Source organism: Nyctereutes procyonoides, unplaced genomic scaffold, assembly GCF_905146905.1.
Source record: "Nyctereutes procyonoides isolate TBG_1078 unplaced genomic scaffold, NYPRO_anot_genome, whole genome shotgun sequence".
Taxonomy (NCBI): Eukaryota; Metazoa; Chordata; class Mammalia; order Carnivora; family Canidae; genus Nyctereutes; species Nyctereutes procyonoides.
In genome coordinates this window covers 36,982,215-37,126,393 of record NW_026575142.1, presented here as the reverse complement: position 1 = coordinate 37,126,393, position 144,179 = coordinate 36,982,215, and positions in this window count along the sequence as shown.

Here is a 144,179-nt window from a genome sequence, read left to right as displayed (position 1 = left end):
GCTCAACCACTGAGCCACCAGGCGTCCCTGGGTTTAGTAGACTTTAAACATTACATTCAATGGACTTTAAAGACATGGACAAAGAAGCTGGGAAGGAGCTAGAATGGGGAATGGGTGTACCAGACACCTGCTGTGAAGATACTTGCTGCTGTTTAATATTCCTCTATAATCTCTTGGTAGGCATTGGTCATTGTGTACCGGAAGTTCAGTATTACGTTCGTTACCAGGCCGGTTCTGGATGACACCGTGCAATGAACTGTGCTTCATTGACTTTGAAGAATCCAGGCAGGCTTTGAGCTCACCCACTTGGTGGAGGGACCCTTTGGCTTCTCTGGGGGTAGACTATACCCAGGAGTCCGGAGGTAAAAATAGTTCCCGGTTCTGTCACTAATTAGTTGTGTGATCTTAGGAAAGCCACTCCCTGGTGCTCTGTCTCAGTTTTTCCATCTCTACAGGGGACAGCATATGCCCATTTTCCCATTTTTCTCAAATCAGCAATTATCAGATGAATTTTAACTCTGGGTGGACATGTGAAAAGAAGAGCCTGGCTGTGGAAGGTGGAGATGGGAGACAAGGACAGGGTCCCAAGGTAGCTCACCCAACAGATAATATGAGAGGTGGAGGAGGCTGAAGATGGGCAGGAGGCAGGTGGAGGCCAAGCAATGCCTGGAACAGAAATAACAAGGTGTATAAGAATAAGTGAGCTGCTGTCTCTCTCTCCGCTGCCCCCAGTTCCTGGACACTACACCCCCGCTGAACTGAGGATGAGACAGCAGGTGGATACAACAAGGAGTAGCTGCTGCCTGAATGGGTGGAAATGTCTCAGCCATTTGAGGTTCAGGGGACAACCAATTCCAGACCAATTATCTGCAAGGAATTCTATTGTACAAAATAAACCATTAAATGACAACTTACTATATACAAGACTTTTATAAACTTCACCATTTATTTTCTTATTTTCAAAGATTTTATTTATTCATGAGAGACACAGAGAGGCAGAGACACAGGCAGAGGGAGAAGCAGGCTTCCTGCAGGGAGCTTCATGTGGGACTCGATCCCAGGACTCTGGGAGCCCTGAGCTGAAGGCAGATGCTCAACCACTGAGGCCCCCAGGTGTCCCTAAACTTCGTCATTTAAACTAAACACACATGACTACATGTCAGAGAACTGAGTAAAACAAATGAAGGTGGATTTCAGTTAGACCAGAAAGTCTTTGTTGTACAAGGAGCCGGCAAGAGTTTTCTTACCTTGACGAGCCTGTGAAGTTGTCCCCCGCTCATCCTGGGGACAAGTGGGTTTTTCTGCCCCACCCTGTGGTTTCTTCATAAAGGGGCAGTTATTGCCAGCAGAGAAGAATAGAGAAGAAGATTCCCACTAGAATGTTCTCAACTGTTAGGCATTATATTACTGCTATGTTTCCTGGTTTGGAAGCTCATTTTATTACCATGCCTTTTCCTTATTCCTCTTTTTTTCTAAAACTATGACTTTTTTTAATTGAAGTTTGATTTGCCAACATATAGTATAACAGCCATTGCTCATCCCATCAAGTGCCCATCACCCAGTCACCTCATCCCTCCGCCCTCAATAGATGTTCCCTTTTTTCTATCTTTTTTTTCTATACTTTATCCTCATTGATTCACTAAACATCAAGTGAGGGCTTGTGATTTGTCTGCCCCAGTGCGAGGCTATGCAATTGCAAAGGTAAATGAAGGCTTCCTCTGGGAGGGTGGTCACCACTAACTGAGGGAAGCACTAAGTGTTTTTCACATCTCTGGGGCCACATGGTGACCGCCGCAGGCAGACGGTGCTGGGCAAAACCATGGGGGTCCCCCAGGTAAGTCTGCAGCGGTCAGGAACACCGCCCTGAGTTCTACCTTGATGTACCTTAAGGCTGGGGGAGCTTGTCCAGGTGTAGAGAGGACAGTGACTGGGAAGAGGGAGCAACAGCCGGAATGCAAAGAAAGGAAGGAGACTAGAAATCCTTCGATTTCTAGTTCTCTCTCTCTCTCTCTCTCTCTCCCTGAAACCCCTCTATCCCTGCTTTTTTTAATTTATTTTTTATTAGTGTTCAATTTGCCAACATATAGAATAACACCCAGTGCTCATCCCGTCAAGTGCCCCCCTCAGTGCCCGTCATCCATTCACCCCCACCCCCCCGGCCACCTCCCCTACACTCTGAAGAGTTTTGATCAGGAATGGATGCTGTATTTTGTGAAATGCTTTCTCTGCATCTATTGAGAGGATCATACGGTTCTTGTTTTTTCTCTTGCTGATATGATGAATCACATTGTTTGTTTTACAAGTGTTGAACCAGCCTTGTGTCCCGGGGATAAATCCCACTTGGTCATGGAGAATAATGTTCTTAATGTATTGTTGGATCCTATTGGCTAGTATCTTGTTGAGAATTTTTGCATCCATGTTCATCAAGGATATTGGTCAATAATTCTCCTTTTTGGTGGGGTCTTTGTCTGGTTTTGGAATTAAGGTGATGCTGGCCTCATGGAACGAATTTGGAAGGACTCCATCTCTTTCTATCTTTCCAAACAGCTTTAGTAGAATAGGTATGATTTCTTCTTTAAACGTTTGATAGAATTCCCCTGGGAAGCCATCTGGCCCTGGACTCTTGTGTCTTGGGAGGTTTTTGATGACTGCTTCAATTTCCTCCCTGGTTATTGGCCTGTTCAGGTTTTCTATTTCTTCCTGTTCCAGTTTTGGTAGTTTGTGGTTTTCCAGGAATGCGTCCATTTCTTCTAGATTGCCTAATTTATTGGTGTATAGCTGCTCATAATATATTTTTAAAATCTTTTGTATTTCCTTGGTGTTGGTAGTGATCTCTCCTTTCTAATTCATGATTTTATTAATTTGAGTCTTTTCTCTCTTCTTTTTAATAAGGTTGGCTAATGGTTTATCTATCTTATTAATTCTTTCAAAGACCCAACTCCTGGTTTTGTTGATCTGTTCCACAGTTCTTCTGGTCTCGATTTCATTGAGTTCTGCTCGAATCTTTTCTTCTGCTGGGTGTAGGTCTATTTTCTGTTTTTTCTCTAGCTCCTTTAGGTGTAAGGTTAGCTTTTGCATTTGAGTTCTTTCCAGTTTTTGAATGGATGCTTTTATTGCGATGTATTTTCCCTCAGGACTGCTTTGCTGCATCCCAAAGATTTTGAACGGTTCTATCTTCATTCTCATTAGTTTCCATGAATCTTTTTAATTCTTCTCTAATTCCCTCGTTGACCCTTTCATCTTTTAGCAGGATGGTCCTTAACCTCCACATGTTTGAAATCCTTCCAAACTTCTTGTTGTGATTTAGTTCTAATTTCAAAGCATTATGGTCTGAAAATACGCAGGGGATGATCCCAATCTTTTGGTATCAATTAAGACCTGATTTGTGACCCAGTATGTGGTCTATTTAGAGAACGTTCCATGTGCACTTGAGAAGAATGTGTATTCAGTTGCGTTTGGATGTAAAGTTCTGTAAATATCTGTGAAATCCATCTGGTCCAGTGTATCATTTAAAGCTCTTGTTTCTTTGGAGATGTTGTGCTTAGAATACCTGTCGATTGTAGAAAGCACTACATTGAAGTCACCCAGCATAAGTGTATTATTATCTAAGTATGTCTTAACTTTGGTTATTAATTGATTGATATACTTGGCAGCTCCCACATTTGGGGCATATATATTGATGATTGTTAAGTCCTTTTGTTGGATAGATCCTTTAAGTATGATATAGTGTCCCTCTTCGTCTCTCACTACTGTCTTCGGGGTAAATTTTAGTTTATCTGATATAAGGATGGCTACCCCTGCTTTCTTTTGAGGACCATTTGAATGGTACATGGTTCTCCAACCTTTTATTTTCAGGCTGTAGGTGTCCTTATGTCTAAAATGAGTCTCTTGTGAACAGCAAATAGATGGGTCTTGCCTTTTTATCCAGTCTGAAACCCTGAGCCTTTTGATGGGGTCATTAAGCCCATTCACGTTCAGAGTTACTATTGAAAGATATGAGTTTAGTGTCATCATGATACCTATTCAGTCCCTGTTTTTATGGATTGTTCCATTGGACTTCCTCTTTCTTTTACAGAGTCCCCCTTAATATTTCTTGGAGATTTGGTTTGGTGGTCACATCTTCTTTCAGTTTCTGCCTATCTTGGAAGCTCTTTTATTCTGAATGAGAGCCTTGCTGGATAAAGTATTCTTGGCTGCATGTTCTTCTCACTTAGGACCGTGAATATATCCTGCCAGCCCTTTTTGGCCTTCCAGGTCTCTGTGGAGAGGTCTGCTGTTACCCTAATACTCCTCCCCATAAAAGTCAGGGATTTCTTGTCTCTTGCTGCTCTAAGGATCTTCTCTTTATCTTTGGAATTTGCAAGCTTCACTATTAAATGTTGAGGAGTTGAGCGGTTTTTATTGATTTTAGCAGGGGAAGCTCTCTATTTCCTGGATCTGAATGCCTGTTTCCCTTCCAGATTAGGAATGTTTTCATCTATGATTTGTTCAAATACATATTCTGGCCCTCTGTCCCTTTCGGTGCCCTCGGGAACCCCAATTAAATGTAGATTTTTCTTCCTGAGGCTGTCACTTATTTCCCTTAACCAATCCTCATGATCTTTTAATTGTTTTTCTGTTTTTTCCTCAGTTTCCCTCTTTGCCATCCACTTGTCTTCTATGTCACTCACTTGTTCTTCCACCTCGTTAACCCTCGTTGTTAGCACCTCTAGTTTGGATTGCATCTCATTCAATTGATTTTTAATTTCTGCCTGATTAAATCTAAATTCTGCAGTCATGAAGTCTCTTGAATCCTTTATGCTTTTTTCTAGAGCCACCAGTATCTTTATAATAGTGCTTCTGAATTGGCTTTCTGATATTGAATTGTAATCCAAATTTTGTAACTCTGTGGGAGAGAGGATTGTTCCTGATTCTTACTTTTGAGGTGAGGTTTTCCTTCTAGTCATTTTGCTCAGTGCAGAGTGGCCAAAAACAAGTTGTATTGGGAAAAGGAGAAAAAGAGAGAAGAGAAAGAAGAAAAGAAAAAGAAAAAGAAAAGAAGGAAAAAAAGAGAAGAAAAGAAAAAAAGGTGGGGGGGGGGAGCAAACAGAAACCAAAAAAACAAAAAACAAGGGGGAGTATCCTCTGATTCTGTATACTGTAAATCCCTCGACTTCCCTGGAACTGTCCAGTGTTGGTTGGTCAATAATTTGCTTTTCCCCTGTCCGTCTAGCTGGTCTTCTGGGGGAGGGGCCTGCTGTGCTGATTCTCAGGTGTTAGCACTTGGGGGAGCTGCTCTGCCCCTGCCTGGTGCAGGGCTCAGTGGGGGTTGTTTACCCCGTGAGGCCCCAGAAGGAATAGCCCTAGTGGCGGGGCCAGCTCTGCAGCCCTGAGTCAGCTCCCGCAGTAGCTCCGGAGCTCTGTGTCTGCAGGGCCTGGAGGCTCCGGGGCGGGGCCGCTGATCTGCTCAGCTCGGGGCAGGAGCGTCCTCGCTGTCCTGGGCCCTCCTGGCCTCTGCCTGTCCCGGGGGGAGGCCGGATCCTGGGCTGTGTCCCGGCGCCCTGTGCTCCGGGGCCTGCGCTGGTGGATTCGCGCTCCCGCCCCGCAGCCCCCTCCGTGGAGCCGCCGCCCGAGCCCCTCCGAGCTGCTCGGGTCCCGCCGTGCGCGCTGCAGCCCTTAGGGAGCTCGGCGCACTCTCCCGGGGCGCAGGTGTCTGTTAGTGTCCCAGGGAGCCCGAGGGCATCCCCGCCCTCCCGGGTCCTGCTCCAACTCCCTGCGAGCCCCTTTCCGCCGCCCGGGAAGGTTGGTGCAGCTCCTGCTTCTCCGGGACGGGGCTCTCCTGTCCTGGGGACACTCGCCCGGCCTCAGCCCGGCTCCTCGCGGGGCCCCTCCCCCTCGGAGGCCTTTTGTTTCTTTATTTCTTTTCCCCCGTCTTCCTACCTTGATGGAAGCGCGGACTCTTCTCACTGTAGCGTTCCAGCTGGTCTCTCTTTACATCTCAGGCCGAATTTGTAGTGTTCAGGATGATTTGAAAGTTATCTTGGTAAGTTGGGGACAGGTGACTTGGGGACCCTACTCTTCCGCCATCTTGCCCTGCCTACCTGCTTTTTTTTTCTTAAAGTCACTTTATCCTAATTACCACTTTCACCAAAAAATGATTACATCATTATAAGTGATTACAAGCATACCGATATTTTTAGTGTGACTGAAATGCTTGAATTTACTTCCTTATATCTCAAAAATCTTGGATCTGGCTCAGCTTATTTTGATATTTGGCTTTCATGAGGCCCCAGCTAGAAAAATACCTAAAACATAAGTGTAGATCCAAATGGGAGAAGGGCATTGCTAAGATGTACTTCTTTACATCACAATTAGACCAAGACCTGTGTTGAAATTTGGCCAGCACGTCTTCATGTTCCATTATGCATCACTTTTGCTAACTTCCTTTTGCTTTTAGCATCACACGTGGAACCTGGAAAAGCTACAACTTCTGGAGGAAAGAACCAGCACCCCGGCAGAACAAACACAGTCAGGATCAACTTCCCACAGGAACCTGCCATCTCCAGTGTTTCTCAGCCTCTTCTGCTCAAAACACCCTCTGGTGGACTCCCGCGGTGGTACATCTGGTCCTTTGGGGACCTCGTGGACCAGCTGATTGGGTCGCCCTGGGGATTGCTCTCCTGATGTCCACCCCCACTGTGTGCAGACAAGGCAGCTGCAGGGGTTAAACACACACCATGCAAACTGCAAAACCAGGCCACCTGCGTTGACCAGGGAAATGCGAAGCTGAGGGAAGCAGACAGAGTAGATGCGGGACCCCCAGAAAAGAGGAGCAGACACAGGAGAACAGAGGGGAGAGCAGATCTTGCTCTTGTGTTGGTGTGTTCACTTAGGGAACATTATGGAACATGGACTGTGAATTCCTTCAGTATCTACTATTTTACAGAAAAGAAAGGAAATAGAGAAGAAAGAAAAGGGAAAAAAAAAAGTAGAAGGAGAGATCAAAGAGCTGACCAGTGTCCAGAACGGTGCCGGGTGCTTTTGTGTCCGCTATGTTTTTAATTAATCACAACAACCTTCAGAGAAAAGTGTTATAATGCTGTATATAGTTTATAGCCAAGGAAACAGAACCAGCAGAACAAAACAGAATTGCTAGTCTCTGAAATTCTGATTTCTTATTTTGAAATACTTTTGGCAGCAATCATCAATCCATATGTTAAAAACATGTGAAAGGACAATTGTGATTTCCACTATATAAGTGACTGATATTCCCATAAACACATTATAATAAAAAATCCACACAGGCTCAGAAACAAGAAGCAGATAGTAGTACTGTTCAAACTTGTTGAACGCTTGTTCCTAAAATGTTGAAAAACTCCTAGAAGACAAAGATGTTTAATTTATGCTGATGGGCTTATTTGCCTTTGTATACAATACAGGATCAGATATTAGTTTATGCTTTTAAACTGTAGATTGTTTGGATTTTTAAAAGCATTTTATATAGAAATTACAAAATTAAATTTTCTGGAGAGCCTAGAAACCACTGCGCTCCCAGTCTAAATATCATTGTTTTCTATTACTTCTTTACTTACATGCTTTAGGCAGTCATCACTTAATACTGAAAATGTATGAAAAAGGACAATTCTGATTTTCACCACATGAAAGATCAGTATTAAGATTTTCATAGCATAATTAAAACTCCACGTGGGCTCAGAAACACAGGCATCAGTAACATCATTCTTTAATTCACTGAACTTTTGTTCCTAAAATGATGAGACCATCCTCAAAGATAAAAATGTTTAATTTATTCCAATGAGCTTATCTTGCCTTTGCATAGAGCATGAAATCTGAATATTACCTGATCTATTTAAATTATAGATTTAGATTGTTAGAGTATTTCGTATAAGTTGGGTTTTCCACACGCGCATGCACACATGTATACTCATATGCACACAGAATTATAAATTGCTGGGCAAGTATGGTGCTTAGCCTAAATTTTTGAGGTAATTAAAGGAACAATCATAGAAGAGAGAGGACACACTTAACTCCAAACCCGTCTTGGTCCTGCCTTCCTAGAAGCCCCTGAGCTCAAGCTTAGGAGCTGTGCTTTTAGGGTGATGGCCGTGGTGCATATGCTTTTTGGGGTTATGACCCTGGTGCATGTCACAAGAGCACGGAAGCTGTCTGTGGACACTTGCTGTGAGGGAAATAGTGAGCTGCTGTAGAATCTGACACTGAATGTCATAGGAAACAATGAGTTGACTTGATCTGCTGTTCCTGTAAAGGTAGATCCCATGGAAGTCCTTCATCAAAATGGCAGTGGGGCAGCTTGCCCTATTGAGAATAAATTGGCTGAAGCCTGTGCTCTTTGACTGAAACCACACAGCAGAGGCAGAGCCCTGAGACCTGGGATGTGGCTGGCCTGGCCGAGTTCCCGACCTTTCCCAGATCTTCTCTGAAGGGGCCTCTTCTGAAGAAAACATGATGGATCCAATCTCTCCAACTGGGTTTGCTCTGAGGAGGTGTTTCTGGGAAGGACCGCCTATACCTGCCCTGCCTTGTGAGGCAGGCACTAGCCCCTGCATCAGTGAGTCCTGTGTGATCTGGGTCTCAGGGCATCCTTACTCTACACTAGCCTGCCGGATAACTGACCACAGCCAGAGGTGCCTACTAAGGAATGGGTAGCTGCTGAGAAATGTGCTTGAGCTCCTCTTCTTACCCATCTTTTTGGGTCTGCAGTCAGTCCCCTCACTAGTCCAAGTTGATCTGAAACTAACAGACACATACCAGCCCCTTAGGCACATTTCCATGGAGCATTACGTGTAGATCCTACCGCTTGACTCAACCTTAGCTTGATTTCCAGTGAACACAGCATATGGTAGGCACTTGGGGGGGAGGAGCTAAGGCGTGAGGGGGTAGCGTTAAATGGGCCGTATGTTGCAAGTGGCTCCTTTCATATTGTTAACTTGCAAAAGCAAATAAAAAACCCTCTGAGATTGCCCTTATTTAAATTATATGTTATTTTAAATGAAAGAAAATGAAATTTGTGCAGTTTCCTCTCTAATGACAGTTGCACGTGGGAAACATGCAATTCTGCTTAACATCTTCCTTCTTTAAAGATATTTTTCATAATCAGAAGCCATAAATTATAACCTCGGGGATGTCAGATACATCTTGATTCTTACAAAGTGTGTGGCTCATGAAGAGGAGACATTTAGTTTATCCCAAGGCAGGGGTTTAAGAATGCACCGTGGGGAGAATGATGGGGAGTGGCATCCTTCATTTGAAGGAAACACTCTTGTGATCTAAAAATGTCACTGGCATTAAATTTGTAAGGGCCCTGGGCAACCCTCAGAGCACAGTTATCTTCATGGAGCTCAGGTACCACATGGGGTCTCTCTGTGCCTCTGAGATCCTGGGTTGGTTTCCGTTACTGTGAGGTTCATGACTCTTCCAAATACCCCAGAGTTGTCTTGTGCAGTGCTTGATAAAGAAGGATTCCCATCCCTGGTGGGATTCCAGAGGGTCTGTTTAGGAGGGAAGCTGGGAAATGTTAGCCTGGCTATTTGTGAATTTATTTATATTTCAATCCTTTTGGAGATTAGAAACAAAATTGGTGACATATGAATTTTGCATCAAAGTTGCTACTCTGGAATTATACCATGAACATCAACAGGTGGAGTAGTTGCTATGTATTGGTTGATTTTTTAAAGCCAAGACAGTAAGAATGTTAGTTATATAGCTATTGCTAATATGGCCAAGGAAATGTGGACAAGTGGTCAGTTGGTGACAATTTATTGAAATGATCTCATCTCTACATTCCGAGGCAATCTGAGGCTACACATGAATCTGTGTCCCTATAGCTTCTTAGACCAAAGCAATCTTTCCGTAATGTGACCATCTTGAACTGCTGTCATACTGGGCTCCAGAGATCTTCATTCTCTCCATGAGATCACAGGTGACTTCTGTTAATACAATAGAAAAACTGTCTAAAAACACCATCTAGCAATTCAATGAATCAAAACCCCTTTATTACAAATTCCACAGCCATTCTCTCCAGAACGCATTTCTGGTACATTGTTTAAGGAAATGAATAAAACAGCACAAAGCCTTGTTTTAAACCAACACTGTAAATCCATTTCACTTCCCATGTCAGATGCTATGCAAGGTGTTGCAAATCACTGTCATTTAGATAAAATGTAATAAGAAGGCATTGCCATATTTGTCTGAACTCTTTCTTATGCAGTGACACGAGTTTTAAATCCCTCCTCCATGAAGCCATAAAGTTCCTTAGAATAATTCACTCAGCATTTCTAGCAATTCTACTGGCTTTCAAAGCGCAGGTGCATGAAGGCCTCCTTTTAGATGAATTACCCTCTGTGTTAGGTGCTGTTTAGGAGTTAGGGAGCATGCATGTCTACTGAGCAAATAAACTGCTGGGGGTCCCCCATTCTCTAGTGCTTCTCACCAGAGAGGTCAGGACTGTGCCCTGTACCACACGGAGCAAGAACACTATGAACACACACCGTCTGGAGAGAGCTCCCCAAAGGGAAGTGAGGTGCCAGAGGAAGTCTCTGAGATGTCATACATAGCACAGCATGATGATTCAGTGGACTCTTGAGTCTCCCATCCTGGCGGGAAAGGAACTGAGGCAGCACAGGCCTCTCTGGAGGGGCAGTGGAGGAGAACACCTGCTCTCTGCAGAGAGAAGACCATGAGAGAAAGGGAAGAAGGTGGATCTGATTGGGTCATCTTTTCACTTTTTAAAAGTTACTTGCACTCCCCCACAAAAAAATAATTTATGAAGGTGATGGAGAGGAAGCAGGAATCTTACTCTGAATTTTCCCTTTACATGAAAGTAAGTGCAGGGCAGCCTGGGTGGCTCAGTGGTTTAGTGCTGCCTTCAGCCCATGGTGTGATCCTGGAGACCTGGGATCAAGTCCCACATTGGGCTCCCTGCATGGAGCCTGCTTCTCCCTCTGCCTGTGTCTTTGCCTCTCTCTCTCTCTCTCTCTCTCTCTCTCTCTCCCTCTCCCTCTCTGTGTGTGTGTCTCATGAATAAATAAATAAAATCTTAAAAAAAGAAAAAAAGAAAGTAAGTGCCAAAGGTGGATAATAAATATTCATCCCCTTCCATACATGCCCACCACTCCCCCGCCAAAGTGTTGAAACTAGTATTAAACCCTGGGGTGACTCAGGTCTGGCTCTTCGTGTGGGTGAAGGGACAGTCAACCAAAGCAACCGTACTCCCCTCTCCCAAGCCCACTGCCCTAACATCGGCCCTGCTTCTTGACGGCACTCTTTTAGGTATTCCATTGGAAACACGGTGGGCAGCGTGGAACTGTCCCTCCCGACGTCCTGACGCGGGCCTGAGAAATACAATAACTAGAATGACTTCAGGGCTACTCCGATCCAAAACTAAGAATCACTTCTCATTCCACTTGCTATTCCAAATGCCACGTTCAAAATTGTCCCTCGGGGGTTCTGCCAAGATATCCACTTACAATATTAAGAAACCACAACAACAAAGTATGAAGACATTTCCATGATGAAATTCTAACCTTCAATATGAAGCCCCTCCCATTATTATGACTTCCAGAGAGACACTGGAGTTTAAAAATTAAATCCCCTTAGAAAAGAATTTCTTTAGACTAAATTTCAAGTGTTTTGCTCTTGCAAGTTCCAAGTCCAAAGAACTAAATTCCAATTTCTTATTCTCCTCAGTCTGACATCCAGGCACTCTGCTACCCTTGTGAAAGTTAAGGAATTTGTAGTGGTGGCAGCCTGAATTGTTAAGTTTTATTTGAGATGTGGCTTCGCCATGAGGAATATTTGTTTCTGTTCCCCCTGCCACTCGCCATCCAAATGAGGCACCAATAATTTACAACTTAGAGCCTCACTAATGATCTGTGTTCTCCATTGCACCCAGGATTCAGCTGGGTTTTGCATTTTCAGAGGCATGTATGTTGTTCTTTATAACAATTCCTTAAAGCTCAGTATGTGGAAAAATTATTTCTCCTCTCTAAGTGCACTCTTGCCTCAGTTGTAAGGAAGGGAAGGCCTGCTCACTGAAGTCTACTTGACTCACCAATGTGTGTTGTGGTTCCTCATGCAAGAGCGAGTGAAGATAATGTGACTCCCATTGCCCCTGTCATTTCAGCCAAGCTGTAGCAACCTGCCCCCATGAGTTCCCTCCACAGGAAGTCACAAACCTCCCTAAAAGCTGTGCTTTTGCTAAGGGTCCAATGGTGCCTTCTTAAGGTCTGATTGATCGTATTTTTGATAAGGATAAATAAATAAATAGCCCTCTCATCTTTTGGGTTACTTCAGGTTCTCTAAGAAGTAGATTCCAAGATGCGATGAGATACACAAAGGATTTATTGGGAAAAACTTCAGTGAGGGTAAAATGCATTCAGAGTCACAGCAATGTGATCCGAGCCCTTTGAAATAGAGGCTGTCATCTAGGAGTAGAATTTCAAGGGAGAAGAGTACATGATTCAAAGTTTGGCTCTTCAACTTCACCATTTAAGATGAAGAGGACTCTAAAGGGTAAGTGGGAGCATCCTCCTTAAAAAAATCCTAGAGACAAGAGGGAGTGATGTCACAGAAGCCAAGAGAAAAAGATCTTCAGCAGGGTCAGTTGCAGTGAGATAGAAACCAAAAAGCGACATTGTAGAGCAACATGGAGGCTGTCTTGGAAAAAGTGGTTTTTAAGATGTAGGAAGGCCATAAACCAGATTGGTCATCTGAGGAGAAAATGGAAGATGCAGAAGTACAAGGAACATTCTTAGATAACTATTTAGAGAAACTTGGCCATAAGTGGTTACAGCAAAGTGTCTGCAAAGGGATGAATGGACAAGGGAGGTGTGGGGCTTTGTTTCATTTTGTTTGTAGAAGACAACACCAGAACACATTTACAAGCTATGAGGAATAATCTGGAAAGGCGTGGGGGATGATGATACAGGACAAAGAAGATAACAAGAGGAGCAATGCAATGTCAAGAAGAGATGGGACCTGGGGCATCTGGGTGGTTTCATTGGTTTTAGGTGTCTGACTCTTAATTTTGGCTCAGGCCATGATCTCAGGGTTGTGAGATTGATTTCCGTGCGGGGCTCCATTCTGGGCATGGAGCCTACTTAAGATTCTCTCTCTTCCTCTTTCTACCCCTCTTCTGCCCCCCTTCTCTCTTCCTCTCTAATGAGAAAAGAAGAAGAAGAAGAAGAAGAAGAAGAAGAAGAAGAAGAAGAAAGAAAGAAAGGAAGAAGAAGAAGAAAGAAGAAGGAAGAGAAAGAAAGAAAGAAAGAAAAAGAGAAGAAGAAGAAGAAGAAGAAGAAGAAGAAGAAGAAGAAGAAGAAGAAGAAGAAGAAAGATGGGACCTGCAGCACATCTGGAAGGATTGGGTTCTGATGAAAGAAGAAATAGTTAATCAGTTATTATGGGAGGAGAGAAGAAGAGGGTCGCAAATGTGGACAGGATTACGGGTTGGGAGGGAAAAATAAGAGGTCTCTCATCTGGTGACCTCTATTCATTCTCTGCATTATGAGGCAAGGCTATCCACCAAGGCTATGAGGAAGGAAAATTTATGAGATGACCACCTATGAGATGGAAAACCCAAGGGGAGTAGATGAAGGTAGATGTACAAGGTAATTGTGTCCACATGAAATCTGACATGAAGACATTAAAAGGATACACTGAGGACAGGTTGTATGTTTTTCTCTAGGAACATTCAGCTGCTTTGGCCAAGGCTTCAGATATCAGATTGAAGTGTCCACTCAGGCTGGAGGATTCTAGTACCAGGCAGGCAAAGAGTGGGATGGGTTGACAGAAGGTGAAGGATTTTAGTGATGATCCTAAATTGTATAATGAAGGGGGGGGGCAAAGGGAGAGTGAGAAAATGAAAAGTTGAGGATGGGCAAGATGGCGGAAGAGTAGGGTCCCCAAATCACCTGTCCCCAAAAAATTACCTAGATAACCTTCAAATCATCCTGAAAATCTACGAATTCGGCCTGAGATGTAAAGAGAGACCAGCTGGAATGCTACAGTGAGAAGAGTCCGCGCTTCTATCAAGGTAGGAAGACGCGGAAAAAGAAATAAAGAAACAAAAGGCCTCCGAGGGGGAGGGGCCCCGCGAGGAGCCGGGCTGAGGCTGGGGCGAGTGTCCCCAGGACAGGAGAGCCCCGTCCCGGAGGAGCAGGAGCTGCACCAACCTTCCCGGGCGGAAAGGCGCCCGCAGGGAGTTAGAGCAGGACCCAGGAGGGCAGGGATGCCCTCGGGCTCCCTGGGACACTAACAGACACCTGCGCCCCTGGAGAGTGCGCCGAGCTCCCTAAGGGCTGCAGCGCGCACCGCGGGACCGGAGCAGCTCGGAGGGGCTCGGGCGGCGGCGGCTCCGCGGAGGGGGCTGCGGGGCGGGAGCACGAATCCACCAGCGCAGGCCCCGGAGCACAGGGCGCCGGGACACAGCCCAGGATCCGGCCTCCCCCGGACAGGCAGAGGCCGGGAGGGTCCAGGACAGCGAGGACGCTCCTGCCCCGAGCTGAGCAGATCAGCGGCCCCGCCCCGGAGCCTCCAGGCCCTGCAGACGTAGAACCGAGAGCCCCGAGCCCCGTAGTTCCTGCGGAGGCTGAATCCAGGCTTCCAGAGTTGCCATAGCAACTGGGGCTGTTCCTCCTGGGGCCTCACGGGGTAAACAACCCCCGCTGAGCCCTGCAGCAGGCAGGGGCAGAGCAGCTCCCCCAAGTGCTAACACCTGAGAATCAGCACAGCAGGCCCCTCCCCCAGAAGACCAGCTGGACGGACCAGTTCCAGGGGAAATCAATGACTGAAGTCATTCAGTCTGTAGTCTACAGATTCAGAAGATAATCCCCCGTGTATTTTTTTCTTTTTTCTTTTCTTTTTGATTTCTGATTGCTTCCCCCCCTTTTTTTTCACCTTTCTTTCTTTTTCTTTCTCTTTTTCTTCTTTTTTCCTTTTTTTTCTTTTTCTTTTTTCTCTTTCTCTTTTCTTTCCTTCTCTTTCTCTCCTTTTCCCAATACAACTTGTTTTTGGCCACTCTGCACTGAGCAAAATGACTAGAAGGAAAACCTCACCTCAAAAGAAAGAATCAGAAACAGCCCTCTCTCCCACAGAGTTACAAAACATGGATTACAATTCAATGTCAGAAAGCCAATTCAGAAGCACTATTATACAGCTACTGGTGGCTCTAGAAAAAAGCATTAAGGACTCACGAGACTTCATGACTGCAGAATTTAGATCCAATCAGGCAGAAATTAAAAATCAATTGAATGAGATGCAATCCAAACTAGAATTCCTAACAACGAGGGTTAATGAGGTGGAAGAACGAGTGAGTGACATAGAAGACAAGTTAATGGCAAAGAGTTAAACTGAGGAAAAAAGAGACAGACAATTAAAAGACCATGAAGACAGATTAAGGGAAATAAATGACAGCCTAAGGAAGAAAAACCTACGTTTAATTGGGGTTCCCAAGGGTGCCGAAAGGGACAGAGGGCCAGAATATGTATTTGAACAAATCCTAGCTGAAAACTTTCCCAATCTGGAAGGGAAACAGGCATTCAGATCCAGGAAATAGAGAGATCCCCCCCCCCAAAATCAATAAAAACCGTTCAACACCTCGACATCGAATAGTGAAGCTTGCAAATTCCAAAGATAAAGAGAAGATCCTTAAAGCAGCACGAGACAAGAAGTCCCTGACTTTCATGTGGAGGAATATTAGGGTAACAGCAGACCTCTCCACAGAGACGTGGCAGGCCAGAAAGGGCTGGCAGGATATATTCAGGGTCCTAAATGAGAAGAACATGCAACCAAGAATACTTTATCCAGCAAGGCTCTCATTCAAAATGGAAGGAGAGATGAAGAGCTTCCAAGACAGGCAGGAACTGAAAGAACATGTGACCTCCAAACCAGCTCTGCAAGAAATTTTAAGAGGGACTCTTAAAATTCCCCTTTAAGAAGAAGTTCAGTGGAACAATCCACAAAAACAAGGACTAAATAGATATAATGATGACACTAAACTCATATCTGTCAATAGTAACTCTGAATGTGAACGGGCTTAATGACCCTATCAAAAGGCGCATGGTTTCAGACTGGATAAAAAAGCAGGACCCATCTATTTGCTGTCTACAAGAGACTCATTTTAGACAGAAGGACACCTACAACCTGAAAATAAAAGGTTGGAGAACCATTTACCATTCAAATGGTTCTCAAAAGAAAGCAGGGGTAGCCATCCTTATATCAGATAAACTAAAATTTACCCCGAAGACAGTAGTGAGAGACGAAGAGGGACACTATATCATACTTAAAGGATCTATCCAGCAAGAGGACTTAACAATCCTCAATATATATGCCCCGAATGTGGGAGCTGCCAAATACTTAAACGAATTATTAACCAAAGTGAAGAAATACTTAGATAATAATACACTTATACTTGGTGACTTCAATCTAGCTCTTTCTACCCTCGATAGGTCTTCTAAGCACAACATCTCCAAAGAAACGAGAGCTTTAAATGATACACTGGACCAGATAGATTTCACAGATATCTATAGAACTTTACATCCAAACTCAACTGAATACACATTCTTCTCAAGTGCACATGGAACTTTCTCCAGAATAGACCACGTACTGGGTCACAAATCGGGTCTGAACCAATACCAAAAGATTGGGATTGTCCCCTGCATATTCTCAGACCATAACGCCTTGAAATTAGAACTCAAACACAAGAAGAAGTTTGGAAGGACATCAAACACGTGGAGGTTAAGGACCACCCTGCTAAAAGATAAAAGGGTCAACCAGGAAATAAGGAAGAATTAAACTGATTCATGGAAACTAATGAGAATGAAGATACAACCGTTCAAAATCTTAGGGATGCAGCAAAAGCAGTCCTGAGCGGGAAATACATCGCAATACAAGCATCCATTCAAAAACTGGAAAGAAATACAAAAGCTAACCTTACACATAAAGGAGCTAGAGAAGAAGCAGCAAATCGACCCGACGCCCAGCAGAAGAAGAGAGTTAATTAAAATTCGAGCAGAAGTCAACGAAACTGAGACCAGAAGAACTGTGGAACAGATCAATAGAACCAGGAGTTGGTTCTTTGAAAGAATTAATAAGATAGATAAACCATTAGCCAACCTTATTAAAAAGAAGAGAGAAAAGACTCAAATTAATAAAATCATGAATGAGAAAGGAGAGATCACTACCAACACCAAGGAAATACAAAAGATTTTAAAAACGTATTATGCTTTAAAAAAAAAAATAGGGATCCCTGGGTGGCGCTGTGGTTTGGCGCCTGCCTTTGGCCCAGGGCACGATCCTGGCGACCCGGGATCGAATCCCACATCAGGCTCCCGGTGCATGGAGCCTGCTTCTCCCTCTGCCTGTGTCTCTGCCTCTCTCTCTTTCTCTCTGTGATTATCATAAATAAATAAATTTAAAAAAATCTTTAAAAAAAACGTATTATGAGCAGCTGTACGCCAATAAATTAGGCAATCTAGAAGAAATGGACGCATTCCTGGAAAGCCACAAACTACCAAAACTGGAACAGGAAGAAATAGCCACAAACTACCAAAACTGGAACAGGAAGAAATAGAAAACCTGAACAGGCCAATAACCAGGGAGGAAATTGAAGCAGTCATCAAAAACCTCCCAAGACACAAGAGTCCAGGGCCAGATGGCTTCCCAGGAGAATTCTATCAAACGTTTAAAGAAGAAACCATACCTATTCTACTAAAGCTGTTTGGAAAGATAGAAAGAGATGGAGTACTTCCAAATTCATTCTATGAGGCCAGCATCACCTTAATTCCAAAACCAGACAAAGACCCCACCAAAAAGGAGAATTACAGACCAATATCCCTGATGAACATGGATGCAAAAATTCTCAACAAGATACTAGCCAATAGGATCCAACAACACATTAAGAAAATTATTCACCATGACCAAGTAGGATTTATCCCCGGGACACAAGGCTGGTTCAACACTCGTAAAACAATCAATGTGATTCATCATATCAGCAAGAGAAAAACCAAGAACCATATGATCCTCTCATTAGCTGCAGAGAAAGCATTTGACAAAATACAGCATCCATTCCTGATCAAAACTCTTCAGAGTGTAGGGATAGAGGGAACTTTCCTCGACATCTTAAAAGCCATCTACGAAAAGACCACAGCAAATATCATTCTCAATGGGGAAGCACTGGAAGCCTTTCCCCTAAGATCAGGAACAAGACAGGGATGTCCACTCTCACCACTGCTATTCAACGTAGTATTGGAAGTCCCAGCCTCAGCAATCAGACAACAAAAAGATATTAAAGGCATTCGAATTGGCAAAGAAGAAGTCAAACTCTCCCTCTTTGCCGATGACATGATACTGTACATAGAAAACCCAAAAGCCTCCACCCCAAGATTGCTAGAACTCATACAGCAATTTGGTAGCGTGGCAGGATACAAAATCAATGCCCAGAAATCAATGGCATTCCTATACACTAACAATGAGACTGAAGAAAGAGAAATTAAGGTGTCAATCCCATTTACAATTGCACCCAAAAGCATAAGATACCTAGGAATAAACCTAACCAAAGAGGTAAAGGATCCATACCCTAAAAACTATAGAACACTTCTGAAAGAAATTGAGGAAGACACAAAGAGATGGAAAAATATTCCATGCTCATGGATTGGCAGAATTAATATTGTGAAAATGTCAATGTTACCCAGGGCAATTTACACGTTTAATGCAATCCCTATCAAAATACCATAGACTTTCTTCAGAGACTTAGAACAAATTATTTTAAGATTTGTGTGGAATCAGAAAAGACCCCGAATAGCCAGGGGAATTTTAAAAAAGAAAGCCATATCTGGGGGCATCACAATGCCAGATTTCAGGTTGTACTACAAAGCTGTGGTCATCAAGACAGTGTGGTACTGGCACAAAAACAGACACGTAGATCAATGGAACAGAATAGAGAACCCAGATGTGGACCCTGAACTTTATGGTCAACTAATATTCGACAAAGGAGGAAAGATGATCCACTGGAACAAAGACAATCTCTTCAATAAATAGTGCTGGGAAAATTGGACATCCACATGCAGAAGAATGAAACCAGACCACTCTCTTGCACCATACACAAAGATAAACTCAAAATGGATGAAAGATCTAAATGTGAGACAAGATTCCATCAAAATCCTAGAGGAGAACACAGGCAACACCATTTTTGGACTTGGCCACAGTAACTTCTTGCAAGATACATCCACGAAAGCAAAAGAAACAAAAGCAAAAATGAACTATTGGGACTTCATCAAGATAAGAAGCTTTTGCACAGCAAAGGATACAGTCAACAAAACTCAAAGACAACCTACAGAATGGGAGAAGATATTTGCAAATAACATATCAGAAAAAGGGCTAGTTTCCAAAATCTATAAAGAACTTATTAAATTCAACAGCAAAGAAACAAACAATCCAATCATGAAATGGACAAAAGACAGGAAGAGAAATCTCACAGAGGAAGACATAGACATGGCCAACATGCACGTGAGAAAATGCTCTGCATCACTTGCCATCAGGGAAATACAAATCAAAACCACAATGAGATACCACCTCACACCAGTGAGAATGGGGAAAATTAACAAGGTAGGAAACAACAAATGTCGGAGAGGATGCGGAGAAAAGGGAACCCTCTTACACTGTTGGTGGGAATGTGAACTGGTGCAGCCACTCTGGAAAACTGTGTGGAGGTTCCTCAAAGAATTAAAAATAGACCTGCCCTATGACCCAGAAATTGCACTATTAGGGATTTACCCCAAAGATTCAGATGCAATGAAACGCCGGGACACCTGCACCCTGATGTTTCTAGCAGCCATGTCCACAATAGCCAAACTGTGGAAGGAGCCTCAGTGCCCATCGAAAGATGAATGGATAAAGAAGATGTGGTCTATGTATACAATGGAATATTCCTCAGCCATTAGAAACGACAAATACCCACCATTTGCTTCAACGTGGATGGAACTGGAGGGTATTATGCTGAGTGAAGTAAGTCAATCGGAGAAGGACAAACAGTGTATGTTCTCATTCATTTGGGGAATATGAATAATAGTGAAAGGGAATATAAGGGAAGGGAGAAGAAATGTGTGGGAAATATCAGAAAGGGAGACAGAACATAAAGACTTCTAACTCTGGGAAATGAACTAGGGGTTGTAGCGGGGGAGGAGGAAGGGGGGTGGGGGTGAATGGGTGACGGGCACTGAGGGGGACACTTGACGGGATGAGCACTGGGTGTTATTCTGTATGTTGGTAAATTGAACACCAATAAAAATTAATTTATTAAAAAAAAAGAAAAAGAAAATGAAAAGTTTAGGTGAACTAAAAATTACATTAAGCCTCAGAATTTTGGCAATGGAATACCATTCCATTGGCTGAATCTCTTGGTGGTTAGCAACTCATGGTTGGGGACTGAAACGTCAGAATTGATTATTTTCTTATGTAGGACCCTGAGACAGAGTGGCCAAAGTGTGCTGTAGGAAAGGTCATGGAAGAAGAAGGGGTGTGGAGCTTCAAAGTCAAGGTGTGAACAGTACATCCATGTGGATCATGGATGTGTGGGTGTTGGAATCCAAGGGTCATGCAGGGATGTAAGTAGAAGGTACGATGTGGATGTAGGAATATAGAAGAAGCCAATGACCCAGAAGCTAAAATAGTCAATGAATGAAGGAAGTGACTTAGGATGACAATGTTGGCAGTGACGAGGAGGAAGCAGGGTTGATTAATGGTATTACTCTCACCGGGAGCAGGGCTTGTGAAAGCTGGAGATGAGTGATGGTCTGGGTACCACGTGGGGAAGCAAGGAAAAGCCTAATGCTTTTCCTGGCCCTCAGATGTGGTGGGTGTGAGGGAAAAACAATCCTCTGTCTTAGTCTATCACTCTGCTCTAACAAACTACCACAGACTGGATAGCTTATAAACAACATAAATTATTTTTCACTGCTCTGGAGGCCGGAAAGCCAAGATCAAGATCCCAGCACCATCAGGGGAGGCCTGCTGCTGAGTCACAGACTTCAGGTTGTGCCCTCACATGGCAGAAGGGGCTAGGTCTCCAGGACCACTTTTATGAGGGCACTAAGCCCATACCCTCATGTCCTAGGCACCTCCCAAAGGTCCCAAGTCCCAGTACTGTCACCTTAGGCTTGTCAACCTATGAATTTGGTGGGACACAAAGTGCAGACCACAGAACCCCTCATTTGAGAAGTGGGTCACGAGTGGGCAATGAGATTTCAGAGTGAGGAACTGGGAGGTTGACAAGATATGTCAAGAAGTGTCAAGGTGGGCAGGAATGTGGTACCTTGGATGGAGAGTCTAGAACAGAGAAAAAAAACAAAATGTAAAAACCAAAGAAGTCTGTAATACATTTGGACTTGAGTTAGTAAGATCAGTATTGGTCCAGTAATTTAAATAAATACACATACTAATATAAGCTGTTGATCATGGGAGAACTGATGTGATATGTATATGGGAACTGTACACTCTCTGTGCAACTTTTGTGAAACTGTAACTTTCCTGTAAACCTAAAATCATTTTAAAATTGAAAGTTGAATTACCAGTGTATATCCTATGGAAACATTCAGTATTATTTTAGTATACATAACTTGTAACAGACAGACCAAGCTTAGCACACAATCAAGTTCAATCGAGTCAGGAGCACTGCTATACAATCAACAACGTTTTGAACTTTCTTTCATTTTTCTTTTTTTTTAGATTCATGAGAGACAGAGAGAGAGAGAGAGAGAGGCAGAGACATATAGAGAGAAGCAGGCTCCTCACAGGGAGCCCAATGTAGGATTGATCCCCGGATGAGATCACACCCTGAGCCGAAGGCAGACACTCAATCTCTGAGTCACCATGCATCCCAACATTTTGAACTTTCTAAGTCTTACTTTTGCACAGAGGATTGCATGTACTTCCTTCCCTCGCTGACTTCTCTCAGCTGAGGCCTTAGAAATTGACAGAGGGCCCAGGAAGGGAGGCATTTTCAACCATTCCTCTTGGCACAAAAGATTTAAAAAATCCTTTAAAAAGGCCAACCAGTCATATGTTGTTGATGGCAATGTGGGTAGATAGATGATAGATTAGATAGAAGATAGATAGATAGATAGATGATAGATAGATACATAGATACATAGATAGATACATAGAGACATAGACACATAGCTCTACTTTGATGGCTAGTAATCTGGAAATAGATACCAAAGTCGCAAATGCACATAGCCTTTGATTAAATCATTTCTACTCTGAGATTATTCTGCAGAGATTCTTACATACAATGAAGTGGCATATGTACGTTATTATCCTCTGCAGCACTCTTTAAAATGGCAAAATGTTTGAAACAACACAAATGTCCATCAACAAAGGATTTAGAGAGGTCAACTCAGCGTGCAGTGGAATACCATGAACTATATAAAAAAAAATTCACTCTAAGTGCATGTGTATGTGTGTGTGTGTATGTGTGTATATCATGAACAGATCACGTCAAATGAATGTAAACTAAGTAATGAGCAAGTTCCCTACAAGAGGAGATAAGACAAAAAAAAAGGAATTATGTGGAAAAAAAGAACCATTAAAATGGTCATATTTTATTTTATTTTATTTTTTTAAATGGTCATATTTTAAAACAAAATGCATGCGTTTCAGTTCTAGATATATAAGGTAGTATGAAAAATTCTTCTTTAAACAGTACTCCTAGTTGGATTAATTTAAAGAAGCATGGCAAATATATTTGGACTCCCTATGGTGCCATCTCCATACTTATTTTCCACTTTCTCTTCTTTCTGTTATGCAGAATGGCTTTAGTCCTTTGTTCCCTACCTTCATTGTTAAGAAATGAAACATCTTTGTCAACTATTGGTGAGGATCTCATTAAGCCAACTCTGAGTGGAAAAGCAATATGATGTGTCAGTGGCTTTAAATTCCTTATACAGATTAACGAAGTGATTCAGAAAATAGTGAAAAAATTCAATTCTGTGAATGCTAGAATCTCTGAAATGAGTAATTATATATTAAAAAAATAGAGGGTTTGAACATAACTCTAATGATACTGGCAGAATTTGCAATAACCCTGGAGAGATCATGATGAGAATTTTCTATAAGAAGATAGTGAAAAGGGGAAAAACATGAAAACTATTAAAGCATGAGCCCTTATGTATCCTCAGAAGATAAACAGATATATAAAAAGAAACTGCCTTTAGCCAGTTCCTGTGATGTGTATGTTGGTAGGACATGAATGATTGTCTTTATAATACTTTCCACTAGTTTTCATACTTGTTTTCTCAAAAGAATAAGCTTTTAAGACTAGCTGTTACCCCCAAAATGAATAGGAATGCTATAAAAATAAACTAGGAGGAAGAAAAGTAAGCCAGTAAATTATACTTGGGGATAATGAAAGGAAGCTGTCACCTAGAGGAAGTCAGGTCATAAGAAATGTCTTTGTGAAGTCAAACAGAAGGAGGCTGAGGTGGGTTAAAATAGAAAACAAATTGCAAGTGTCAGCATGGCTTTGACTGAGCTCTTGCTGTGGTGTGTACATAAGGAATATGTACATGCTGGGTGTCCCAGCTGTGTTGGAAGCTGAGCTGTACCCTGGGATGTGCTGGGGGTGGTGGCATCCCTGCCCGACCAAGGAAACTTGTAATTGCAATGCACAGAAGCTCTGGCTCAGAGGGCTAGGAGAGACTTCCTTTAGGACTTAACACTTGAGAGGCTTTGAAAAAGTGTGGAACATAGTGATTAAGAAGAGCAGACAAGGAAAGCCCTTCCTAAGCAGAAGCACAGTGTGTGTTGAGGCTGCTGAAAAGAGCAAGTCTGGAGGGGTAGGGAAGCTCCCAGCTTCGATGTAACAGGAAATGAGTGTTCAACAAGTAGGCGGGGGAGAGAGTTGTGTTAATAGTAATAAAAGCAGGATCTTATTCACATCATCAAAAAGTCAATAGAGTTGGATAAGAGCCACTCACAGATAGAAGACATGGTAAGGAATGGAAGTAAGGCTGTGTTCATGAAAATAGGGAGGAAAAGATCATTTTGAGCAGCATGAAGGAGGAAAAATTAGCAGCAATTAGAGACTGATCTGATTTGGGAGGTGAAAGAAGTCTGGGAGTCAGAGATGATGGGTGGGTCCCTAGGCTGGGTAACACGATGGCACCATATACAAAGTGGGGGCAATGCAGGGGTCACCACATGTGGGTGGTGAAGATGGAGGTGGTCATTATGTGGGTGTAGTACAGCGACCATGGGAATGAAAGATGCAGGATAGGGGGTGTGGGTTTAGTTTTAGACATATCTAGTGTCAACCTAGTATGGGCCATTCATGTAGAAACTAGAAATAATCTGGAAGATACTTCAATCCATAGCCAAGAGGGTGGTAGTTTGAAGGAGGGGCTACGAGATCATGCACTAAAAGTACAAGGAGTGGGAAGAGAAAGGGATCTAGGATGGAACCTCAGGAACCCCAATATTAAAGGTGAAGGAATTGGGAAGAGGGCTCAGAAAAACAAAAGGAAGACCAAGAAAAAGAGGTGTCAAAGGACTAATGTATTGAGGAGAGGTAGGTCATTACAGTCACATCCTGCTGTGGGTTCATGTGAAACAAGTCATGGAATCCAGGCGTGCTCAACAAGCCAGAGGTCACTGGGGATCTGAGAACGAAACGCAGCTCATGGAGACTCTGTAGGAGTGATGAGGAGGCTGAGGCAGCAGGAGATCACAAGCCACCTGAAAACTGGAACAAATGCCTTGGGCAATGGGCAGGATTGAGAAGCAGGACTAAAGGGAAATTTTCTGCGATGGGGAAACATAAGGATCTATGATTAGGCTGAAGTAGACCAGTAAGTAGAGACAAGAGGTTGGAGATCCATGTAGAGTAGAGACAGTTCCTGAAGAGGTGGAAGGAGAAGGCATCAGAGCACATTTGGAGGTCTGTTCTTGGCTGGAGGAGAGGCCCTTCTGCTAAGCAAGAGGAAAGGAGTGAGCAGAGCAGATGCTGGTAAGTGTGGAGTTGATGGGGGGTGGGGGTGGGGAGGGGACAGGAAAGCTAGTTTCTGGGAAGCTCTGATTTATCCCTCTATTTTTTTTTGTGAAATTGTAGGTGAGGGAACTTTCTGGAACAGATGAGAGGTAAAGTATAATACGAGGAATCACAAGAGACTACTTTGGAACCATTTTTAATGGGAAACCCTAGAGGCAGGCCACCAGGACACTACAGGATTGTCAGGTGGCAGTGAAGCTGGAGACTGTGATCTTTAGGGGCCCTGATCTGCAAGTTCATGTGATACTCTCCAATGGACCTCAGGCTCTGAGAGGAGATTTGGAGAGATTGGCTGCTCAGAGTTGGGGTTTCCTGTTGGCAGGGTGGGGATGACACCGAAAATCTGTGGAAGTCAGGAAGTTGTGGTAGTGGCTGACAGGGTAAGGCATGTGATAGAGAGGGATTGGGGAGGCAAAAAAAGATAGAAGGAGACTGAAGAAAGAGAGGAAAAAGACAGGGTCTTGGGCATTTCAATAAATTTAGAAATAAATTGGTGGAGAAAGGGGTTGGGAAGCTAGAAATATTTTAAAAATGTGGCTAAAAATTAATGGAGTTAAAAAATCCCCTGGATATGTTTTCAAGAGTTCCAATGCAGCAGTAGGAATTCAAACTCTGTCCACAATCCTGGAGAGTGAGCAGCAAGTGACGTCCCCTAGCCTGGCGGGCACAGGCCGGCCCATGGACTCTTGCTGGACCTCAATCATATCCCCCTCCCAAGACTAAGAATCATGGATCTTGGCTAGTCAGTGACAGGTTAGGTAGGGCTGTCAGCAGTACAGCAAGCAAAGGATGATCAAGGGGAAAGTTCTGGGGTGCAGGGGCTCATGGATAAATAGAAACAAGAGTCCCCATGGCCCCAGTGGCAGGTAGATGAAGCGCTAATGCTTCCTTATTCTAGCTCCAGCCTTCATGAGGCCTGACAGAGTTAGGTCTGTCAAGAAGCTTTAGTTTCAGGTTCCCTCACATGCACAGCTGCCCCTGAGCCCCCAGCAATGTGTTCATGCAGCAACATGTTTAAGTAAGATCCATCAGTGAAGATATGGTGACTGCAATTAGTTGGAATACCAGTTGCTTTCTACCTGTTTTTTTTTTTTTCTATCCCAGTTCACTGCATGCCTGATTGTTGTAGATATTTATGGAATCAGCTTTAGGGCATTTGAGTGTAGAGTAGGGGTTACATTTTGTTTGGCTGTGTTGAGACATATTTACAGGATTTTTGTTGTGCCTGTGTACAGTGAAGTTATCAGAAGGCATTGCTGTGTATAAAAGGACCCAAGAAAATGTTTACTCAAAGCCATGACATGAAAGTGCAGGGCCAAGGGCCATTTGGCTATATGACTCCAAGACCAGAAGCGTGTGAGTATTAGGGAGGAAAGGAAACTTCAGCCATTCAGAACCAATATACTGTGAACTTTATGTATAGATGTGCTTATTTGTGTATATTTAGTGTCCACTTATTTATCACAATTTATGTATTCTGTTTTAATCCTGAAGGTAAGGGTTTGAGGAAAGGTTGATTAAGACAAGGAAATCTGAGTATAAATTAAGAACTGAGAAGGTATTGGGATGCCTGGGTGGCTCATTGGTCGAGTGTCTGCCTTCAGCTCAGGTCGTGATCCTGGGGTCCTGGGATCGAGTCCCATGTTGGGCTCCCTGCAGGGAGCCTGGTTCTCCCTCTGCCTGTGTCTCTGCCTCTCTGTTCATGTGTCTCTCATGAATAAATAAATAAAATCTTAACAAAAGAACTGAGAAGATATAAATGTTAAGGGGGCAACTAAGTAAGCCAACAGGAAAATAGAGTTTCCCATTGCTGATACACTGTCAGGATTTTCTTTAAAACAGAAGAACTTAAACTTCTGGACACCTGCATAGAGACGTCTCACTTTTTGTCCCTGGCTTTAAAGTTTATTATTCAGGAAATACCCTCAAACTATCTCTGTCCCTAAATATTTATCTTGATGTAATATGCCTCTGATAGGCATACCACACATCACACATCACACACACACAACACACACACACATACACACACTAAACCTTGGGATCTGTAAATCAAGAGGCTAACCTTGACTCTATAAACATTGGGATATATACACAGGAATGTCATGGGTGGCGCTCCTTGGTGGTGTCCGAAAGGAACATGGAGTTCTGAAAACAATGTCATCTTGCTGTGCTTCTTGGATGAAGGTATATTTGTTATTTGTATAACATTGGGTCAAATTAATCTCTTCAATGATTTTGTGTAGATTTCTGGTGAACCTCGATTTCATAAAGACATTATAAGAAACTCATTTGGGTTTTCTTTTTCAAGTTTACCCCCAATTTCTAGTTTACCAAAGGAAGCCATGGATCCCATGGAAAATGTTCATAATTATGACACAAAGCATCAGTTGTACACACCTTAGAGCGCCTAAGGGATCTAAGCAGGCATGAAGTTCTCAGGTAGGCCAAGTTGAAGAGGCCATCAGAGACCAAGACCTAGTGGAGTAAACACAAGCCCTTTGATGAGATTCTGCTTTGGAATCTATAAGAAGGAGCAACTTATTATAAAGTATTACTTCTACAGTCATGGTTCACGTGGAATCCTGATCCATCATCCAAATCAGGAACTCATCAGGAGAGGCAGTGGCTGTCTGATAAGGATAGGGACTTTTTTTAGCAATCATTTCTGCCAGTGGTTTACCTTTCCTCATTGGCTTAAATCCACCAGCCAGCCATCTCAAATTTTCCAAGAAGAGAATGTAGTACCTCAATTGATGTATGTGGGTTTCTTTATATGCAGGCACAGATAGTTCTGTATAGTGATGACACATAAGAGAGTTTTTCAACATGAGTATATTTCTTTACATGTAATTTTTTTTGTGTTCTCAAAAATCTCTAGGCTTTCTTGGTTTCCTATAGCAATGGTATCATGACATTTGTTTCTGTAACACTGTTGGGTACAAACGGAATCAAGTGGTCCAGTCACCCCGTTGGAAACTACAGTTCAATGTGTTAAATGGTAATATTCTCTTTCAGGCAGAAGTAATGTGTGTCCATAGCAACGCTATGAAAGAAAGATCTATGTTACTGAAAGGATTTTTCTTGCTGTAATTGAGAAAAGGCACTAATACATAAAACACTTAGTTGTCTCTGTCCCACTCTTGGAGCTGGAACTTAGAGTCAATAGGACAAATCCAGTGAAGTATGAGAGACATAATTCAGTTCCTAATAAACGTCATATTCATCATTCTTTGGCTTGTTTAGGTATGAAGCAACCCACTCACAGAGCAACACTAGGCAGGACACCCAGACTGTCTAGCAGTGAACACTCTTGATGATGAATGCAACTTTACCACGAGCGTGATGACAACCATGTTCAATTAAATTAGAATCTCAGGCCAACCATTTCCATCAATAATTAATATGCTGTTGGGTGAATAAGCGAGCTTCGTTCTAATCAATATTACATCATAAGGCAGTAATTGCTGAGCATCTCAATACAATTTTGAAGATCCAAAATGGATTGTAATATTTTATTTCCCAAAGCACTTAGGTCAGCATTCTGTTGAAAGATGAATTGGTTTTCATAAATGCTGAGTGATTTGCTGAGGACACAGAGGAAAAAAATGACAAAATTGGGAATACAACTCCAGTCTCCTGGAATGTAGTTCTCTGTGCTTGGTCCTCAGAGCATTCATTACTACTGACTCTATCAGCTTAGGTCAGGCTGTGGAAGGTGGACAACTGTAGCAATGATTCTCAGATGGGGTGCCTGGAGCAGCATAATCAACATCACCTGAGAATTGGTTAGAAATGCTAACTCAGGAGTCTTTCCCCTAGACCCACTGACCAGGAAACTCTGGAGTTGGAGCCCCAAACCTCTGTCTTAACAGGTATTACTGGTATTTGTGATACATGCTAACCCTTGAGAACCAATGACACAGTAAATAATAAAACACCAGATGAAAAGGATGCTAAAGTTGTGTCTAGCCAAATTCCCTGTCATCACTCAGAAAGACTGACATTTCCAGATGATGATCATAAGAACCCAGGCTAGAGCTCACATTCTAGAAGGGAAGGTGGACAAACATATAATCCTAGATTTTGCAAAGCAGAAATATGAGGTGTCATGGGCTCCATAAGATCATAAGGAAACTAAATTGTGGGTTAATCAAAGGGTTGACATTTGGTTGAGACAGAAGAAATGAGCAGGTGTAAGGCAGGGGAAGAGTGGAATGACACAGGTAAAGAGCAGTTGTGAAGGAACTAGTTGCTGGGAGGAAATTCTGGGAGCTTTAAGAAACAGAATAAGAAAGGCAAGTGGGGATTCATGAGCAAGATGTGAGCAGTGAGAGATGAAGTTGATGCATTGATACCAGGTTAGCAGGGGGAGGTTAGACCCTAAGATTTCTGTTCCTGAGAATGTCAATAATTAATAAAGAGGGAAATTGGTTAGTGGTTTTGTTTGCTTGGTTTGCTTTTTGATGTGATTTTGGTTCCTGCATAGAATATATGCAGTGGAACAAGGATGGCATGGAGAGGACAGTTAGGGGACAATGACATGAATCTGGGTGATACTGGTTTGAATCAGCCGATGGTGGTTTGAGAGGGTTTAACACATCTGAAAAACACAGGAAGTAAAATCAATAGGACTCAATGATTAATGGGATTTGTGAGAAGAAGAAGATGGAACTGTAAAGAGCAATTCTGGATTTTCTGGCTTTAGACACCAGATAGATGGTGGTTCCATTGATCTTTGGAACCATGTGATTGTAGAGACTTTGTTCAGTGAGGTACAAACACAGAACAGGTTTTGTTCAAAGAATCACTACCAACTTTTCCCTTCTGACATCTGATTCTCATCTCAGCATGCATTTTAGACATTAGAGAGAAGAAAATTCTCAATCAATAGTGGAATAATGTCTTAGTACTTACTTATAAACATGAGCTTTATTCTACATCATGTCCAATTATTAAATATTTTGTTTTGGTTGAATACTTCATTACATTTTAGGACCATTGCTCTCTCTTACTACCTTCTGCACAATGAGACCTGGGATGATATCCACTCATGTGTCTACTTGCATCTAGGTGGGACAGGAGTTCTCCCTTATATTGATGATTGATTCCAATTCTAGAGCAAGTGCAGCTAATTAAACTAGCAACGTATTCATGATCACATGGGGTTGTACAATAAGGAAGTCTGACCTGGCCTCCCTCTTGGTTTAAGTGGTCCCCTCTTTGTTTCTGACCTTGTTTTTCTGATTTCAAAGTATAGTGGAAGCCCAGAAGGGAGCTGTAGCTTGCCATCTCCCAGCCCTCATCAGCTACAAAAACCTTACCCAATATTTGGTCATGAGACCCCACATTCACCTAGAGTAGGCATTCTGGAGCAGCTTGCCTTTCCTTCATCTGAAGTTTATATTCACATAAATAGAAATGTCTTCACAGAATAGGCTATGAATTACAATACACCTATAATAAGAGAGGGATTTATTTTTGGGAAAATTGTGAAGCCATGAGCCAGGGTATCACCTACCATCACTTCATTCATGAGAGTTAAACATTCGAAAGTTTTAGATGATAGATGCCCTCTCCTCCTGGAGAGCTGAGTCCTTAAACTTCCTTGTAGACACAAGAGATATAAGAATTAACCAGCTTCCCTAATTAAAGGAATTAAATTAAATTAATTAAAGAAGACAGAGATATTTTAAATGAAATGTGGGCTAGAAAGAATACTTGAGACTTGCCAAGAATTCTTGCTCCTGTTTTGAAAGGGAACAAAGGAAGACTATATCCTACATAATATCAAAATGTAGTCTAAAATTACAGTAACTCAGGAACAAAAGACTGAAACAGTGGAACAGAAGAACCAATAAAATATGTTTAAAATTACATAAAAAGATAGCATTTCAAATTGGCAGTGAAAGTATGAATGTTGTTAGGAAAAACCTACCAATCTTGTAAACAAAAAGATATATACCTGCTACACATCAAGAACCAAAATAAATGTATATGGATTAATAATTGAAATAAAAACAACAAATGCAAAGGAAGAGAATATCGAAGTTTACTTTGTAGTCAGTTAGAATTATTTTATTAACACATAAACTCTAAAACTCCAAATGAAATAAAGGTGGATTAATATATGTATATTATACATATACATGTACTATACACACACACACAAATATTTAGTATAAGGAAATATGGACTGCCAAATTTGGTTTAAGAAAGTTATGCTTACGCAAACTTTAGAAGCCATGCAAAAATTATTGATGAATATGACCTCCTATAAAAATCCTTCCCGTGATGAAGTATACCATAAAACAATCAAAAGAAAAGAAAAATGGTGAACTGTAATATAAAAAAATGGTGAACTATAATATACAAAAAGTTCTTAGGAATAAATAAGAAAAGATAACAATAGAAAAAAGACAAAGTTCATGTGATGGTTAATATGCAAAATTAGGAAAATGTAAATTCAACAAATGTCATGTGATTTTCCTTTCAGTTTGGCAGAAACCACTAATATCCAGTGTGCTGTTGAGGGTGTGGTGCACATGGCAATCTTGGGTTCATTTGTGGGATTCCAAGTTGGTATAGATTTTTTAACAAGGTAACCTGTCAGTATCTATTAAATATAAATGCATATACCTCCCAGGGAAATTCACATGTGTGCAAAAAGGACACATGCAAGGATAGGCAAGGAAACTTTAACTAGGAACAGCAAAATAATTATTGCAAGCAGCCTGACTGTTCATCAATGAGGGACTATTAAAATGAATAGTGGCTGTAGTTAAAAGAAAAAAGATAAATCCATATATTTTGATATTAAAATAATCCCAAGAGATAATTTCAATAATAAATGCATGGCAAGAAAAAATGTGCACTGTCATTCCATTAATGTTATGAGCAAGCCAACTATATATTTATATATATGTACGCATGTGTGCACAAGGTCTGTATAGACACATATCTGGAAAGCACTCATCAAGCTTAAAACCATAACTTTCCCAGGAGAAAATAATTAGTGGGCATTGGGGAAAGGGGGAATTTTGCATTTTAGTGTATGCTTTCCATATTATAGTAACTTGAAAATGAATGAGAAAAATAGAGAAAAGCTTATGCACAGCAAACAAAACCATCAAAAAAATGAAAAGGCAAACTCCTGAATGGGAGAAAATATTTGCAAATCATGTATCTGGTAAGAGGTTAATTTCCAACAGATACAAAGGACCCACACAACTCAACATCAAAAATAAACAAAAACCAGTCAGACAATTCAATTAAAATATGGGCAGAATATCTAAAGAGACATTTTTCTTTTTTAAAAAAATTATTTATTTGAGAGAGCATCAGTGGGGAACAGGGGAGGGGACAAGCAGACTTCCCACTGAGCAGGATACCCCCACACACACCCCGGGGCTTGATCCCAGGACCCCAGGATCATGACCTGAACCAAAGGTAGATGCTTAACCGACTGAACCACCCAGGAGCCCCTGAACAAACATTTTTCTAAAGAAGACATCCAGATGGCCAACAGGTATGTGAAAAACTGCTCAACATCACTCATCATCAGGGAACTGCAAGCCAAGATGTATTGCAATGAGATCTCACCTCACACCTGTTAGAATAGCTATTATCAAAAAGACAAGAAATAACAAGTGATGGCAAGGATGTGGAGAAAAGGGAACCCCTGTGCACTGTGGGTGGGAATGTAAATTGGTGCAGCTGCTGTGGAAAACAGTATGGAGCTTCCTCAAAAAATTGAAAAATAGAATTACCATATGATGCAGTAATTCCACTCCTGGATATTTATCTAAAGAAAATGAAAACACTAACTTAAAAATATATATGACCCAGATGTTCATTGCAGCATTATTTACAATAGTCAGGATATGAAAACACTAATATTCATAAATGGACAAAGAAAATGTGATAAGTGCCTCTCTCTCTGGAATATTATTCAGCCATAAAAAATAATGAAATCTTGCTATTTGTGAAAATATGAAGGACCTCAATGGCAACATGCTAAGTGAAAAGAAAACAGCTTATAAGTGGAGAACAGGTTGTTGGATGCCATGTGTTAGGGGGCAAAGGTGGGTGAAATGGACTAAGGAAGATCAAAAGGTACAAACTTCCAGTTATAAAACGAATAAGTCATGGGCATGTCACGTATGGCATGGTGACTACAGTTAATAATAATATATTGCATATCAGAAGTCTCTAAAACAGATCTTGAAAGTTCTGATTATCATAAGAAAAAAATTTGAAACTAGGTGTGATGACTGGTGTTAATGATCATTTTGCAACACATACAAACACTGAATCATTATGTTGTGTGCCTGAAACTAATAAACTGTCATATGTCAATTACCCTTCAATTTTTAAAAAAGAAAAATAGATAAGCCTCAGTTGTATTAAGATGGTTATCTTCTTGTCTCGAGAAAATGAGTATCATTCTCCATTTCTCCTGATTCCTACCAATTCTGTAACCCAAGGACTTCCATCAGCATCCTCCCAGAGATTATCTGAGAGATCTATGATAACTAACTAAAAATAACTCCTCTGAAGTATTCATTCGTCCACCTTTACGAGATTCTATTAATCTTTCATTCTCTAAATAAACAGAGAATGACAGATTATAACTAAACCATTATAATCTGTTTCCACTATATTTCCCAGCTGTGTTAGAGAAATAATAGAGAATTTAAAAGGATTTTTAGATTTCTGTATGAAGCATTCTTTTCTTTTTATTTTTTTTTATTGGAGTTCAATTTGCCAACATATAGCAAAACACCCAGTGCTCATCCCGCCAAGTGCCCCCCTCAGTGCTCATCACCCAGTCACCCCAACACCCCGCCCACTTCCCTTTCCACTACCCCTTGTTCGTTTCCCAGAGTTAGGTGTCTCTTATGTTTTGAAGCATTCTTAAAGAAACCTGTACCACCTCTACCCACTAACTGATGAGCATGAGGAAGGAGAGTTTGGGAGAGTTGATTCCTAGAGTCAGGAACTACATTGTGTTCAAATAGATGATTGAGTCTAGTGCATTTTACTTTGCATCTATGTATTAGATGAAAATCACTACTTCTTATTAAAATATCTGACTTTTTATCTGAAGCTGCTGATGATACTAATATTAAACAAGCATCATCAATATTTTGGAATGCTTTCCTACTTTTGGAGCCAACACATTAACAACAGTTTTTATTTTTTCTTCATGTAAAAGAAAACCTGAAATCAACATCGAATGAACTAATTTAGAGAATTAATCATGTGACTTAAGTACAAAGTCATAACAGGAAGAGTGGTGTGTAAACCCAGCCACCACAGCTAGACATACATGATTTCGGACACAGTCTTCTTTAAAACACAGACACTCAAGTAGCAGATTTGTGAATACGGTCACAAATTTCTCTGTTTCATATGGTCAGGAATATCACTACAAGCTCCCTTGGTGGATGAAAATATGTTTTGTGCAAGTTACATGGTTGCTGTCTGTTTCCTTAAGATACAGAAATTCAATATTGAAGATCAACTTGAGCATGCACTTTTAACTTTTAAGCTTTTTAATAATAGAGGAGTTCATTGCAAAATAGAAAAGGAGTGTTATGCTATCAAAGAATAAAAATGAGTAAATCCTAAATCCATTGTAGCAAGACTGTTAAAATTACTGCCCACTATCTTTTGAGTGTATTTAGTGAGGTTGAGTTAGTTTCTCAGAGTCTGGGCTCCTTGAGCACTGGACAGAGAGAATCCAAGGCTTACAAAATAGAGGGTCGGCTTAGGTAGTTTTCTAAATAACCAATCCAAGCCATAAAAGGCACCACACCATTCTCACAACCAGGATGGGACTGCAGAATAGGAGTCTTTTGCAATCTGCAGAATGGTGTGAGGCTCTGGAGGGCAAAGACTGAAGCTAACATTCATACATTTATTCATCTATTATCTATCTATCTATCTATCATCTATCTATCTATCATCTATCTATCTATCATCTATCTATCTAGTCAGTATTCTCTACTATGGATGACAAATAGCAAGAATGTATCCCCACTGATGTTCCCCATTCAGAATGGAATGGTTTCACCACTGCCAACAAGAAGAGACTTTTGTTTTAGGGGGGACAGGGATAATGACTGAAAGGGGAGACTTCCCTGCCTTGATTGGAATGGAAATAGAGTATTCCAATGATCTTAAAAATAATTTTCAACATAACAACCTAATCACATAGCTTGAGTGAATTTCTCTGGAGTATATATAAATTTTAGACAAAAAAAAATAAAAGGATGTCATTGAAAAGTCATTTGTAAAAGGTTCTGCATCAGTATGATCAGCCACATGTGTACTGTTGTATCATCATGTTGGATTTTATCCTCAAAGAGCACTGGAAGTCCAGTTACTCTCTGAATCTAATTCTATCCAAGTGGGACCTTGTGCCCGCATAACAGTGTGTAAGAGGGAGCTCTGACTGAAGGCTGCCTCAGCGTTGTGTTCACATTTTCTATCCCCAAGCAATCACCAAAATCCAAAGTTCTGATTCGAGTCTTTGCCACTTTATCCTCAAGGTAGATGTAGAAAGTGAGGCTAGAATTCAAAGACTTCATTCAATTTTTTTCCCTAAAGAGACTGATAAGTACTTCTAATATGAAAAGAAACCCATATGAGGTCAAGCCTAGAGCACAATTTAAAATATTTTTTGAGGCCTTAAACCTCATGAAAAGACTCATGTTCTTTTTCATGTTTTAGCTAGGTGTGTGTGTGGCATATTTATTTGCCAAAAACTCCTAAGAGTATATAATATTCCATTAGTTCATCTAAAAAAATCTTCAAAACCAGCAATAGTTTATAACTCAGGAACTTTCTCAATAGTTTGGACTTGCTAAAAGTTGATCAGGATTAAAAAATGTGACTATGTGATAGTTAGCCTTGTTGAAATTGGTGGAATTAAGGTGGAGATAATTCTCTACAAGAGAAAAAATTCAGAAACTTTCCTGTGTCGCCAAAGATGCATTTGGTGGCAATTAATCAAAATCTCTTTTTTCCATTCAAAGCCAGTATCTACTAATTATTGCATTTTCTATGTTTCAAAGTGGTTTTGAATGATTTACATATACTGTCTTGTTTATTTTCACAATAATAAATTAGATATTGTTTTCCACTTTCTATAAGTGGGGAATTTGAGCTTTAGGAGGATAAATATCTCACCTGAGTTTATACTTCTGGTAGATGGTCTACAACACCATGTTGTCCTTGGTCCTACTCTTAGTTTTTTGTTTTGGTTCATTTTGAAATCAGTAACTCCAAAAAGTGGAATTGTCATAATACCACAGGAAAAAAAAAAGGCAGAGTTCCAGAGCTAATAATTGAACATATGAACTTAGTTTTAGTAACAAAACAAAACAAAACAAAAAACAGCCGTCAGACTTTTGGGGATCTAATGTCAATAGCAAGGCCATTCCTCATAGAGCTAGACAAAAATTTCATTTTTATAGTTAAACCATTCCATTTTGGCCTGAAAAAATTAAACCATTCAAGTAAAGTAAGCCTCCTTATTCTAATTCCAATGCAATAGATACATTTCTTATTTTCATGTATGCCTGCCCACATAAGAAATTTTTTAAAAATCTAATAAATTTTAAATATTTGAACCTGTATTTTATCAATGAGCAGGATTTTGTTTTCCAAGCAGTCTACTGAGAGAGAGAACATGCTGAGAGATTATGAAGACATAACTTCCAGCCCACACGAGGGTTGTGATGCAGTGAAGACATGAAGAGCCATTCTGCTGTCCACTGAGGATGTGTTTGTTTGCTGGGCATGAATAAGTCCCTCAGCCTGCTGCCCTTGGGTACTAGTGAAGACAGAAGGTCAACCCACTGGCTTTCCTCCAAGTGACACATTTGATCACTAAATGCTCCTAGGATTACTATTATAGTATGTACACCAGGACTAATATCTACAGTGTTAGGACAGGTCCCATACAATTGAGTCTTTCAGGGTTGGGAGGCACATGGAGACTGAACCTTGCCCATTTACAGACAGGGAAGCTGAAGCTTGTAGAGGTGAAAGTACTTATTTCAGGGACAATATTCTTTCCCAGATTCAGGAACAGAGGCTTCTGTGCTTGGGCAGAGCTCTTTTAACCATTCCATGTGACTCTCCAAATAGTTATCCTTTAAGGGCCATTCCTCACTCCTTATGTTCTCATGTGCTTTTCACTTTGGGACAAAGATTATCGGGATCATTATTAATCAAGGATAAGCCTGTGCATGTGCACGTTTTGTAATCCCAACTGATGATGATTTGGTTTCATGTAAGACAAAGACTGAATTTTCCTCTTCTTTAATTTTCCCAGGCTCTTAGTGGTGTCAGGACTGCCTTGCCCATGCTGGGCCCTTTCTACTTACTGAATGATAATTAATGTCATCTTCATGATTAATATATGGTGATATTGTCTTATTCACTCAATATGTAAAAGCTTTGGGAAAGTCTACTATGAGCCTTGATTTCTTCATATTTAAAATGAGGCTGGCACAACCACTTTGTAGTGCCTCCAAGAGACCTACAGATGATATGTGGGAAGCACCAGACTCCCTTCTAGCACATGGGAGGTAATTAATAAACAGAAGCAACCTTTATCACACTACCCTGGTGATGATTTTGTAATCATCATTGTATCTTCCAACAATATATTTTCTGTTCTCTATGGAATTTCACACACAGATCGAAATATAATCGATATTTAATAATGGAGCTTAATAAATGCATGTTAGTTGATTAATTAATTGTCAAGGAATAGAGGCAGAAAAGAAAAATCACCAGCAGAGCTTCTGGCAAAAGCTGTACTCTCTAATCCATCTACTAAACCGCTGTCCATCCCAGATTGACAGTCCTAGCTTCTTGGCACATGATTGATTAGAGACTTCTGTGCCCAAGGGCTGTCCAAAAGCAATCACAGAATCTCACACCCCTGAGATTACTTCAGCTCTCAGACTCCAAAGACATGAAAAAACCCTGAATAGATACATTTCAATTATCATGCAAAACAATCTGAGACCACATTAAAACTATACCCACACTCAATCTAGTGGGGGGTATACAGACCTGGAATTAGTGATTCATAGGACACCCAGGGAGTGGGAGGAGTGTTCATGCATACTAGTGGTACAGAATGGCATCTTCCGAGAAGTCACCTGCCCTTGTGCCACAGTTTGGGGGCAGGTCCAGAGGTGGGTATTCTATGGTAGCTGGTGGTTGAATTTGGCTCTTCTATTTTTTGTTTCACGCAGTTTCCATCTTAGAGCAAATAAATGCAGGTGGAGAACTTCCCACCTTCTGTTAAGGAGTGATAAATGATGTTTACCGTCCGATTTAAGAAAATAAGAAAATAATCTTTTCTGACTGTCACTCTTTAAAATATTCTCCAACCTGCTTTCCCTCCTTGACCCCTAAAAAGTTGTTTTTATTGAAATATATATTATATTATTGTATGTTTTGTTTGATAAGGTTTTCATTCTACCTTTAAGGTCTTAGAAAGGTGGGCGATGTATTATAGATATTATTGCTTTGATGCTTTCTTCATATTACCATAAGAAAAACATATTAACTTTTTTATTGTAGGTGGAAAAATATAAACATCTCTATTTAGAGAGTGGTTATGTCCCAAATATGTTAATCATGAGAATATTTGATCTTTTAGTTTCATATCTAGAGAACATACAAAAAGTCTGAAACTCCGTGAACAACTTCCTGATATTTCAAACAGCTTAAACATGAAAACTTCCTCGGCAAAAGGCAATGGTTCAAGACTACTCCTTCTGGCTGGGGACTCTCAGTCATGTTTCTCTTTATGGGACAAAGGAGGCATGAAATTTAATTAGCATGGATGTTGATGAGAGTGCTGGCAGGTGGTGGAGTCAACAGTCAGCCTGGAGGGCACAGAGAGCAGAGAGCGGGCCCCTTGAGCTCACCTGGCCAGGCTTCAGAGCTTGCCCACCTTGAGCACGTGCCTGGGAGACAGACACGAGGATGGAGGGAATGTGGAATGTCACAGCCTAGGGAGGGCCTCCATGGAAGCAGCCTAAGCTAAATGCAGCTAGTAAATTTGCATCCAAATAATTTACTTTCGTGACTGGAAAATCCAAGACCAAAAGATGGAGGTGGAGGAGGGTGGGGCAGTGCCCCAAACTTCTGCTCAAAGTCAGGCAGAGCTGCTCCAGGGCGGAGGACTCCGTGGGTCTCTATGGAAAATGGCAGTGCCACTAGCTTACCCCAAAGTACTCAGGCTTAAAGAAAGTACCTAATGCCTTTTTTAAGGTGTGGAGAGAAACCAGAGTGACAGTTTAATCACGTACAATCCGGTTAAAGTGGCTGGAAAGGAGGACTCATTTTGTAAGGAATATGGCCGCCAATCCATAGGAGCCTGAGAGACAGCTATCTGTCCAGACAACCAGTAGCAATGCCCTAGAATCGGAGCACCCTTTCCCTGGACAAAACTGGGTAAATTCACAAATTCTTCAACACTGTCTTTCTTGTTCCCTGGAATCTATTATTTTTTTCCCCATTCTCATTTTTTGACAATGAAATAGTTATCCCTATGTACTGTGGCATTAAGAACATTACAGTTAAAAAAAAAAAAAAGAACATTACAGTTGTTTTCTGGCTTCGTTTTGTTTTCCTCATCATCTTGTCTTTCTCACTGCAGATGCTCCAGCCCTGTCAGCAGCCCAATGAGAATCATGTCCTTGGGAAAACACCTTCTACCACCATTGACTGCCCTCACTGAGTAGAGATTTCCACTTGTTTCAGCTTTATACTTCACATAGAAGTCTGCAAACTCCAGGAGCATCTCTGAAAACCCCATCTACTCAAACTTTTTCATGAAACTGTATTTTTGCTCTCACAATGGCGTTATAGAGCATCAACAAGTAAACCATCATTGTGGTATCATAGCCAACACAGATCTTCACTTCATCAAACCGTTATGCTACGACTCACCTTTCTTAGGATTGTTAATGTCGCTTTTTGCTTTCTGCCCACTTGTGACTCTGTCACCTGTCTTACATTTAAATGAGGCAAGAATTAATTTTGAAATACAAAATGCACTATCTACCATCACACAGAGGTCAACCAGATCCTTTCTACTTCACTCTAACCATGAATTAGCTCTTAAATCAGCCCAAGAAAGGTTTCTGGTATGTATGTGTATATATATATATATATATGATATATATATCTCCATCCCACACCCTCAATCTTAAAAAAACAACAACTAAGCACTCAAAGCTCAAAATAAACTTACTCGAGATACAATTCAATCAATACTCTTTTAAACACCTGAGATTTCACCTGTTACCACACAGTAAGATTCCAACTGTTCTTAGAAAAATAGGGGAGTGGCTGTCGTATCTCATGCTATATGGCTATAAGAGATGACTGAAATTTGATGAGGAAATGATGTGAAATACTTCATTTAGATAAGTTATGGATTGAGAGTATGAAGAGGGCATGGCCATTTCCTAGTTAAAATTGAAAATGAATAATCAGGGGCAAAGAGCAGAGTGACAGTTGTGTCTGTGGAGGGTGTATGAACAGACTGCCAAGTATATCTGAAGGAAAGTACTAACCTCGGGCTCACTTGGGGGAGAATGTGGGTGGGCATTTCATGAGAAACCCACTCAACTGGACTTGTCTTCGAGGGAACAGACTGGCCCTGTGAGAGAGTTGGTGGCCCTAAAGGTCTCAGTTTGCCTTGCTGGCAGCACCTGGCTTCCTCTCTACCTAAACCATCTCCTTTCCATGCTGACAAACACTGAGGACTTCTGCTTCTCTGGGGAAAACCCCACCCTTACCCACCCTTCCTATCATTGACCCCAGGTGACACTCTGGAAATTCTACATGGGAGGGGCTTAGAGACAACAGTGTAGACATGAAGGGAATAGTTTGGATTTGTCATCTTGAAATAGTTTTGGTGCTGCCTCCCAACACTGTAGGTTTATTTGACTAGGCATGTCTAGATTGGGAGGCAGTCTCTTCATCCAGCTAAATACCACAAGAAATAGTTTCTGATGAAAGTCAAATGTACTGGTTTGTTGCAACAAGGGAAACAGCAGCCCTTGGAGGACATTGGTGCTTCTCAATAAGAGGGCTTGTGAAAGGCTTTGGGTTTGCATATGTCACTTGGGAGACATAATTAAGGAACCATAATTTTGCTCTGGATGAGTGAGGTCAGAAGGCAGAGGTGATCTTGTGACTGGGTCTCTCAATGTGTCCTATTCAGGAGGGGGGGAAGCAGGAGCCATCATTCAGGGTAGCTGGGAAAGGGTGATGTTTGGTCATTTTCTATGGTTTGGGCAGCATTCTTGCTTTTCATGTGTGTTTGTTTTTATGTATGTTCAGACACGACCGCAGAAGGGTCTTGTCTTTTTGCTGTATCATAGTCACGCACTTAGTGCAATGCCAGTGTTTTGTGAAATTGTTTATATTCAACAGGAGAGCCTCCTGGCTTCACTGATGGAAACTAGCTCCAAGATGCTTTTTAGTTACTCAGGTTTATAGTGATTATGGGGGGAATGAAGTGTCCCCAAACCACCCTGGAGAACTCTGCTTTTTGGCTTCCAAACAACTTGTACACAACATCACACAGCATTCTTCTTCATCTCCCTCAAATAATAATAATGTCAACAACACCAATAATAGTAGCGGTGGGTGGTAGAAGGAGGAGAGGGAGAGAAGAATAAGAAGACTAGCATTGGCATTAATTCACACACTGGGAGGTGCCAGAGGAGCCATCTCCATACACGGTTTTCTGGGCTCTCCTAAGCATCTCCTTTGCTGCTCAGCCATCAGCAAAGTCCTTCACAGGTGAACAGCTGAAGGTACCAGGTTCTAAGGTCACAGATACCTGGACTCATGATATTAGGCTCCTGTAGACAGGAGGGAATTAGGCAGAAAGTGGTGTTGAAGGACGTTTCCCTCAGTATCTTTTCTCACAAAGGAGGGCATCCTTATCGATTTCAAATACCCGAGAACCAGCCCTAGAGATGGCACCTGGAGAGCCCTTGCCCCCTTTCTGCAAAGTTCATATTTACATTAGAAATGAGGCTCCACTCAGCCCAGACGCACAGATTGATAGCTGCATTCTCTGGGAGGGAAAATGTATGCCAGCACAAGTAAATAAAATGGTGACAGTTTCAAGAAGCAGCATGGTGCATAGCCGGCTGGAGGAAGCTTACAAATCATTAAATTTGTTTACCCTAAAAAATATGTAATTAATTCACAGTAATTGATCTGAAAAGGAACATTAGTTAGAATTTATTTATGATATTCAGCTTAAAATCATTTCCCAAAAGAGAAAAATTGTATTTGAAATGATCAAGTACCAGGGGCTAGGCAAACCTATAATTTTGTATCTTGAAAACCCAATCTCATGCTTCCATGTCTCTTACTGTTTTTCTTTCTGTCTCCGCAGCCCCAGCTCTCCCTGAACGATGTGGATTTGGGGCAGTTGTCTCTACGTGCCTTTTGTGACACCATTCGGTGCCCCTAATGTGTCCACTTGTCTCTGAGTGAAATATGGGAGGAGTCTGACCCCAACATCTCTGGGTGTTCTGCTGTTGCACCTGTTGGAACCTGGAACTCTACATGATGATAGTAATGATAATAATGCCCTTCAGTGCATTTCCTTCCAATCTCAATACAAGCTTGACAGCTGGTGCTTGATCACCAGGCTAACCTTTGTTGCTCTCACATTTCTCGTTCCCAAGGTGGCCAGGGGTTCTGGTCTATTCAAGGTTGTCAGGTGTGTGAGTCCTACTCTCCTTTCTCACCTCTCCAATGCATGCGCCCCATGCTCCCAGCACATGTAATGTCCACCACCTCTTAACAAGGTGATGCTCTTGGTGGCTCTTTGCTCTGTATACGCTATTTTAGCAGTCTGGGGGCCTTTGCTGTTGCTCCTTACAACACCCTAATAACTCCCAAGGACCCAGGTTGAGTTCCACCCACTCTGTGAAATATTCCCCAAGGCTCATCTTTTGTCTCATGGCACCACTAACAGTCCCTATGAGACCATTAGGCTGTGATTGATTATTTACTCATCCCTGTGTCTCTGCTAATCCGTATACAAGGTCTACATGGCCTGTGGGAAGACACACAGTGTTTAATATTTTACCTGAAATAGGTTCTGCCCATGACCATATATAGCAAAGATTTTTTTGGATATTTTCCATCTCTTCTTGCCATAATTTGTTAAGCATCTCCCTACCTGCCAACCCAAAATTTCAACAGTTCTTGTTTATCTATTTCATTTTGTTTTTATGATATCTTGTCATTTCTTCTCAGATTTCAGAGAAGCCTTCATATTTTTCTCTTTCTGCAAACTACAATATTTTAGAAGAGAATCAGGAAACAAGAGACCCACAAATCCAAAGTTGAGCCCCCAAAGCAAGTATAAAGAGACATTCAAAGTTTGAAATGGGAAAGATTTCGATATAGTCTCGTGTGTTAGCTCACAGAGTTTATTTCTTACCAAAAGTAACATTGGGTGAGACAGAAGCCCCATGAGAGCTGAATAGGTGAAAAGATGTTCTGCTGAATTTCTGTCTTCAGTGTCCCCATCCTCTTCCTTTAATCCTTACTTTTAGAAAAGAGGGGGGTATATCAGATCCCAAGTTCTTGTGAATGATCAGAGATTGGTTACAAATATTAGAAAACAGAGAAATAAAATCTCCTTTCTGTAACCCACATGATTATCATTTCCAAACTTCTAGAAGAGGGTTTCTTGACTTTGGCACTATTGACATTTGGGCTGGATCAGTCTCTGTTGTGAGTTTGTCCTGTGAATTACAGGATATTTAGTAGCATCACTGGCCACCATCCTGTAGATGCCAGTAGCACTCAGGTTGTGACAACCAAGGGTCCCATGGGGTGCAAAAGCACCCTTGACTGAGAACTTCTATTCCAGAACACATTCCTAAATTCTATGGTAAGGTTACTTGGTCTCTGTAGAAACTCTCAGGGGTGCCAAGGCATATATTAAATTATCTAGTGAAACACAGTGACATTTGTCTGCCACCATAGGACCTGCTACTCTGAGGTAATTCACAATTTTAACATTAAATTGTTATATTACTTTTGATGACAGCCCACACTTCTGAATCTGGATTTGGGGAATAGGTATAGTGAAAAGCAAGCAATGGGTAAAAATCAATATGGAACAGAAAATTAGAATGGCAGTATCCAATATAATTCCAAGCATTGAGGATTTGTTCAGTGCCCAATAGGTGCTAATTCACCAGGACTCAAATGCCTACTGAGTTGTTTAGATTTAACTACACAATTAACTGAATTGTAGGCATTTCTTTCAGCCTGGGAGTCCCACTGAACAAGTAGCCAATGGTGCTACATATACCATGAACCTCTGTCCCAGGCCAACAGATATGGCTATGCCTAATATAGAGTAAGTAATCATTGTGTGCACATATATCCTATCAAATTATGGTTGTTTTAAAACACTGAACACAATTGTTTTCATGAGAAATATCCAAGGGAACTTGGATATAAGCAGATACCATGATTCACTTTACTAATTCACATGAAAATGAGTTGACAAAACTTAGAATTATAATGGAGTCTGAGTATGTCTTGATGGTGTTTTCAAAACTACTATAACTGAAAATCTCTTTTATCTTCACTAAATAACATGCACATGATACTATAGAGACCTTGGCCCATAACCTCCCCTACACCCAAAACACACACTTAATATTTGGTTTGGGATTCAATAAGATATTTGTACGGTATTTAGAAGCAACCTTCCTTTGAAAGGTAGATCATTGAGGCATGAATTATCAAAGGAAAACTATTGTTGGCTTCAGGGAAAAGATAATGGAAAGAAGATACCAAGAATGATGAGAAAAGAGAGAAGACCCTACAACTAAGAGGGGGCAAGTTATATTATAGGTACATGTTAAATTTAAAAAGAGGACGTTTATCTTTCGATGGGCACCGAGGCTCCTTCCACAGTTTGGCTATTGTGGACATGGCTGCTAGAAACATCAGGGTGCAGGTGCCCCGGCGTTTCATTGCATCTGAATCTTCGGGGTAAATCCCTAACAGTGCAATTGCTGGGTCGTAGGGCAGGTCTATTTTTAATTCTTTGAGGAACCTCCACACAGTTTTCCAGAGTGGCTGCACCAGTTCACATTCCCACCAACAGTGTAAGAGGGTTCCCTTTTCTCCACATCCTCTCCAACATTTGTTGTTTCCTGCCTTATTAATTTTCCCCATTCTCACTGGTGTGAGGTGGTATCTCATTGTGGTTTTGATTTGTATTTCCCTGATGGCAAGTGATGCAGAGCATTTTCTCATGTGCATGTTGGCCATGTCTATGTCTTCCTCTGTGAGATTTCTCTTCATGTCTTTTGCCCATTTCATGATTGGATTGTTTGTTTCTTTGGTGTTGAGTTTAATAAGATGAATGGATAAAGAAGATGTGGTCTATGTATACAATGGAATATTACTCAGCCATTAGAAACAACAAATACCCACCATTTGCTTCAACGTGGATGGAACTGGAGGGTATTATGCTGAGTGAAGTAAGTCAATCAGAGAAGGACAAACAGTGTATGTTCTCACTCATTTGGGGAATATGAATAATAGTGAAGGGGAATATAAGGGAAGGGAGAAGAAATGTGTGGGAGATATCAGAAAGGGACACAGAACATAAAGACTTCTAACTCTGGGAAATGAACTAGGGGTGGTGGAAGGGGAGGAGGGCGGGGGGTGGGGGTGAATGGGTGACGGGCACGGAGGGGGACACTTGACGGGATGAGCACTGGGTGTTATTCTGTATGTTGGTAAATTGAACACCAATAAAAATTAATTTATAAAAAAAAATAAAAAATAAAAAGAGGACATTTAATTGCAGTTAGAAAAGACAATGATGGATTGACATAACAATGGTGGGTTGGAAGAGAGAAGGATATGAGAGGCATGTTAGAAAAATGTTCACAGGCATCAGGGAAGAAAAAATTAGAAAGAAGCTGAATATAGTTGGAGAATAAGTTTCTATATCTTTGCTGAGCTGAATTCAATGCAATGCAGCCTTATCAGCAAGGAAACCGATGTGGAATAAGTCAAATAAATGCATGAAATCCAACTAGCCAGCTGTGAAAGATCATGTTTCCAAAGATGGCAGAAACATACTTCCATTCGCACATGCTCTTTTGTCATGCTATCTTGACACTCTTCATGTAGAGATAAAGGTGAATTCCCCTCCCCTTGAATCTGGTTTATCTGTGGTCAATTTGAATAGCATGAGGTGATGTAAATAATATTCTGGGACTTCTGAGCTCAGAAGTTAAATAGACCTAGAAGCTTCTACTTTTGTACCCTAGGGAAACCTGGACTGTGTACGAACCTGACTAATCCAAGGTGGCTATACTGTGAGAAGGCCAACATAGTCATGTGTAGACACCATGTGGGGTAGAATGGAGGGCCAGACCCACAACCCTAGCTGAGTATCCAGCCAAGAGTCAGGAATATGCCATAGAAGTGAGGCCATTTTGGAAATAGAACTTCTAACTCTAGTTGGGACACCCAGTTGATGCTATGTGGGGCAGAGTTGAAATGCCCCTAATTCTTGAGACCTGGCCAAATTGCAAAATTCTGAACATACTCGTGTTTTCAGCAACTAAGTTACACAATGTGTAATTTGAGGTTTCCAGCCTCAACAGACTACTTATATAAAGGCATATATTCAGAGTGATTGGGCCAATTCACTGGTCTCTTGCCTCTTTCATTTGATTTACTTAGGTGAGCCCCAGTGGACTTTCTCTATATCTGTCAGGGTCCACACAAGAAAAGAGAAGTCACCCCAGAGATTTTAAGCAAGAAAAATTCAATACAGGGATGTATATATGACCTGGGAGAGTGAGACACCAAATGAAAGGCAATCAAGGGTGTTGGTAAATACTGGAGAGTTGCTCCCATTCCTGGGTCTGATGGAGTAATGGGAACAAGGAGCATTTTCAGAACCCAGCAGCTGGAATCATCCTATGGAGACTACCTCATGGAAGTTGGGACCATGGAGGGTGAGGCTGACCAGGCCTCTGGAACACAGGGGGAAGCTTCCTTACATCCCTCTCCTTCTTTCTCCACGTCTTTCTTATTTTCACTAGACAGATGCATGACTGCAGTGACCGATTGCTGAGTTGAAGGGCAGATCTGAGTGGCACACATCATGTTGCCACTCATGCAGAATTCCCCATCCTAAGACAAGAGAAGTTCTGCTAGTTTCATTATCACACATTAGATCTTCTCTGCCCCTGAAGCTCAGTCCACATACAGATTCACTGCTATTGGACTGAACTGCAGGCCACACTGTCCAAGCATGTCTCAAATGCATCTTCAACATGCTACCTCAGTAAGCCAGAGAAATATGTTGGGATGGGGAATGAAGATGCTCTCACAAGTGAGAGCCACCCACACTGTACCACCACAGTTGAGTAAAACTGAAAGCTAATCATTTATTCTTAATTTTCTCAACTTCCCCTCACTCGCTCATTCCTCTGAAATCTTCCTAGAAACTTCATGTCATCTTGGATTGTCTTTAAAATGCTCTTCTTCATTCAACCTAACTCCAAGATATAGATATTTTCTTGATTTTAATTCCTAGGGTGTGCATCATAAAAGCACAACAGAAGAAGAGATGGTGTAGTGACTTTACATGAATAACATCACAACACCTGGTGAGGAATTAGCCTTTTTATTTTTCAAACTGGGTGAGTAGCAGCAAGTAGACTACCAGAAACAAGAGATTGAGAATCTGAGCCAAGGACCCAAAATGAATTAGGAACATGCTGGGAAAGACCTTGTAAATCCCTTATTCTCTCTAATTGCAGTCATTAAAATGTGCCTCATGGTTGGGTTATTGATATCTTTATGTACCATCCTTCATGCGTAGTAATCACTTTACACAAAAATACAGGTCAGTCAATAAGAAGAGTCTTTCCAAACAATTAACTGTTCTAGTCTGATGTCTTTTGGAATACCAGAATATTTAAGAACACATGAGCAATTTCATTATTGGATCATAGTGGTAAAAGGAAACAGGAAAGTCATGAATCAGAAAAATGAAAATACAAATGTCAATGAAAACAGTTGCCTTGGGAGAAGAAATGTGTGGGAAATATCAGAAAGGGAGACAGAACATGAAGACTCCTAACTCTGGGAAACGAACTAGGGGTGGTGGAAGGGGAGGAGGGCGGGGAGTGGGGGTGAATGAGTGACGGGCACTGAGGGGGGCACTTGACGGGATGAGCACTGGGTGTTATTCTGTATGTTGATAAATTGAACACCAATAAAAATAAATTTATTTAAAAAAAGGACATGGAAGATATATCCTAGTTGGCCTACCCCCTATGTAGCTTTTTATATCACTTAAAGTATCCTTGAATGATGGATGTTAACAGAAAAAAAAAAGACTTACTTGATTTATTTAAGCAACTTCTGCATTATCCGAGTTTTTTAATTTTTTTTAAAATTTATTTATGATAGTCACAGAGAGAGAGAGAGAGAGGCAGAGACACAGGCAGAGGGAGAAGCAGGCTCCACGCACCGGGAGCCCGACGTGGGACCCGATCCCGAGTCTCCAGGATCACGCCCTGGGCCAAAGGCAGGCACCAAACCACTGCGCCACCCAGGGATCCCATTATCCGAGTTTTATATGCTGGGTGAGGAACTGATTTTAAGAGTAAACCTTATTTGGATCAAAAAAATATTGTAGAAAATCTTTGTAGAAAAATTATTCTCTTTTTAAAATTTTTAAATAAAACCACTGCTACATTATTTCAAAATTATAATTTGTCTCAGTCTCTGGAAGCAGCCATCCCTGACCATTCTATGGAGACCAGGAAAGTCGAGAGGAGACAAAGGAATAGGGAGCCCAGGTCACTGCATCATGCAGGTCATGAATAAAAGGAGATGCCTCTGGCCCGTGAGTATTGGGCCCTCAGGTATTATCAAAGAACCTGATTGTGGCAGGTCCCATTTTCCACCAAATGTAAGGCAGCATTTCCTCACCCCTACTCTGCCACTTTCCTTCCCATTTCAGACTCCTTTACTCCTTCAGATGTAAGGACTATTGACCTTGTGATGGGTGAAGCTTCATGATCAACCCAGCTGCAAAGGCCTATTTGGAACACAAACCACATGATCACAGTCTCTTCTGTTGCCTTCCCTCCTTCCTTACTGTATCCTTGGATAGTGCGACTGAGGATGGAATGACAGAAGGGAGGTTTGACACAGCCCTACCTCTTTTGACCTTGAGAAGAAATGGGGACCTGCTCACTGAAGAAATCCTGCAGAGCACTCTGCTGGCCACTGCTACTCCTTCTCCCATCTCCTGAAATATCTTTGTACTCTCAAGTACAGACGACATGTTTGCAAATCAGAGGATCTGGATAGAAGGAAGCTGGGCTGTGGTGATCCTGATGCAGTCTGGGCATGGGTGGTTTTCTCTGACTCTGTTAAGTATTTCATTCATTAATGATGGCCATGATAATAATTCCACAATTCGATGGCACATTCAAGCAATTAGCCTTGCTCAATATTCTTCATTCATACATCAGATGGCTTCTCATAATACTCAAAACAAGTATCTTTTCTTTTTTGGGTCTTTTTTTTTCCTTAAAACTTGGAATCATGTAGATTTCAAAATAGCAAGTCCAAAAATACAGAAGGGTGGATGCCTGGGTGTCTCAGTCAGTTAAGTGTCTGACTCTTGGTATTGGCTCAGGTTGTGATCTCAGGGTCATGGGATCGAGCCCTGAGTCAGGCTCCACACTCAGCATAGGGTCTCCTTGAGATTCTCTCTCTCTCCCTCTGCCCTTCCCCCATTCATGTTCTCGCTAAATAAAAAAAATATATATATATATAGAATCTTAATACAGCAGGGAAAAAACCCAAATCTTTCTATTCTGAATGTACATTTGCCACAAACACAAGATATCTGCACAGTCTTTTAAGCCAGTCATGAAAACTGGTCTAACCAGTTGTTCCAGAGATAACTGAAGGCCTTGCCTCCATTTGTCTAGCTGGGAATTCTCAGTAGGGTCACAGATTTATCTGGCGACAACATAGAAATAAGAGCCACCATGTACTAGGACTTAGTTTGTATCAAACACGGGACTAAAATCTTTGCAAAGAATTACGACTTGTTATACAAAACAACTTGCCATAGAACTGTCATCATATACCTCTCACAAATACAAATCTGAATCCTAAATGATATCCTTAAAGGATAAGTGGCCTGAGTAACCTGAGTGGCCTTAAGGCCTTTACCTTAAAGGAAAAGTGGCCTGAGTAACCAGCCAACAGTGGCTGCACTTAGATTTGGGATCACCTGAAGGTGGCCTCTCAGCTCCACTCTTCTTGCTACTGGGCATTCCCAGGATACAACTCCAGAGCAAGCACAGAAGTGCCCCTGGAGTGGGCATGGAAGCCCACCATTGCTCAACACTCCCAGTACCCATAGAGAAAATCAAATAAACAAGCAAGAGAAACAAAAGCTGAAACAGAAAAAAAGGAAAGACCAAAGAGCCAGTAGCTGATCTCCCAAAGGACACATCATCTCCTATTGGAACACTTTTAATTTAAAAACTTCTCAGGGTTACATAAATATCAACTCAAAATGGATAGTTGCTTTTATTCTTCTCAGCATTTGAATACAAATATTGCTATATTATAAGACAATCTTTTGCGTTTGTCTCATCTCTGATGTTAAACTTTCTTATAACCCAAATTAAACTGTTTGATTGGATCTTATTTTATTTTGAATAATGTCAGTAACGAATGTCCCAGAGTCTAAAAGATCTTTCTTTTCTGTTAGTGACCTGCTAATTGTTGAAAGATATGAAAGTATAAAGTATGATATTATTAATCAATGCAAGAGTCCATAGGCTTTAAAATTGGGAATTGATATACTTTTCAAGAGTGAGTTCCAGAAAATCCTAAAGCAAATACATCTGCCAAACATAAAAGAAGCATAAAAGGTATTCATTTCAAGTTTGGCAATAATCATTGCCAAAGAGCAAATGAAAAGGTAATTCTCTCTAAAAATGACTGGACCTTGGTTTTTCAGACATTTATAAATATTCTAAACTAAAGTATCACCACCAAAAAAAAAAAAAAAAATCAGAGTAATCAAGAGCAACAGCCTGACTCCCTAAAGTAGAATCTCTGAGCGACCTTTTGCTTTCCAATAATTTGAGTATCAGCTGCAATGGGATTAGCAGTATCATAAACTAGTTTCAAGATCTGGACTGTTTTTCCAGGTATGAGCATTTATTTTTTTAATGTGCCATTTCTTAAATAGAGAGAGAGAGAGAAATATATGTATTGTGCTAAAATGTGATTGGTTTTGTAAAACAACAACAACAACAAAAACATACATATGTAGGTGTGAAAATAAATTTAGAAACATTTTTTCCCAGATGAATAAAGTTCTTGAAAATGTCTTCAAATGTGTCCTTCCTTATGCGTGCACCCTCGCTAGCACACGTGCGGCTCCTTGTGTCTGCTGGAACCGTTGGGGAAGGGCAGGGACTTTGATGCTCACATTCAAAATGTAATGATGTCTGAGTGTCACCACCCTGGAGTTTATGTTATACTCCAGATAGATCCTTATATGTCTGCTGATTTGGTTAAAAAAAAAAAAAGGTTAGAAGTGAAGAGTCAGAATTTAGCAGCTCAGTTTGCACATTAAACTATTAATTTATCCACAGCTGAATTTTATTTGTGATAATTTGAGAGCACAGCCTTGTTCTGTGCCAGAAGTAAGTAAATATGTAAAAGAGAGACAACTTCTATGGTTTTTGTGCCAAATTTTAAGTGAAAGAGAAATAATAATTCAGGAAACAAAAGATCATCCACTTATATGCTGCTGAATGATTCATGCCCTCACCTTGCCAATGATCTGGGAGACTGATTTTAATCATATCCCTGAAAGAGTGATATACTTCATGCATGGAGTGTGTGCCATACATTTTGATAGGCTCACCCACATATTATTGCAAGCAGCTGGGAAAACATTTTCTCCACCAACTCATAGTACAGGGCACAATGTAATATTTGTTTCCATTTATAAAGCTTTGTTTTTATCTCCTTGCCTTGTGTTCCAGGAAAACAACATATTTAAATAGACTCTATAATTTGGCAAGTTTTAAGAGCATACTATGCTTGGAATTTTCAAGCCTATTAGAAAAGTGTACTAGTTATGGAATATATCCTCTATTTCAAATAGGCTTGCATTTTTACTTATTTTATTTCATAAAAATGCTTAAAATAACATTCCAAACACTAAAGGATACATATATAGGAGGTTAAAAAGTGGATTTATGTAGTGCTTTTCTTCCAAGAATCTCCAATGTGTCACACATATTTATATCCATTTTCAGGATCCATCTCTTTATTTTCCCTTAGTATTTACCAGAGGTTTATGAGGTCTTATATAACATGCAGATTGTTAAGATCTACAAAAGATAGCAGTGTAGACTTTCAGCAAACTCACAGCATGTCAAATCTGGGAAAATTTCCTATAGTGATTTCATCAACTGAAAGTACCATGTATAAAAATGCAATAACATCAACCCACACAAGTACTCTGGCTATGAATAGATCACTTATTGTACTGAAAATTATGGAAAATGAGCCAGGTTTCTTTTTTTAAAAAAATTTTTTTAATTTTTATTTATTTATGATAGTCACAGAGAGAGAGAGAGAGGCAGAGACATAGGCAGAGGGAGAAGCAGGCTCCATGCACCGGGAGCTCGACGTGGGATTCGATCCCGGGTCTCCAGGATCGCGCCCTGGGTCAAAGGCAGGCGCCAAACCGCTGCGCCACCCAGGGATCCCTGAGCCAGGTTTCTTTGGCAGTACTTCAAACAAGATTACTTTTTTTAAAAAATTTTTAAGCTATTCTGTAAATATACAGGAAATGGTTGATGGACACACAGCCAGTGAGAAAACAAGATTAAAAGTAACATGAAACAAAAAAATCACCAACCAGTAATCCTGTTATCTTGTATCCCTGCGCTTGACTTAATGAATGTGTTTGTTAATAAATGTCACATAATAGATTTGCTTATAACTCTAAAAGAAACAGGAGACATTTTTCAAAGCCTGACACAGTGATTTGGATATAAATTGAATGGAGTTAGATATAGAAGTAATGGGAACAGCAAGGAAAAGATTCAGAACTCAAACCTTTCCCTTCCATTAGCCTGGGGTAATTTATTAACCTGAGAGAGGTCAACCCTGGGGAGAAATTCTAAACCCTCTGGGATAAATCAGGACTCTGTCAGATTGGCTTATGTGATTGGTGAGCTGTCCCTTGTATTCACTGCATCACATGATTTTGGGATCAGAGGTAAGCATTGTCATTGGTTGGTTTCCTGACCTCCTTGCAAATATCTAAAATCTTCTTCATAGTTTGCTCTGCAGATACACCCATTCTTCCTTGCTTTTGTTTGATAAAATATTCTATTCAAAGTGTAAGCTATGAAGTGTTTACTTGACAAGCACCACAAAAACAAGTGTTAATTTAAGGATAATAGGACATTTCCCGGGTTCTATCCACCCCTAAGTATCATCAGTTTAAGAAATACATATGAATACACATAAATAAATTTCATCAGGTACTGGCTTCAGAATGTTAAAACAAAAAAATGAGGATTTCTGGTCTATGACAATCTCAATCAATGTATTATTAAAAACATGGTCTAAAACCTGCCTAAATTAAGTAATTTGTATGAAAATAGGATAAGTAGTCTATTTAATTGCTTTAAATATTGGCTTTATACCAATCAATCAAGACAAACACCAAAGTCATATGTACTTGAATTCAATTACCTTATCTTCTTAAAAAGTCTCTTTCCCTAAGTAACAGCAAAGTTATGCCTTTAGTTATTGTCAAAGGATTCTATTTAAAAATAGCATGAAATTTATTAAGGCATTTGCAGTAAAATATCTCAGTGCAGAAAGAGTCATTTTGGACCTGTGCTCTTGTTGACTGAGTTATCTCAAACAATGTTAGTACAGGCAGGATTGTTCTGGACTGTGTTTGGGACCCCTACACACAGTCAGGAAAGACCTGGTCAGTCTGCGGTAGCCATGATACCCAGGCTCAGGTGCCTGCAAACGACAATGGTTTACCTTTTGCTTGGGGTGGACCAATGTGGGTTTCAGGAGCGCTCGTTCCTAATCTCTTTTTTTAATAATAAATTTATTTTTTATTGGTGTTCAATTTACCAACATACAGAATAACACCCAGTGCTCATCCCGTCAAGTGCCCCCCTCAGTGCCCGTCACCCATTCACCCCCACCCCCCGCCCTCCTCCCCCTCTACCACCCCTAGTTCATTTCCCAGAGTTAGGAGTCTTTATGTTCTGTCTCCCTTTCTGATATTTCCCACACATTTCTTCGCCCTTCCCTTATATTCCCTTTCACTATTATTTATATTCCCCAAATGAATGAGAACATATAATGTTTGTCCTTCTCCGACTGACTTACTTAACTCAGCATAATACCCTCCAGTCCCATCCACGTTGAAGCAAATGGTGGGTATTCTCAAACAGAGAAAATATTTTCAGAAGGAGGGGAATTTGGAATACTGGTCCACAGTAGTGATGGCTACCAGTCCCTACAATAAAACATCACGGGAGAGACTATTAATAATTCCTGTCCAGGAAAAACTGTGATTCCCATGCCCTTATGAAATTAAGATTTGTTTTCAATAATGGGGATAATCTAACTCATCCATCCCCATTTCTAACTTCTGTTCCAGGAAACTCAATCTTGAAGCTCTGCTACAGCTTCAATTATGGGACCTTGTGATTTGAGACTCTATTTCCATTTATATTCATATATATTTACAAATATATAAAATTTATACATAAATTTGAAAAGTATATATATAATACAATATATAGATTTTATGTTATGTGTATTTTATCACAATAAAAGTTGGTGGAGGGATTACCTGAGAGGAGTCCTGCATCAGGAAACAGGAGCCCTGACCTAGTAACCCCACCGTGCTCACTTGTTGGGAGTCTTGTGGAGCGAGAATGAATGTAGGATTTCAGTCATCTATGATGGTATTATACATTATATAAATATGTATATGTGACACATTTTAAGCAATATAAATGTGAAATAAATGTAAACTCAAGTTAACCCAAAAACTAACAACTGACAAAGATTGACTACTCAGTGCTAATAGTCCAAGGTAAAATGAATGAATGAGCTCATTCACATTGCTCATCTTTATTTTTTGCAGCTAAAAGCCCTTGTCTTAAAGCAGAGTTTAAATTTTTCCCCATGAATTATTTTTGAGTAGAAAGTGATCCGATTTTAAAATGGACACCTTTAAAAAAATCATAAAATGGGGGCACCTGAAAGTCACAGTCGGGTAAATGTCCAACTCTTGATCTCGGCATAGGTCTTGGGCTCATGGTTGTGAGTTTGAGCCTCCTGTTGGACTCTACGGGGGGTGTTGAGCCTACTTAAAAGTAATAATAATAATAAAATGAACACCTTAGTGTTTTTTTTCCCAAAATTACTCTTGATTACCTTTGGGAATTATTTGTCGGTTAAAGTCATTGGACCCTCACAAAATGTTTGAAGTTTCATACAAAATCTTTACTTTTTTTGCTCTAGGATTTGCAATTCAAATGTTCACCTTTTGAGGTATCTTTATGGTGCCACATTCTCTTAGCAAATGGAATGACCATATGTGGCTGGAGAAAAAGTAGTTTTTAATAAAAAGGCTGGTCCTTTCTCTCTAGGTGATATATTCAAGCTGTGTGGCTGAATAACAGCAAGGGGCAGAGAGACATCTTTCAGATGGCTCTTCAAACCCTAATAAGCCTGAAATGTCATGGAACGTGGCTTTGTGCTGGAGGCTTTAATGTCACCACATATTTTGCTTGTTTTCCACACCATGCTATTCTTATAATCATTCCTGACTTCACCTTAAATTGTTCCATAAGGGAAAAGAATCCTAGTTTTAAAAACACAAGGAAGTTCCTTTCTTTAAAAGCTCTGGTTAATTGCACAGAGAGCAGGAAATATTCACTCAGAAGAGACGGATCTCTGACATGTAGGACCCTGACACCTGCATTCAGCACTGGTCTGCAGAATTCAAATACACTGAACTTCCAGCATTTTCCATGCCTCACAGTTGAAGCCAGATGACCCCAAAGGTGAGTGAGTTAGTTGCTTTATTAATGTTTTAATAATCCTAATGTATTTCAGCAACTAAGTTTAAATAATGGGTACTGATGCTTCAAGTAATAAACAAATATTGGGAAAAACTTCCTTTGGATAATGTGTGTGTGTGTGTGTGTGTGTGTGTATGTATTAGTACTAAAGAAATCTAGTGTTATATTCTTATCCCCAAACACACATATACTGAGATCTTACCACTTCAAGTGGTTCATGTATCAGTGAACAAATTCCAGGAAGATGGTCATTTGAGGCAGCCAAAATTCTTTTTTTTTTTTTTTTGAGGCAGCCAAAATTTTTAAGTCTCAGAGGATTGGTACCCATACCTAATTACCTAACGTTGTTATTCTTTTTCTTAAAGAGATGCTCTAAAGCTGAGTGAGCTGCAGGCCCCCCAGCCTAGCTTACTCTCATAGGTCCGATTTCTCCCCTCATGTGCTCTGAAAGTCCACTGAACCAATGGGCTTCCAAATCTGTCCCTGCCTCATGACAGGACGAGCAGGCAACCCTCAGTGTTTCAGCAGACCCAAGACAACCAAATCGTAAGCTAACAGTGGGACAAACCAAACGGTAACTCAATGTACACCATGCAGCTATCCACAGCTACTGGAATTCATGGCACTCTGTCTCTTTAGATCGGGGTGAGAATACAGCTAAAATAGAAAGTGGGCTTTTCCTTGATATGAATCTGTATCTCCTTGGTGTTTCCAACCCTGATTGTCGAATATCTATTTTCTACCCTTTCTGGGAATTTTATTACAAATGTGCCTTTCCCTAGAAGCCACATCTTTCTCTATCATGTGCACTGAGTTCTTTCAACGAGAAACTCAGCCTCCTCAGGCAAATTTAGAATTCAACCATGAGGGCCTGATCTAGACTTTTAGCCAGGGTCTTTTTAGGGGTGCCTGTGGCAGTTGTGACCTGCAAGGACATTTGCTTTCTATGGGCTGCTGTCCTACTGATTTATGCAAAGCGCTTCTGAAGGATCATGTTCCTGCCAAAGGGTGGCTCTTGAATAACTGAATATGGGAGTAACGTCCTCATGGATATGCAAGTGCCCATGAACCACCCCCTAAATATTTTTATTATGAGCAACACAATATATGCACCCCCCCAAATTAAAATAGTATTAGCATTAAGTATACTTGTTTAAATGTCATAACCATCCAAAAGCAAAATCCTTTCCTGGAAATGTTTTATAAAACATCCTTGATACCCACTCCTTGATTACAGGATAGGAATGTAGTGTTTACAGATCAACAGTAGTAGAATTTGTCACGATATTCCTGTGTGAACTGGTATTTCTAAAAGCTAAACCTCTAAATTGGCATCATTCTTCATATTTAAACTTCCTAGAATACGTCTTGGAAGCATGTGCATGACTGACTCTGACTAAATCAGTCTTTTCTGTATTTTAGTCGTACAAATGACAGTGAGAATCTCCATCTTTCATTTATAAAAATGACAATTTTAGACCAGTGCATTTTCACATCTGTCTGCAGTGGAGCTTCTGAGAAACAAAACAAAACAAAACAAAACAAAAGCAACCATGTAAAGCTCCTTCACTGGATGAGATGGGCGGTAAGGAGAAATAGTTGTGTGTGTGTGGGCTGATGGAGCTGTAGTATGATTGAAACACAGCTTTATTTCCCAGACCCCCACTCACCTGGTCTCCAGCAGGGCAGGAATGATGCTCTTCATCTCCAACCAGAACACGGGCCATGTAGGGGTGAGGCAGGTCTCCCCCTGGTCAGGTGAGGAGGCACTGGGCTGGCATGTCCCCCACCTGACAAGCCATACCTGGGGACAAAGAGTTCTCAGGGATTCGCAGTCCATTTGAACCTGACCTTTGGGAATAAAGAGACCTACAAACACTGGGAGAACTTTATATGCTAGAAAGCTACTTAACTAAGCACATCTAGATTCCCTCATTTACTGACCACAAAAGAGTATTCAGACAGGAGATGTTCTGAGAAATTGTTACCTTGGACTGAATCAAACTGACCACTTGCCCAGGTGGAATTAACATCTGCTAAAACAAACAAACAAACAAAAAAAAAAAAAACAAAAAACAAAAACAAACCCACAGGCCCAAATGGCATCGTTTGGGTCAGGCCAAGTCACCAAACCAGCTTAACCTCTAACCTAATTGTAGTTTCAAGCTCCTCCAGAAATGTGCCTTCACCTGTCTATCAATAATTTTCTATAAATCCCAACGAAGTCATCTTTCACCTGGGCCCTCTCCATCCCGGAAAGGAAAATGAGACAATTCATTCACCTAGTAAGACCCCCTGCTCTTTCCCCGCAAGGCTGGGTAATCTTGACTGAGCTAATCTTTTCTTTTCCTTTGCTGATAACTTCATGCTGTGTCCTCTTCCCTCTAAAAACCTTCCATTTTGTACAACTCCTCACAGTTCCCTTCAGCTTGCTAGATGGGATGGGGCCCCGTTTGTGAATCGTTTCATAAAGCCAATCGCATCTACACATGTACTTGGTTGAAATTTTTTTTTAACACATCCTCTCACTAGCTTCCCAGGCTGGGTAGGATTCTTTAGCACCACTGCTTTGCTTTTCTGAAAGCACAAAATTCACCTTCGAAGGGGGCTTACTGCTGTTTTGCTGAAATCTAAGCTAGGGACGTTCACTTTGGGCACACTAGTCACCTTGGTATTTTTGTGAGCTTTCTAAATTTCCAGTTCAGGTTAAGGAAAACCAGAACAGTATTTACAACAAGCACCTTACCTCAACTTTTGCAGTTTCTAAATATAAAGAAAGACAAATCCCTATACATCCCTACATAGGTAAGTATGTAGGGATAAGCTCAAAGACTTAGCTAAATCCCTAAGCTCAAAGACTTTCATCTTTGCACACACACACACCTACACACACAAACACATTCAACATAAAGAAACAGAACAGTCCTCAAAGTATAAGGACTTAGGGGAACTCCAAAGTTGTTTCAGGGAGTATGTTAAAATTTGAGAATCAACATGGAGGTGTGTTACTTTTTAGCTGGGTTCCTCCCTGCCTTCACCTCTGACATATTCTGTGGCCTAGAAGCAAATATCAGGTTGCTCCCACACTGGAGGGGAGGGGTGTACAATGTCTGAACACCAGAGGGTGGGATTCTATAGGGCCACTTTACCCTCTGCCTGAGGTCCCCAGTGACTCCTGTCTCTCCCACATACGAAATGCAGGCAGCAGCTAGAATCCAAAATCTCATAATCTTAATGAAGTCAGTATGTGGATGAAGCTCCTTGGGACCTCAGCAGATTGACACACATCAACATATAATTTGTTAAATGCAGCTCCTGGGGCAAAACTTCTGTCCTGGGACCTGGGCGACCAGGGAGGTAGTGGGTGGGTGGGGTGGGTGCAGCTGACAGTCCCGCGCTGGCAAAGTAGGACCCCTCATAACGGGAACCGGAAGGTGGAAGGGAATCACTAGCCTCTGGCGGTTCTGAAATCCAGTCTGGCAAATACTGGGCTTCTTGATCAGGTTTCAAGGCCTGGGACTAATTCTCTGTGATTCTGAGCAACACCTTTTATGTTCCTGGTTCTGCTTCCCAGATAATCCTTCTCTCTTCACAAAAGGGGTGTGATTGCAGCTGAGTAGTTTAATGAGCCTGTTCATGTGAGTCGATTTTCTATCCATCCTTCCTGGTGAGACAGGGAAGGTGAGGGGCTCCATTTAATTTATTTTTTAAATTTTTTGGGGGGGCTCCATTTTATTTATTTTTATTTTTTTATTTTTTTTATTTTTTTGGGGGGTGCTCCATTTTAGAAACAGCTCTCTGCTGTTTTTCTGCTTGGCCTCATTTCTGAATAAGCAAAAGCAGCTAAGCTGTCACTTCAAGGGGAAAGCAAGACAGTTAATCATTCTCTGAGTTTTGTCCTAGGCGCCAAACACCTGACAACATTTAGGAAGACCTGGATTCCAAACATCTGCCTGGACATTAGCTTCGAACACATCTCCGCTGATGCTGGCATCAACACCCCCTACCTTTCAGGATTTATGGAATAATGCCTATTCTTCACCTGACACTTGCCTTTGATTGGACCCTACCCTGGATTTCTGAAGGAACATGAACCCTGGACCCCTTTCCAATACAACCCCCTGGCCTGGAGCAATGACAAAATTCATTCTCCTTTCCTTTCTGAGTCTCCCAGACACTCCACCTGCTGTTCTCTCTCACTCGCACTGTTCAATAAACCACTTTCACATTCTCTGGCTTGTGTTTGATTTCTATTATGGGTGAAGCCAGGGACCCTCGTGGCTAGTCTTGCGGGGATCCCTCCCTCTGGATCCTCGGACCCAGCCTTTTGGTATCCCTGGGTTTTCATCTGTGAGGAGATATCTGGTATTATAGCACAAGTGATAACGTAAGTTAATTCTTTTAACTAAAGTAAGTGTAATAAAAATGTTGAAAAGATAACACAAAAATAATAAAAACACCAACGGTTTCATTTATTACTCGATACAAAAATGTTAGGGACGCCTGGTGGCTCAGTGGTTGAGGGTCTGCCTTTGGCTCAGGTCGTGATCCCCGAGTCCTGGGATCAAGTCCCACATCAGGCTCCCCGCAGGGAGCCTACTTCTCCCTCTGCCTGTGTCTCTGCCTCTCTCTCTGTGTCTCTCAGGAATAAATAAATAAAATCTTTTTAAAAAATGTTAAATAAACTGCTAGCAAATGAACTTATAAAATACAGTAAAAAATAATATATAACACCTAATCAGTATTTATTCCAGGTATGTGATAGTATAACATCATATTATCAGGCAAAAGGAGAAAGCCTAAGAGATCAACTACAAAATATGGTTGAAAAGATTTGCCATCCATTTCTGGGTTTCTGCCGTTGTTATTGCTGTTTTCAAGTAAAATAGGACTAGAATGAGATCTCCTAACTATGATTTTAATTTTCTCAAACCAACCTCGCCATTATGTTATTCTGGAAATAGTAGCCAATATGATTAGATACGAAATGAGCTATGAAGTATTACCTTGGAAGGACCGCAGTGAAACCACCTGCGTGCGTAGATGCTATTTTGACTAGAATAAGCAAGACTTCAATGTAAGCTCTTGTGGACAAGAAACAAATTGAGCTCTATGGCCTCAAGACACATGGCAGGGCTCCCCGGGCAGACTGGGCCCCGGGCTCCACTCCCCCTTGCTATGGGACCACTCCCCTTCCTTCCTGCTCATCCTCAAGCAGCTCCTGAGCTTCTGGCAGGTGCACAGGCCTGTGCTCACACCACAGGGCCACGGGCTGTAGTTACTGCCCATAGAGACTTGCGTGCATGAGATTTTAAAAGTGAAGTAGATCCCATCTCACTTAGAGTTGTTATTGGAGGACATTGAAATGACACATTTACCAGACGCGGATTTTTTATCCTTTCTTGGGTCAAGCAGACTCCTCACCCTCCATGGAAGCTGCTGTGATTTTGCCAGAATTACAGAATGTGGTGTTGTGAAGAAAGAGCCCCTAAGAACGTCCGGGACAGATGCCTCCAGAATAAAATCTATGAATACCCGTGCAGACTTGTGAATTTTAACAGAATCCCATAGAGACACAAAGGAAAGACTTAAGGCAAAGACAGGACGCTCTGTACTTAAAATACAAGGAGGTTATTCTTAGGATTGTTTTTCAAATAAACCTCAGGACAAAAAGGTTTATTTTTTTTATATTTGCCATTAAAAAAACCTCTAACAAACAAAAATAGTCAATAAGACTACACACACCACACTTTTTATAACACAGTCTCAGGGAGAGAGGCTTAAAAGTGTTAAAAGAACTCAGGATTCACAGGGAAAGTGTGGAGCCCTTTCACACTGGGGACATTCTCAGGCATAGGTCAGTATTTTAAAGAGCTCAAATTTCTACTTAAAATGTATGTTATTTCGTAAATTATTGAGTTCTCCATTGTGTATTTCTCAAGGTAGAAGTTGGAATGGGAGTGACCTGTGTGTTACTAGTTTAAAAATACTTTGGTAATTTTATTCAAATTAGAATTCCTCTGAGTCCCCCAATTAGGCTAATAAAAATGTAGAGAGAAGGAAAACAAATATATTAGTGTATAGTCTCCTAATGCATAAAATATCTATTTACCCAAAAAAATCACATTGTTTTTCAAGTGATAAAAGTGGAAAAAAAAAAACCCACCAGCATGTCTGCCAATTATGTAGCTCATGGCTCGCAGGCTGGGATGGGGCTTTTCTCAGGCACCAGGCACTTTCCAAGGCTGACCTTGACATGCTTGCTTCTGGCCAGGACAAGGGGTTTTGCTTGGTGTTTGTTTTGATTTGGGCCTGAAGATTTAAAATCAGCTGGCTACAGGGAGCCAAGGGGAGAAGGTTGGTTACTGAGCACAAACCTATTCTACTTCTAATCTAAAGGGAAGACTATGTATAGTGCGTTAGGTGTGCTGTCAATTATTTATTTCCACACCAGCTATAGATTTGCAATGATTTATAGCTGTTTTAGGGTCTACACAGAAAGCAGCCTCTGTCCATGCCACGTGAGCACAGTCCTTTGAGACGCTCCTTCTTTTGGAAATGATCATTTGTTTAGTGTTTATCAAGTGTTTATTATGTGATCAGCGTTGTTTCAGAACTATACACAAATTAGTTCATTTCCTTAACAGCCAGCAGCATGAACTGGGGGCTACTGGTGTCATTGTACAGCTAAATGGGAGAACTGAAAGTGGGGGCATGACTCACCACAGGTTGTACCTGATTCGATACAGGCCCAGGTGTGTGCGCCACAAAGTGCTTGCTCAGTCCATCTGCTATATTGTCTAAACACCTTGTCTGAAACACTTCCATTGTCTCCTGTTGTTCTTAGAATAAAGACAAAAATCCCTAAAGAGGCCCCAGGACTTTGCCCTATGTCCTTTCCAAGTTCCCTTCATCCTGGGTTCTGATGGCTCATGTGTCCCAGTGGCAGGGCCTTTGCACATACTGTTCCTTCTAACTGAAAATACTTTTCCTTCCCCATGTTGCCTGCTTAATCCTATTTACTACTGATACTTTGTCCTAATAGTGGCTTCCCCAGAAAGGCTCCCCAGACCTCTTCATATGTAATTTATTTTTTTTCTTTTAAAAATTTTATTTATTTATTCATGAGAGACATGAAGAGAGGCAGAGACACAGGCAGAGGGAGAAGCAGGCTCCCTGCAGGGAGCCCGATGTGGGACTCGATCCCACAGGACCACGACCTGAGCAGAAGGCAGACGCTCAGCCACTGAGCCACCCAGGTGTCCCCATATTGTAATCTCTGAAGCTATCACATAGTGGTTCTTATCTCACTTTGTAAAGTTGTAACTTAACATGTGCTTGTGGACGGCCACACTCAAGCTTCTGTACCTGACTGCAGAGCCTGCACAATGAGGGCTGTGACCGTGTTTACCCTTGATCATCCTTTTTTTTTTTTCTCCCCCAGCACAGGTCTCAGAAATGGTCTGTGGTAGGTGCTCCACATGTACTTGTGAAATGAATGAATAAATGAAAACATTTTGTGGAAAATGATTATTTGCTTTTCTTCTTTTCTCACCAGTAGAGGGCAGTGGTTCTACCCCAAAGAAGCTACTAGAAGAAGAAGAAAAAAAAAAGAGTGAGGAGGCCAATTAAGGCACAAAGAGGGAGAACAGGACAGTTTCATTACAGCTGTACAGAGGAAATATTTTGGAAAAGTGAGACCCTTTGGGCTGCAGAGAGAGAAGCACCTGCACATGCCCATTGGAAGCCACGATAGCATTCACAGAAACTGCCTGGAGAAGGAACCAAGCTCTCCACACCTGACATCATAACCATATAAGAAATGGACAGAAGCCTTCTATTACACCCTCCTATTTCATCCGTGACATTCTTTTTTTTTAAGATTTTATTTATTTATTCATGAGAGACCAGAGAGAGAGGCAGAGACACAGGCAGAGGGAGAAGCAGGCTCCATGCAGGGAGCCCCGACGCAGGACTCGATTCCAGGTCTGCAGGATCACACCCAGGGCTGAAGGCAGCGCTAAACCGCTGAGTCACCAGGGCTGCCCTCATCCGTGACATTCTCTAACCAAATCAGGCAACTAGTCCATGGTATTTGAAGAGTACTCTGGGACTATTAAATATTTCAAAGCCTGGAACACAAGAAGGCATTCAGATGCTTGGTGTGACCCCAGATGAAGAATATGGTGGTGGCAGGGCTGTTGCTTATATTTGGATCTACATATTCTTTTATTTAGAAAGAGAGGAAGAGTTGGGGGTGGGCAGAGGGAGAGGGAGAGGAAGAATCCCAATGAGACCTGAGCCCAATGTGGGACTCACGAACCCAAGATCACAACCTGAGCTGAAATCAAGAGTCAGATGCTCAATTGACCGGGCCACCATTCAGCTAACCATGAATGATTTTAACAGGGCTGAGATCAGCCTTCAGAGTAGAAGGCAAATGTGTTAGTCACCACATTACAGAGGAGACAGAGGCAGTACCTGACCAATGTCCACATTAGATGCGCTACTGATTTATAAGAAAAAAGAAATCTAGAGGCAAGTCTGATGATGATGAACTGCAAAATTACATTTTGCTTGATTGGAAAGGAAAATACCGAACAAAGTTGTGACTATCAGGCTTTTGTAATTAAAATTTATGTTCTCGGGATGCCTGGGTGGCTCAGGGGTTGAGCATCTGCTTTTGGCTCAGGTCAGGATCCCGGGGTCCTGGGATCGAGTCCCACGTCAACCTCCACACAGGGAGCCTGCTTCTCCCTCTGCCTGTGTCTCTGCCTCTCTGTGTGTGTGTCTCTCATGAATAAATAAATAAAATCTTTAAAATAAAATTTCTTTTCTCATCTGCTGGCTGTCCACCATGGTAAATATTAGACCCTTAAACCCAAATGATATGCCATCCACATTGGTGAAATTATGCCTTTAAATCATATCAGGGTAAAGGCTCACATATTCATTCACACCAGAAAAATATAAATTTCATTCCCATAACAATTTGCCTTACTTTAAAAATACTTCACAGAACTACTTTTTAAAAGGTAAACTGACACAAATATTGGAACACAAATTTCACATTCACTTGAACATTTAAAACGGGCCCAGAGTGAATTCTAGTAACCCGCTGTTCTTCTTGAAGAACTAATTCAGGATAAGCTTGCCAAAATGTGTCATTTTCAAGCCAAGTCATCCCCAAGCCATCCGTCCCCCACGCCTGGATTGTAATTCTCACGACAGCATCGTAAGTGGGTACCATCATCCTCATCTGCCCAGTGAGCTCCAGAGCTTGTCTCACGGCACTAAGGATAGGATTTAGGTTTGAATCCTAACATGGACCTTCCAAAGCCCTTGGGGTGATTTACAATCGCAGTGTGTGCAAAGTGCAGAAGGTGTGAGTAGAGAAGAGAGAGATATCTGCCTTGGCAAGAGGAAAGCATATTCCAGGCAGGACAAAAAGTGTCTAGTTTGCCAAGCAGAGAAGCTTGGGAAGTGACTATTGGAGGAGAGAGAGTAAGAGGGACAGAGAGAGAGAGAGAGAGAGAGAGAGAGAGAGAGAGAGAAAGAAAGAAAGAGAAAGAAAAGCATTCACAAACACATGGAAGGATGAAATTCTAAAGGATATTCGGAATTTATGGCATGATCAGGTGAGGCGGATCACACAGGGCAGCATAGAGGGTTGGAAAGGGTGAGTCCGGGGAGGGCAGGAGGTGAGAGGGGTGAAGGGGACAATAGTAGCCAAGCACAAGTGACACGTGGCCTGGGTGCAGGGAACACACGTTAAAGGACCAGGCATCAGGCACAGATCCTTGTCTGTAAGAGGTGCCTTTGTCCATAGCGCTTCTGAGTGGTACAGGGCAGGCACGTCATCAGAGCAGTGGTTTAAGTCGGCCCCTAAGTAACTTAGATGCCTGGACACTGGATGAGGAATAGAGAAGAGGAGGAGAGGGAGGAAGAGGGGAGCAGGGGAGGGGGAGCCAGAGAGGAGGGGGAGAGCAGGGAAAAGACTATGGAAATGACAAACTTACTGACACATTGGGATGTGGCTGTGGGCAGTGAAGCTCCCGGTCTGGTCATGTCCCAAAAGGCTCCCACCAGGGAGGGGACACAGCAGGGCAGACTGGGAAGGCACTGCCAGCTCGGGGCACACTGGGTCAGAGAGCTGACAAATCAGAAAAGAGAGGGTTTTGAGCAGGCTGCACAAACACAGGTCTTGATATACGTAGAACATTTAAAAATAAAATAAAGATTTGGGAATTCTCAGGATAACGTTCTTCAGTGGTAACTCTGCAAGTGTTTACATTGTGGACGAATGCCTGATTTAATGGATGAGGAGATTTATGGAGTCATAAACATTGATAAGACTGTCCTGGCCAGGGACAGAAAGAAAGAAAATGCAGTGTTCCTCAAATAGGTTTGAAATGCCTGGGATACACTGAAGCCAGCTTTCTTGTCTGGACTGCTCCTCACCCTTGGGCAAGAGGGGGACATGCCTCACCAGGATGTGCAGGATTCTTGCTGAATCTATGGCTCTGAAACAAGGGTATCTTGCTTCAGAAATTATGCAAATTTTCTGCCATATTCAAGCAATCTAGACTCTCAAATGTATTTATGAGTGATTGATATACAGGATGTATTTCTCAATAAGAGAGATATCGTTAACTTAAGGTTTGTCCCCAGGTCAACATGCAAAAGCCAGTTGAGTGCACGGAGTGGCTGAAATACAGTCAAGGTCTCAACGAAAGCGTTGGGATGCAGATATGTCGGAAGTAGCAAGGCAGGATTTCTGGTGTGAGGCCTCCTGTGCATCAGGTGGTTCCTGGGAACAGTGCTTTTCAGATACAGCCTTGCCAACCCAGCTCTAAACCCTCTTGCATCAAACATGTAAGAATTGTCACCAAAATGTGATGACAATGGAAAAAAAATACATGTAAAGAGGATATAAATTGGGTTTGAAAAAGAGGTCAGTGGGGACAGTGAATTCAATTTATTTTGAATTTTCAGGTGTTTTGGGCAAACACTCAACTCTTTGGCCTACATTTTGCTCCTAATAGGTGAAAGCTTATGGTCACATTAGATTTGACTTCGAGGTCCAAGCATCAGGTACAAAGAGAAAGTAGGCAGAGAGCTCGAAGGGGACATTAGCAGTTTAAATGTGTTAGTTTGGTGTGTGTGTGTGTGTGTGTGTGTGTGTGTGGTTGTTGACGTAATTCTTTGGCTGTGAGAGTAAGAAGGAAAGCCCAGGGTCTGTTTTTATGTTGCACAGCAGACTCTGAATTCAAGGGAGCATAAAGAGTTCACATATCCCCAACTGGAAGCAGTAAATCTTCATAACAACAGATTACATAAAACCTATATAAGAATCCCCTCAGGCTAGTATCGAAGATCTATAAAGAACTTATTAAATTCAACAGCAAAAAAACAAACAATCCGATCATGAAATGGGCGAAAGGCATGAACAGAAATTTTACCAAAGAAGCCATACGCATGGCCAACAAGCACATGAGAAACTGCTCCGCATCACTTGCCATCAGGGAAATACAAATCAAAACCACAGTGAGATACCACCTCACACCTGTGAGAATGGGGAAAATTAACAAGGCAGGAAGCAACAAATGTTGGAGAGGACGTGGAGAAAGGGGAACCCTCTTGCACTGTTGGTGGGAATGGGAACTGGTGCAGCCACTCTGGAAAACTGTGGAGGTTCCTCAAAGAGTTAAAAATAGATCTGCCCTATGACCCAGTAATTGCCCTGCTGGGATTTTCCCCAAAGATACAGATGCAGTGAAAGACCCAGACACCTGCACCCCGATGTTTATAGCAGCAATGTCCACAATAGCCAAACTGTGGAAGGAGCCTCGGTGTCCATTGACAGATGATGGATAAAGAAGATGTGGTCTATGTATACAGTGGAATATTCCTCAGTCATCAGAAAGGATGGATACCTTTCATGTGCTTTGATGTGGATGGAACTGGAGGGTATTATGCTGAGTGAAGCAAGTCAGTCGGAGAAGAACAAACATTATATGGTTTCATTCATTCAGGGAATATAAAAAATAGTGAAAGGGATTAAAGGGGAAAAGAGAGAAAATGTGTGGGAAATATCAGTGAGGGAGACAGAACATGAGAGACTCCTAACTCTGGGAAACGAACAAAGGATAGTGGAAGGGGAGGGGGGAGAATGGGGTGACTGGGTGATGGGCACTGAGGGGGGCACTTGACAGGATGAGCACTGGGTGTTATACTAGATGTTGGCAAATCGGATTCCAATAAAAAAAATATACAAAGAAATAAAATAAAATAAGGAATATTTTGGAAATACAAAAAGAATCCCCTCACTATTTGATGTGATACCATGCTACTATCTCTTGAAAATTCTCCCCTAAAATTATCCACCACATTTTATGATGGTGACAGTAGAGTTTCTCATTTTCATGCCCATGAAAACTGAATTGTGGAATGCTGATACAATGCCTGTAGTAAGATCCAAGCTATCCTGGTTTTCTACAAGCAACTTAGAATCCTCCCTCTTTAAAGTCACCTGTGGGATCCTATTAAGGCAGCTCTATTTCTGATTTTCTTGGGCTGTTGTAGTATCATGGGATTTTCATAACTATTCCTACCCTGAAGAGTAACTAAAACTCAAAACTGAACACCAAGAATCAAGCTGCAAGGGATTCGAAGAAGGCACATGAACATGCACTTGTGGAAACTCTGTGTTTATCATTATGTTGTTGTTTCTTTGCACCTGATAGAACTGGTAAGTGCAGAAAATGTGCTTTATAAATTGCAATACTCCCTGAAGCAACCATTTGTCCTGGGATTGTTTAAATGGTGAATTTTCAGGAAAGAGAAGTAAATCTACCCCACCCCATCAAAACCAGGGCATGCTCTCTCCCACAAAAACTCACTGTAGCCAAGCACCACCTCCCCCAGAGTTTTATAACATGCTCTCCTGGCTCTCACACTAACTCGTGCTGGGCCAACCCCTATTCCCTCTGCATAGGTCTTGAGCTTGGTCTGATATTTAGTTGACCTACATACTTGTGTCCAGAGCTCACGATTTTTTACAAGCTATATTGACCAAAGACCATTTTTGTTGACACAAGCAGAAACTAAATTCTGAAAATCTGCATGTGCCTAAGTGAGTGTCATTCTGACCTTTTTGTGATATTTATTATGATATTCAAAGTATTCATGCTGTATTACAACCACCTTCATGCTTTACATTTTCAATATGGAAATGCTTAGTGTCAGATGAATATCTTTCCTGCACACATCTCATGTGAACACTGACTCTTGACCTAGTGTCTTCAGGTTTTTTTAAAATTTTTATTTATTTATGATAGTCACACACACACACACACACAGAGAGAGAGAGAGAGAGAGAGAGAGAGAGAGAGAGCGAGGCAGAGACATAGGCAGAGGGAGAAGCAGGCTCCATGCACCGGGAGCCCGACGTGGGATTCGATCCCGGGTCTCCAGGATCACGCCCTGGGCCAAAGGCAGGTGCCAAACTGCTGCGCCACCCAGAGATCCCTTGTGTCTTCAGGTTCTTACGGAAATCTTTACACAGATTTCTGTGCCTTGGAAGAGCAACCAAACTTCTTAGAAATCCATTTAAATGAGAAGGCTTTCCAAGGGAACCAGGAGAATAACTAACAATCCCACATCTAGGAAAATGGGTTTGGTTTACCTATTACTCATCACACTAATAGCCAAGTTAATCTCATCGTTATGCTTAGGAATTTAACATATTACAGAAGTTAACATTTCAAAATTAAAAACGTGTACCTTCAAGCTATTGACTCACAAGCTGACTTTCCTGATTCTCTACTAACTCCTCCATTTAATTATTGGTAGGAGTCTAACTTTATCAAAATTCCAGAAACTTTAATGGCTGAAAACAATAAAAAATACATGTCATATATGCAGTATTTCAGGGAAGTAGTTACTGAAGAAATAAACAACCACATCATATTGTTTCTTGTCTGAAATGTGAGACTGAGCACACCTGCTTGTCCCTTCTTTTTTAAGCTTCCACTAAAGTGGTAGTAAAGGAGTTTCTCAAAAGTCCAAAATAATGAAGAGTTCTGTAAGAAAGGCTGGGGCAGACCAAGTAACTGGACAAATGCCAAGACCATGGAAAAATGTAGAAAGACAGAGGAAGGGATATACGGTATGTCCACATCAAACAAATGACTTACAACCCTCTCAAACCTAAGAATTTCTTGCCATAACAAGTATTTTGTAAAGGTCCCTTAGTTATACTGAAAATAAACATGTAAAAAAGGTAAACTATCCATAGACAATTGTTAAAAATTGGTATTACATAGTTAGAAGGAGAGATACCAAGTAATTCATAATCAGTTCTGGAACTCGATTTGCAAATTCTCAGGTCAAACTACCCTGGAAGACTGGAGAGCTGTCTGAGAATTGCATCTACATAAAGTAGCATGAATTCATGGTCTGCAAGTACAGAGTTTGGACAGGTGTATTGTTTTTGCTGTGTACGTACTGTAACAATTTTGCCTTTGATCTCGGAATTCCCCAAAAGGTAAAAGTTCAAGAATAAATCATCTTCCCTGGATTTCAAGCTCAGTGCAGTCCTTGACAATTCAATGCTTATTAAAACTATGTTTAAAATATGTTCACCATACTTTCTTATAGGGACGCTAATTGTCAAAGCACAACAAGAGATTGTCAACACCCTCAAAGTTCCGAGGGGCAAGGATTTTAATCTGAAAATGCTAAATTTAGGCGAACTATCACACAAGGCAAGAATAGAAACATTTTAAAATATGTAATAACTCAGAGTTTCTTTCCTGACAAAGCTGTGTAAGGTCAGACTCCAACAAAGGAAGGGAAGAATTCCTGAAAGAGAATGAAAGGAAAATTAGGAAAGGATTTGATAAAAGGAAAATGTGGTAAATCTGCAATAAGAAAGAAGAGCAGTTGGCTTAGAAAGTAATCAGAGATATTGGAGTGAAAGCAAGAAGATGGGGGCAGGAGGGGCACTCAACACAAAAGACCGTTTCCATTATAATGTTGAGAGGCTATGAGTTCAGCATAAAGACAAATATTATGAGAGAAAACAAGACAATTACAAACAATGAGAAAACATAAATGTTTTTGTGGTGCCTGGGTGGCTCAGTGGTTGAGTGGCTGCCTTCAGCTCAGGGCGTGACCCCGATTAATTTCCTAACATCCCTTGGAGCTTATGTCAATGAGCTGTGAACAGAGAGGATGTGCTTTTCTTCAGAGTGGCTGAATTCTTGGGATGCCTGGATGGCTCAGTGGTTGAGCATCTACCTTTATTTTAGGTCCTGATCCCAGGATCCTGGGATTGAGTCTCGCATCAGGCTCCCCACTGGGAGCCTGCTTCTCCTTCTGCCTGTGTCTCTGCCTCTCTCTGTGTGCCTCTCATGAATAAATAAAATCTTAAAAAAAAAACTCAATGTAAATATTTTCAAGAAACCTGTATTTCCAACATGAATAAACTAGTCCCACTTACAAAATGAACTTGACAAAAAAAATAATTCAAACAAAGGATTAAAAGTATAAGAAATTGAAAGATATAAGGGATTTGCTGAGAATGATTTTTTTTATCTGTCTAAAGAAAAAACAAGATGGTAACTAATCACTTTAGAAAAAACAAAATGTGTCAAACTGGAGCACACAACTATATGAAATAAATATAGCATAATTTTTAAGCAACTCTGCTGAAGTCTATGAAATTCTTGAATTAATTAATGGATTAGTTGTTCTTCAATGCAAGATATCAAAGCCTGGATCTCTGTGTCCAATATATGTTGATGCAAACCCTTTTGTGCTCTGTGTTTACCACAGTGGGACTCCTCTCTATGGAAGACACCAGGGGATATATTTGTATCTTGCAGCGTGGCTTCCAGAAGGATGGAGAAAGTACCAGAACATTTGATTGTGTGCAATGATTAGCTTTATGTGTCAACTTGGCTAGGCCATTGTGCCCGGTTGTTCGGTCAAACACTAGTCTAGATGTTGCCATGAAGGTACTTCATAGATATGATCAACATTTAAAATCCATTGATTTAAATAAAGATGACCCTTGAAAATGTGGTGGTCCTCATCAACCAGTTGAAGGCCTTAAAAGCAAAACTCAAGGTTTCCTATAGAAGAAGGATTCTTACTTGAGGCAATAACTTGGAAATCCTACCTCTGTTTCCAGTGTGCTGGCCTGCCCTGTGGATTTCATACTTAAGACTGCAACATCAGCTCTTGTCTACTTTCCAGCCTGCCACCCTGCCCCACATATTATGGACTAGCCAGCTCCCATAATCACGTGAGCCAATTCCTTAGAATTATCTATCATCTATCTATCTATCTATCTATCTATCTATCTATCTATCTATCTATCTATCATCTGTCATCTATCAATCTATCTATCTACCTATCATCCATCTATCTATTTATCCATCTCTCATCTATCATATCCTCTTGGTTCGGCTTCTCTGGAGAGCTTACACTAATATACTGTGCTTCTAGGACTCTTCCCAGTGATTCACTCCATCTGAATTCAGAGAAGTGGCTTTTTTTGAAGTCACAGGTTACGTGTGCAGGAGTCAAAGCTGTCAGTAATCTGATAGCATGAGCCTCTGGGGTGAGTCCAAAGAAATGGAAGCCTGCTTTCCAAAATAGAACTGCTTTCCAAAACGATGTCAGTGTGCAGGGAACAGGGAACAGAGAGAGACAGCTGCCTTCACGTCCTTGTCCTGCAGACCTAACTCAGTGCCTCCAGGCAGTTCTCTTCCTAAAGTGCCCTGGCTTCTTAGTGACCTTCTGACCTGATAGCCAGTGGTTCTTATTTTGACATTTGCTCTGGTAATAACTCTAGCCCATTCTCCACCCTTGCTCTTCTTACTGCCTGGATTAATAAATAGGTGCTGACATGTATTTTGAGTTTTGCTATTTTGCCTCTAAATTTATTCTATAATTCTTGGTTAGCTGGGCTCATAATCCATTAATTATTCCTGGGGAATTTGGATAACAAATATCTGAATGAACTAAAGTTTTGGTGCCTTTTTACTGGTTCTGTCTTAGTTCTGTCAAGTACATCAGCAATTTATCCCTTTTTTTCCCCTAATTTTTTGAGAATCTATACCAAAAAAGACAAAGTATTTGGGCAGATTTTTGTGCAAGTGGATTGGAATTTGTACCTTCATATTCCCTTAAGAATCAGGAGACAAATTATAGCTCATTTTTTACTTGAGATTTCTCCTTTTAGGCCGATTCACTCCAACCTGTGACAGTCTACATGAGGTCCCATTAGGATGAGCCTGAGCTGGCTCTGCTCTCCACAACTCCTTCACAGGGAAGCTAGGGCAAAGCAATATGCTTCCAAGAATGAAGGAGAGGCAAATTACCAAGGACCCCTGACTCCTAACAGATAGGGCATTAAGTGGAAAATTATTACAAATCCTAAAGAAGAAATAGCTGACTCAAAATAAAGGCTGGCAAGACAGACATTAGCACATGAGCTATTTCTTCTTTTCATAAATCCCAAGTCTGTTAGCACCAGGGCTACAGTCATCTCCAAATTCAAGTCACTTCAGCCTGTATTGGATTGAAATGATCTCCCTCATGCACCGCTTCTCAGGGAAAGGCTGACACTCACAGGAAAGCCCTAGAAAAATCTTCTTGATTGTACACAGTGGGACCATCTTCAACAGCATGACCCCTCTGGCATTGTACACTCATTTTCTTTATGCCCTGAACATTTTCTCAGGGAATCATTGCCGAAATGCCACTCTTTCCATAATTAGGGAGGGATCAGCATGACTTTCTCTTTACAGTTCCATATATATACATTAGGAAAGCAGAAAACCATTGCCTTGTGGATTCTAAATGCATGAAATCCAGCTGTGTGATATTATTTTCATCTTGCACAGCCTTCAGGAAAGCTTAAATGGACATATGGGCATGATTTAGGGCTATAGCTTTCAAACTTTAGCAGGCACTGGCCACCTGGAGAGCTTGTTAAAACTTGTGTTGCTGGGACTGTCCCCTGAATTTCTGATTCCATAGGTGGCAGGGGGCTAGGGGAGAAAACTAGCAAGTTCCCAGGTGATGGTAGTGCTGCCATCTGGGATTCACACACTAGAACCACTGATTTAGGGTATGACAGGCATTAAATTACATGCGGTTCCTCTCATGAGACACAAAAGAAGGCAATATTCTCTTCATTGTATAAGAAGCAAAGCAATATCATGCTTCCCTCTTCAGAACTTTTTTCATGAGTTGTAAGACCATTTAAGAGTTCACAGAAATTATGAAACTAACTCTAATGAGAAGTTGTCATTCTCTTGCTAACCATTTTCTTCCTTATTCTGGATCCCAGCTGGTCAGATGATAGTATGTAGGGATCTCCTTCTCATTTTTCGAATTACTTGATTTTAGCTTGTGCTAATACCACTAAATCACCATATAGTGGTTGCATTATTCTTGCTGTATATTCCCAGAGAAAGAAAGAGAAAACTCAGAGACTTCTCTGTCCTTCCTTCATTTATTTTTTTCTATAGTCAACTTATGTGTTGTGTTCTTTCATTTTTTTCCCATAGACCAGTATGACTCCCATAAGACAATTTTCCATCATTTCCATTCAGTCCTCTAAGTGTTCAATACATTCTGTCTATTGTGTTTGTTTAAGGTAATAAGGGGAAAAGTACCACTGCTCACTCTCATAGAGAAGGCAGTGTTAGGTATGGTACAGAAAAGCCAATGCTGTCCGCGATGGCAGAAAAGAGATGTGATGCCGATTTCGCCATGTTTAGTACCTCACGGCATCTCTCTGGACCTCAGATCCCTGCTTGAAAAATATGCGTGTGATGGGGTGACTGTGTAGGAACTCCCAATGTCTTAAAAGTCTATTGTGTAAGATTTAAAATGGTTGCTAATAAATATAATGAATTATATAAACAGATACATTATATTTTATGATAGCTCTGGGTTATATAATAAGATGTTATAAACTTAAGAGCCATTTAACTTAAGTTATATTGAAGCTATCCTTATTTCCAGAACTTGTATATTCAAAATTATTACTTTTAAGTTTTAATATGCTTCTTTCTAAGACTAAAAAAAATCTACCTAAGGGGGAAAAAAATGTCAACCTAGATTTTAAATGAATTCACATGTACCTTAAGTGCTTCAAGCCTGCTATTCATGGAATCTAACCAGAGGCTTCCTGGACTCTAACCAATTTAATTTAATTTAACAAATTTAATTTAATATTTAGTATTTTAGTATTTAGGTATTTTGAGTTTGATTGGATATACTCAAGGCTGACTATATCAGTAAGAGTCATCGCGGTTTCTTTGTTACAGTTATACAATAACTGTTTTAAATTTAAAATTCCTTGTTTTAAAAACAAGGCAATTTGATGTTATCTGCAAGTATATCTTACATGGTAAAAGTGTAACTTTTAAGATAAAATGTAACATAACCTTTAATGCATCTTACACGTGATATTGTAAAGTAGGATACTTACCCAGGATATTGTAAAAGTAGAATTTTATCCTAATTTTCAAAGAAATGTTATTATGAACACATTAGGCATGGAAATTCACTCAGAGCAGAAGAAAAGTGTGATACTACCAAAGCCTATAATCTTGACATATTTGTAATTGCATGTAGCTCAACATTCTGGTTGCATAAGCCCATAGACAACAGTCAGAAAAAGAGATTCACTTTTTTCCCCCTCAAATCTCTCCAACAACAGACAACCAAGTTGAATTACTTACTAAAAAAAAAAATTTACTTACTCACCTTTGAGCCCATATTGTAGAAAGTTATGAAACTGGCATTTTACATTTGGTTATCAATTTCTTTTTCCTTGAACACATATGAAATCTATCCAATGGCCACTTATTATTTGCATGTCTGAGAAAGAACATATTTACTTTATAAGAATTATTACATTTTGATTGCCAAAAATGATCAAAGTAATTCAGTTTGGATAACAGACCAAATATTTTCATAAGAAAATAAAATAAACTGGAAGATAAAAATAATTTAAAAATTTTTCCATGGTGGTAAAAAGTTGGAAAACCCTTAATATTGTCCAACTCCATTATTGATAAGTGATATAAACTTGGTTTCACACAGAATAAAATGGCATATAGAATATCCGACAGTGATATTTGTTTAAGCTGTAACCAGAATCCCAGATTTCTTGATGTGATAGACCTGAGCTTTTAATCCTGTATCTCCTAGAAGAAATAAAACCAAATTATTCTTTCAACATGTCTAGGGACTGAGGATCTATCTTAGACTTCAGTAGGAGACTAAGAAGACACGTCAGTGAAATGCAATGTAGATCCTAGAGAGGATCCTGGACAAGAAAATGGACATCAGTGGGACAACTGTTGTAAGTTGAATAAGGCCTGGAGATGAGTTCATGGTATTGAATCCCTATTTTTCTAATAAGGAAGCTCATTTAAAATAATTATATGAAAATATTTAGTTTTTCTATAGCTCGTATTTTATGTAGCTCTAGCTCTAGCTACATAAAATAGTCAAACTATTGCAATGGTGTTGGCTCAAATCCTTATAAAAGTAATCCATATTTGCCATAAAGGTAGAGTGATTTTTGGAGTGCTGTTACTTCCTTCACAGGAGAAATGTCATTCCCTCTCCAATGAAGTTTTTCTGTGAATCCATCAACTTAAAACCACGGTAAAATTCATGCTTTGAGGTAAAGCACAACCACTTCCCATTGGTCTGAACTCTCTGGTTCTTATAATGTCTGAATTTGCTGGGAAATTGTTTAATCTACCCTAGATTCTCTGCTTACTTCGGTCTGTACTTTTATGAAGGTTGATCTCCATCAATTATTAATTTGGCATTACCTAAGAGATATTATCTTAGTAGTTCTTATTGTTAATGTGCTTTAAAAACAGGAATCAACATTTCCCTTTTAAATATTTAAGTAACTTCTTTAGCCAATTCCCTAGCATAATCAAATAAGTCATGTCTGCTGGCAAAACAGAGATGTTGCACAAAAGGGAATACTATAGAAGTAATCAAACCTGGGAGAGCCTCATGCCTATTGACTTCATGTTTCAATAAGACAGTGGATTGAATGCCCGAAGGTCATAATGTACGTACTGTAACTGGGATGTAGAAACCACTCCTGTCCACGTTCTGGTGGGCACTGGCTGGGAACATAGGCTCAAAGGGACCTTCCCATGACTATATCCCTTCTAGAGACATGGTTTTAGTTCCCAATTTGTCCAAGAAACTTCTTTCACTATCTCATGAGTGAAATCCATCTGGGATTTCAGTTTGTATCAATGGTTATTTTTTCTTTTTGAAGCTGATTTCATAAGAATTTTTTTCAAAGATTTTATTTATTCATTTGAGAGAGAGAGAGAGAGAGAGAAAGAAAGAACAGTGGGGAGGGGTAGAGGGCGAGAGAGAGAGGGAAACAGACTCCCTACTGAGCAGGAACCCTGATGTGGGGTTTCATCCTAGGACCCGGAGATCATGACCTGAGCTGAAGGCAGACGCTTAACCAACTGAGCCACCCAGGCGCCCTCGGAATTTTGTTTAAAAGCATCAGTGCTTTGTTGAAATGTAGAGTTACTGTATAACAGCTATGGATTTCACTTACATATATACTGTACTGTTTGCATAGTTCTAGAACCCAGGGCACCCCCAGTCAGCCAGAAATCCCACTTCACTCTGTTGTAGAGTTGTTCAGATATCTGTGGCTTGAAAAGTGACATTGCTATTGGGATGTAGCACACAGGGAGCTCCAGAGCCAGGCCCACTACCCTTTACACATGATTGCTGCATATACCTGAGCAAGCCACTTATATCCCTTGTTCTCAATTTCATTACCTGCACAAGCCTGTTGTGAAGAACATGTGAAATGAAAAGGATTCGGGACTTTGAGGAGTGCTCAACACATGCAAGTCTTTACAACCTACAAATACATTTAGCAGAATTCAATTGGGAGAAGTGTTCTTCACTTCTAAGTGTTTATTTTGTTTTTCAATTCTGTAAAACCTTGTTAGTTGAATGGTTCCTCAAACTTGGTCTAATTATTCTTAGATCTTATGACTTTTATATCATTCCTATTTTTAAAAAAAATTAACAAATGATTCTGGCAGGTGCCTGCCCAACTGGCATCTCCTCTTCAGGATCACCAAGGAGGTCCTAAATTGAGGGGTAAGAGGTCCACATGAAGGGCATGAGGCAAGGGGCAGTAAAGTCATGCTTCCATTGAGGCAGTGAGACCCTGTGCAGGGCCGCTGTCTGGAGTGGCACTAAAGTACAATAGAGTCGAAAGCCCCTGAGACCAGTAAGTCAAAAAGACTGTAGTGGCACAGAAGATGTAACTGATAAATATCTAGGATCTCATTTAATCCTTACGAAAACCCTAAGGGGGTGGGTGGGTTGTACTTTGCTGGAAATTGTCAATTTCTTTAAATTGAAACTTTAAAACAAAGGACCAGCCCATAGTATCAAATGTCTTCTACCAATCGACCAATGAGAATTATATAGCAAGCTGTTTCCTTTGTTTGCCATTTAGAATAATAATTTTGCTTCATACAGGCTAAATTGGTGGTTTGGTTTATTTTTTTTTAGTCCAGACATATCACCTTCCTATAAGAATTTAGAGTCTTATAAACAGACTCTAAACAGAGTCTTAGTTACTGAACTTCAAGAATTTTACCATTAAATAAATTAGTCATCTATATTGTGCTAGGTCTTATGGGAAAACTACATTTCTGGAACTCAGAAAAAGAAAAACAAAGGCAAAAAAGGCCTCTAACTTGTCAATCAGAAGTCATTAAAATCCGCCATAAAACCCAGGCATGTTGTTCATTAACCTTGAGCTTTCATTCCGCTCTGACCCTAATCATCCTAATTCTGTCATGAGCAAAGTCACAGTGGCTGGAAGAGAATAGAAGGTAAGAGATCGACCATTTATGGAAACCCACTGCTGCTCAAAGCCCAACAGAAATGGCAGAGATGGAAACCTACAAAGAGGGAAAACAAGCCCTTGAAAAGCAGAAGTATATTCTGGACCAGTTGATACAGGGACAAAGAGACTCACACGTTTAAATAAGACTTGATGGTTTAGTGCATGATGAGTCACAGAGCTAACATGGAAACATATTCTATGCAGACTGCTTTTGAAAACCATGAATGTATAATATATTTTAAATTATTTTTTTAAATGACTTATGTTTAAAGTGGTGATGTGAGGTTAAAAGTGAACTTCTAAATGTAACCTATTCCATGGGGTACAAAAACAATGATTCCTCTACAGACAAAGTAAAAGTTTTATTCTACCTCTATCTGGATTTTTAGATATGTAAGAAGAAATTTCTTTTTCTTTTTCTAAAGACGTATTTATTTATTTGAGAGGGAGAGAGAGTGTGAGAGAGCAAGTGGTGGGAGGGATAGAGGGAGACAATCCTCATGCAGACACCCTGCTGAGCGTGGAGCCTGACACAGGGCTTGATCCCATGACCCTGAGACCATGACCTGAGCCAAAATCAAGAGTCCAGTGCTCGACTGATTGAGCCGCTCAGGTGCCCCCTGTAAGAAGGAATTTCTATACTTCATGCAAATTCTTATAATTTAGTTGTCTTTTGTTACCTAAACCTCCCAACAAAGCTGGGGAGGTAATAAGTAAAGGCACTGCTGTAAGTGGCCTGATGGCATTTGATGTCTTGGGTTTATAATGCATTCTACCAGCTCTAGAATATCAGCAGGTGATACACTGAGACCTGTGGGCTACAGGGCACCATACAGGACCTGGAACCCCAGCAATTAAAGGCCACAGGTGCCTTATTCTCCAGCACTTCACACAGATCAACTCCAGCCCCTACAAACACCTTGTTGGGCCAGCAAGAGGGCACCATCTGATCATTCGTGATGAATCCATCTGTGAGAGAAGGGCTCTCGAGACACAGGAGAGAAAAACTGTAAAGAACACACAAAGACAATGCCAGATATCCTTGAATAGAGCCATGTAGTGGCTGTGGGCCTGCATTACTGCCAGATGGGGAGTTACTCAAGGAGAAAGGCAATGAGGACAATAAAGTTCCACCAGCCAAGAATGAATTTAGAAAGCCTGGAAGTGGCTTCACTTATCTGCATCCTCTTCAAACACAAAACTAGAAGGCAAATGACAGAGTAGAAGATATTTGCAAATGACATAGCAGATAAAACGTTAGTATCCAAAACCCATAAAGAGCTTATCAAACTCAACACCCCAAAAAACAAATAATTCAGTTAAGAAGTTGGCAGAAGACATAAACAGACACTTTTCCAAAGAAGACATCCAGATGGCCAACAGACACATGAAAAGATGCTCAACATCCCTCCGCATCGGGGAAACACAAATCAAAACCACAATGAGATACCACTTCACACCTGTCAGAATGGCTAAAATTAACAACTCGGGAGGCCACAGATGTTGGTGAGGATGTGGAGAAAGGGAAATCCTCTTGCACTGTTGGTGCGAAGGCAAGCTGGTGCAGCCACTGTGGAGAATACTATGGAGGTCCTACAAAAAGTTAAAAGTAGAGCTACCCTACAATCCACCAACTGCACTACTAGGTATTTACCCAAAGGCTATAAAATTGCTGATCTCCAGGGGCCTACGCACCCCAAAGTTTATGGAAGCACTATTAACAATTGCTAAATTATGGAAAGATCCCAAGTGTTCATCAACTGAAGTGAGGTGGATGGGAGGATTGGGTAATTGGGTGAAGGGCATTCAGAGGGCATTTGTGTGATGAGCACTGGGAGCTCTATATGGTGATGAATCTGGATTCTGCTCCTGGAACCAGTCCTGTTCTGTATGTTAACTAACTTGAATTGAAATTTTAAATAACATGGGACACCTGGGTGGCTCAGTGGTTGAGCATCTGCCTTCAGCTCCAGATGTGATCCCGGGGTCCTGGGATCGAGTCCCCCATCGGGCTCCCCATAGGGAGCCTGCTTCTCCCTCTGCCTGTGTCTCTGCCTCTCTCTGTGTCTCTCATGAATAAATAAATAAATACAAATTTAAAAAAAGAAATTTAAAAAACAACAAAACAAAACTCACCTTTTGACTGTTATAGAAGCTAAAATATACTTCTATTATTGTGTTAGACTTCTGAAATTCGGGGGCTATTTACAATACTAATGTACAATACTAATGTAACCTTATGTAACAGAGATTTGCACTCAGATCCTACCTCTGCAGCATATACCATTTGATGCTCTAGTACAGTGAGCTCAGGCCCCCCTGAGCAGATAGGAGATTCCCAGCGGAGAGACTGGGAATCCATGTCGAGGTCACCCAGGTTTTCCCAAATTACAACCAGCCCCGCTGGAAACCTGTAGCTCCAAATGTGTGTTTGTCAATCTCATTTTTGGTCATCATCAAGAAGCAGTGGGATTTCTATAATCAAAACTCCATTTTCTTCTTTTATCCTGCTGCACTCTGAGTAATAAAAGGGGATCTGATAGTGAAGTTTGGAGGCAGAAAGAGGGGATTCACAAATTCACTACTAACAGAAAATGAATTGTGGCCAAAATGATAGGGAGGCGCAGTGTCCATTTCACGGCACGCATCTGCATCAAAGAAATGTATTTCCATCATTGGTGCACATAGATTGTGTGAATGCAACACTGTACAGTTTCTGAAGATATAAAAATAAAATGAAAAATAATATTTCCGAGACATACCTGTTTTTCTGGAGTTCTTCCAGGAATAAATTAAAGTGTCAAGCTTTTATGATTTCAATCTTTTATTATGATTCATTTATGCAGGTAATTAAATGACACCCGTGGGCCAGGCCACGTTCTTAGAGAAGCATCAGCGCCTGACAGCCCTCCTATCCTGCAAGCATGTGCTCCTGGGGGGGTGGGCAAGACCCCCCCACACCCCCATGCAGATAGCAGAGGTGGGGGAGGGAGGAGGAGGGGCTGGACAGGTCTGGGAAAGAGGCCTGTCAGGTGCAGGGGTCCCGGCAGTTCGAGGACTTGATGGGGAAGTGGAATTTCCACCCTCTGTGGGCTGCACACCTGCCCCCGAAGGTCAAGAACTACCAGCCAATCACAGAAAGTTCAGGAAGTGCCTGCTGTGGGAGCAATAAACAAAGATGGGTTCATTTAGATGGAATGCAAAGTTAGTATGAAGTGACCACCTCTCATGTGCCTCATGCCCTGCTTACTTCCAGGTTGGTCCCATTCCAGCTTCCAGAATAGAGGCTTCAGGTCCTGCTCTTAAATGTGATGCCCTGTGTTAACCCAAACCCACACAAGATAAAAAAAGCAGCATTTTGCGAGTCTCTGGTTATCCTGGATGCTTCAGTGAGGTGTTGGTGTGCCTCTCCGTCTCCAAAAATGACAACTCCATCTTCCAGTTGCTTCAGCTGAAAACCCTGTAGTCATTCTGCACACCATTATTTTCCCAGACCTTGTGTCCAATCCATTACCCAATCCTGTCCCTGCCACCTTCCAAATATACCCCGAGCTGACCCTTTATTCTCTCCCTGCAACAACTGTGGTCCGAGGCGCCAGAGCCTCTCACCTCGGTGACTGCAGAGCCATTCAGGGATTGCTGCTGTCTGTGCCAAGGCCTACCTTCCTAGAGTCCATTCCCAACAAAACCAGAAGCTATGAAGTTTAAGGAAATGTGTCTCCTCTGACCAAACTCCTACATTGGTTTCTCTCTCATTCAGGGTAAAGACAAAGTCCTGAAGGTGGCCCTAAAGCCCTGTCCTGTGGGCACCCCAAATCTCCGGGACCTCTCCTCCCACTGTCCTCCCTCCTGCTCTGCTGGTCCCACGGACCTCCCCTGCTGTCCACAGCACTCTCCCAGCTTGGGGATCTGGTCTGGCTGCCACCTGTGCCCAGAATGTTCTTTGCTTAACCAGCCATGCAGCTGTTCCCAGCAGTTCACGGCCCCCTCCATCCACATGCTCTGCTTTATCTTCTCCATCGAATCTGCCCAACGCTTTACACGTTACACACTGAAGGCTTCAGTCCTCCCTCTGTAGGCGTGCAAGGACGTGCAAGTTTAGTCCATCGCCCTCTCGTCCACACAGCAGGTGCTGAGCAAGCCTATTCCGTGGATGCGTGTTTCAGTCGCCAAAGGATTGCTAGGGCTGCTTTATGGTGCCGAGTCAGCAGTAGTGATTTCAAAGTAGGAGTTCACATTCTGTACAGAACCAGGTGTTGGCATATTTGTGAGGTTTGGTTCATGCTGGTTTTGTTTCATCGGGAGGAACAGGAGTGAGATCCTCCTCGCAGTTTCCTATGAAAAGTGACATGCTTTTGTAGAGTCAGTTCCAGGTAGTCTTCTGGAAAATGTTATGAAGTTTGAAACGTCGGGTGTGATAATGTTTGGGCGGGAGGATTTTTTTTTTTCTCCTGTCACTGTGTGGTTCTTGCTGTTGTTTTGTTTTGCTTTGTTTTTAATTTAATGTAATCAGGCCACGGATGATGCTCAGCAGCCATCCACCATGCAGCAGGCATGGGGGCACCACACGGAGGGGCCAAGGGGGGATGCCAGGGCCACCAACAGGCTGAAAAGGGAGACCGCTGCCATGCTTCGCACACAAAGGCTGTGTTGTCTCCGATCAATAACATTCTGATTAGGACGAAGCTTTGTCCGCCGGCCTTCCTAGGAAGGAGGACGCAGACACAGAGCAAATGATGCTTTTTTTCCTGATAGAATTATCTAGAGTAAATCTTCCTCCCCGTTTCTTAGTCAACTGTCTCTGCCAGGCAGGTCTTGAGGTAGAGGGGAGATATACGGGATTAAATTGTTTTTCTTGGCAACGCCCAATCATGACTTTGTTAGATGACCGGAGCCCAGCCAGGTTCAGGAGGCCTTGCCTTTCAAATGCATGTACCGTGAGCACATGAGCTGGAATTATATATCAGGATCTTTACGAAATACTCCGAGCGGATGGAATTGAGAGAGAAGGTAAGTAAGAGAAAGAGAGAGACAGAGAACCAAGACCAGAAGAGCCAACAGGCTTCCCAACCCAAAAAAGGGGGGGCCCTATCCCCCCCTTGAAACTGACAGAGGAGAAACTTAGACCTTAGACCCCAGAAAAGATTGTTTTATCCAAGAGCAGGGGCCCAGGAAGTCTTCACTGCCTCCTCCCACTGCTGCCATCAGGACATAGAAATCCTCAGCGGCCAGTGGTCCTGATTGATGAGGGCTCCCCGCGGACGCTCAGTGCTGTTTGCACACAGGGAGGGAACAATCTAACCGAGGGGACCCGCTGGGCCTGCGGGGAAACCCAGGTGGCCGCAGTTTCCAGCCTCCCTCCCGCTCCAGGGACGCGCCCACGGGATCCCGCGCACGGGGCAGCAGAGGTTAGTGCGTGCGTGACACACGGTGTCCGGGGGGGGGGGGACATGCATGCAGTGACGTCCGTGCTCTAAGAGCAGAGTGCAGGTCTCCAGCCCGAGTGCCCCGGCGGCAGAGGCCCAGGAGGGGAACGCCTGAGAAGCAGCGTCAGTTATGTTCAGGCCCTGGGACTATTCACCGTGCAAAATAAAGAGGAGCCCCTATTATTATTGCTCTCTAAAGGTAGAGGGGTGGCCTCTGAGCTATGCACATAGAGATTCAACATTTCCCCTACTAAAATAAAAGTACAGTTTAAGTAAAGTTTTTAACTTTAAAAAATCTTTTAAAAAGTGTAATGTGGAATACCTGAAGACCTCTGGGTTTTGTTTGTTTTTTTTTAAGATTTTATTTACTTATTCATGAGAGACACACAGAGAGAGGCAGAGACATAGGTGGAAGGAGAAGCAGGCTCCTTGCAGGGACCCCGATGAGGGACTCGATTCCAGGACCCCAAGCCGAAGCCAGATGCTTAACCACTGAGCCACCCAGGTGTCCCAGACCTCTGGGTTTTTTTTTAAATATATAATTTGTTGCTTCTCTCTGAAAAAAAAAAAAGATTTCACTTAGTATTCTTTTTTTTCAGAAAAGAATGTTGTTACACTTTTTGAATAATAGTAGAATAACCAAATAATAGTAGAATAACCAAACTGGTTATTCTACTAGAGATGTGCAGATTTCTGTTACAAATGAAAGTGGAAACATTCACTATTATACCCAGCTCTAAATATTTTTTCATCCCCTGCCCTTATTGAGGGGTTCCCAGACTGTTTGGCCTAATTCCCAATCATTTTCTACTGGAGCAAAACCCTGTGCAGGAAAGCAGCAGGCCCCACAGGCTGCTGTGTCCTTTGGGAGATACCCACTGCAGTGCCCTGAGCCTTGGTTATCCCTGGAGGGCAAGTCCCACAGTCACTGGCTTCGGATTCTGCATACCTCTGGGTCCCCAGCTCCGAGAACTTCGTCACTGTCAAGGATCAGCAAAGTCTGCCCTACCTACTATCTTACCTTTCATGCTACAAAGTGCTCTTCCATCACAGCCTTATTCGTCTGATTTATTTACCTGGCTTCAGGGGCACCTGGGGGGGTCAGTGGTTGAGAGCCTACCTTCGGCTCAGGGCATGATCCCGGGATCCTGGGATCAAGTCCCGGATCAGGCTCCCTGCAGGGACTCTGCTTCTCCCTCTGCCTGTGTCTCTACCTCTCTCTGTGTGTCTCTCAGGAATAAATAAATAAAATCTTAAAAAAAAAAATTTACCTGGCTCCTGCTCAAGAGACTTTTAGGCCTGGCAATTATCCAGGCTTAAAACACACCCTGCTTCATCCATGAGGATGAATATCCGAAGGGCTGGGTCTGCCCCGGAAGAGAGCAGATGGGGGCAACAGAAAGGTATGGGAAATCTCCGCTTTCCAGGACACAGGCCAGACTAGCCAGTTCCAAGGTTAGTAATCATACAAGGACAGAGTAAAGAAGGGTATCCATGCTCTCCGCCCTCCTCAGAGTGGTCACAAAGAGAAGCAGCAGGCTTTCCCTACTCACCCTAAAACCACACATGATCTCAGGCTGGACAAGACCTCTAGAGGTAAGGCCAGCCTCGTGCCTGGTTGAATTGAGGGATGCTGGGAAGGCCACTGCAGCAGGAACAGCTAGCTGCCCATCCAGTGTCTTTCTAGACTTCCTTCCATGGTCACGGGGCCTGGAATGTGTTGAAGGCAGTGGTGTATTCAGCCGAAAGATCGCAAAATGTCTAGCCTCCCTAGGTACTAATTTCTATCCAGTGATTTATTTTGGTGAGACATGAATATGAGAAAAGTGGGCACATAAATCTGTTTAAAGCCTTTTTGTTCTTCCTCTGTACTTAGAGCATAGTGAGATGGCTAGAGCTCCAGCAGCCATATCAGACCCCGAGGTAAACTTAGGAATGTCATCCTCTGGTTTAGAATGTCAAACAGAAAGATGGAAGGAGCTTGGGCTTCTTTCTGTCTAGAAGATAGCAAAATTGTTCTGGGCTTTCTACTTTTATACTTTTTTACATGAGAGTAAATGTATTTTTTCAAAAAAATTTGTCTATGAAGCCAGCAAACAAAACTCCCTTATGACACAGTCTGCCATAAGAGGTACTCAGTCAATGGGCACATACACATACCTACACAGGTGCACAGACATGTCACACTCACACATACATGGGATACACACACACACACACACACACACAGGTTATACATCAGCAATAATAATTCCTGACCACATCTGTGCATAAGTCTGTGATGGATGACTTGCTATGTTTCTGTTTTTTTAGTTTGAAAATGACTCATTTGAGTCATGTGAAAATGACTATAAAAAATGACTCGTTCTATCACAAAGTGTACAAGTCTATAGAGTAGAATATAAAGAGAAGATATTTAAAAATGGGGAAAGAGAAACCACAGGTGAAGGAGGCAGAAGAATAGCTGGAAAAATCAGAATCTTAAACTATGTGGCCTGTGATTAAGCAGCATCTAAATCATGCATATTTATATTAATCAAATTTGGAAGGAAGACAAAAAGAATGAAAATGACTGTGGATTCATGGTTGAATATTTTAAATGCTCATTTTTAGTGTTTTTTAAAACATTGAATTAATAGAAATAAATCATACTTTTAAAATGAGAATGGGTATATTACTTACTTCTGTTCCTTATCCAGTTGCTGTTATCATAAGTGCGTCATCCCTGTCATTAACAATATTTGATCAAAGGACCAAACTCCATTAATGTAACCATAAGCACGTCAGCTACATGTCTCTCCAGGCAACACCAGCTATATTCTGCTAGTTAGTGCAGAAAAAGTTGGAATGGGTTTTCTTTGGTAAAATGAGTGGTGTTAGAGATACGGTGATTGGCTTGATATTGCAGACACAATCACTATCCTTGCAAGAACAGGATGCAAGAGTCCTATGAACACTTCACCCCATATCCTTCAGAAAGTCACCCGAAGCCTGATTCCAAAACCATCCTGTGTCACCCACTAACATAGAGAATACTAGTTGCTTGAAGCTGATCGTATGTATCACTGGGTCTGCCTCTAGAATGTCTTGTCTGCCCCCAAGAGAAGCCTTTGTACGAGATGTGGAGGCATATGCATACCTAAACATACAGAGAACTGGTGCTTACAGGGTTATATCACAGGATACATGACTCTTCTAGACACATCTACTAAAACAAACTTCTTGTACAGATTCCTACATGTAGCACAACTCAGCACATCATCTGCTTTCACCCCCGATATCAAGGTCATGTGGAAGAAGATCGATAGACTTTGTCAATCTCTAACCATGGGTGGCTACGTGTCTATCAAGAATATCCAAGCGTTGTGCATAATTGATCTGCCAAAGTCAGTTTACAAGAGGCACCAATGTCAGATATCACAGATACCAAAATTTTGTTTAGAGCTGCCCTTACTACTCCTACGAAACACCCTCTGGGATTGAGTCAGCCTCTTCTTCTTTGAAAAGAAGACAAAGGAGGCTATTCTAAGTGTTATCCCATCACAAACCCACCCAATAAGAGCTGAAGTTTACTACTAAGATCATTTCATGGTACAACAATGCTGTGTGCAATGCCAAGCCACTGTCTAAATTGAAGCCTGTTATCTTACCTCTCCTGCCCGCTTATACCATGCTATGGAGCACAACAGAAAACAAATCACCTGTATTTAGTAATTCTTTTTCTCATAAACCAATTCATACGCCACCCTGCCATTATGGGGCGCAGAATGATTAAGCAGCCACTCCTGGAGATTTAGATAATGCCTAGGGAAGGATCCTGGTTTCTGGAGTTTGTCCTAAATAGGAACACTTTATTCAGTTTGCGCTCCAAGAAGGAGTGTGATTCTTCCTAAAATGCTGGCCCATGGAAGCTCTCATCTGAGCTGAATTCACTGGAGAGATGTCAGACCCCACCACCCCAGGTGGCTAGACAAGGGCATGCAGAGTGCTGGATCTTTCCACCATTTTAATCATGTCCAACCCTGGCTATCTTATCTCTCACCAACCAGTCCACAGAGCTGGTTTCTGGCGTCCTCCCTCATCTGTTAAGTCAAAGCCTCCAGCCTCTTTTTTTTTTTTTTTAGGATTTTATTTATTCATGAGAGACATAGAGAAACAGAGACACAGGTGGAGGGAGAAGCAGGCTCCCCATGGGGAGCCCGAAGTGGGACTCGATCCCAGGACCCTGGGATCACGCCCTGAGCCAAAGGCAAGTGCTCAACCACTGAGCCACCCAGGCGCCCCAGCCTCCAGCCTCTTACAATCACCTCATTCACAGTATTTTAAGGGACTTGACAGTAGGGCTACAGAACACCTACCTCCTGTTGGATGGCACCAGCATTCTCCCCACACCAGGGTCTCCCCGGCTCCTCCGGCAGAGACTCGGAATATATACTCCCCTCTTTGCGGACCTTCTCCACAGCATACATCTGTGGAGATACATCAACAATTAATGGATACTTAAGGCACACGGCCTTTCAATTTTTCTTACAAATGTAAGGCACATCTGAAAGCCAAACTCGAATATTGCTCTCTGGAGGAAAAGATTTTTCCAAAGCTGTATTCCAACTGGGGAAGGGTAATTGTCCTCCTCCAGGCTCCAGAAGCCCTTAATAAAAGGTAGGAAAACAGTCACCTGGGATAGGGTTTTAAGGAAATAAATGGGGAACATTGTAGTCAGTGAAGGGAATGAAAAGCAGTGGGGGAAAAAAGCTGAACTGTTGAAAGACGTTTATGATGGTCACAGCCCAGAGACACAGGCTGACACCTCATCACAGATTATACAGCTCCCCACCACTCCACCCCACCCCCTGCCTGCCCTCCACACTAACAGGGCTCCAGAACCATAGTAGTTATGGAACATTCCGTCCAGCAGAAAATGCATTCTTTTCATCCCCCCTGGAATATTCACCCCAATGGACCACATTCTGGACCACACCGCATACAATACCAAAATCAAAGTAATGGAAAGCACACACAGTATCTTCTCAGACCACGATAGAATTTAACAACAACAACAATCAATAACAGAAAGATAGCTGGATAACCCCTCAAACATTTGGAAATTCGACACACATTTCCAGGTAACCCAAAGTCACAGAAGAAGTTGTGACAGTGCTTTTAAAATATTTTGAATCCAATGAAAAGGAAAATATAGCATTAAAATTTGTGAGATGCAGTGAGAGTGGTACTTACTTAGAAGGCAATCTGTAGCATTACATGCACATGTTACATAAGAAGAACGATCTGAAATAAATAGCCTAAGCTTTTATTCTAGGAAACTAGAGCAATAAGGACAAAAGAAGGACAAAAGATGCAGAAAAGAAAATGTTTAAAAAAAAAAGCAGAAACTCATGGAATTGAAAACAGGAAAACAATGAACGAACAAAAGAAACCAAGATGTTACTTTTTGAAAATGTCTATTAAACTCCTAAACCTCTGGCCAGTCAAATGGGGAAATAAAGAATGACACAAATGACCCATTCCAGAAATGAGAAGTCATTAACACCGATCTCATGGATCAAAACAATAATAAAAGAGTACTATGAATAACTAGATGCCACCAGATTTGGTATTTTAGACTAAATGAACTAAATTCTTGAAAGGCATAAACTGCTAAAACATAAACAACAAAAAACAGGTACATAAGTAGCTCATATTTATTAAAGAAATTGAATCAAAATTAATAACATTCTAAAACAGAGATCACCAGGTTCAGTGGTCTGACTGGTGAGTTTCACTAAACATCTAAGGAAAAAATGATGCAAATTCTCCACAATTTCTTAAAGATTCTCCCAATACCAAAAGTAGATAAAGACATGACAAAAAGAGTCCAATATCTTTTCTGGACACTGATTCAGGAATCCTCAACACAATATTATCAATTTGAAACCAACAATTTCTAAAGTAAATCATATACTATGACCAACTAGGATTTATTCCAGGTGTGAAAGACTGGCTCAACATTCAAAACCCGATCAGTGTAATCCACCACATCAGGATAAAGAATAAAACTCACCTGATCATATAAACTGATGCAGAAGAATCATTTGACAAAATACAACATCAAATCATAATAAAAAGTCTTACAAAGCTAGGAATAGTTGGGAACTCCCTCAACCTGATAAACACCATACATAAAAATTTTTTAAGCTGATATCATACTTACTGGTGAGAGATAGATACTTTCCATCCAGCGTAGGGAACCAAGACAGGATGTCCCATCTGACCACTTCCATGCAGCATGGGCATGCTGGCTAGGTCAGTGATACAAGTAAAAAGACATCACGTGTATAAAAATTGACAGAGAGGAAATGAGTGTCTTTACACAGATGACATAATTGTTATGTATAAAACCCAAGCAAACTGCAAAGCAAAAAGCATAAACAAAAACCCTTCTGAAGCTACATGTAAGATAGCAAGGTAGTAAAATTAAAAATTGATATAAAAAAGTCAATTCTGGGGCATCTGAGTGTCTCAGTTGGTTGAGCGCACAACTCTTGGTTTCAGCTCAGGTCATGATCTCAGAATCCTGAGATCCAGCCCCAAGTCTGGTTCATACTCAGTGGGGAGTCGGCTTGAAGATTCTCTCCTTCTGCCCCTCCCCCCCACTTGTGTGTGTGTATGCTCTTCTCCTTTCTCTCTCAAATAAATAAATAAGTCTTAAAAAAAAGTCAGTTGCATTCCTAAGTACCAGTAATAAAAAATTGTAATTTGAAACTAAAACAATTATTATTAAAAATAGCATGGAGAAGTGAAATACTTAGGCAAATTTGTAAGAAAACATGTATATGGTCTGAATGAAGAAACTAAAATGTGAAGAAATCATAAAACATCTAAACAAATGCAGAAGTATTCCGTTTATGGATTGGAATACTAAGTATTGTTAAGATGTCAGTTCCTCCCAACTTGACCTCTAGATCCAAGGTAACCCTAGTATTCTGTTTTGTAGGTGTCAACAAACTGATTCTAAAGTTAATATTAAAAAAACCCAAAGACCTAGACTAGCCAACACAACACTGAAGAAGAACAAAGTTGAAAGAGTCACACTACCTGATTTGAAGGCTTCCTATGAATCACAGTGATCAAGTCAGTGTGGTACTGTGAAAGAACAGGCACATAACATAGATCATGGAACAGAATTGTGTGTCCAGATAACAGATATAGTCAACTGATCTTTAACAATAGCACAAATGTCAGTTTGTGGAAAACTTTGCAACAAATAGTGCTGGGACAACTGGATTCCCATAGACAAATAAACCAAAGAAACCCATAACTAAACTCAGACATTTTACAAAACCTACCTCAAAATGAAACATATATCCTAAACGTAAAACATGAAACTAAAAAACTTCTAAGAGAAAACATAGAACAAACATCTTTGTGTCCTTGGGTTTAGTAGTAAGTTTTTGAGAAAGGACACTGATCTAAATAATTCAAAATAAGTGGAATCTCTGAGACTAAAGGCAAAAGGCAAGATACATAAGCACTGTATTTTAGTTAAAAGACTGTTTTCCCCGAGAGGTATGGGTTAACAGCCCTGAAGTGAGTTGCGGGCAGCTGAAATTAACAAATAAATAAGTGGTGGATCCTGACAGGATTTTCACTATTGGGAGAGGGAGTTAACATATAAGAGAGAAGGGGAGAATAATCCATATGGTAAAGATTAGAGATGCACACATCCGTATGAACCCGTTTAGCTTTTTATTGCTATGTGTCTATACACCAGTTAGTATATACCCAAATATTTCCGTGCCCTGCCAGCTGAGAGAGCCCAAAAACAATCACATCCCAGTAGCAAGGCACACAACCAGGCCTTTGCTTCTAATACCATTCTCCAGTAAAAGGAACTGTGAGTCCGTGGAGAAATGGATGATTCTAGAATTGGGGCAGGAAATACACAAGATGAGCCTTGAGCATCTTGCAGGCCCAGAAGGTAGGAAAGGGCTCAAATGCATGTAAATAAATGAATACCCACCCACAATGATGAGGGTAAGCCAAAGGGTCATAGGAGTCAACTGAAAGAGCTTCCAATGACCAAAGCTGGCACAATCTGAGCAAGAAAATAAATAAATTAGTATTTGATTATAACCCTAAAAATAAGATGTTACAACCTGAATCACTTTTTTGTCCTCCGATCTCTGAGGACATCCTGTAAAGATGTATCCTCCACCTGACCCTGATGAAGATTAATTCAGAAATGATATATGGGGCCTACAAATAGGCTTTTTTGATGGTATAAAGCAGATAGCGATTAAGGATATTTTGAACAACTTAAAAACAACGAGAAGAGACTTCCTGTCTTTGAAGGTATGTCACATTCTCCTCTGACCTTCCCGTTCTTAGAAAGCACTAAAAGAACACCTATTAGGCACCAGGCACTAGAGACAACAGTGAACAGGCTGCCAAGAATGTGCCCTCCAGGTTATAGTCAATGGGTAATGGGATAGTGAGTGACCTGGGGGCAGGGCAACTGTGGTCAGCAAAGACCTCTCTGGGGAGGTGATCTATAAATTATACTTTCATATGAGGTCAGATATATTATGGAAGATAGTATGTTCTGGCAGAAGTATGTTCCAGAAAGAAAATCTGGAAGAAGTATGTTCCAGGCAGATGTGTGACTGATGAGCAGAAGAAGAAGGGAGTCAAGAGAACGAGTAAAGGATTGAGATACTGAGATTGGCCAGAGGTGACCAAGTATGCAGACCCTAGATGGCCACAGTGAGGAACTGAATCTTATTCTTACTAGAATCAGGAGGCTTTAGTACAATTAGGAAGGGGTAGGTGAGGTCTGAGCTTTGCAACCATAGTTCCCGTCATAGCAAGTCCTGGCTCGAGGACTGTCCTTGGTATTAGAGAAACTGCTTATGTAACTGTGTTTCAGTTTCCATGAATTCAAACCATGTGGTCAAGATTCCTCAATTGCCCATGATTTCTTAGGATAAGTACTTCCACTACCACTTGCCCTCTCCAATTTCCATCCCCCTTTATTTAAGATGATCTGAGGGAGCCTCTGTAACCATAAGTGCCACAACCATGGAATGAAATAATTGGATTTAAGTCTCCTATTACGACTACTTTCAATACTCACACGGATCACTCACTGGAAGCCCAGCATAGGACCATATCCGCAAAGATGCTTCACCAATTCAGGACTTGCTTTATTTATTTGCTTGCTTGTCTTATGTTTATTTTTGTTATTTGTGAGAAGTAATTTTTTTCAGGGATTTTGTCGCTACCAGTGCTAATCCTTATAAAAAGTATCAAATTCATATTTAATAAAAATATGGAATTTGAGTAGATTAAATAATCATGACAGATTAGGCATTCTAGAATACAGTGGATGCTGCTTCTAATTTAGGTCAGACTTTTGAACATGCCTCTTTCCTCTTTAACATGCTTCCCAGGTGATTCATTTCTGATGATGAAATCAAGTCCATTTAACTTTCTGGAAGCTAGGTAGTTTTGAAATTATTTCATTCCGTCTTATTTAAATTTTTTACAATATTTTAAATGGAAGACATGATGCCGTTTCAGGACTGATTCTGGCCAAGATGTGGAATCATGCAATGCTCTATCAGGGGTTAAGTCTGCCCATGCTCTCTCTGCAGAAAAGTTAGAGACCCATTTAGGTGTGTGTGTGGCTGTCAACCCATAGTAACTGAATGAAGTAACCTCAGGGTAGGTTATTTCCCCACAGGCAGGCTCCAATGTCCTAGGTTCAGTCTTAGCTCCATGGAAGGCAGGGAGGTTTTTAAAGCTCTTAAGGAGAGTCCTTGAACAGCTTTACCCAAGATGAGTGCCCAGAAAAGGACCGATAAGAGGTTAATTAAAGCCAAGTGGAAATGAAGCTGGTGGGCATCTGAGCTGGGAAAGCCTGGGGATTTCAGGAGTTTGAGTCCCCAGAAACCACAAGTGGCTAGAAAGTGGCAGCATTAAATCTATCCTTGTTTCATAAAATTAGAGGTTTCTTATCTACAGGACAGGGAGATGCAGTTTTAGTTAACAGGGCCAAAGCCTAGAAGAGAAGAATATATAACCATAAAAAAAAAAAGAAAAAAGAAAAAAACAAAGAGCAAGAAACACTAAAGCAATCAACCTACGTCACCAGTTTACAGGCTGTCTGGGGGAAGAGGGGCGCCAAGCATGCCATCATTTTAGTACTCAGGATTGTTTGACATCAGATCAAACAGGACATCGGATCTGCCTACCTGGAGATGCCTGCATACACCACGAACACTGCCTTCAGTGTGTGCACACGAACTTTAGGCAGCTTTCATACTTCACGTGCGTGACTAGGATTTATTATTGATGTTGATCATATTAAATAAAGCTAAATGCTACGCAAGGTGTTAGTTCTGGAAGGACCATCCTTGCACATGATGAACCGTGGTTCTAGATCAGTTTTTCCCAAACTCGAGCAAGCCTCCATGGGGCTGGTCACACCATGGATTGCTGGTTCCCACCCCAAGATTCCTGAATCAGCAGATGGGGCTGGAGAATTTGCACATCTAACAAGGCCCAGGTGAAGCTGAGTGGTCCCAGGGTCACGCCCGAATTGCCACTTGTCTTTACTAATGGCAGAGAAGGAGCTTCTGTTTGAACACCGAGCTAGCCCCAGAGACAGTACACCGTGTTGAAAGCAGGATAAACCAAAGTGCCCGATATCAAAAATGTTTACTATTTTGATACATTTCAAGTCAATTTTCATCCACTTCATTGATTCTAACATACTTGGGATAGCTGGTATTTGGCTCATTTGCTTGGTAAGTAAATGACTCAGAGTCCCAGGGCGTGAAGCCAGCTTGGCATTGACAAATAACAACAAGCACCAGGGCTTCCAATCACAGATACGTCTTATGTTCCCTAGGATGTCTGTTGGACTTTAGGATCAATTTGCAATGGGAGACTGCAATTCTTCAATCACACCATGATTTCCATTATTTATTCTCGTAATCCCCCATGTTGGACTTCTGATGTATAGAACCGAGAGCTAGTAAATTGGTGTTATTTTAAGCCATCACATTTATGGAGTTTTGTTTTTTTTTTTACACAATAGAAAAGTAATGCAGAACAATTAGAGGACTCATTGCTGAAGCTGGGGCTAACTCTTTGTCCAGACAGAAAGCATTTTTAGATGACTTTACACAGTTTGCAAATTTCAAGAAAAGAGCATGAAGTGTCTGTGGAGATACATTTTCTTTCTACTTTATCTTAGATCATGAGACTATAAGGAGATTGCTTTTCACCATGAGCATTTTCATAAAACTGCAAAAATGCAGTTTGTTTGATTCAAAAATCTCTTGATCAGCCACATCTGGATTAGAGGCTGCTTCCTTCTCTGTTAACGTAAATGGGTGGTTAATACCACAATTCAGCTAGAACGTAAGAAGTGTCTCAAGGCTTGTGCTAAAATGGAATCATTTCTTGGCCAAGATGCCACAGCCACATACATAATTTATGAGGCACAGTTGAAACAATGTCCCAAAAGCAGAAGATAAAAGCTCCAAGGCAAGGGGGTCAGACATTCTGCTAATAGATGGAGATGGAGATGAGGTTTCTTTCTCCTTCCACTGAGTATGAAAAGGAGAGTTTTTGCCCAAATGGATCCACAGAGAGGCAACCTAGAGAAAAAGGCTGGTGGAGATGAGGAAGAAAGAAAGAAGCCAGGGAGAGGTAGGGAAGAGAAGAGAACTGCTCCCGAGTGGGAATGAAACGATGGAGCAGGTTTTCAGGTTTTCAAAGTAGAGCTGCTTGGGGCTCACTGTCCTCACTGCTAAATGGGCTGGACCCCACGCTCTGTTACTTTATTGTTCTCTGCATAACCCAGTGGCTCCCCAAATACATGTTGGGTTGGGACTGAGGACTGGGAGGGAAGGGGAGTGGGGAGAAAGAGAGATCTCCAGAATGAACCAGGGAGATGAGAGGGAGCCTTATTTTAGTTGAGTTGCATTTGCAGGTGGTGCTGGTTGACTGCCATGATGGTGGCTAAGTTTTTTCTTTGTAAAAAAAAAAAAAAAAAAGAATCTCCCAAGTCACCTGACATACCTGAAGTCTCAGAATTTATCACTTTTGATAGCCTAAGATTTGTAGAGTCAGAGGGATAACAACATATTAACCAATGAGCTCACTCCCCGAGATGATTTTATCTCTTTTAAGCCCTCTTGGTTCAGTGTCGCCCAAGGAGTAAGATGTCACTTTCCATGAGGGAGTCCACCCAGACCGCAGGGGCAGCTGCAGGGATCAGAAGTGAGGGGATGATCAAGGACCAAGTCCAAGCCTAACCTGGAACATTGCCTCAGCCATGACTCTGAGGACTGGGACCACCTCCGGAGGGAAAACACTGACCAGCCTCATGGGCATTGCTGCTTTAATGCCCTTTGTGCATCTCTGAGAGGACTTCGCAGAGTGTCCCCCAGAGAGGGCTCCACCTCCTACCCTGACAGGACAGCTGACTGAGATTCACCCTTCCAGGGCGAGAGAATTGCTTAACAATAAGGGCCAGCTCCAAGGGCATAGTAGCTCATTAACCTGCTAATTAAGAGGAGTAAACCACAGAGCTCTTAAGAAAAGGGGCACATAAGGGCACATAATTAAGAAATTAAATAACAATAACTATTAGCACTTGTAACCTAAAGACACCAGAAGGGATACATAATCTCCTTTATAGGCTACATTTTAGGGAAGGTGAGGGATTCTAAGGAAGCCCAACTTTCAAAGAACACATTTAATTGCCTAATAAACATATTGGAGGAAAAGATGTAAAATTGAAGCAAATAAATTATTTTCCTATGAAAACACAGTCAAATGGCTACTGAAAGTGTCACAGTTATGTAACTGAACTTGGGACTTCCACCACTGTTAACTGCAGAATTAACCATCCAAACAACCCTGTCGGAAACGTGGAGTCTTTTGCAGACCCATCCTTTGGAAAGGGTTACAATGCATTTGCTTGCAAAGGACAGTAACTTTTAGACAAAGGAATCCACAATTAGCAACTGAATCATCATTACAGGCTGCTCAGTGGAATACAATAAAAATTTTCATCACCTTTTTGCCTGCCTTACTCTCCTTTAGAGGGTAGTTCCATATTTGCTCATAATATTGACAAAGATTCTTGACAGAGACTCAATTTTTAAAATAATAGAATTGCAGCCAGGGAGCTTAAATCTAATTCCTGAACTGACATGGCCTGCTTTTGCACTGTGGTAAGAGACAGAGGAAGGGGCTGGTTTCCGAGGCTGCCGGCGGTGGTGTTCTCCTGGAAGGTCTACCTGGAAGTGGAGGAGCAATCAGGGACACCCTGTGCTCTCCTCCTGAAGGAGCCTCGCCCTGTCTGCCTGGGTCACCCAGCCCCCCCCCCCCAGGGGCCCCTAGGGAAGATGCTTGCTTCCCCTGCCCTGGTCAGCTTTCTCACTGGAGGCCTGAGTCTGCCAGGGGACACCCCGTATGGCTTCCTCTCTCCTCTCCTCTCCTCTCCTCTCCTCTCCTCTCCTCTCCTCTCCTCTCCTCTCCTCTCCTCTCCTCTCCTCTCCTCTCCTCTCCTCTCCTCTCCTCCCCTCTCCCTCCTCCCCTCTCTTCCCCTCTCCTCCTCCCCTCCCCTCCCCTCTCCTCCCCTCCCCTCCCCTCCCCTCTCCTCCCCTCTCCTCTCCTCCCCTCTCCTCCTCCCCTCCCCTCCCCTCTCCTCCTCCCCTCTCCTCCTCCCCTCCCCCCTCCTCCCCTCCCCTCTCCTCCCCTCTCCTCCTCCCCTCCCCTCCCCTCTCCTCCTCCCCTCTCCTCCTCCCCTCCCCCCCTCCTCCCCTCCCCCCCTCCTCCCCTCCCCTCCCCTCACCTCTCCTCCTCCCCTCCCCCTCGCCTCCTCCCCTCCCCCCTCTCCTCCTCCCCTCTCCTCCTCCCCTCCCCCTCTCCTCCTCCCCTCCCCCCTCTCCTCCTCCCCTCTCCTCCCCTCCCCTCCCCCCTCTCCTCCTCCTCTCCTCCCCTCCCCTCTCCTCCTCCCCTCCCCTCCCCTCTCCTCCTCCCCTCTCCTCCTCCCCTCCCCCCCTCCTCCCCTCCCCCCCTCCTCCCCTCCCCTCCCCTCACCTCTCCTCCTCCCCTCCCCCTCTCCTCCTCCCCTCCCCCCTCTCCTCCTCCCCTCTCCTCCCCTCCCCTCCCCCCTCTCCTCCTCCTCTCCTCCCCTCCCCTCTCCTCCTCCCCTCCCCTCCCCCCCTCTCCTCCTCCCCTCCCCTCCTCTCCTTCTCCTCTCCTCTCCTCTCCTCCCCTCCCCTCCCCCCCTCCTCTCCTCTCCTCTCTTCCCCTCCCCTCTCCTCTCCTCTCCTCCTCTCCTCTCCTCTCCTCCCCTCCCCTCTCCTCTCCTCTCCTCCTCCCCTCCCCTCTCGTCTCCTCTCTACTCTTCCCCTCCCTTCTCCTCTCCTCCTCTCCTGTCCTCTCCTCCCCTCCCCCTCCCCCCTCCTCTCCTCCTCTCCTGTCCTCTCCTCCCCTCCCCCCCTCCTCTCCTGTCCTTCTCCTCTCCTCTCCTCTCCTCCCCTCTCCTCTCCTCCCCTCCCCTCTCCTCTCTTTTCTTTCTCTCTCTCTCTCTTTCTGGAGAGCCAGTTTACAAGTGCTGCTTGCATGTCTGCCCCTCCTCATGCCCCGTGGAGCAGCCCGAGGTTCTCAGAAAAGGAAGGTCTGGACGGGATACAGAACAGACAACCCAAGAGCAGAGAGGGAGCGAAAGCTTTGGGCACAGCTGGGGGGCAGAGACAGCGGGGAGGCCGGAGGGCTCCTTCAGGGAGAGAGGGAAAGGCCTCGTAGGGGGATGGACGAGGTTTAGGCCGAGATGGGACAGGAGGGCCTTGGGGCGAAGAACCCAGCACTGTCTGTGCTTGGTGGATCCCGGGAAGCGAGGACAGGCCAGGGCAGGCCAGGAAAGCCCCGGACTGGTGTTTTCCTTGGCTGAGATTACACTCCGACATCAACATTTGCGGAGCGTCTGTTAGATGCCAAGTACTCTGCAATTCGTGGGGAATCCCACGGTAGAAAGGCACACACGATCCCTCCTGCATGAAATCAACCACGGGGGTGGGCGGGCAGCTAATAAAACATTTAACTATAAATGATTGGAAAATCTCAAGGACGCAATATGTCCTCATGAAGCACCCGCAGACTTCTTGACCCGACACCTCCTCCTCTTCCCCAGGAGCACACGGAGCTCGTAGGTGGGGTCACACAGTGGGGACCCAAGGGAAGGGGCCCGAGAGACCCTGCCAGGGGCCTGGTTCAGCCACTTCTGGCTGCATCTCCGGCAAGCTAACTTTCTCTATCGCTAGTTCCTATTCTTTAAAAAAAAAAAAAAAAGTCTCTAACAATATGTAATTTGCAGAGCCATGGTGAAAATCAGGCAGTGGGAATTGCCTTGCAGGTTCCTGAAATAGGTTAGTGACTCATAAACTGCTAGCTGGGAGCAATTCTTGCCCTCAGGTCAGTGTCCTGGGAGCCCTTGCCCACAGCGACGGGGCAGGGAGGCTGAAAACGGGATCGGGGTGAGGGACTATCTGTTGGGATGATTTCAGCCACCATGGAAGTCTGGTCCAGGCAAGAGGGCTTGAGCTTTAAGTAACGTGTTCTTTCAGGAAGGACTTTTTGAGGATTGGGGCACTCTGTGTATTTTCTGTTGGTTAACATCGGCAAGGGGAAAATGGGTATTTATTTTCCTGCATGATTTTAAAACCACGCCTGAGAAGTCTTTAGAGAATTTTCCAGATTACAGCACAAAGCTAAGACCTGACTTAAGGTCTTTAGCATCCATTTCTGGATGTGCTGACTGCGCCAGGAGCAACTCACTGACCTGAATGAATGTTTTATTAAAACTGTCCCCAACCACCTTGTTGGAGGGGATTGTGCCTAGGGAAGCATGGTCTTATACGCTTTCTTATGAACTCATGAAAGGAACAAAGGATGATATATGGGACACAAAAAAAAAAGATGAGAAAAATTCCACGAGTCAGGTCTTGCTTTAACGAAGCTGTGAAGAGGTAAGAATTGGAATATAGAAAATTCTGTTTTTTTCCTGTTGATGTGGTTTTTCTGTTGCTATGCAATTCTTCTTTCTTAACACTTTCACAGCTATCTATGCTAAGTTTTTTTTTTAAATGTGATCTATTAAAATACTTTTGTAAACCTCAGACCCCAGTGGTTACTGTGGGGGACCAGTATCGAAATGCAGGGAGAGCTCCCAGATGACCCCCAGCTACCCTTGGAGGAGACTTTGTGAAGCCCTTCAAAACGGCCCCGTACCTCCACATGCATGCATCTTCATCTCAAAATTTATAATGTGTTGTCCATACTGTGTTTTAGTTTTGCTGAACGTTGCACCATGAACATTGGCACATTACTGAATGTTCTCTGAATATCCCCCAAAGCAGAAAATCAAGTTCTCCTATGACTTACTAATCATGGTCCAAAATAATGCCACACCTCCAGCCTTCACATCTGCATTCCAGGCAGGATGGAGGAAGGGACAGAGGAGGGGTGAAAGACTCAGGCCACCTTTCTCAAGACCCACAACACTGTAAGACTAGTGCATGGGCTGGGGGCCCTGCCGGTCCTGAGCCAGAGGCTCTACTGCCCACATTGGGAGGGCTCTGGAAATTGCCATGGTACCCTCAGCATGGCACTCAGAGTGGTCCTCTGAGGGAGGGAGGGCTGGTCCTCATGGGCCCTGAGCTGCACCCTGCATCTCATCCCAGAAACATGTTTCACCCCCTGCAGGTGGCGCGGCCGGCGCTGACGGGCGCCCCCCGCCCCCCACTGTCCTGCTCAGCTCTCGGGGATCCGTTCCTGGGCTTCCCATCGGCGCTCCTGAAGCCACCGCACCCGGAGCAGTCAGCTGCTGCTTGGCCTCTGGACATCGCCCGGTGGCCTTTCTGCAGCTGGGTGCCCTCCTCCCCGTCTTTCCTTCACGGGCACCTCTTGGCCCTGCAACACCTCCCTCCAGGGCCGCCTCTGTGCCGGCTCTCGCCTCGGGGTCCCCACGTCCGCAGAGGAAGCCCACGCGGGTCCGAGCGCAGGGCTCCAAGGACCTGAAAAGGCTCCTGAAAGGGTCGGGGCAGCTGCACCACGATGGGGGTAGGGTACAGGGTGGGAGCAGTCACCGCCTTGCAGACGCAGGTGGGGCTGGAGGGAGAGACTCATAGGGAACCCCCTCCCCCCGCTCCCACGCCTGCCCCCCACTCACCCCCGCCCACCTTCCTGCATTCCCCGCAGCCCATATGGATGTGTCTCAGCAGGACCTCAACGGGGAGGATGGACGCTTTTATGCTTCACTCCTTTTCTCTCTACTTCCAGAAAGTCCCGTGAGCACCTCAGGGCTCACTCTGGAACTGGCTGGGCTTCAGGTCTCACCTCTCCCCTACACAACCTCCCTAGGGTGCTGCCACTGTGTCTCCCCTGCAGACCCTCTCCCTCCATGTGACAAAGCCACCTTCCTTCAAAATCACACTGTGCTCCTCTGCAGGAGAACTTCAGTAGCTGGCAGGCTGAGACCCAAGCTCCTTTGTTGGCTCACAAAGACCTTTCCCTCACAGTTTGCTTCCAGTCTGCTTCGTGGCCTGCTACCCTGTCCCATCACCTCCATGATCAGATTCTTCTGCAAGGACAAAAATCCACAATAACAGTGGCTCAAAAGAGGAAGCTTATTTTTGTCTTCTAAGAAAATCCACAGACAGTAATCCAGGCTCTGCTCCATGAAATGCTTGGAGACCCAGGCTCCCCCTTGGAGACCTCACTGCTCCTCGAGGCCTCATGGTCTGAGATGATGGCTATAGCTCCGGCCTTCACATCTGCATTCCAGGCAGGACGATGGAGGAAGGGACAAAGGAAGGGTAGGACTCAAGCCAGCTGTCTTTTAAGAAATTTTCCAGGAACCAGTGCATGACATTTCCACTTACACCCCATGTTCAGAACTCAGCAGGAGCCTTATCAGAAAGGGAGGCTGGGAGTTCTAGACTTGATTATGGGCTGTTACTGTGGAATAAGGGGGGTAATGAGCAATTTTCGCCACACCTATGAGCCCTCGAGCACAGTGAACTTATTACCCTCCCCCCAAAACACCCCTCCCTTTGTGCCCCCCATCTTTGTCAGCACCCTTTTTTTCTTTCCAGAATATTCTTTTCCTCCTTCTTGGCTGGAGAAGAAAATGCCAATTCCTCCTTCGTCAGGGTCAGTTCATATTTCCTCTGTGTCATTAGCATCTACTGCCCTCCAGCCACCGTTCTGGGGTGGTGCATTCCTCCACTGTCACAGCTCCCTTGGGAAGTCGGTGCCCTCATCAGCCCCTTTGACAGATGCAGCCAGGAGCCACCAAGAGGCTCTGCAAGGGACACAGAGCCTGCTGCCCCTCCCCGTTTCTCTCTAGCCCGCCCCCTCCTCACCTGCACACACGCGATCACACGTCCCCTTCTGTGCTGCCCTTGACCTGGGGCCGCTGACCTGCCACTTGCTGAGTGTGGGCCTGCTGTCCGTGTCTAGGTCCGGCCCCCAGCCTGGGGCTCACACGCTCATTTCCTGGGGGACCTGCCCCATCTGGGGAGTCAGTGAAAGGGCAGGATGACTGCTCTGGAGCAGAGTGGAGACCAGGAGTGAGTGTGAGGATGAGTGTGAGAGTGAGTGTGTGCAGAGTGAGTGGCAGCCCCGGGAGATGGGGAGGATTTCCAACAGAGGGTGCCCCCGGTCAGAGGGGTCAGACGGAGAAGATGGTGCTGCGAGGGAGGAGCGGGGTGTTAGAGTCCTGTTACCCCAAGGTGTGCATGCCAGGTGCTGGGACCCAGAAGTGAGATGGTCCCAGCCAAGCCGCGAGAGGCCAGTGAAACCAATCAAGAGCAAAAGGCCACAGGGAAGGGAAAGCCGGAGAGAGATCGCTGTCACTAGGGTGGAAGTAGAGTAAGTGCGTCCCTACTACACATGGGAGCCCTGGGGCCAGTGAGGGCTCAGCCAGGAACAAAGGAAGCTGAGCAGTGTCACATGGGTGCCACCACCAGGCTCAGTGGCTCTACAGGGGACCAGGGCCTGTGGCCGAATGTCTCTGCACAAGGACACCAGCTGGCTGGCCTGCTTGGCCAGGTCCCACCCTTGGCGAGGAAGGACAGCTCTCCGTGACCCAGTGCGACCCGCACACAGCCGTAGCTGCATAGACGCCCACAGCAAGGCAGACAGGGTGGCCTCCCAGAGCCTCAGGTGCGCGTGCATCGTTGGACCAGTGGAGAAGACACTGCTCCAGCAGCACGAGTGGGTGAGTCGAGAAGCCCAGGCGGCAAGTCGGAGGAAAGGAACGGTGAGCTGAGCAGCTTGGCTGCAGCCAGGTGGGCCAGGGGGGCCAAATCGTAATTGTGCCAGGACCCAGAAAAGGACCCGAGTGCCACACAAATAAGCTTCGATGTTGGTTTGTTTGCAATGGGAAGCCACTAAAGTCTACGATGAGCAGTGGTTCTGGCTCTCCTGAAATATCTTCGCAGGGAGGAAGGATTGGTGACAGGAACATCAGTCAGGACGCCACAGCCACATTCAAGGGAGATGTAATAAAGACTTAAGACAAGGTAGTGGCAACAGGAGATGATGCTGAAAATAAATTTCTTTTCGAAAGAGGAACTTAAAATTGTATCTTCTCAACGAAGCCACCCCTCTGTGGCCTAAATCCAGGCATGCGGCCTCCAGCTGGGCAGGCTGAGCACAGCCCACCATAATGAATGGGTCTCCTACAGTCCTGTGACATGGAGCCCCTACTCGGAGCTTCTGAAATATGCAGGTGCATAAATATCCACGGCTTTCTCATACAGACCTCCAGTGATGGGATAAATCAAAGGGGCCCGGCAAACCAAGGAATGGAAACAAAAAATATTGGAGACAGCAAGGAGGGACCAGCAAACAAGGGACAGATAAAATAATAAGGATTTTACACTCTGAGGATGATGGATCTCGAGCTACAGACAGGAGGGGAGATGGATCGTCAGAGGCCAAGTAGCTGCAGGGAAAGGAAACTGGTTCTGCATGTTTAATTTAACAGTTCAGGAAACCCAGTTACCATTTGCATCCAAGCATGGTGCTGAGCCTTGCTCCTCTCAAGAAATTATTTCCTCTCATAAGTCCCTGTAGCAGGACTGCATCACTGTGACAATCCCTTCCTCCTAGACGTGTTTCCGGCCCCTGAGGGCTGGAGAGCCAATCACCTGCCGTCCCCTGACCTAGTGGCTGCCCAGGCCAGGGTATAAAACATGCACTGCTTGCCCCATGGTACCTGAATCTGAGCTGGTTCTATCCCTGTCTGATGAGTCACCCAGGCAATGAAGGATATTATTGACTGGGTCCTTCTGCACCATTACCTCTTGGGGAAAAAAAGAGGCACAGGTATAGAACTAATTAATAAGTATGATAATAATTATTTTCAGCATCTCAATCAAAATTATCCAGTCTCTCTCCCTAATTTTCGAACAGTACACAATATCTCTATTTTAATAAACACAAACTTCTTGATGATATACATTTCAATGGTAAGGTACTTATTGATCGATAAGTTTTCTATCTCCTAATATATGCCATCTATCTGCTTCAGAAACTGGTGTGCCCTTCTCATTTTTTTGGGGGGGGGTCTTTATTCCTGAAATATAGCTACCTGGCACTGGAATGACAAAGATGTTCTGATGTTAAGCAGTTAGATATACTTATTACAACTAAGTTTTGAAAAGAGCAGGTTTTTGATTTCCACAAATCCCTACGATGCTCTATTTTTTTTTAATTGTTTCTGGACACACCATTAACAGGTGGATTAAACCACTAAAAAATGCTAAACAAGACTTTGCGATGGATGTACTTTGTGCAGGAAGATGTGGATGTGCAGTTCGACAGGGAATTCACTTCTAATTTCATCAATCCAAAGTCTTATAGGTCAAGACATTAAGATTTTAGCTACTGGGGTTTCAAAAGTTTCTTTCAGGTGTCTTGGCATAACCAGATCATAAGTCAAAAAAGAAATCCATGTCAGTTTTTGGGAAATTATGTTAATCCTACCAGCCAGAAATAATAAATTGAAGGGCTCCAAGTAATATTCGCTAAATGATCTCTTGAATTTGCTACTATAAGTCTGCATTCAGAAAGTTGTTCTTAAAAAAAGGGGAAAAAAGGCCTTTGAAGCACAGTTTTACTTCAACTGTCTCTTTCTATACCAGAATTTTTAAGACTGACAGTGCTTTGCTTCTATGTCCCTCACAGGGGGTAACAGAAGAATGCTAATGCGGGTTACTGAAACCAAGCTCATTACTTGGTTCTAATTAATTTGCATGTGATACAACACTCATGATGATACAATTCAGAATTGATTTAAAATACTGAACATGGAGACAATTCAGAAAAAAAAAGGTGGAGTGATTTGTAAGTGATCAGAGACCATAGTGGATTCAGAATTCTAATAAACTGAAGATGTATTATTTAAGAAATTCTCTATTATCAAAGCCAGATAATTTATTCATATTTTGTAGTAAAAATGCCCTGAGTTTTGATGCTGCTTAGACTGTACAGTGCCCAGCCTGGACCAGAGCTCCCTTCAATGGTTCCACTGTGTGGCCACCACTGAGCATCCCTGCTGGCCTAGCACTCAGACTTAATGCAGTGCCCGTCACCCGGCAGTGATAGAATGAGCTGATTTGTTGCCAGAAAAACACAAGACAGGCTCATGAGAGCTAGTCTGTCTCATTTCACATAAGCCTGATTTGTTTGATGCATTATTAAAGCAGGAGCAGTAATTGTGATAAATGCCTTTCAGTGTCTATGAAAAGAGGGAAATGCTTGGAGAAAATGAAAGCCCACTTAGGACTCGGACTTGAATTGCTGCTTTTAAAATAGGGGGAAAAATCTCTTTCGGAATCTGAAGAGCAAATTTGTCACCTTTGGCTTACATCCACCAAACGACTAATCCTCATGTCTCTTGGGTATTTGTGATATTCCTCTCTGCATGCAAGGTCTTCTGCATGTTGACTCTGCATGAAAGGTGTTGCCAGGCCATCTTCTGGGACGGATGAAAGGAAGCAGTGATCTACTGCTAGGCTCCCCGAGCATCATGGGCAGGAACCTCACAGATCTTACTTCTGTGTACTTCTTGTCTCTATACACAACTCCTGTAGCCTGAGGTTGGGGCTGAGTGAGTAGAAAGGCCATGGAGAACAATCCCACACCTTCTCTCACCAACCATGTGCTATGGACTGAATGCTTGTGCCCCACACCCCCAAATGCCATATGTTGAAAACCTATCCACCCCCCCCATTTGATGGAATAAGGGGGAGGTGATTATGATTACATGAGGTCATGAAGGTGGAGCCCGATGATGAGACTAGTGCACTTCGAAGGGGCTCAAGAGAGCCTGCTTCCCCTCTTTGTTCTTTACTCTGTGAGCACACAATCTGGAGGGAGGCTCTCACTGTAACCTGGCCCTGCTGGCACTCTGATCTCAGACTTTCAGCCTCCAACTGAGAGATTTTTGTTCTTGATAAGCCACTGAGTCTGTGGTCTGCTGTTAGAACAGCCCGAGCAGACTAAGATGCTGTGTGATGGTGGGAAGTACTTGCTTGCTGAACGTGTTTCCTCATCTGCCAAAAAGGGTCTATGTGTGTTGGTGAGATCTGTCTTACAGATCTGGGCTGCTGTTTGTTCACACTGTCGTAGACTGGGGGGCTTAAACAACATATATTTCTTACCTTTCTGGAGGCCAATAAGTCCAAGATAAGGCACCAGAATATTTGGAGTCTGGCGAGAGCCTGATCTTTGACTTGTGGGTGACTTCTTCTCATGTTCTCTCAAGTTAGAGGGCAGAGAGCTAATCTCATTCAGGAAGGCTCCACCCTCATGGCCTACTCACCTCGAAGAGTTCCCACCTCCAAACACTATCACCTGAAGGGTTAAGATTTCAACATAGTTCAGAAGAGGGGGACACAAACCTTTAGGCCATAATAAGGATTAACTGTCTAAATAAACAAACGAAATCCAAATATTAGCTGGCACACAGGGGAAATAAAAAGTATTATATATTGCTGTTTATTAGTATTATGTCTGCACTTAGTATCAATTATAAAAAGCATCTCACTTCAGCTAATAAAACCACACTATTCCCTAGGGAACTGTAAACTGACCTTCCATCATCTTCAGAATAAAATCCAATAATATTTAATAGAACACCTGCACAAAAATCTGGCACCCCCAAATGGAAAAATCACAGTGACAGGCATCCAATAGAGTTGTCCTTGTATGCAAAGAAAGGAATGAGATGAATAAGCAGGGAAAAAAAGGGAAAACCCCCACAGAAGTGATGGAGAAGATGGATATTATTAGAAGAGCCATCATCAGCATTCTCAGTGTATTTAAGACAATAGAGGAAAACATGAACACAAAGAGGAAAGAACTGGAAAACATGCAAAAAAAATTCAAAAGGAACCTTTAGAGTTTAAAAATACAGTATCTGAAATGGAAAACAAACTGAATAAAATTAATAACAGATTAGATGTTATAGAAGAAAAGATTAGTAAATTTAAAGACATTGCTATAGAAATCAACCAAAAGGAAGCATAGAAAGAAAATAAGTTAAATTAAAAAAAAAAAGGAACAGGGGCATCTGGGTGGTTCAGTGTCTGAGCCTTTGGCTCAAGTTGTGATCCTGAGGTCCTGGGATCGAGTCCCAAATTGGGGTCCCTGCATGGAAACTGCTTCTCCCTCTGCCTATGTCTCTGCCTCTCTGAGTCTCTCATGAAGAAATAAATAAAATCTTTATAAAGTTTTCTTTTTAAAGAAAAAGGAACAGAGCATCAGAACACAAGAGGCTCTATTAGTATCCATGTATATTTTAGAACAAGAATTCCTTTATTGAGGATGAAAAGACACATCTAGGCCGGAGGAGTCAGCTGAATAAGAGGATACCTAAGAGTGATAAATGTGTCTGAACTTCATAACAGAGAACTGAAGCAGGAGAAGCAAATACATATTGAAATGACAGGAGAAATAGACATGCCCACAATTATAGCTGGAGGGTTCAATACTCCTCAGTAATTGATAGAAAAAGAAGAAAATCTGGAAGGACATAAAGGATGTGAACAATATTCTCAACCAACTCAATATCAATGACATTTATAGAAAATTCTAACCAATAAAGCAGAATAGACACTTTTTTTTTTCCAAATGCCATCTGCCATATTCTGGGCTGTAAAGCAGGTCTGAATAACTTTAATAACCATGCAGGTTTGAATAACTTTAAGAGGATAAAAACTGTACAAAGTTGTATATCAGGCTCTATTAATTACTAAAATAATTATTCATAATAATTTAAATGTTGATTATTTTAAAGTAAGCAATCAAAATAGAAATCAGTAACAGAAAGATATATGGACAAAAAAAGAGAAAATTTCTGGACAAATGTCCAAATATTGGGACATTAAGCAGAATGCTTATCAACATTCCTGGGACAAAGATGAAATCACAACATACCAAAATTTGTGTAATGTAGCTAAAGCAGAGTGAAATTCATTGCATAACATTTTTATATTTGAAAAGAAGAAAGGCCCCAAGTAGATAATTTAGGATTTCCTGCTTTAAGGGTGAGGAAGGGGAAGTTGAATTAATACAAAAACAAAGAGGGGAACCTGGCTAGCTCAGTGGTTGAGCGTCTGCCTTTGGCTCAGGTCATGATCCTGGGGTCCTGGGATTTAGTCCTGCATTGGGTTCCCCGCAAGGAGCCTGCTTCTCCCTCTGCCTGTGTTTCTGCCTCTTTCTCTGTGTCTTTCATGAAGAAATAAATAAAAATCTTTAAAAAATACAAAAGCAAGGAGAGAAGGGCGTTAACAAAAGCAGAATAAACCAATGCATGCTTTTTAAAACATCTGACCTAGCATCACTATTCCAGGCAAACTCGCTCTTCTAATCATAGCGGCAAGTACCTGCTTGATTCAGACATGAACAAGATGAGCTCCAGAAATTGCCCAAAAAGATGTGCCCAATTTGGAAGGGATGTAAAATCAGCAAAATGGCACATGCTCCCTGGGGAATCCATGATTAGCTCAGACTCGGAGAACTGTTACCGTAAAGTACTGAAGTGGACAGGGAGGGGAGTTTGGGAAAGAGCACTCTCTGATTCATTTGATTTCAATCAAGGCTTTAATTTTAGGAAAATGAATTTAATTACTCATGTTATAATGGTTACAAACCTGGCATCTTTAAAAACAGGGACTGTTTGTTATGCATGCTGCTTAATCTCACATCAGCCTCTAGAGCAAAACTGCACACTCACGGTCGTTTAGCAGAAGCTCATGACTGAAGATACTACTTGTGTATTTCCTTAAGTAAATCTGGGGTATTTGGGTGGTTGTAAGTGGGGAATGTTTTATCATGGAATTTATTAAATAGACACACACACACCTCACTTTTACAACAGCAAACCTCTGCTATGTTTAAAAGTCTTTGCAATTAACTTTGCAATCCCTGCATTTGAATTATTCTAGGAAGATATTAAAAAATAGAATTAGGTCTTCCTTTTTAAAGCAAATGAAACTTATACCACAGTCTCCCATTACTATAAACATTTTTGTGCTTGTGAAATTCTCCAGTTCTCAGTTTCCAATTGTAATTTCTAGAAATTGCAGATGATTATTTATATGTTCTAGAGGTAGACTTTTGCTAGATTAATTCCTATAATACATCATTTTTCTTTTTCTCCCTGTCTGTTTCATGCATCTTTTTACACTTGCAGAACTTCTGAGAAGCTAAGTTTTAGAAAATGTATAGTTCTGTGGCCATCTGCTGTACCACATGATCCCGGGCACTGGTATCACTTGTTTCTCAAGACATTCCAACTTGTTTTAACAAAATTTGACATTTTCACTATGACAATCCTTCATATTTACAAGCTCTTCACCAAGATGTTTAAAAAAACTGAAAGTAAACTTTTCATTTCCATTCTTATGAAGATGGATTATCATGTTTCATCTGGGATAATCAGGGATCGGCCTTTGTGCAGGGATATTTGGAAATAAAAGTGAATACATTTAATAACAACTGTGCAATTACAGTGTTTGTTTTGTGACCTTTTTGAAGAAGGCCAAAATCATTTGTTGCTGTAGGGGTAATCTTATCTCATAGAAATCCTTAGATTATCTCTACCAGATATCATATAAGACTATAAACAATCATTAAGAACATTCCTGCTACTCAGCATATGAATTTCCTCAAGATACAAACTTCATAATAGACAAGAATGGAAGAAAGCTGGAAAACCTTTCCCAGCATTGAGGATCTGGGTTATGGGGGCTTCTGAGGAGCTTCCCAGGAGGCCAGTGGTACAGAGGAGGGAACAGACACAGCAGTTAGGATAATTTTGGTTCAAACTGGCTTAAATCATAGAGATTTTTTTAAAAGATTTTATTTATTTATTCATGACAGACACACACACAGAGAGAGGCAGAGACACAGGCAGAGGGAGAAGCAGGCTCCATGCAGGGAGCCTGACGTGGGACTCGATCCCGGGTCTCTAGGATCATATACCCTGGGCCGAAGGCAGACGCTAAACCGCTGAGCCACCTGGGCTGCCCAAGCATAGAGAATTTTTGATCTTACACATCAAACAATCCTGAGGAAGGGTGGCTCCTGGGCAGAAGGGCTCAGCTCTGCCTCTCAGCCTTTGGTTTGGGCGATTCACTTTATCAAATTTGTGTGCATTATATTCAACTGGACTAAAATAGATTTCTGCAAGCAAGTCGGTGTTTTTATTAACATTGAGAAAATTGCAATCAATTATTTTTCAAGTATTAGATGGAATCACAGAATGAATTGGAGACACCTGTGCGTCACTGAATCCACAACTGAATAAAATCAATTAAATCAATAACAGCATGTAGTGAATCCTGTACTGCATGAGACACAAGACTAAATTGTATGTTGGCAGGGAGAGAGTGTGGAAAACTTCTGAACAACATCGGCGACTATCTCAACTATAAGCTCTTTGAATGACAGAGAGAATAAGAGAAATCATTCAGCTATCTGGTCATTCCAAAGTATTTAAAATGACTGATTCTTGATTGAGGACTTTCCAAGATGGCCAAGGAGTAGGAGACCTTAGTTTCATCTGGTCCCAGGAATTCAGCTAGACAGCTATCAAATCATTCTGAACACCTTTGAACTCAATTGGAGAGCTAACAAAATATTTAACATTCCTGTGCTCCTGTGTGCACCTAAGTATAGCACCTAAACTGAGATGTGGTTTATCGAATACCGAAAATAAAATAGCTAATATTGAGGATTTATTATGCTTTGTAAACCATGATGCTAAGTTTTTTACCCTGATACAGTTATATAATACTAACAAAAACCCAGAAGGTAAGTGCAGTTTCCAGATGAAAAATTAAAATTACAGAGAGGTCAAGCAACATGCACAAAGTCACATAGCTGGCAACGCTCTCAGCCTAAATTTGGTCAATGCCTTCAGAGAAGAAACATTAAAATATCATGGGGATTTTGAGTTAATAGTCATACATTAACATAAAGGCATAGACCGTTAAGAGCTAAATAACAGATTGATAAATTTTAAAAAGGGAAGTGATAAATGGAGAGATAAGGAACCATCAGCTAGGTATATGGTGTTTCTAATTTACTACATGACTTAAAATGTATTTTTCACGCAGTATCCAATATAGTTTTCCATTTATTATTGATTATATAATGCTAGAGTATATTGGAGATCTACAAACATAATAGTAAGTTGCTATCTTGTATAACTAAAACCATCAATTAAAATAGGTTATAGAATAACTTGCAAGAAGTCGCATAGAAACTTGCACGCATTTTAATATGAGCCTTAAGGTGCCTGTCCTTCCCCAACCGGCTTCCCATGGCTTCCTCATTTCTCCTTGGGATGTCATCAGAGGCCTGCTCATGTCCCCATGAATGGTCTCCAGATGCCATGCGACAGCTCCAGACAGTATTACTGCCACTCCACAAACACTCAATGCATTTCAAATTAAATACTCTATATGCTGGAATGTTTTGGGGAAAGGGTTTTTTTGTTTGTTTTAATCTGCTAAGTAAAATAACCTTGAAAAGAATCTTAATGAAATATATTTCTTCCTATGTCATTAATTAGTTACAGCTATTGAAATACTATCAATGCCAGAAGCTGGGTTTCAATATTTGAAATAAAACTCCTCTACAATATTTAAAATGTCTTCAATTTAAGAAAGAAAGATATCTTTGTGCTTTATTTTTCCAGATATATGAAGAAAAATTAATGATTGTTGGGGAAGCCAGAAGTTAATTTGAGAATCCAAACTCCCTAAACAAGCAAGCTGAGGCTGTTCGCAGTTAATGATCAAAAAGAGAGGAAAAAAAGACTCTTAAGAACATCAACGCATTTTCATTCTACTAGTTATGTTTAAAAAAAAAAAAACTTAGAGGGACACCTGGGTGGCTCAGTGGTTGAGCGTCTGCCTTTGGCTCAGGGCGTGATCCCGGGGTCCTGGGATGGAGTCCCACATCGGGCTCCCTGTAGGGAGCCTGCTTATCTCTCTGCCTGTGTCTCTGCCACTCTATGTGTTTCTCTCATGAATAAATAAATAAAATCTTAAAAAAAAAACACACAACTTAGAGCTGGCGAGAGAGTACATGGAAAGTGGGGGCACAGAGGGAGAGAGAGAGAGAAAGTCTTAAGCAGGCTCCATGCCCAACACGGGGCTCGATCTTGTGACCCTGAGATGATCATGACCTGAGCCAAAAATCAAGAGTCAGGTGCTTAAATGACTGAGCCACCTGGGTGCCCCTAGTTATGTTTTTTTTTTTTTTTAATTCAGATGATTCAGGCACTGCTGGTCTGAGGCAAACTCATCTGATGCTTTTCAGGAAAAGAAGAAGAAACAGAGGCTAAAACAAAGCAAAACTTTCCTGTCCAGGCCCTTGCACAGACCTGCACTGACCACCTCATTTCTCAAGGCCCGTTCTTCTTCTGACTGGACCCCAGGGCCAGTGGCCTGGGGAAAAGAGCCGCTGTCCCCAGACCTAGATGTAGGCCTCACTTTGTGGGCCAGGGGCTCTCAGATAAGTGATGAGGTCTCTCTGGAAAACTAGGACCAGGTGAGGGAATACTTCTAGAACATTTAGTAATGAGGTACTTTGTAATATTGTCATTAGTATTCCTACCACAAATCTGGTTAAACTTCCAATCACCAGGTACATTTAGATTTAAATTTATTCTCAGTGGCATTATTTGACCTAAACAATGCACAGTGCATTATATCAATTTCGATTACCCTTCAAAGAATCCTTTTGCTAGCATGGATTGGTTTTTTAAGGTGTTTCTTTTTGACCTTCGAGGGTCTCCTGTGGTCATTTCTCCTGGATCAAGGGGGTTTATGTTGATTCTGTGTTCAGTGTTGGTATCTTTGATTATAGCCTTGGCCAACTATTTTGTCTTTTGGGTACAATTCCAGTGCGGGGTACAGTTTTTGAAACACCAACACCGATTCTGTGTTTGGAATGCCCTGGAGGTATCTAGCCCAACCTTTATTTCTATTTTTTAACATGTTTAAACTTTTAAGGGAGAAATTTGACTTATACCATACTGAGAAGCACTTCTACTTACTCACTCTAAATATCCAAGATCCTTCCTTTTATGTGTTGTGATTTTCAATTATTTTACAATAGTTAACTTATAATAATTAAGAATTTTTATAACATTATTACACTAGTATAGTATTAGAACAATTTACTATTATTTACAATAATAATACAAAAATTCACATTCTTTATGAGCTTACCTTTATCTTTATTCACTTTGATAATTCCTTAATGCTCCTATCATTATTAGTTGAATAGACTTGATCATAACATTATGAAAACTTGAAGACTTATGTGAATGGATTTTTTTTTTAAGTGACTGAAGTGACGAGAGTAGGAGGAAAACTTCGCTTTGAAGTGAGCTCTCTCAGAAATGAGTGAGACTCTGAAAAATCACCTGACTTGTCATCCACCCAGATACTGGCAAACAGAGAATCAAATTTATATGATCAAATCGGTAGATTACCTATACCTACAGCTAGTTTCCAGAAAAGACCCCTTTCCAATCATACACTTCGCTGAAGATATGCAGACTGCAGCTAGAATGTGCAGATCAATCATGTTCCCAAATCTGTGTGACTTGTCCTCTTAATGGGCGAGTCTTAGGCATTTAATTGAGATGATTCGTGCCTAAGCAATTGAAAGAAACTTAGCTTCCACCTGAACCTGTCTTTACTCTTCAATTTATCTGAGCCAGCACACCTGTCCTTGGTAAGACAGAGCTGGAATACACAGAAAAGTGATGTGAAAAAGAAAACATTTTTTTTATTTCTGCCATAAGGAAATTGATTGATTGATTATGCTAATTACATCTGCCAGGAAGTAAACTCCAGCAAAAAGTAATTGGGAGAAAAACTGAACACTGAATTGGGAGAAAAACTGAAAACCCCAACCAGAGTTATTACAGATCTGTGTTAAGTTCTGCTGGGTTCTAACACTGGTGCTGCATTCACTTTATAAGCTATTAGTCAATAAATATAAACATAAATTAAATAAACAATTCATTACCATTTTAAAGAACCAATCATTTACATTTATAATCAAAAGAAGACATATGTCTGTCTGTCTGTCTAGATCCTCTTTCTTTAGAAATAAGAGGATAATAAGTGGATCTCCTTTAAAGGCATCTTTGCCTGCAGGATGTTCTGTAGAGAGAATTGCAAAGGTCTCTCCCTGACCGCAGATGTTCACAACTTCTCCTTCTCCTTTAGCAGGAGAAAAACTCCTGCTAAAAGGTCGAATGTAATGTCAAGTTGAAGGTTATCAACAATGTGAGCCATCTTGTGATTTTTTTTTTATTTATTTATGATAGTCACACAGAATGAGAGAGAGAGAGGCAGAGACACAGGCAGAGGGAGAAGCAGGCTCCATGCACTGGGAGCCCGACGTGGGATTCGATCCCGGGTCTCCAGGATCGCGCCCTGGGCCAAAGGCAGGCGCCAAACCGCTGCGCCACCCAGGGATCCCCATCTTGTGATGTTTTGAAGAAAAATAGAAGGTACAAACAGTAAGAGTGAAGTAAAAAAATATTATTTAGGAGATGAAGGAAGTGATAAAGTAACTGGAGTAATTGATTTTTATGGTATAGTGAGGATGAGCTTGAACTTCATTTTTAAGTGATTAAGAAGATTCTACGAAATTCCAGGAACACAAGAACACCGTCAGAGTGAATCCATGTAGGCTTGTCTCCAGCAGGTGGGGGGTCATCTTGTGGTGACTAGGAGCTCTGAGATTTCAGGAGTCTACCGTGTTTCCACGTGGCATCTGAGCCTTCAGGTGAAGACACGGCTGCAAAAGCTTACGGAGCAAACCCAAGCCAGTCTTTGATGTGAAGCTTTCAGATCAAATCAGGGAAAGAGATGCAAATGCCAAATTCCAAAAAACAAGCTTGTGATTGAACTGTGTGGGGACATGCCCCAAATCAGGAATGAGGAGAAGCTGGAGCCAGGGTGAACCAATGAATGGAGACCAAGAAGGTGATGTTCGAGAACCTAGGGGTTCCTGCTTAGCATCCAGTATGAGAGGTGCTGGCAGTGGGGTGTGCCTGCAGGCTCTTACGTACACGTAGAAAAGACATTACCACAATCATCTGTGAGACAACAAATGGCTAGATAATTGTGGTCATGCCCATATGATAGAGGGGTAGAGCATGTACACAGGGTTTGGTAAAAACAGAAATTAAGATTTGTCAAAAAAAAAAGATTTGTCATGCATGTGAATATACTGAGTAAAGCAATCGAAAAAAAGCAGTAGAGTTGAAAATCAAGGTCTCATCTTGAAGGAGGGAGTCATTTCTAGTTTCAGGGAAAGATTGTTTAATATTTCATGGCTGAAGATCTAGAGAGCCAGGCAATCAATCGAGCAAACCGTCATCATGTAATGAGGGTACCGTTCTCTGAGCACTTAGAGGTATCACCTATGGACCCTGCCTAGCTATTCTTTTTCCTTTATCTTCTATTTTTTCAGACAAAAGAGGAATGTTAGACTTCCCTCCCGAGATCACACATTTTGCCCATGGCCCCAACCTCTTCAAGAGTTGAGACCCTGAGACCTTAGACACTCCTGTTTTCCCACCTATCCTCACATACTAGGGAAAGAGAAGTTGTCTTCTAATTGAGAGGCAGCCGTTTCTGGATAGAGGTTTGAAGCAGGCGAGAAAAGAGGGAAAATAACATGGAAGATGCAGTTGATTGGAAGAATGTCCAATATGCATATGCAAATCTGCCCGCAGAGTCATGAAAAGTGAAACTCACCAACCAGCTGGTAAACATTAAGGTGTTTGCTGGTGCATGGAGAATTCTGGGAGGAAACTGGGATTTATTTTGCGAGTATGTTTGGAAAAAAGAAAGTCAGAAAAGCTGTTTACCATCAGAACTGTCAGCACTGAATTCCAAGCACAGCTTTTCTCACCGTTTAGCAGGACGCAGAAAACAGCTGGCTGGCTTCCACTTACAAGATACGGGATGCCCAAACTCCAGAACTCTAATTTCAGCTTGAGGAAAAGAAGGGGTAGAGAGGGCAAAGAAAAGCCTTTCCTCCAAAAGCTCATCCAAACCCTGATGATTAATGAAATAGGGCAACTGAGCTATCATTTTCCCCAAAGAAACCAACCACGGTGCGCAGGTACCTTCTTACTGCCCACAGCAGGACACCTCTGAAATACTGGACATATGTTTATAGCTTTAAAAAGTGAAAAAAGAAAAGAAACAAAAACTGCAGAGTAACTCGGAGAGGTACAGGTACTGGGGTTTTCAAACAGTTTTATTACATCGATTGGGCGGCATTTCCAAGTTACCAGAAACTCGCCTTCCTTTTTTTGATCTTTCTTTTCTCAGTCTCTCTTTCCTTCAAGCCATCCTTCTACTGAAGTCCTCTGAAACAAGCCATTTAAGATGTCAGCCTCTGAAATTGAGGCTGAGGACTGTGACCCACTGAGGACTGTGACCCACCAGAGACTGCTGAACAGCAAAGCCCCTGCCAGCCCTTATCTCTGGGTTCCCTGTGATTGTGGGGAAGCACTTCCTCTCAGATCCCCGCACCCCCAGCCCCAAATGGCTTGTGCTCCTGAGACAGTGGCCTCATGTTATTCTTAATCACAAACAACAGCAGGGACAGCAAGTGAGTTACACGGGGGACTCTGACTCTGCTTATTTTGGGTTTTTTTATTTTTGTTTGTTCTGATGAACAAATATCTACACGTTAGATAAGTCCTTGGGATTTCAGTTCTACAGTCTTCTGCACACTATTGACTTTTACCAAGTAACTAGCAAGTTTTGTGGGGGTTTTTTGGGTTTTTTGTTTGTTTTGTTTTGTTTTGTTTTGTTTTTTTAATTTCACTGGCTCTCTTGGGCTGCTAGCATCTTAAGGCATTGAAAGTCACAGATGCATTTCAGGAAGCATTAAAAATTAAAACCTTAATTTTGCAACACAATGACGTATCCTCATTTTACATTTTAAAGCAATTATTGTTTCCCCATAAATTATCCATTTTTATCATCTTGGTCTCAGCTAAAGAAATTCTTCTCATAGTCCCATGTGAACTAAATTATCAACAGGGCATCACATTTGGTTTCATATTTCCTTTTGCTATAAATTCTACTTTGTTCTTATCCATCTCATTTATTAATTAGATTTCCATTTTTCTTCCATTAATAAAATGAATTATGAATGTTACTTCCATAAACCAAGTAACATTTTAAACATATATGTTCCCCAGCCAACCTCACCATCCTGTTTTTCCCTGAAGACTTGCTTTATGCAGAGTTACACATGGATACTCAACAAATGCATGTAACTGGAGGAAGACAGCTTGGTCCACTCTGCATGCCCAAACGCTCAGCCTGAGAAAGTTCCCTGCAGGAGTTAGTTGATGGAGGAAGAGGGCTGTGCTTTCCCAAGGCAGCCCCCAGCAAACTAGCAAACTTGCCTGCTTGTCTGGTGTTTTAGAGCATTTCGGAACTTTCAGCTTGTACAAAGTTCTAAAACAGCCAGGAGACAACCGAGCATGTGAAGGGCTTTCCACTTACCAAATGGAAGACAGTGCTTGTCTGGTGCAGGACCATCCTGGGATTGCTTCCCAAATAGAAAGCACATCCTGCTTTGTCAACATCATCCTTCTGGTTTACTCTTGACTTTAAAAAAAAAAATGACATCTTCATTGGTGACTGAGGAACGTGGTTGAGAAAAAAAACAACAGATGGCTTATTTTCGGGTTGTAATATTCTTCTAATAAAGGTTTCTGTGGATTCAATGTAGTTGTACTTTGGAATATTAATCAAATATCGAATATCTGCTCGGGATATTTTTTGTGAGTCTCCAACAGTATAAGTGCGCTTTGAAGTGGTATCACCTGAAATAGTATTAACACAACTTAATTAAAGGATCATTGTAAGCCATATGCTTTTCCATTAATGAAAACAAAAAGAAGTGTATGCCGGGATAGCAGAATAGGAATCTTAAAAAAAGATGTGAAATTTACCCACGTGGATTAATAATAACTATAAGCCAGAATGCATTCTTTTTTTAAAAGATTTTATTTATTTCTTCATGAGAGACACAGAAAGAGAGGCAGAGACACAGGCAGAGGGAAAAGCAGGTTCCCTGCAGGGACCCGGATGTGGGACTCTATCCGGAAGCCAGAATCAAGACCTGAGCCAAAGGCAGAAGCTCAACCAGTAAGCCACCCAGGCGCTACCAGAATGTACATTAAATGTAAAGGAAGAATTAAGGATCAAATCCACAATTTTGTGAGGTTGAAGCTGACCCTAAATCTGTGCAAAGGACACATCAGCTAAATCGAGAACTGAGCTGAAATGTCATCACAAACAACTGAGAAACACGTGAAAACCACCTCCCAGTTTTGTTCACATGCAAGCTTTGCTGAGCATAGCTCAGCATTTTGAGCAGCATGGTAGGCAGTTATAAGATACAACCCAAAACCCTGGAAAAGATCCCAGATGTGGTGTTACTTATTTCATGTTACTTTATTCATCCGACAGTACTGTACACCCCGGGCCTACTGGGTCCTGCTCAGAACCATAAGCTGAATTCTTTTTTTTTTAAGATTTATTTATTCATTTATTTATTCATGAGATACACACACAGAGAGAGAGAGAGAGAGAGAGGAGAGAGAGAGAGAGAGAGAGAGAGAGAGAGAGGCAGAGACACAGGCAGAGGGAGAAGCAGGCTCCATGCTGGGAGCCCGACGCGGGACCCAATCCCGGGACTCCAGGACCACACCCCAGGCCAAAGGCAGGTGCCAAACCGCTGTGACACCCAGGGATCCCCCATAGGCTGAATTCTAAGGAGCACGCTCTGCTGCCTGCAGACTCGCTGTTGCCCGGGGAGCCCAGACAGAGAGGCCGGGCACCAGGAGTGACTGATGACAACGGGCTCAGTCCAGCAAGCAGAAGGCGCCACCAAAGCCCAGGGATGCCATCTACTCCAGGTCAGAAGACAGAGTTGGCAGAAAAGGGCCATTCGGTTCAACAGGAAGGGGTGCTGAGGGTGCAGTGAAGCTAGATCCAAACCTCTGACTGCAGGTGAACCAGGTCACGCTGGGAGAGAGCAGGTCGTTCTGTCGCCCACACACCTGGCACACTTGGAAGGCCATCCCACAAGTGGGACAGCAGGGAGATCACAAGGTCCAGGATCCCGTCTCCTTTCTGTGAAATCACTGAGTCAAGGCTGTCTCACAGGACACTAACTCTGACCCCTGCCCAAGCCCCAAGTGCACAGGTTCCTGTCTGTCTGCTGGTGGTACTGCAGCGTGAGAAACAAGGCAACAAACAGACCGTGTCAGCTCCACTGCTGAGTGGCTATTTGAAGTAGATAATTTTAGAGTCAGGAGGGAAAATTGAGAAAGATGTTTTAAAATGCAACGTAAATGATTCAAAAGAGTTACCCTAGAAATTCTTAAGAAGGTGGAGTCATAAAAAAGTTATAGATGCAAAACACATTGTTTTAATTGAAATATATTTAGAGACTTCTTGTCTCTTGCTGCTTTAAGGATCTTCTCTTTATCTTTGGAATTTGCAAGCTTCACTATTAAATGTCGAGGTGTTGAACGGTTTTTATTGATTTTAGGGGGGGATCTCTCTATTTCCTGGATCTGAATGCCAGTTTCCCTTCCCAGATTGGGAAAGTTTTCAACTAGGATTTGTTCAAATACATATTCTGGCCCTCTGGCCCTTTCGGCGCCCTCGGGAACCCCAATTAAACGTAGGTTTTTCTTCCTCAGACTGTCATTTATTTGCCTTAATCTGTCTTCATGGTCCCTTAATTGATTGTCTCTTTTTTCCTCAGTTTCCCTCTTTGCCATTAACTTGTCTTCTATGTCACTCACTCGTTCTTCCACCTCGTTAACCCTCGTCGTTAGGACTTCTAGTTTGGATTGCATCTCATTCAATTGATTTTTAATTTCTGCCTGATTGGATCTAAATTCTGCAGTCATGAAGTCTCGTGAGTCCTTAATGCTTTTTTCTAGAGCCACCAGTAGCTGTAGAATAGTGCTTCTGAATTGGCTTTCTGACATTGAAGTGTAATCCAGATTTTGTAACTGTGGGAGAGAGGGCTGTTTCTGATTCTTTCTTTTGAGTTGAGGTTTTCCTTCTAGTCATTTTGCTCAGTGCAGAGTGGCCAGAAACAAGTTGTATTGGAACACGGGGGAGTATCACTGGTCCGTCCAGCTGGTCTTCTGGGGGAGGGGCCTGCTGTGCTGATTCTCAGGGGGCATCACAATGCCAGATTTCAGGTTGTACTACAAAGCTGTGTTCATCAAGACAGTGTGGTACTGGCACAAAAACAGACACATAGATCAATGGAACAGAATAGAGAACCCAGAAGTGGACCCTGAACTTTATGGTCAACTAATATTCGATAAAGGAGGAAAGACGATCCACTGGAAGAAAGACAGTCTCTTCAATAAATGGTGCTGGGAAAATTGGACATCCACATGCAGAAGAATGAAACTGGACCACTCTCTTGCACCATACACAAAGATAAACTCAAAATAGATGAAAGATCTAAATGTGAGACAAGATTCCATCAAAATCCCAGAGGAGAACTCAGGCAACACCCTTTTTGAACTTGGCCACAGTAACCGGAGAAGGACAAACAGTGTATGTTCTCATTCATTTGGGGAATATGAATAATAGTGAAAGGGAATATAAGGGAAGGGAGAAGAAATGTGTGAGAAATATCAGAAAGGGAGACAGAACATAAAGACTTCTAACTCTGGGAAATGAACTAGGGGTGGTGGAGGGGGAGGAGGGCGGGGGGTGGGGGTGAATGGGTGACGGGCACTGAGGGGGACACTTGACGGGATGAGCACTGGGTGTTATTCTGTATGTTGGTAAATTGAACACCAATAAAAATTAATTTATAAAAAAAATGAAATATATTTAGAGATCACATCCCCAGACACCAGAAATTGTACTAATTCTGCCCCAATTACACTATACTTTTTATATAATGTGAGACAGAATCATGTTTGAACAAAAAAATTGTCCAAACAACGTATAATCATAGTCTTAAAACTTTTAACATCAGTGCACATCAGCAATTCTCTGGAGCACATTCATATAGTGTTGTGATACTCAAGACCAAATAAAACTTTATTTAAAATGAAGGGACTATTTAAAATCCTGATTTCCTTTCAAACCAACAATGAACAATAACAATTTAAAGAACAGAATTAATTAATTCAAATTGCATAAATATAGATAGAAAAGTATCATAATATAAATGGTTTTATAAGATATACATAGTATATATTGATTAAAATAAGTCATTAATGACAGCTATAGAAATGTGATTTATACTGTATTGGTTTTTTTAGTACTTCTATTTAGATTATTTTAGGACTTAAAATCTTTGTTTCAGTTGAAAGGCTTTATTGAAATCTGTTTTTATATATAAGATGATAGATAGATAGATAGATAGATAGATAGTTTTATTTAAGAGAGAGAGAAGAGAGAGTGGTGGGGAGAGACTGGGGGAGTTGGAGAAAGAGAATCTCAAGCAGACTGAGCGAGGAGCGTAAGGGGGGCTCACTCTCATGACCCCGAGATCATTACCTGAGTGAAAACCATGAGTTGGACACTTAACATCCTTATGTTAAAAAACACATGTAGGGCGCCTGGGCAGCTCAGTGGTTGAGCGTCTGCCTTTGGCCCAGGGCGTGATCCTGGAGACCCAGGATCGAGTCCCGCGTTGGGCTCCCTGCATGGAGCCTGCTTCTCTCTCTGCCTGTGTCTCTGCCTCTTTCTCTCTGTCTCTCATGAATAGATAAATAAATCTTAAAAAAAAGATGGTTTTAAAATTTTTAAGCATTGAAATGTCTGTTAAATACAGAGTCTAAACCTTCCTTTAGTCCATTAAATACATACAGAAATGAGGCATTTTTCTACCTCTGAATCATATATGCAGTTCTATTATTACCTGTCACCTTCATTTATAGAATTTAGATCTTCACTGATATAATAAATCAACTGACATTGATTTCCATTTTTAGTTTTATATTTTAATTGAGAAATATGCAAGTCTATACCTGGACAGTTAAAACTCCCAGTGTAGACAATAAATTAAATATGCAATTACTAAAAAAATTTCATATGAAATATTTTTCTGAGATATTTCCAAGTATATATATCATTTATTCACTTTCTTTTCTGGAAGGTAGCAGTGACAAAATATAATTACTTGTGTATGCTAATGCGATAAAATGCAGATATCTTATAATTTAAACTTAAAAATCACAAAGTGTATCTGGATAATTCCAAATTTCCCACAAAGTTAATTAACTAGCTTCTTCCACTCTGCTAGCTGTTATCATTTTAAACTTATCCAATTAATTTATTAAAATACGTGAAAAGAAAACAAGAACCATTTCCAACATAAATAAAACAATACTTTTATTTTTTTCTTGAGTCTTTAAATATGACCAAGAAGATGCTGTAGCTCCTCCCAATTAATTCCATATGAGTGTGGAGTATTTGATTCACCTAACATTTTTAACAATGTGCCAATTCACAAAAAATTTTGTTTTTTCTATATTATGCATGCATAGAAAGAGGTAGGCTTATAAAATATATATGTATAAAAAATAAAATATATATGTATATGTGATATATTATCATATGGTGTTATACATTATCATGTACAGGTACTGTCATGTATGTCATATAGGTTATGTATTATTATTTATATATATAAAACAAGTAGGAATACAACAGGCAGAAAATTTGTCCACACACAGTTTGCAGTGGAAGTGCTATTATGTACCACTAGGCTGACCTACTTTTAAATGCTGCTTAGAGGCAGACATATTTGAAGGCCACAGTGAAATAGCACAGACATCAGCAAATTGACAATTTCTATAATGAATCCAGTCCAAAATACTTCACCGATGTATCTTTTTCTTTTTTTCACTGAGGTATCTTAAGCATTACTTCAACTAGCTTGTCAAGTTAATTTTTCATCTTATAATACCACCTCGTATAACACTCCTTTGTTAGGGAAAGAAACTTCAAATAAACAAGAGACATAGACATACTAATAAGTAAGTCCCAATGCTATACTTGTTGGTCCTTTCCTCCATCGAGTGATGCACTTGGAAATACGATTTACTTGCGGCCTTTAAATAATACTCAGCAGCATATAAGGTTTCCAGCAGGCATCAATAGAAAACATCTAATTTACAGAAATAATACAAGACAGCTTAGAAAGTTGGTATGTATCTCTCTTACCGGTTGTATTGGGGGTAACACACAATGATCTCATCTTGCTGCCTCTGACTCGCTCTGTGACAACCCTTTCCACGTGGTGGTGTGATGCATGCTGGCCCACGGAAATCAAGAAAAGAGGGTGGTTGGCCTTTTGCCCCTTCCCTCACTGTTGACAAACGAAGACATGGTTAGAAGTAATGGGTGCTTTCACTCTGCCCTCTGATGCCCGCTGCACACCATCTTCTTGGCCTAAGATTCTTGCCTTCAATTATCATCACGCTTGAAATGCTGCATCATGAGAGACAACTCCATGGGTGGGACAAGTTCTGTTTTCTGGAATACAGATCATACCTGCACTCCACCACTTCAAAGTAATGCTGACACCATTTTGTTTATGAAAATAAGGCAAACCTTGTTTTTTGCTCCATTTCTCCAAAAACAACAGGAAACAGGGAAACTTTAAACACGTACCTTTTTCCGATGTGGCTGATTGGTCCTATGGTCCTATCCCTGGTTCTTTTTTCTTTTTTATAATAAATTTATTTTTTATTGGTGTTCAATTTACCAACATACCAATAACACCCAGTGCTCATCCTGTCAAGTGCCCCCCTCAGTGCCCGTCACCCATTCACCCCCACCCCCCGCCCTCCTCCCCTTCCACCACCCCTAGTTCGTTTCCCAGAGTTAGGAGTCTTTATGTTCTGACTCCCTTTCTGATATTTCCCACACACTTCTTCTCCCTTCCCTTATATTCCCTTTCACTTTTATTTATATTCCCCAAATGAATGAGACCATATAATGTTTGTCCTTCTCCGATTGACTTATTTCACTCAGCATAATACCCTCCAGTTCCATCCACGTTGAAGCAAATGGTGGGTATTTGTTATTTCTAATGGCTGAGTAATATTCCATTGTATACATAGACCACATCTTTATCCATTCATCTTTCGATGGACACCGAGGCTCCTTCCACAGTTTGGCTATTGTGGACATTGCTGCTAGAAACATCGGGGTGCAGGTGTCCCGGCGTTTCATTGCATCTGTATCTTTGGGGTAAATCCCCAGCAGTGCAATTGCTGGGTCATAGGGCAGATCTATTTTTAATTCTTTGAGGAACCTCCACACGGTTTTCCAGAGTGGCTGCACCAGTTCACATTCCCACCAACAGTGCAAGAGGGTTCCCCTTTCTCCACATCCTCTCCAACATTTGTGGTTTCCTGCCTTGTTAATTTTCCCCATTCTCACTGGTGTGAGGTGCGATCTCATTGTGGTTTTGATTTGTATTTCCCTGATGGCAAGTGATGCAGAGCATTTCCTCATGTACTTGTTGGCCATGTCTATGTCTTCCTCTGTGAGATTTCTCTTCATGTTTTTTGCCCATTTCATGATTGGATTGTTTGTTTCTTTGCTGTTGAGTTTAATAAGTTCTTTACAGATCTTGGCTACTAGCCCTTTATCTGATACGTCATTTGCAAATACCTTCTCCCATTCTGTAGGTTGTCTTTGAGTTTTGTTGACTGTATCCTTTGCTGTGCAAAAGCTTCTTATCTTGATGAAGTCCCAATAGTTCATTTTTGCTCTTGTTTCTTTTGCCTTCGTGGATGTATCTTGCAAGAAGTTACTGTGGCCAAGTTCAAAAAGGGTGTTGCCTGTGTTATTCTCTAGGATTTTGAGGGAATCTTGTCTCACATTTAGATCTTTCATCTATTTTGAGTTTTTCTTTGTGTCTGGTGCAAGAGAGTGGTCTAGTTTCATTCTTCTGCATGTGGATGTCCAATTTTCCCAGCACCATTTATTGAAGAGAATGTCTTTCTTCCAGTGGATAGTCTTTCCTCCTTTGTCAAATATTAGTTGACCATAAAGTTCAGGGTCCACTTCTGGGTTCTCTATTCTGTTCCATTGATCTATGTGTCTGTTTTTGTGCCAGTACCACACTGTCTTGGTGACCACAGCTTTGTAGTACAACCTGAAATCTGGCATTGTGATGCCCCCAGCTATGGTTTTCTTTTTTATAATTCCCCTGGCTATTCGGGGTCTTTTCTGATTCCACACAAATCTTAAAATCATTTGTTCTAACTCTCTGAAGAAAGTCCATGGTATTTTGATAGGGATTGCATTAAACGTGTAGATTGCCCTGGGTAACATTGACATTTTCACAATATTAATTCTGTCAATCCATGAGCATGGAATATTTTTCCATCTCTTTGTGTCTTCCTCAATTTCTTTCAGAAGTGTTCTATAGTTTTTAGGGTATGGATCCTTTACCTCTTTGGTTAGGCTTATTCCTAGGTATCTTATGCTCTTGGGTGCAATTGTAAATGGGATTGATATCCCTGGTTCAATCACCCAATTTATGCATCTCTCCTTCCTTCTTTCTCATTGATACTCTCATACTGTATACTACCAAGGCTGGTGAAGGTGGGAATTCCCTACCGTTCTGACTCTCTCTTCAAGAAGCTGTGGCAACTCTGGAAAACACTGTGGAGATTCCTCAAGATTTCCCCAAAGATACAGATTCTGTGAAATGCCAGGTCACCTGCACCCCAATGTTCACAGCAGCAATGTCCACAGTAGCCAAACTGTGGAAGGAGCCTCGTTGTCCATCAACAGATGATGGATAAAGAAGATGTGGTCTATATATACAGTGGAATATTCCTCAGCCATCGAAAGGATGGATACCCACCATGTGCTTCAATGTGGATGGAACTGGAGGGTATTATGCTGAGTGAAGTAAGTCAATCAGAGAAGGACAATCATCCTATGGTTTCACTCATACGGGGAATATAAGAAATAGTGAAAGGGATTATAAGGGAAAGTAGAGGAACTGAGTGGGAAAATCAGAGAGAGAGACAAACCATGAGAGCCTCCTAACTCTGGGAAATGAACAAAGGGTAGTGGAAGGGGAGGTGGGCGGGGGGATGGGTGACTGGGTGATGGGCACTGAGGAGGGCACATGATGGGATGAGTGCTGGGTGTTATACTGTATGTTGGCAACTGAATTTATTTATTTTTTTTAAGACTTTAAAAAAATGTATCCATGAGAGACACAGAGAGAGAGGCAGAGACACAGGCAGAGGGAGAAGTAGGCTCCCTGCAGGGACCCCAATGCAGGACTTGATCCTGGACCAGGGATCACACCGTGAGCCGAAGGCAGACACTCAACCACCGAGCCACCCAGGCGTCCTGGCAAATTGAGTTTATTTATTTATTTATTTATTTATTTATTTATTTATTTATTTATTTTTATTTATGATACACAGAGAGAGAGAGAGAGAGAGAGAGAGAGGCAGAGACACAGGCAGAGGGAGAAGTAGGCTCCATGCACTGGGAGCCCGACATGGGATTCGATCCCAGGTCTCCAGGATCGCGCCCTGGGCCAAAGGTAGGCGCTAAACCGCTGCACCACCCATGGATCCCCTGGCAAATTGAGTTTAAATAAAAATTTTTAAAAAGATTATATACTGGTAAAAAACAAAAAACCCACAAACTACAGCCAAAAGGGAAGAACAGAACTCCATCATCCACTGAAGCAATTCAAAGTGATGTGCTGCAGTGTGGATGAACTTAACAAAAGGACTTTTTTCTCCAAAAGATCAATTTCCATAGTTTCTGTAACCTCCCTGTCTGGAGTGGGGAAAGTATGGCTCTCGCTTTCTCCATAAAGTTCCCTGGAGACCTCAGTGTTTTCTGAAAGAACTGAGTCAAAATGACGAATAATTCAGACCACTAACTGCTTACCTGAATCCGTTAAAGCATTAAAGGCACTGTCACTTGAGATTTGCAGCTTTCACCCCCTGTCCTCCAGCCCTCCCTCTAGTGTCTCCTACAAAGGGCTCCTGTGAGAGCTAAGGGATCGGAGGTGTTAATATCTGTCTTTGCATCAGCCTCACGTGACTTAACCTGGGCCACTTGCTAGCCAATCTTCATATTTTCTTCCCATATTTATCATTTATTTTGACAATCCTGTTCCACATTCCCAACCAATTATACAGTATATTACTCATGGTAGAGTATACCTGTACTCTATACATACTCAAGTATGTATCTAGAATTTTTATTCTAGAATAATTTAAGATTTACAGGAGAGTTGCAGAGCGAGTACAGGAGTCCCGTCTATGCTGTACCTGCCCCCCCCCCAGCCAATGTTGATATCTAACATAACTAAAGAACATTCACCAAAGCTAAGAGATTAACATTGGTGTGGCTCAAGAATGGTACATCCTGCTTCACTCCTTGCCTCTGCTAATTATGACACATTTTCATGTCACTCAGTATAGAACTTTTTTTAAAAGCTGAAGAATATGCCATTACAAGAATGAGCCTGAGTTCCTGTATACGATTTCCTATCGAAGGCAATATTTAGGTTATTTTCAAGTTTTTGTTGTTGGAAACCAGGTTGCAATGAACATCTCTTTGTAGAAGTTACCATAGCACAAGTGGAATTCTGAGCTAAAATTTAGGATTTTGTACTGGTTGATTTTATGGGTCAACCTGACAGGATCATGAATGCCCAGATGTTTGGCTGAACATTATTTTTTAGTGTGTCAGTGAGGGCATTTCCAGATGAAATTAGCATTTCAGTTGGTAGGCTGAGTAAATCCCTGTGTCTCCCCCTGCTCCATGTAATGTGGGTGAGCATCATTCAATCTACTTAGGACTAAATAGAGCAACAAGATGGCTTGAGCTGGGACACTCATCTCCTGCTCTTGGGGCTGCTGATGCTCAGGCCTCCAGACCTGGATTGGAATCCACATCTATCCGTGTCCAGGCTTCTCAGCCCTTTGGACGCAGACTGAAGCACAGCACTGGCTCTCCTGTGTCTCCAGCTTGCTGATGGCAGGACCTTCTCAGCTCCGTAACCGCACAATCGGTTCTGGTTCTCTCAAAAACCCCGACTTGAGAACCCGGACTAACACAAGGCATTATTATTAATTTTGTACCAATCAACAACATGGCAGTGCATACTGATCCCTTCTTTAATGCTACTATTGGCATATTTTTTCAACTTTGTCTTCTCTGGTAGATACATTAAACGGAATTCCCTGTATTTTTAGCCAGGCTTCCTCTTGCAAAGCTGTCTGCAGACCTAAAAAACAGCCCAGTGTTTCATGAGAAAAGTTTAAGCTGTTTCAGATGAAAAGCTGCCTAAAATAATATTTCTTTCTCCTGATAATGTCAACAGTTGTTCATGTTCTTAAAATTCTGCTCAAAGCTTAAAATCATTGTATTTTTTCTATCCAAATACAAAAGCCAATTCTATAAGAGTATATTATATGTTTTTTCTTTGTGCTGAATATTTTTATGCTGAGCACAAAATTTTGATCGCTTTAACCTTTACTCTAAATTATACATTAGGAAAAAGTGGCCAATTACTTCCATGCTCCAACAAAAATTGTTATTTGGGGAAGACGGCTTTTGTAGAGTAACCTATGGAAATTCACAGACACTGTGTTACAACGGGGATCATGAAATCACGCCCAGAGCCTTTCTTTATTCTACTTCATCTCTCCTTCTGTGATGAAAATAGTTAATGAAGTTCTTTTTTTAGAAAAGATTTTGTTTATTTATTCATGAGAGACACACAGAGAAAGGCAGACACACAGGCAGAAGGAGAAGTAGGCTCCCTGTGCGGAGCCCGATGTGGGACCCAGGAACCCCGTTAATGAAGTTCTTGGTTTATTAAGTCGGAGAATTCAGACTATTATCAATTTATATATTATCCTAGTTTTGGATGTATTACAATTTAGAGAACATTGTTGGTTGGAATCCTAAGATCTAACATTTAAAACAATTACTGAGGAGCACCTGGATGACTCAGTGGCTGAGCATCTGCCTTTGGCTTAGGTCATGATCCCGAGGTCCTGGGATCGAGCCCCAGGTTGGGCTCCCCGCCCAGGGGAGAATCTACTTCTCCCTCTGCCCCTCCCCCAATGTGTGCTCATGCAGTCTCACTCCATCTCAAATAAATAAAATCTTTAAAAACACAAAGATGTCTAGTGATGCTTTATCCACCTGAATGCATGGAGAAAATGGTGATAACAGTTTAAAAAAGCAACAAATTTTCACTGGATCCTTGGGAATCTTATGACTCCCTTAACTATTAGATTATCCAAATACTAACTGGCTTGTCTTTGGTTTGTTCCCCACTGCAGGTAACTGGTGGGTAGAGCCCAGAGCCATTGCTAATCATTTTACAATGTACAGAACGGCCTCAGGAACCAAGAATTGCCTGACCCAAATGTCAGTAGTGCTTCAGATGAGGAAATATTCATAAAACAATGCTGAGAATGCTGACGACACCATTCACGTACAAGCCCACAGAGTTTTGTTTTGTTTTTTTTTTAAATACAGTTTTTGGCCATGTGACAAAACTAATCAAATCCACATTGTATCGAATCCACATTGGGGCATTTTAAGAAGAAATGTGACGTAGCAAAAACACACTAGCTAAACCCGTACAAGGAAAATAATAAATTAAATTTAAAAAGCACGATTCCACACAGATACAAGTATTGCCCACTTAGGAAACATCTCAGGTGATCTTGCACTTGTGCAGACATCAGAACTTCATAGGACACGACGGTTTCACAGGGACATGTGGATCATTATCGGAATGAATGCAGTCATGGTGATTAAACACCAACCCACTTTTATCAAGTTGTGTGTTTTCTTATTGTTCAGAGTTCTTTGTATATTCTGGGCAACAGTCTGCTATCAGACGTGTCTCTTACAAATATTTTGCAAATATTTTCTCTCAGTGTGTGTCTTGTCTTTTCATTGACAGTGTCTCTCACAGAGTGGAAATTTTTAATTTTATTGAATTTCAGCTCATGAATTCTTTCTTTCGTGGATCATGCCACTCCCATTCTATAAAAAATGTATCATGAGACCCCAGGTCATCTGGGATGAACTTCAGATCACAGCGGGTTTCCCTTCCACCAACGCTCACCTTGGTGGCCGCCTGTTTGCCCAGAGCTGTGCTTCTGGTCAACATGGCCCTTCTGCACATGCAGCATGTCCTGATAAGACCTCCAGCTGTCGCATCATCTCTACAGGGAGTAACGACTATTTTTCTTGGAAGTCTATCTTCAAGGTTGCAAAGATTTGGAGCAGCCTGTTGTTCTGCTAAGTCACACTAATTTTAGTGTGAGATTTTTTCAGAATAAAATTTTTCAAGAATCACATATGGTTTTATAGCGAAAACACCTGGACATGGTTGTGTGTGTGTGTACACACACATACAAACTCATGACCATATCTGCTTTCCTGCAAACTAAGAAAATATATCAATTAAAGATACATTTTTAATGTTATCATAAACTCCATTTTTGTCTTCATGTTTCCAGCCATTACATTTGGTTACATAATTTACTAACCACTTCCATCCTTTTGGATACTATAGCTATCTTCATTTATTTCCGGTCTTAGATAAAGTAATATGTGCTTTCATACAAATGGTCATTTCATTCCATTGAGTCAATTTCTTAGGAAAAAATCCAAGAGGAGGTTTATTTTATTTACTTATTTATTTTTAATTTTTTTTTTTTACTTATTTATTTTTAAGTAGGCTTCACTCCATGCCCAGGGCAGAGCCCAATGCAAGGCTTAAACTTAAGGCCATGAATTTCTTCTTTCTGGCTCTTTTCATTATGGCCATGTATCTTTAAAAAAGCCATGTGTCTACACTCCACTTCATGGATCTGTACCATTTCCCATACTATGTCTGGATGAAAGACTAATTTCTAGACCCAAGGGAGAAAACAAACTAGTCAGTCCTCATAGGAAGGTACTTGGGCTACAGTTAAATCAACCAGTTTAAACACAATAAAAATTTTTGTCTTAAAGCAAGTTTAAATGTCAAAGACTTCCAAGAGGAAGAGTTTTTTTTTAAACTCTTCTATTTTGTTGCATTATGATTGTGATTACACATTTTCACACTGTGAGCCTATTGAACAAACGTGATTACCATTACCATGGAATTGTAGTGTTATCTCTAAGGTAATTGCAAAGGGAACTAGAACCACAGCACTGTATCTGGAAGCTGCAGACATATCTAAGGAGCAATGCTTGCAAACTTCAAAATGCCTCCCAAACAGGTGCAAAAGCCACATTTTGAAATAGTTAAGAGCTACATTATGGATATTATTTTACTAGAACTAAGTTACAAAGTTTTAAGTGCATAGATCAACAATAAGGCTGAGAACATTTCCCAAGTTACTCACAAATGATTAAGTTTTATTTTTTTTGAGATGGGATGCATATGGCTACTCTGATTTATGCTTCAATATAATTACAAATTACTACATATTATGTAGCTTCAGGGATATTTGTACACATTTTTACATAGAAAATGCTAAATGTGCAAAAATGTTCATTACCTAGTAAATCATGTGAGATGCCACCATGTTTTCCATTAAGTGGTGTGAAACAATTCAGCTATCTACCCGAATCAATCAATATAGATTTTTTGACCCCTCGCATGTCCGAGGCCCAGTGGCACATGTGGAAGACATGAATGAGAATAGCAGGGACCCTGCTGCCTAGTGACAGGAGAACATGCTAATGAATGTTACAGAACAGCACAGGTTGGCAGGGATAAATATTAAGGGAGAAGCTTGAGCTGCACCTCTCCTTTGAGGAGAGTTTAGAGGGAACAGAGCATAGGAAGGGATTCCAGGGAAATGGAAAAGAATAGTGCAGCTGAGTGTGAAGGACATCTCCAGTATCAGGAGGTAAAAGGGCCATAATGATGTGGAAAGAAATGTTGGAGGAGTGGATTTTAAGAAAAGTACATTGGCTCTAGTGGATAGGATGTGTTGGGCTTGCCACAGTGAAAGGCAGTTATTAGAATATTAATGCATGACTCTCATAAATATGTATGATAAATAGTTTAACTATAATTATAAGTAAGTTATGTTAACTCTAAAAAACCTGTTTATATTCACTATGTATATCTTGCTAAAGACAGTAATTCATATTACATGCTATTATGTGTAGGGCATATTAATCAATAATATTTAAGTAGTGACTTGCTTTTAACATATTAAAAATTATTCATTATTGATCTTTTATATACTGAGTTTAAAATGCACTGAATTGGAGTGCCTGGGTGACTTAGTTGGTTGGGCATCCAACTCTCTTGATTTTGGCTCAGGTTATGATCTCAGGATCATGAGATCAAGCCCTACATCAGGCCCTGTGCTCAGCATGCAGTCTGCTTCTCTCTCTTTCCCTCTGCCCTTCCCCCCTGCCTGCACTCTCTCTCTAAAATAAATACATAAATATTTTAAAAATATGCACTGAGTATATTGTACCCCTAAAACTAATATAACACTGTATGTCAATTATATTTGAATTTAAAAATAAAATGCAAATGATAGTTTTTCATGTTCTAATTTGCTTTTAATGATAAACTTCATTAGTTGTTATGTGATACCAGTAACGTTAACTGAATAATTTTTAGTTAAAGCATTAATACATGGTTATAACTCTCCAATTTTCCTGAAAGATGTGTTTTTAAAATGATTGTGTCTGATGTAAAGTTTACAGTGATGTCTTTTGGGGGAAAAAAAGAGTAAGATAAAGGCAGCAAGAGGAAGAAAGGGCATTTGAAACAACCAGTTCTGAAATCTAGTAATTAATTGATAGCTTCTGTTTCTGATGTGATGCAGACTATCTACAGCACTCACATGTGTCCCCCTGGTCCTCCACCCCTGAGCTGTTCATCCAGACCTCCCTGTGTGTCTCAACCATCTCAGTCATAATCGCAGTCACCTTGTGACATTTTCTTTAGAATAAACAGAAAATCTCTCTGGAGAGGTTAAGTCTGCCCCCAGGATGAGACTCTTCAAGGAGGGCAGCTTTGTTCTCAGGAATCAAAACCAGGATAAAGACGACACGGGGAGTATCGATGGCCCAACATGACCCCTTCGCAGCCCAGGAATGATGAAGTAATTGCTGGGAGTGAGGACCAGCAAATGCTGTGTCCAAATGCCCAAGAAGGAAAGAAAAGAACCCAAGGTCACTTCATTCAGGGAAAAGCCTGCCCTTTTGGTATTCTATGTTCTCTACTCTCAAAGCAGAGGGAATGAAAGGTCCACAGTCTCCTCTCCTCCTCCACCAATCAGAGATAAAAATGAAGAGACAACTGCTCTTTGTCCACTTCGTGTTTCTTTGAGGGAAACCCTTCTGCGTACAAGGGTGTAATGAACAGAATCTGAAGACACAGGAGAGTTTGAGGAGTTGTCAGTTACACCTGAAGAATCCACAAGGGGTGAGATAATACATCTTAATTTTTACACAAAGCCTGATGTGCCTTCAAATATAAATATGTCAGCAAGGTGCTATTGAATTCTAATGGCCAATAGGAAGTGACAAATTCACAACACTCCAACAACTGGCACATCTCTGTATGTATTCCAGTGTTCAAACATAAAGAGCTTTCATGTTTGTTCTCGAGTAGATGAAAAACGGCCTTCAGTCTGTTTTGTTGTTGTTGTTGTTATACTCAATAAAAAATTGCATCTCACATGGCAACCAGCACACATACAAGTTTCAAGGACAGTTTTACCTTCCATACATGGAATTTACGTCATGTTTTCTATTCTATTCCATTTATTCTCCTCTATTTTATTCTCTTATGTCATATTACATCATGACACTTTTCAATGGTTTCCAACATGTTAAATTAATTGTTTTTTTTAAATCAATTGTTGATCATGGACCTCAACTCCCTGATGGATAGTTACTGATTTAAATATCTCTGAAGTGTAGAAATCACATGATTGATTCCTGGTTTGTAGAGATAAGAATATGTGAAAAATCTCCCTTGCCGGTTGTGGCAATTATTCATAGCATATGCATATATAAAAATATCAAGTTGTACACATTAAATATATACAATTTTACCTGTCATTTATACATCAATGAAGATGAGGAAAAGAGAAAAATATTTGCAAAAGGCATCTGAGGAAGGACTTTTGTCTAAAATATACGAAGAACTCTTCAATTTCAACAATGAGAAAACAAACAATCCAATTTGAAAAATGGGAAAAACACCAAACCAAAGACACCTCACCAAAGAAGATGAAGAGATGGTAAATTAACATATTACAAAATGCTCCACATTATACATCATTTGGTAATTGCAAATTATAACAATGAGATACCACTACACATTCATTAGAAAGGCCAAAATCCAGAATGCTATCACCACTCAATTCTGGAGAGGTCTTAGAACAACAGGAACTCTCATTCATTGCTGGTGAGAATACAAAATGGTACGCTTACACATGCTCTTACCCTGTGACCTAGCAATCACATTCCTTAGTATTTCCCCAAATGAACTGAAAACTTATGTCTACATTAAAAATTGCATACAGATGTTTAAGTGGCTTTATTTATAATTTCCACAGCTAGGAAGCAAACAAGATATCCTTTAGTAAGCGAACGGATAAATAAACTGTGGCATATTTGTACAATGGAGTATTTTTCGGCACAAAAAGAAATGAGCCATTAAGCCATGGAAAGACATAAGGAAAACTTAAGTGCATATTACTCAGTAAATGAAGTCGCTCTGAGAAGGCTACTTGCTTTTGATTCCAATTATATGACATTCTTGAGAAGACAAAACCATAGTGCCATTTGTAATAACATAGATGGACCAAGAGGGTATAACGCTAAGTGAAATAAGTCAGATGGAGAAAGATAGATACCATATGATTTTAATCATGTGTGGAATTTAAGAAATAAAACAAATGAACAAAGAAAAAAATGAGACAAAAATCCCAGACTTTTTTTTAAAAGATTTTATTTATTTATTTGACACACAGAGAGAGATTGAGCGAGCACACAAGCAGGAGGAGCTGCTGGGGAGCCTGATATGGGGCTCAATACCCGGACCGGGGATCATGACCTGAGCCAAAGGCAAATGCTTAATCCACTGAGCCACCCAGGCACCTCAAACCCAGATTCTTTTTTTTTTTAAACCCAGATTCTTGAATGCAGAAAACAAACTGGTGGTCGCCAGAAGAAGGTGGGCAGAGGGGGATATGTGAAATAGGTAAAGAGGATTAAGAGTACACTTATCTCAATGAACTCTGAGACATGTATACAGTGAAAGAAAAAAAAGAAACGTATACAGTGGCTGAATCATTATACTGTACATCTGAATGGTATGCTGATTATGCTAGAATAAAAATATTAATTAATAAAAAGAAAAGGCAAAACTATAGGGAGAGTAAAAAAAAACTAGTGTTTGCCAGGAGTTGGGGGAGGGCTCAATGAACAGGCAAAACACTGAGGAGTTTCAGGGCAGGGAAACATATAATTATAATAATATAAATGTCACTGGCCATTATACATGTCCAAACACATAGAATGTACAGCCCTAAGAGTGATCCCTGATATGAACTATGAACTTTGAGTGACATGACAATTTAGATTCATAGATTATAAAGAATGCATCCCTTTTGTGAGGGATGTTGCTAGTGAGGGAGGCTGCATTTGTGTGGGAAGAAGCCATATGGGGACTCTCTGTATTCAGCTTTGCTGCTCTAAGAAATAAAATCTACTTTTTTAAAAAAAGTTAATTGCACAAGCTTATAAATGATAAGTTCAGTCCTCATAAAGTCTAGATCAGTCCCTGATTATTTTAGGAAAATACTAACGTAACATATGTTTCATAATTTACTAAGTGAGTGAATGCATTAGAAAGTTCTACTTCCTGTTGCATTTCAAATGACTCCTTAGCTGCACACCCCAACTCCCAGGACTTCAGGTAGTTACCTTATGATCCTGTTGACACAAGCCCTTCTCACTCAGTGTCTCTCTAATAATGTGCTAACATAGTGGTAATTAGTGGTTTGATGTAATCAATTTTGACTTTTACCCTTTCTGTTTTTAAATAGTTGCAATGACAACATACATACAATTCTATCTTATTTTCCTCAATTAATGTTATGAGTATTTCTTCATAATCATCATTCAATGGCATCAAAATAATCCATTGTGTGTCATTATCCTGTTATTACTGAAAACTCAAGTTGAGAACACTGGTTATTACTCAGCTCTGGCTTTAGAAACAACTTGGACATGAATATTAGGCCAGTTGATTGGTTTTGAGTCTACTCCAGATTCTGACTATAATGATAAATGTATTTTAATGATAAATAAATGTAAAATTTTATTTTAATGATAAATGTAAAGTGAAATCTCAGTTAGTGCCAAGTCCCTTTAGCTCATATACACAACAGATATTAAGGAAATTTTACTTATGCCATAATTTCACATTAAACTTTCAGCCCCAAGAAAGGAGGGTCAGAGCTGCCTCCTCCATCACCATGCACCCAGGACCTGGCTCAGTGCTTGGCACATACTAAGTTCAATAAATATGTGATGAATGAATTAACTAAAGAAAGGCCACAGTCTGTAGAGGCTAAACCAAAGCCAATGCAAACAAAAGCTCGACATTGAGATTTGGAAAACATGAAATTCATTTTGAAGGGAGAAGGTGTATTTTGTAACATGGATTCATGCCAAAATACCCTTCTGGATCTTTATGTGTTCCACACTGAATGACTAATGATGTGTTGCTGGGGTGATGAAGGACTTTGTAGGGATCCTGCAATTTCTCTCCAAACATGGAAACATCAGTGTGTTTCTCCCATCAGGCAGATGCTGTCTTTAGAGAATATTTAATTAATAGAAGTGCCAACCTCTTAACTCCACCTTTTGAAACTTTGCCCTTTTAAGCAATAATTGCTCCGCAGTTACCTAATTTCCATACTAATTTTCTTAATGAGGTGTTAATCTTGTGGTCTAAATGACACTACCAGAGGCTAACTGGATTAATGGTGTCCAGATACCAGCTTACACAAATGCAAGAAAAGTAATTTGTTTCACGGTACCATTTTTTCCATACCAGATTTATAAAGGAAGATTCCAATTTCAGGACTCCCCCATTTTTTGAACAGGTTAAGGTTCTTCCCATTCCCTACTTTTCCTGTCTCCCCAGCTGGTTAATAAAATGAAAACAACACAACAAAAAATATCTAAGGTCCAAGGGTTTTCAATTTGTTTGATACTATCTTAAGACACCACAGTTTTCAGGAAGTGGAGAGTTTCACTATCTCATAAGGATATGGATGCTCTTTCCAGGTAAACACTAAAATAACCATGAGGGGAGCTGTCAGGGGTTCATTTATTTACGCCGTAAGTATTTACTGAGGGTCTCTTGCACTGGGCACCAGGCTGGAGGCTACATGGAACCAGAGAACAAACAAGCCTCAGCCTTGGGGAGTTCAGAGGTCCCCTGAGCTGAATGAACAAAGCTCAGACAGGAAGTGACTGGAAGTGACAGGAAGAACTCAGAATTCTAGTTAGTGCTTTACAACTGGTCCAGAGCCCATAAAATTCCCCTCAGCTTGGCCATATTTTTTTGAATTTAATTTTATTTAAATTTAATTAATAGCATACAGTATATCATTATTTTCAGAGGTAGAGTTCAGTGGTTCATCAGTTGCATATAACACCCAATGCTCATCCCATCACGTACCCTCCTTCATACCCATCACCCAGTTACCCCATACCCCCACCCTTGGCCATACTTTAGACTGACTTCTTCCTAATTCTATGCCCCTGACTTCCCTTTTCTCAGACCATTTACTTAGAGAACTAAACTTTTTGAAAACTGGAAATTATTTCTCTGCCCCTTTGAGGTGTAAATCTTTTTAAAGTCTTTGTCACCTTGACAGCACAGAATTGTCTTTCTCAAGGACCTGAGAGACATCGCTGTGAAATGTAATCACCAAGGAAGATGGGGCCCTTGTCTCCTAGTCTCTGTTGAGGGGTGGGAGCTTACCTTCCATGGGTGCTTACCAGCAAATGCAGATGGCCTAGGCAAAAGAGAACAACATTGCAAACTCAGGGATAACTCAATGCATTGGACACATTCTGTTAATCAACAGATTCGTGAAGTTATTTTCCACTAGCTCATGTGAGCAGTTAAAAAAGCTCCACCATCTTCGTTCAGCACTGTTGAGTCCACATTCAGTTCTCTCTCTTATTGTGATAGCCTTAAATAAAGTCTACTTGCCTGTTGCTTATGTTGCTTGTCCAACAAGTTGGACAAGTTGCTTATGTTCTCCAATTCAAATTCCACATCTATAAGAGATTGACCCTAAAATTTGACCTGTTCATCCAGTTTATAAATTACAGTGAGAAAACAGAAGGATAAATACATGTGTGAGTATCTGAAAAACATTAAATACTATGCTGTGAAGGAGTTATTAGTGTCTATAGTTCAATAGTTAAGTGCCAAATTAATGAATGTAGTAGCTCATTTTATAAATCAGTTATACAATAATTGTTATACAATATCCACTAAAATATAATTATAGGCTAATTAATATACATCATCCATCTAAAATGATTTAAAAACTAGAAAAGGTCTCCTATTGCTATGACCTCAAGCTTTCCCTTTCTTACAATTGAAGAGAGACAATGAGCCCTACATTGGAAGGCTTCAAGAATTTCTCACACAGAAAATAGCATCCTGTCTTATAGATATAAATAATTCAAGTTCTGGAGTCCTGCTTTTCTTCCTGGTGAAGGGAAATAGGAACACTGGGGGCTCTTTTCCTGAATTGTTTTCATCCATGAAGCAGCTCATGAGACCGTAAGAGTTTTCCCTGTGCCTACTCTTGGCCATTTGATTCTGTGTCTTGTTTTTGAGATTAGCTTGCTTTCCCCCCTTCCTCTGACACAGACCTGAAACCACACACCTGCACCTTGATGGAAGGAGTTGTGTACAGGTTAAATCATCCTGTTCTAGGGCTGCAGGATCATGTTTAAAATACTTGGAAAATGCAGACCCACTTTAGAATGATCAAAGGGGTAAAAAAAACCTCCTGCTCAGTGAGCTACAGAACAAAATGATACCACTCCTTCTGGTAAAGCATAATACAGAGGCTAATGGGAGAGAATATCAACTACCTGTCAGTAGACCTGAGTTCTGCTTGTCTTGGAAATAAGAAGTTCTTTCTTAGTGATCAACCATTCATACAAAATGAGAACACATGGCTCTTCTCCATTGGAATCAGGACACCTTTGACTAGAACACTTGCATGACTCTCCATTGCTGTCAGCTTCTCTAACATGCTCTCAAGTTTAGACCCCAGGTCCTTACCCTCTCTCCTCTCATCTCCCACCTTTCCCCAATTCTCTATGCTTTACCTACACTCACCATCTTCAAGGACCTCAGAGGACCCAAGTTCTTTACCCTTCCCAAATGCTGTGCCCTTTCTCTGCAATAATCCATAACTTCACTACAGAGGTATAGTCTGGTTACTTTCATGAAAATCTCTTCTGAACCACTTATAGGTGCAACGTTATACATTGTGTGATTGACTAACTTCTCCTGAACAGACCATATGGTCTCCCAAGCTAGAGAATAAGTTCCCTAAAAGTACAAGACATTTGCATTTTTATTTATTGTTGCATTCCTGATACCCAGCATAGGCCTAGACTCAGTGAGCATGTTCTCCATCGGTGCCATGGAGAACAGCTGCACTTGAGGTATCTCCAAACAATCTGTAGATATTAAATAGGTGTGTGCACAGCACAGAAATTCCAATAGTCAATCTCTGTGTGTGACAAAGAATGATGGCAGATGCTTATTTTCTTAACAAAGAAGGAACTGGCATTTATTAGTGAAAGCCAAGAATCATGGACCACTGCCAGTGGTTAGGTGGTGATTTAAGTGTTATGCTTCCATAAATTCTTCCATCCTTACACAGCTCTGTGAGGTAAGTATTTATCCCAGTGTCATACATGACAAAACCAAGGCATCAAGAAGCTGCCATTGGCTATAGAGCTTGTTTAGCTCCTTATACCATTCTATGCAATACATACAATGTGAGGTAGGAAATGAGATAAAATGGAGGTTCAAAGACTACTGTAGCTTAACCACACTCACATAAAGTAGTAAATTAGTAAGGCTAGCAAAGGACACAGAAATAGTACAGGCTTGGGATGCCTGGGTGGCTTAGTGGTTGAGCATCTGCCTTCAGTTCAGCGCATGATCCTTGGGTCCTGGGATCGAGTCCTGCATCGGGATCTTCGCAGGGAACTTCCTTCTCCCTCTGCCTACATCTCTGCCTCTCTCTGTGTGTCTCTCATGAATAAATAAATAAATCTTTGAAGAAAAAAAAAGAAATTGTACAGGCTCATCTGACCACATAGCTCACACCTGAGAATATCATTTTAAAAAAATACTGAAGTAATCCAAAATAAGATATACAAAGAGTAAACAGGGAGCTAAAAACAGGTTTGACAAATAGAAAACAAAATATAATATGGTGGGTTAAAACCAATCAGGTTAGTAATCACATGAAACCATTAAACAAATGGTTTAAATATATCAGTTGAAAAATCCTAAATTGCTAGGTTAGATTTAAAAGTAGATCCAAATATACTGTTTACAAGAAAACGAACAACAAAAACAAAATAAAAACCCTCTCACTTTAAATATAAAGGTACAGTTATGTTAAAATAAAATGATGGGAAATGATATACCGAGCTACACTAATCAAAAGACAGCTAAATGGCTTAATTAATACCAAAGTGTATTTCAAGGCAAGAATATTGCCATTGATTGAAAGAATCATTTCACTAATAGGACATAATAATACAAAACATGTATAAAACTAGTTACAGAAGTTCAAAATTCATGAGCAAAAATGTATGGAGATACAAAGAGGCAGATACATTCACAACTGTAGTTGGATGTTTTCACACTGCTCTCCCAACAGCGAACAGAACACTTATAAAAATATGTGACAAAATATCAATAAGGATATTGACAGATTTGAAAAGTGGTGTCAACCTTATTTATCTAATGGAGTTATAAAATCCTCAGTCCTTCAACTACATACATTCTTTTCACATGCATATGAAATCTTTACCAGGATAGAGTATAATCTAGGCGAAAGAAAGAAAGAAAGAAAGAAAGAAAGAAAGAAAGAAAGAAAGAAAGAAAGAAAAGAAAAGAAAAGAAAGAAAAGGAAAAAAAAGAAAGAAAAGAAAGAAAAATCCTATCAATAAACAAAAAATTTCAAACACAAAGATTGTGTTCTCTGAGAACAGGGAATTAAATAAGAAGTCAACAGAAATGTGGAAAATCACCCAATATATGGAAACCAATACACTTCTCAGCAAACCACTGATCATATCATGTGTTGGCAAGGATGAAGAGCAGTTGGAACTCTCATGGACTCCTAGTGGGAATTTCTTAAAAATGGTACACTCGCTTTGGAAAGCAGTATGGCAGTTTCTGAACATTTAAAGTTATTTGTACCATATGACACAGATGGTACACATCTAGGTACTTACCCAAGATAAATGGAAACATATGTTCATAGAAAAACTTCTACATAAATGTTCACAGCAGGTTTATTTGTTATAGGGCAAAAATGGAAATGACCCAAATGTCTATCAGCAGGTGAATGGATAAATAGATTGTAGTATATATCCATACAATCAAATTATTCAGCAGTAAAAGAAATGAACCATTAGTAATGAAAAAATATAGATGGATATCAAAACACTGTTTGAATGAAAGAAGCCAAAAAAGAAAAAGGGTACATATTGTGTGATTCCATTTATACATTAAATGAAAACTAAAGTGTCAGAAAGCTGATCAGTGGTTGCCTGGGCACAGGGGTGAAGGGATGAGAAGTGGGAGAAGAGAAGGGAGGAAATAATTATAATTGAGGATTTCAAACAAGGAAACTTGTAGAGCAATACCTGTTCACTGTCATGATTGTATTGGTGATTTCATAGTGTGTGTCTATTCAAAATGTATCCAATTGTCCAAGTTAAATATATGCAATTTATTGCAATGGCTGTAATAACACAATAAAAATATTTTTTAAAAACCCTGTGGAAATATTAAAAAAAAAACCAACCTACAGTGTTTAGAGGTACACAGTTACCTAACAAACCTATGATGAAAAGTAAAGAAGTAACAATACTTGATTCATATGATTCATAATAATTCACTAAGTTACATGTCTGTTCAATGTGGTTTTCTGTATCTCTGTTATATTTTATGATAGAAAGTTGAAAATTTTAAAGACTATAACACCAAGTTACACCTAATCTTCCAATTCACTGTTTCTACCAAAGAACATGTGGTCAAGGGGCAAAAGCTTGAATTAAAAAATTTATGATTATTTAATGTAGAATGTAATACATTATTAAACTATGTCTCAATAAAATAAGTAGGACTCCTCACTTATGTATTTAAGAATACTAGCCTAACTTTTTGTTTGTTTGTTTGTTTCAAATGTTATTTTTTACTTTAAAGACTACTTTTTTAGAGCAGTCTTCAGTTTTTGGCAAAGTTGAAAAGAAAGTGAAGACATTTCTCATATGTGTCCTGCCCCGACACATGCACAGCCTCCCCCATTGGTATCCCCACCAGAGACGTGCATTTGTTGTCATTGTAACACACCACTCAAATGTAACACATCGAAATCACTGAAAACCCATGTCATACCTTAAGATTCACTCTTGGAGTTGCACAATCTATGGTTTTGGACA